Here is a 136594-nt window from a genome sequence, read left to right on the forward strand (position 1 = left end):
GGAGAGCTCAAAAGCCCTTCAGGAAGCAGATGCAGAAGGCATCCACGCGCAGGCTGGATGAGGCTGCCAAGGGGCAGCGAAGTCATTAGAAGATGCCCAGCTGTGTCCCCTCCAGATCTTCATGCCACAGTTCCTGGCAGCCACTGAGCCTCAGGCCTGAGCTCAGGCCAGGGTTCACCATGCTGAGTGGGAAGACCGGGCCTGGGTCCTGGTCCCTGTGGCCTGGAAGCAGCTCTGCCTCGGGGCCCCAGCACCCCCACTGGAGCTGAGGCTGGGGTCTCTGGCAGGAAGGGAGGGCTAGGAGGGGTGGGCTTCCCAGTGACAGACAGGACTCTGGAGACACGGAGACGTTCTGCAAAAGAGATGGGGCAGCTTGTCAGTGGCTGGGCAGGGAGCCTGGAGCCCCTGGTGGAGTCTGATCCCCTGTGAGGAGGCTGATCCCACTGGCAGACTCCCCCTTCAAATCCCAGCGCACTGAGTGTGAGGACTGTCTTTCCTGGAGGAGATACCCACTTCGGAGGCTGTTGGAAAGTCTAGGTAAATAAAGACACCTTGAGGTGCTGACAGCCAGGGGCGGGCACTGAGTGTGTAACACGATCTGGTTTCCGGACACCAAGTCCTCAATGCATGAATGAATGAAACAAAAAAAGACAAAAAAAACCCACGGAAAATAATAATGCAGGCCACCAGCTCCAGGACCCCTGTTTAAGGAGGGCTGGGCCCCCACCCCCACAACTAAAGGAGGACTTAGAATTTCAGCATCTTCCCTCCCAGGAGGGGGAGAAAGCTTCCTTCTATCCTCCGCTGCATAGATTACTGGGATCGGAATGGACCTACCCGCTCCATTTCTACCCCAAGCCCCACCCCCTCCACCCTGCCGCCCCGGCGAAAGCCCCCCGGAGACGCCCAGCGCCTACCCGGTACATCTCAGCCAGCTCTGGGGGCGCGGGGGGCGGCGTCCAGGGGGCGACGACGGCGGCGGCGGCGGCCCCGGGCTCCGGGGAGGCCTGCGATGCCAGACAGGCTTGGGGAGGGGTCCAAAGCGACACGTCGGGGGCCGCCCCGGGAGACGGGTGCGGGGGTGAAGGCTGGAAGCCGGGGCAGTACGGGGGCGTCGCCCAGGGCTCCGGGCTCCCCAGGCTCTCCGGCGGCGCGGCGGGCGGGGAGCCCCAGGCAGCCCCGTCGGGTCCGGGACCGGGGTCCGGGCAGAGCGGGCAGCCGTGAGGCCCCGCCGCGTCCAGGAGCCGGCGCCGGCGCTGCGGGCCGGGCCCGCCGAGGCCCAGCACGGCCGACAGGTGTCCGATGTAGCGGGCAGCCAGGCGCAGCGTTTCCACCTTGGTGAGGCTCTGACCGGCGGGCGCCACCGACGGCGGTAGGAAGCGGCGCAGGCGCAGGAGCGCGCGGGCGAGGGTGCGCATGCGCAGCTTCTCGCGCTCGCTGGCGCTGCGCCGCTGTCCGCCGCCCGTGACTCGGGTGCGAGGCCGGCGAGGCGCCGTCGGCCCCGCTGTGGCGGCCTCTGCAGCCGGAGGTCCGGGCTGCGAGGAACGGCGGGCGCCGTCGCACGGGCAGGAACCCGAAGAATCCGAGGAGGAAGCCGGGGACGTGGAGTCCGAGTGTCCGGCCCAGCCCCAGCCCCGAGCGAAGACCCAGGGGTCCGGGCCCTGGAGGTTCCGCGGCGGCGGCGGCGGCGGCGGCGGAGACTGAGCCATGGCCGGGTGTGGGGCTCGGGGCTCTGGGCTCTGGGAGGCCGGCGCCACCCCGGCCCAGCTTTTATCAGACGGAGGTGCGAGGTCCCCCGCCGGCCCGAGGTGTCAGCCCGCAGCCGGGCCTGGGAAAACGCCCGTTTGCGGAGGTGCGATTCTCACTCCCGGGGGGCCGCCGGGGGACCCAGCCTCCCCCTGCCTCTGGTGGACCCCCCCCCCCAGCCCGCGGTCCCCGGACCGATTCTGTCTCCGGGACCCCGGCCCCCGGCCCCCGTCCCCCCGCCTCATACACCCCAGTCCCGTGCCTTCTGTGTCCCCCAGCCTCATGGACCCCCACCCTGAGGAGGGGGCTGTGCCCTGTCCCCACTCCCCTCATGGACCCCCCACCCTGAGGAGGGGAATATGCCCAGTCCCCAGCCCCCTGGGCTGCCTGATGTGCAGAGTAAGAGATGAAGGTTTAGAGGAATGGCCCCAGGGCCTGGGGAGTAAGGGGTGCACAGGCATGCAGGGGCGTGCCGGGGACCCAGTACCAGGGCTCGAGTGACCCTGGGAAAATTGTCTCACACCCAGTCTTCTAACTATTTCCTTCCTTTCTTCCTGCCCGCCTGCCCTCCCTCCTTCCTTCTTGCCTTCCTGCCTCCCTGCCTCCTTTCTTTCCTTCCTTCCTCCTTTTCTCCTTCCCTTCTTCCTTTCCTCCCTTCTACTCTCTTCCCCTCCCTTCCTTCTCCTCCTCCTCTCCCTTCCTCCCTTCCCTCCCTCTTTCTTTCCCACCTTTCAGTGCCTGGGGCTTGAACTTAAAGCCCCAAGCGCTCACTTAGCTCTTCCTGCAAAAGGCCAGTGCTCTCCCACTTAAGCCACAGCTCAGCTTCTGGCTCTTTGCTGGTTAACTGGAGATAAGTCTCTCAGGCTAGGTGCTCTGGCTCACACTTGTTTTTTTTTTTTTTTTTTTTTGCCAGTCCTGGGCCTTGGACTCAGGGCCTGAGCACTGTCCCTGGCTTCCTTTTTGCTCAAGGCTAGCACTCTGCCACTTGAGCCACAGCGCCACTTCTGGCTGTTTTCTGTATATGTGGTGCTGGGGAATCGAACCCAGGGCCTCATGTATACAAGGCAAGCTCTCTCGCCACTAGGCCATATCCCCAGCCCTCTGGCTCACACTTGTAATCCTAGCTACTCAGGAGGCTGAGATTTGAGGATCGCTGAAGTGAGCCGGGCAGGAAAGCCTGTGGAGGTCTGTGAGAATCTTATTTCCTATTAGACATGGCATGGTAGGCACTCCTGTAATCTCAGCCACTCTGGAGGTATTGGAAGGTGACTTGTGGTTTAAGGCTGACCCAGGCAAAAACACCAGACCTATCTGAAATGGAAGCTTGCTTGAAACTGTGTTCAAAACCCCAAGGCCAACCAATAAGCAAATAAAACAAAAAATACTAACATGTCAAGGCCCTTACAAGCATTATTTGTTTAATTCACATTTGTTTACAGTTGGTAAATGTCAGACACACCAGGGTAAAATAAGAGTTTCCATCTCTGCTGGCATGAGTCTTATGGGGCAGACAGTGGATGGGATAAATGGTGGACAGCATAGACAGTGGACAGGACAGATGTAGATGGACAGAAATGGACTGCCTTTGGCCTGGGCCTTTGACCTGTCTGAGTTTGACCTTTTTTGTGTGTCAGTCATGAGGCTTGAACTCAAGGTCTGGGCACATTGCCCCTGAGCTCAAGGCTAGTGCTCTACCACTTTGAGCCGAAGCACCACTTTCTGTTTCCTTGTGGTTACTCAGAGATGAGAATCCCAAAGACTTTCCTGCCTCAGCTGGCTTTTGAAGTGTGATCCTCATATCTTAGCCTCCTGAGTGTTACAGGTGTATGCCACCAGCACCTGGCTGAGTTTGACCATCTCAATGAAGCAGGACTAATAGTTACAGATCTGCTCACAGGAACTTTGCCTTAGCAACGATTACAGTTTGCAGAGGTGTCTGTGACCCCTTAATCTCCAGGGAAGTAGCTGAACCCCAGGCTAAGAGCAAGTGAGGGCGGGACAGGTGGACTCTAGAAGCCACAGCTGGCCAGTGAACCATGGGCAGGATGTGCTAGGAAGAGTGGAACTTGGAGAACATTCCAGAAGGGAACTCTGCTTGTTAGTGAACCCCTACAGGGAAAGGAGGTGCGGGAGCCTGGGCATATTGTCTGGAGCCACATCAAGGAGCTGAATTTTATTGAGGAGCCATAGGGACTTTTGTGCAGGAACGTTATATAATTCAAGATATCAGCAATTGATTACTAAAGGTCCACAGAAGTACACTATTCAAGGATAGATCAACCAGCCTCGGCCTGAAATAGCAAATGGCCTTGGAAATTTTTGTGTGGCTTAAAAAAAATTAACTTTTCATTATCCATGTTCATGTAAGTGTTGAGAAGAGGAAACCTGGCAGGAAAGCCTGGATTTTCCCCTTGCAGCTGCAAAGATGACAGCAGTAGTCATGGGGGTGGGGGGGAGCTCACCATGGGGAGTCCTTTACACATGCCAGTGCTCTTGATCCTCCATGCCCCTAGAACCTTACTGGGTATAGTGCCAGCAGGTATGCTAGTGCTAGGCAGGTACTCTACCCTCGAGCTATCACCCCAGCCTTGTTGGCTTGAGTTATTTTTCAGATAGGATCCTGTTTTGATGCCTCCAGCCAGCCTTGGGCCTTGATCTTGGGTTCTCACCTCTTGTGTTTGGGACCCCAGGTACACACCACGAAGCCTGGCGTATTGATTGAGATGCAGTCTTGCTAACTTGTTGCCCAGATTGATTGTCCTTGAACCAAAATCCTCCCAGTCTGTGCCTCCTGCATAGCTGGGATTACAATGGGTGTTGTCTACCCTACCTGTGGACATCAAGGGTTTTTTTTTTCTTTTTCTTTTCTGTTGTTGTTCATGGGGTTTGAACTCTGGGCCTGGGCACTGTTCCTGAGCTCTTCAGCTCAAGGCTAGTGCTCTACCACTTGAACCACAGCACCACTTCTGGTTTTCTGGTGGTTGGAGCTAAAAGTCTCATGGATTTTCCTGCCTGGGCTGGCTTTGAATCATCATCTTCAGATCTCAGCCTCTTGAGTAGCTAGGATTATAGGCGTGAACCACTGGTGCCTGGCTTGTGTGTGTGTGTGTGAGTGTGCACACGCGTGTGTGCGCATGCGCTCGTGCACAGGCTAGTCCTGGAGCTGCAACTTGGGGCCTGGCCACTATTCTTGAGCTTTTTTACTCAAGGCTATCACTTTATCACTTGAGCTCCACTTATGGCTTGGCTTCCCCAGGCTGGCTTCGAACCATGATCCTCAGATCTCAGTCTGTTGAGTTGCTAGGCTTACAGATATGAGCCACTGGTGCCTGGCCAGTGACTTCTAAAACAGGAAGCTTGTCTGCTCCCCCAGGTCACTATGGGATCTCTTCTACTTGGGCTCTTGCCATCATGGAGCCACCTATGAGGAAGCCTCAGAGGAGTCAAGAAGGAGCTGGCACGACAAATGGGACTACTACAAATTAAAAAGTTTCTGCAAAGCTAAGGTCATAGCCACCAAAATAGAAAGACAGCCAACGATATGGGAAAGGATATTTGCCAGCACAGCAACAGACAAAGGCCTGGTACCTGTCATCTACAGAGAACTCAAAAAACTAAGCCCCTCCAAGCCCAATAAACCTATTAGGAAATGGGCAAAAGAGCTAAAGAGAGACTTCACAAGAGAAGATATAAAAATGGCAAAGAAACACATGAGGAAATGCTCAACATCCCTGCTAGTAAAGGAAATGCAAATAAAAACAACCCTGAGATACCACCTCACCCCAGTTAGAATGGACTATACTCTGAACTCAGGAAACAACAAATGCTGGAGGAGGTGTGGAGAAAGAAGAGCCCTTCTCCATTGTTGGTGGGAGTGCAAATTAGTACAACCACTTTGGAGAACAGCATGGAGGTTTCTCAAAAAGCTCAGTATAGACCTACCCTATGACCCAGCCATACCACTTCTAGGCATCTATCCTAAACAGCAAACCCCAAGATATCAAAAAGACATTTGTACTTCCATGTTTATCGCTACACAATTCACAATAGCCAAAATATGGAAACAACCCATATGCCCCTCCACAGACGAATGGATCCAAAAAATATGGTACTTATACACAATGGAATACTACATAGCGATTAGGAATGGTGAAATATTGTTATTCGCAGGGAAATGGTCAGAACTTGAACAAATAATGTTGAGCGAGACAAGCCTAGAACACAGAAAACAAAGGGGCATGATCTCCCTAATATATGACTGTTAACAAAGGGAGATGGAGAGACAGTAGAGACCAAGTCTGTGAATACTGTATATGTTCTTGATATATTGTATATTGTATATATGTCTACCTGACCTAGAGAAGGGATAGAAAAACAGGACGTAAGATATCACAAGAAATGTACACACTGCCCTAGTATGTAACTGTACCCTTTTTGCACAACACCTTGTAAAAAAATTTGTGTTCAATTAATAAACATTTAAAAAAAAAAAAAAGAAGGAGCTGGCACCATCCTCTAGCACTGTGAGCTTACCAAACTTTTTATCTTTTTTTTTTTTTTTGCCAGTCCTGGGGCTTGAAATCAGGGCCTGAGCATTGTCCCTGGCTTCTTTTTGCTCAAGACTAGCGCTCTACCACTTGAGCCACAGTGCCACTTCTGGCTTTTTCTATATATGTGGTGCTGAGGAATCGAACCCAGGGCTTCATGTATACGAGGCGAGTACTTTACCACTAGGCCATATTCCCAGCCCCAAACTTCTTATCTTGATATATTACCTGGCTTCAGGTACTTAGCTACCATAATGGAAAACAGACTTACACAATGACTTAGACCATCCTAAGAGAAGCAGAGGCTCAGCAAACACTCGGTCCTAGACTTTTTCAGTTGCGATCATGGCAGCTATAGTGGAGGCTGCCAGTTACCTGGTAGAGACTACATCACCTTGTATACTCTGGTCACATTGTCTGTGAAGGGTGTCTGTGTTTGACGGCTGTAAGCAAACTCCATTCGGTTTTCAGTGATGTGATACTTTTATGTGTTTATGGGACACAGTGTGGTATTTCAACATGTTGTACCATGGCTGATGATCAGATCAAGGTAAGTGGCAAGCCCATAACCTCAAACTCAACAATTCTTTGTGCTAGGAATGTTCAAACCCTATTAGCAATTTGAACAAAATATGTAATTAGCTGTCATCAACCGTAGTTAACAGCCTAATGTGCTGTATAGACTATTGGAACCATTCTTCCTATCCTTTCTTCCTATTCATGACAGTCCTGGGGCTTGAATTCAGAGTCTGGGCACTGTATCTGGGCTCTTGTGCTCAAAGTTAGAGCTATAGCCGGGCACTGGTGACTCTTTCCTGTAATCCTAGCTACTCAGGAGGCTAAGATAAAAGGATCACAGTTCAAAGCCAGCCTTGGCAAGAAAGTCCGTGAGACTCTTACCTCCAATTAACCTCCAGAAAACCACAAGTGATACTGTGGCTCAGAGTAGTAGAGTGCTAGCCTTGAGCTGAAGCACTCAGGGACAGGGCCCAGGCCCAGAGGTCAAGCCCTACAACTGACCAAAAAAAAAAAAAAAAAAAGAGAGAGAGAGAGAGAGAGAGCTCTACCACCAAAACCACAGGGCCACTTCCTACCTTTTCTAGTAGTTGATTGAAGGTAAAAGTCTCATGAGCTTTCCTGCACAGCTAAATACTGTTGTATGATATTCCACTGTAGGTGGATGCATACTGCCCATTCTTTGTTAGTGTTTCTTTAGTCTGTTTTTAGTTTTTGTCACACAGTTCTGCCTTCAGCGGTGGCAGGGTAGCCTCATGACCTTGGAGAAAGTTTTGGATATCAGGGATTGTTTCTCCCACCCCTCACTCATAGAGGCAGCCATCAGTCACCTCCTGGGAAGGGCTTGGTGGATAAGAGAGGCCTGCACTGGTACATACCACCCTCTTCTCCCTGGACCGGCCTGACCACCTTAGTTTGGGCTAGCCTCAGAGCCCAGACCCAGGAGTGGAAGATTGGCCTCACTGGGCCCCCATGCTGGGCTCCTGAAGTAAGGACACACGGGCTGCTAACCCTGCTCACTAGAATGGGTGGGGGACCCTGACAGGGCCTCTCTTGGGGCTGACAGCAGCATGGGGGCACTGACAAGAGCTGGCTGTGCCCGGCTCACCATCCAATGTGAGAACTCGGAAGACGTCTGTGACCATAGCCTTCCCCCACTACAAATTGGGGACCCTAGTCTCCACGTAGTTGGGGAGAAGTGCACTTAGCTCACCTAGTGATGCCAATGCAAGTTTAGGAGATACAGAGAGGGGTGAAGGACTAAGGCAACTGCTGCCCCCCCCCCCCCCAGCCTTCAGCGCCGGCCCTGGCAGAAGCAAAGCACTGTGCATCTCTGGGCTCTTAGCACTGAGACTCAGCTGCAGGCGGACTGCGCCTCCCCTCACGGGACCCCTGCTCAGGGCAGCGACTGTGGCCGAGCGTGCCAGCCACGACACTGAGTTTGGGGCGTTGGTGGTTATTTCGGAGATGGCATTTCACTGACTTTTCTTTCTGAATGGTCCTGAACCCTGATCCTCCAGGTCTCAGGCTCTTGAGTAGGTAGGATTACAGGCATGAGCCACAGGCACTGGGCTATGATGACCTTGAAGTGACATAGCTTGGGGCACGAGCTGAGCTGGGGAGCGATGACATCTGGACCACTCCTCTGCTGGAATCCATTCTTGCACATTGCCTTCTAGTTCAGCGCAGGAGGCATCAGGAACATACTCTAGGATGACCTGAAGAACTTTCTAGGCCCTTGGCTGTCTTGTGGAAGGGGCAGTGGCCAGGCCCATGGGTGAGGCAGAAGTACCAGAACTGCAGGCTGGACAAGTGTAAAGCAGAAGTGGACAGTGGTTCTGGCCCCAGGCCATCTGAGCCTGGGAGCCACCAGGGAGAGAGGCTAGCATGAGGGCATGGGCCACGCCACCCGCTCACACCAAGCTGGGTTCACCACCCAGCTGGGCCAGAACCAGTGTCCATGTGGCAGAACCACCATGCATGCCCCTGGGGCTCTGTGAGGCTAGAAGCCCGAGGCTCCCTAGACTTTGTCCCATGTTGCCCGGCTCCCACCCTCCATCCTGGCCATGTGTTCATTCAGCCCTGGCCCTACTGGGTTGCAGGAGGCCTGGCCCTGGTCCAGCCCACACTCCGGGATGCCCACAGTCCTGCTGTTATGTTGAGTCCTGGCTTCTGGTCTTGGCCCTCCCTCTCTTCTTCCCCCTCGCCTCCCTGCAGCATCCCGTCCAGCTGTGGGAACGTGGCTGGGCGGGCAGGGGCTGTGGCCGGGTGGTATTCTCATTACCAGCCAGCAGCCAGGACCTGTGCCGGGCAGTGGCTGGCTTCACACCTCTGGGCTGCCTGTTGACACGAAGCCGCCTCCCTCAGGGAGAAGGTGTTGACGTGGGAAGCAGAGTGTGCAGGGCCCTCCAAAACAGCCGTGCCAGCCCCCCCAGAGATGACTGTGGGGTGCAGGGGGGAGGGGGGAAGCAGGTCTCCACCACTAGGCCAGAGTGTGCATGTGTGTTTGGGGGGGGGGGGTGTGCGTGCGTGCGTGCGTGTGTGTGTGTGTGTGTGTTTGGTTCTGGAATAGATCCTCTATTCATTGGCCCCAAGTCCACTCTCCTGGCCCTGGGTGTGGCCATGTGACACTGGATGGCTTGATGACAAAGCCTGACAGGACACCACCCGCATCATCTGGAGGCCACCAGGCCAAAGCCACAGAGCAGCGCACAGCTCAGAGGAGCCAGGGGCCAGCGAGGTCCCAGCCATGCTCCGACTGCGATCCGAGTACTCCCAGGCTGGGCCATCTGCTGGGGATACAGCTGAGCCTTCGGGGCGCCAGGCAGCCTGCTCAGGAGCAGGGCAAGTTGGGGTGACTTGGTGTGCTGGGCACCCCAGGGCAATCAGGACTCTCTCCCTTGGGGAAGGCAGGACCTGAAACTGGATTACCCTATGCAGCGGCGGGGTGAGGGGAAGTTGTGGGCCCGTCTGGATGGCCAGTGCTGTGTATGTAAGGGGTGTGTGTGTGTGTGTGTGTGTGTGTGTGTGTGTGCGTGTGTGCGTGTGTGCGTGTGTGCGTGTGTGTGCATATGCATGTGTGTGTATATGCGTGTGCTGGTCCTGGCAGGAGGCCCTGCCTTCTTGAACCCGTCTTATTCTTCTGGGCTCTGTCTTGCTCTGCCTTTTGCGTGTACACACGTGTTTTTCCTGGTAGGCAGCAGACACAGTCTTTCACATGGGCACTGAGCCAGGCTTTTCCCCTTCTCAGCTGGGGCGTCCCTGTGACCCGCACTGGGATGCCAGCACCCCAGCTTACCCCCCAGGCCAAGCCTGCCCAGGCAGATCCTCACTAGTGACTTGATCTGGTCAGGGTCGCAGCTCCAGATCAGCTGGGCTGCGCCCTCTGCTGGCAGCAACTCATGCCTGGCTCAGCCTTCAGCCCGAGTGAGGAAAGGACTTCTTCCTTCAAGGCTGGCAGGCAGGGTCTCCAGGGTGTCTTCCTTCACATTCAGAAAAACAGAGACATATGTGACATATGTTTCACCATATTCTCTTTTTTCTTTTCGCCAGTCCTGGGCCTTGAACTCTGGGCCTGGGTACTGTCCCTGAGCTGCTTATGCTCAAGGCAAGCCCTCTATCACTTGAGACACAGCACCACTTCCAGTTTTCTGGTGGCTAATTGGAAATAAGAGTCTCACAGCCTTTCCTTCCTCGGGTTGGCTTTGAACTGTAATCCTCAGATCTCAGCCTCCTGAGTTGCTAGGATGACACAGATGAGCCATTGTCACGCAGTGCCTCGGCACCTTTGCTTTGGACTAGTCCAGTCCTTCATCCCTTTGTGCCTCAGTTTCTCCACTTTTCACTCAAAGGCTCAGACCCATCCCCACCCACCTAGGCAAAGGAAGAGGCCTAAGTTGGCACCCTAAGGACAGCTGGCATTAACAGCCATCTCCAGGTCCGGTGGCACTTCCTCTGCAGCCTTTCCTGGAGCCTACAAATCTCACTCCTCCTTTCCCACCCCCTCCCTCCTCATCACCCCTCTGCTCTGCCTCTGGCTGAGCCCCCAACTGCCCCCTGCCAGATAATCAGATTATCAGGGGTCTCGAATAATCTATTCCATATGGCTTGCCAGCTCGGTGGCTCCTAGGGCTGAAGGTGTGAGGATAGAGGTGGAGGCAGGAGGCAGGGCATGGGGAAGGGGTGGGGGGGGGCTTGGCTGCTGGGTCGTGGGTATGCTGAGTGCTGCCTCTTTATCCATGGTCTGGCTGGGGGGGGGGTGCAGGGCCCGAAGGGGAGGGGGTACGGCTTCTAACCCTGTGTGGCCAGATCCTCAAGCTCACTGCCCCAGGATTCTGACCCATCAGGCCAGGGTGGGGCCCAGGACCCCATCTCTCATGTGAAGCAAGGCCTGTGTTGGATCCTCACACTCAGGGGCGCTGACTCTGGTGGAAGGAGGCATTGCTAAGTGGGGCGAGGGCATCCTGTGGTAGGGGTGCCCACCAGGCCTAGCCCAGCATGTGACCCCAGGGATAACAGTGCACATATGCCCCCCAACCACTGGATCCTCACCCCAGCACCAAGACAGACACTGGGTGGGCTCACTGAGTGGCCAGGGCAGGGCAGGGCAGGGGCTGATGCACTGACAAACCCAAGGGCTGCGGTGGAGGCAGAAGATCTCTGGTGTTCCGAACACCCAAATTAGGGGAGTCCTGATGGTAAGCTGGCGGGCAGTGAGCCCCTTCTCAGGGTTCTGGCTCCAAGCCAGTAGGGGATTCAGGGTTGCAAGGGGAGCGTTTACCTAGCACCTCTGATTAGCACCCCTATGTCAGAGGGGAAATGAAATGGGGGCACTGAGGCAGGGGGCTGGGTGCAGTGCCCAGGACCCAGCTTGGCCAGAGGAAGTGGCCTGGGCCTAGAACAAGGGCTGAGGCTGGGGTCTGAGTCTGAGAGGGGGCCACCCTTCGTGCCAGTTCCCCCCAGGCCAAGGCCTGAACTCTCACCCCTGCCCTGGTGGGGCTGCCCAGAGGCCTCATTTCCCAGCCTTACACGTTGACATGTTGCCCGAGAGGGAAGGCCCAGCCAGGGAGCAGGAACCCTGGGCTCTGGCACTTGTCAAAACACAGGCCCCAAAGTGTGAAGGCCTCGGCCCAGCAGGTGGGTGTGGGCCTGGCCTGCAGAAGTCATTAACTCTGGCAGCTCCCAAATGAGCCACCGGAGGGGCGGGCCAGATAAGATCAAAGGGGAGAGGGGAGAGCAGGCATCGGAGGGCTCCAGCAGCCTTGCACCAACTGGGTCCAACTGGGCCCAGAGACCCGGGGGTCCCAGCAGAGGAGTCCTATGGCTTTGTCAGCCTTGAAGGCTCCAGACCCTAGGAATGGGGTTGGGAGGACAGCCTTTCCTTCTACCCACCCGCCTCCCTCTCTCATGCTGGCTTTGTGAGGGCTCTGCCTCCTCTCCTCCCCTCTCCTCTCTCTGACAGCTCCAGGCCAGGCCAGGTGGTCCTCAGGACCCTCACCTTCTCCCCACCCCAGGGAAGGGGTCACTGCTTCTGACATGGCTGTGCAGAGGAGGGGTATAGGTGACAGAACAGGCAATAGGATGATGGTGGGCAGAGATGCCCAAGGAATCAGGTACCAAAACACTTAACCTTCACTGCTACAAAGTGGCTTGTCTGCCAGTCCCACAGGACTGGAGCCACAGGGGGCAGAAAACAACAGAGCCCTGGCTCTGAGAGGCCCTGATTCCCTTCCTATCATCCATCCATCCATCCATCCATCCATCCATCCATCCATCTATGCACGCATGCATGCCAGTACTGGTCCTTGAATTCAGGGCCTTGTACTCTTGCTCAAGGCTACCACTTAACCATTTGAGCCATAGCTCCACTTCCAGCTATTGGGTGGTTAATTAGAGATAAGAGTCTCACACAGACTTTCCTGCCCATGCTGGCTTTGAACTGAGATCCTCAAATCAGCTTCCTGAGTAGCTAGGATGACAGATGTGAGCCACCAGCCCATGCAGCTCTTGGTTTGTTTTTAAAACCACCTTGGGGACTGCCCCCAACTCAGGCCAGAAGGTACATTCACGTGGAGTGAACTCTAGGCCTGGGCAGGGCCCATGCTGGATGGTGTTGGGGTGCAGAGAGGGGTCCAGTGCTGAGCTTGGGGAGGGGGGAGCACTCACCTTCCACTGTCACTGCGTGCCATGGCATCTCGCCCCCTCCATGACCCCCCTCCCAGACCCATAACTGCAGTCAAGTGGGAAGTCTTTCTCCGGTTGGAGCCCACCCAGTTTAGAAAATCTGTTTGCATAGCAAAGGCCTTGAGGCTTAGGCTGGGGAATTAAAGTTATTAGCAAGTCTTTTCATAGATAGCTGGGCTCAGAGGCCAGCCTCTTCCTTGCCAGGGCCTATTCTTGCTCAGAGCTGAGTGTAGCCACTGTGGATTAATATCTGGGTGTGAATTTTCATTAACATGTCCCTGCTAATAGCCGGGAGACGCAGGATTGGGGATGGAAGGGGTCACCTCCTGCTGGAGGCCCCTCCTGACCCAGCCCAGGGAGCCTGCTGTCTGCGGAGGGAAGCTACCAACTCCCAGCTCCACACCCTGACCTAGAGCTGGAACCCAGTGACAGGCCCACTGGAAGGACAGGGAAGTTTAGGGAAGATGCCACAGGCAGTGTTGGTGCTGGTGTATTGATGTGACTAGGTGCTATCCCCTGGGTGTGCTAGCTCAGCTCAAGATCATGGGGTCCAGGACTCCTGGGAGCCCCAAGCAGCTGTCTTGGGCTGGAGCCAAGGCCTACTGGGAAGGGGACAAGCCAGTGGTGGCATAGCTCCGAGGTGCCAGGCCAGGTGGGGACTGCGGGGGGCCAGGCCAGCCTCTCTGCTCACTGCTGGCTGGCAGTGGCCTTTCTAAAGAGGACATCTACGTGACATAGGTCACCAGGGGCTTCTGTGTCCCCCACACTGCCTCCTCTCACACAGTGGAGGAGACCTGAGGGGGACTGGTGGGGGGGGGAGGAGAGGGGGTGGTGAAGAGAGGGAAGGGAAGAGGAGGGAGACGGGTTGTCCAGGGCTGCCGGCAGTCAGCGTGTGGCACTAGGGGAGGTGGGGGCAGCAGTGGAGAGCCTGGTCCGCAGCTAGCTTTAGAGCTTTACCAGCGCCCTTCCTGCAGTTCTCAGCACGACCACATAGCGTCCTCAGGGAGCGCTAGGGGCCGCTCTCCCACGGGTTCTGGAAGGATCACTTTCTAGAGAAGCCGGGACCTTTGGGTTCCTTCCAGCCTCCCCTGGTAGTCCAGCTCTTGCCCTTCCCCATCCCGGGCCTCCCTACCCTGCCCTGCCTCCTCTTCCTCCTTCTCCTCCTCCTCCCCTTCCCTTGGGTGCTGAGGATGAACCCAGGGCTGAGAACCCCTCCACTGCTGAGCTTCACCCCAGGCCTCTGGCTTCTGGGGAATGCAGATGTGGTGTGTGGGGGTCTCGTGGCTCGCAGAAGCACTGTCTTGGGCCTCATGCTGTGAAGGGGGAATGCCTTGGCATGGCAGTCAGGCACTGTGGGGTCTGGACCAGCACTGCTGTTTATTTGGGAGACATCGTCTGCCATGCAGGGGCACCCACGGCTGTGTGTGGAGGTAGCTGGTCCTGGAGGCCACAGGCTGCAAGTCCAGGGCCTTGAGTACTCTGCTGCAGCATGCTGTCTCTGTGGTGTCCCCGTCTCCGTCCGTGGTGGTGTCCTGTCCCCTCCCGGGCTGCTGAGGCCCCAACGTGGTGTCACCTCTTCAGGTTCTCTCTCTGGAGAATCAGGGAGAGCCTTCGCAGCCGGCCCCACTGGCCCTGGGCCTTCTGCTTCTGGAAGCTGCAACAGATCACATGGGCAGGGTGAGAGGTGAGAAGTGTTCCCCACCTCCCAGATCCCAGGACAAAGCTGCACCCCTGTGCATGGCGGGGCGGGGAAGGGGGGGAGCTACACGGTGATACTCCAGCTGCCACTCACAGCAGTGCTCACGCAGGCTGCCCAGCACGGTGTGTGCAGCAGTGAGCAGGTGGAGGGGCTGGCAGTGAGCTATGGGGTGCAGGCTGTCCCCTCAAGGTTTCTGCCCTAGGTGCCTAGGTGGTGTCTGGACAACAAGAGGGACATTTTGTTGTTTAAATTCAGAGCAGAGGCTCCTACCTGCTAGGCAGGTGCTTTAATGCTGAGCCATATTTCTGGCCCTTTCTTGTGCTGGTAATAGGATCTCACTTTTTGTCTAGAACCATGCCTGGGCCACAGTCCTCCTACATCACACTTCCTGCTATAGTGGGACGCCAAGCCTTAGAATCTTTCACAAAACAGCCGGGCATAACAGTGCGTGACTGTTGGAGGTGAAGACAGGCAAGTTGCAGGTTCAAGGTCAGCTTGGGCTGCCTTATTAGAGTGACTGGAAACACAAAAACAAACCAAAAGAAACTGATCCCTGGGAATGTGGCTTAGTGGTAAAGTGCTCGCCTCGTATACATGAAGCCCTGGGTTCGGTTCCTCAGCATCACATATATAGAAAATGGCCAGAAGTGGCGCTGTGGCTCAAGTGGTAGAGTGCTAGCCTTGAGCAAAAAGAAGCCAGGGACAGTGCTCAGGCCCTGAGTTCAAGGCCCAGGACTGGCAAAAAGAAAGAAAGAAAGAGAGAAAGAAAGAAATCCATCCCAGAGGTCACTGTGGAGAGCGTGCGTAGGTCGGCCTCGCTCCTTCATTCCATTTGTGCTGGGCGCAGGGCAGCAGGATTTTGGCTTGGTCTGTGGGGCTGCAGTGCACATTTGGGCATGGGAGCTGAGCCGGAAACTCAGGATCTGTTTGCTGGGGTCCTCGGGATTCGTCAGAGGCTGTCAGAGATGCAGACACAGCAGAGGCAGGGGCTCCAGGCTGGTGGCAGTGCCCCGGGTGCCCGCTGGGCTGCTTCGGAAGCCCTGGGCGGGCGGCGTCCTGCGGTGGTGCTGTTTTGTGAAAGCAGCTTGGCAGACTGTGGCGGGCTGGGAAGAGCACATTGCCACACAGAGCTTCACCGTTCACCTAGTTTTAGAGCCAGCGGAGGCTATTTCAGGCGCGAGAGCGGACAGAAAGTGACGGGGGGGGGGTGATGTACGTGGAGAGGTGAAGCCTGTGGGATGTGTGTGCTGACCCAAGTCCTGTGCACAACACATCTTCCCAAAGCTGCTGTGTATTTGGGAAACGACAGGCTGAAATGGGGGAGGGGGGCACTGGGAGAACCGGAGACATTAAGCCTCAGAGTAGGAAGAACAAAAATCAAGTGTTTTCCAAACCAGAAACGGCTCAGCGTTGCTGACTTGGCCTCTTCCCCCCACAGCCCTGTGGGAGGCACCGTCAGTTGCTAGGCAGTGGGAGGGGGACAAGGCCCCCCCCACCCCCATCCCCACTGGGAGTCAAGATGGGCCTCGGTGTTAACAGAGGTGGGGGGGTGTCAAGGCAGAAATGATGCTTTTCTTATCAGAGCAGTCCTCACAAAGTGATGAAGTAAGTTCTGGAAGGCTTTCCCATGGATTATTCCATAGCCGGGGAGGGGTGGGGGTGGGAGGGGGAACTATTCACAAGGGCTATGGGCTGGATGGTGAGTCTCTTGCAGGTACCCCCCCCATCAAAGGTGTGGCCCCCAGCGTGGCCACACCGCTGGGGGTGGTGGAACCTTTCTGCCCTGGGCCTGGTGGGAGCTTATGGCACGGGGGACCATGGACCATCACTGCCCTTTTGCTTCCAGGTCCCAGAGGTGGCCTTGCTCTGCCATAGGATGCCGCACTATGTGCTGCTACACCACAGGCCTGTCAGTCACTGACTGAGACCCTGAGCCAGGGCTTCCCAGAGCCCCAGGCCCTGGCCCCCTCCCAAGGGGAGGACAGACCCTCCCTACAGCCCCGACCTGAACATTTCCCACCGCCATTTTCATCTATGTTGTAGAAAACTTGCAGAGAATGAGGAAGCGAGCCACACCGAAGCCGAGCTCGGCGTGCCACGTGCCCACCTTCCTCTGGGACTGGGCCACGGGCAGCACTCGGTAACCACGCCCTAGCCACTGCTTTGAAAAGACTTCAAACCTATAAAAAAGGTACACACGGTCTCGTGAACCTTCACGTAGACTCAAGTTGTTAATGTTCTATCTCTCTCCTCCTGTCTCTTTCTACAGACATTTTTCCTGAGCCAGTTCACAGCAGTTTGTAGATGTTGTGACCCTTGCCCGCATCTGGAGAGCAGGGTAAGAAGGGAATGGCAGGGCGGTGGCGGTGTGCCTTTAGTCAAGGCCATGTCAGCTATCCCTCCCTCCTGAAGACTGGGGAGCCCCTAGATGGGAAGCAGAGGGGCTGCTGTCCAGGACTCATGCTGGTGGCTCGCCAGCACTTAGGCTTAGCAAGGACACAAATGGTCACCTCTGCTACTTACTGAGGAGTCACGCTCTGCTTGGCACTTCCTGTGTTGTCTCATTTAATACCTACAAGCCCTAGAAATTAGGCATGATCAGGATGTCCAGGTCAGGCACTAGTGGCTCACATCTGTGATCCTAGCAACTCAGGAGCTGAGATCTGAGGCTCAAGGTTCAAAGCTAGTCCATGCAGACAAATCAGAGAAACTTTTTTTTTTTGCCAGTCCTGGGCCTTGGACTCAGGGACTGAGCACTGTCCCTAGCTTCTTTTTGCTCAAGGCTAGCACTCTGCCACTTGAGCCGCAGCGCCACTTCTGGCCATTTTCTGTATATGTGGTGCTGGGGAATCGAACAGAGGGCTTCATGTATACGAGGCAAGCGCTCTTGCCACTAGGCCATATCCCCAGCCCCAAGAGAAACTCCTATCTCCCACTAAATAGCAAAAAGCCGGAGGTAGGGAGAAGATCCTCACTAGCCATACAACAGATAAGGGCCTCATATAGAAAATTATCTTAGAACTCAAAAAGTTAAATCCCCCAAAACAAATACTCAAAGAAGAAACCACCCATTAAAAAGTGGGCTAAAGAATTAAAGAGAGACTTCTCTGAAAAGGAAATGAGAATGGCCAATAAACACGTGAAGAAATGCTCAACATCGGGCTGGGGATATGGCCTAGTGGCAAGAGCACTTGCCTCCTATACTTGAAGCCCTGGGTTCAATTCCCCAGCACCACATATACAGAAAATGGCCAGAAGTGGTGCTGTGACTCAAGTGGCAGAGTGCTAGCCTTGAGCAAAAAGAAGCCAGGGACAGTGCTTAGGCCCTGAGACCAAGGCCCAGGACTGGCAAAAAAAAAAAAAAAGAAATGCTCAACATCTCTGGCCATAAAGGAAATGCAAATCAAAACAACACTGAGATTCCACCTCACCCCAGTTAGAAAGAACGTTATCAAGAAATCTAATAACGGGCTGGGGATATAGCCTAGTGGCAAGAGTGCCTGCCTCGGATACACGAGGCCCTAGGTTCGATTCCCCAGCACCACATATACAGAAAACGGCCAGAAGCGGCGCTGTGGCTCAAGTGGCAGAGTGCTAGCCTTGAGCGGGAAGAAGCCTGGGACAGTGCTCAGGCCCTGAGTCCAAGGCCCAGGACTGGCCAAAAAAAAAAAAAAAAAAAGAAATCTAATAATAACAGATGCTGGCAGGGATGTGTCCAAAAGGGAACACTTCTACACTGTTGGTGGGAGTGTAAACTTGTTCAACCATTCTGGAAAGCAGTATGGAGGTTCCTCAAAAGACTATAAACATAGAGCTCCCCTATGACCCAGCAACTCCACTTTTGGGCATTTACCTGAATGATCACAAACAAGGCCATACTAGAGCTACCAGCACAACCACGTTCATGGCAGCATTATTTACCATAGCCAAGATATGGAACCAACCCAGATGCCCCTCAGTAGATGAATGAATCAAGAAAATGTGGTCTATATACACAGTTCGATTCCTCAGAAAAAGCCAGAAGTGGCGCTGTGGCTCAAGAGGTAGAGTGCTAGCCTTGAGCAAAAGGAAGCGGGGGACAACAGTTCAAGCCCCAGGACTAGCCAAAAAAAAAAAAAAAAAAGCTGGAAGTGGGGGAGAATACCAGCCTTGAGTGAAAAAGCCAAGCAAGAGTGAGGCCCTGAGTTCAAGCCCTAGTACTGGTATGTGCATACATATGTGTGCACGTGCATACACACACACACACACACACACACACACACACACACACCGAGGCACACACATCCAGAACACAGCCTGGTGAGGGAGAAGTCAGGCTCTATGAGGTCAGGCAGCTCACACCAGGTCTTAGAGTCAGGATTTGAACCAGGACTACGAGGTTCCACGTGTGCTCGCACATCTCGGATCAGGTGCAAGAGCCAAATAACCTGCCAGCCAGTGGGCACAGCTGGGCCTGTGGGCCCGGGACGACGGGCAGCCCTTACCTGCTCTGGAGCAGGTGCTCACAGATTCTCTCCAGAGGCTGCACCTGGGGGAAGTCCTTGCTGTCGGCCAGGTCCTTTTGGGAGATGGTGTGGTTTTTGCAGATGTCTTCCAGGGGTGGATAGGCCTCAAAATGAAAGCAGAAGATGGAATTGGCGACGTCCTTGCTGTCATCTGTGGATTTGGTGTGTCCACTCGGGTAGCCTCCTGAAAGAGATGAGGTGCTGGGGTCCGGGGCGAGGTGGTACCCCTGGCTGAGCTGGGGGAACCCTGAAGGCTGGGAACAGGCAGCTGGTGTGTGCTCCCCCATACCGTGGAGCAGGAAATACGGGTGGTGCGAGGACACAACAAACATGGGCTCCCAGGGGGAGGCCAGCTCGTGGTGCGCGGGGAGCGCGAAGGCGCAGAGGATCTGGGCCTTGCCCACATCCATGAGGTTCACAGTGCCGCTCTTGGTGAACAGCAGCACCTAGGAAGCAGACAAAGGCGCGGTGGGCGGGGCCTCGGGACTGGGTGCCCTCATGGGAAGGCCAAGGGTGGAGGCCGCTGGGAACAGCGTGAGGAAAGCTGTGGGGTCGCCACCCGCTGCCCATGTGCCCAGCTCCCCAGCTCGAGGGCCCAGCCTCCGCGCCCCATAGCAGAGAAGGTGATGCCGCACTGCCACCCCCAGACTTCCTTATCTGCACCCAAAAGTGAGTCCATCCTCACACACAGTAGGAGCCCCATCCTAGCACATAGTAGGCTGTCAATACATATTTGGGGAAGGAAAGGTAAACGGTACTCACAGGAGAGAAAGGAAAGGTGGGAACCTACCATGCCAGGCAGGGCTGGGACGGGGGCCACTGCACAGGGTGCTTCTTCTGGGTGCTTCTCAGGCCTGCAGGACACAAAACACACGGGCACCTCCTACTTTAAAGGGTCCACACTTTCAACCTCCTCTCCCAGGCCTCTGTCCAGGGAAACCTCTAGCATGTGCACCAGGAGATAAAAACTAGGACCACCGCCGTTCCATGAGCAGGAGGCTGCTTCGTGAAAGTCCCACCAAAGCGGCCCGCGCCGCCCCCGCAGCACTGTGTGAACACTTGCAAAGCAAGTCAGGACTCGGCCATCGGAAAAACAAATGGGAGAACATGAAGAATCTGGTCCTGTTCATTAACAGAAATGCGTGTGGGGAGAGTCCTGCTTACACGGTGACTTCCGAATGAGGAATTTAGAAAAGCAATGTGGTGGACTGAACAAGCCCCTGGCCCTATCGGGCAGTAACTCTCATCAAAAGGAGAGGCTTAAGCTGAGCACCATGGCGCATGCCTGCTATCCCAGCACTTAGACAGTCGAGGCAGGCTTGTGAGTTTGGAGACCCCTAACTGACAAGTCTTGGGTGAGTGACAGCTTGAGTGCAGGCTGGCACGGGTACACTGTCACCATGGAGCACGTCTGAGAGCCCTGGACTGCGGGTGCCCTGGCTCACTGGGGCCGTCCTAAGGGGCACGTCCGACACAGACCTGCTCAGGAGCTCGCTGATGCTGGGGCCCTGCGCCCCTCCGGCCGTCACCAGGTGTAGGGAGCTGTCGGTGCAGAGCACCACGCACTTCATGCACGACTTCACCACGTCCTCGGGGAACAGGTTCTGCCCTTTGTGGACCACGAAGTACCTCAGGAAGTGAATGCTTTCACACAGACTTTCCTCCGGAAGTGCCACAACCCCCAGGGGGAATCCTGGAGAAAGATGGAGACAGGATGTGTGTGGGTGTGTGAACTGTGTGAGTGCGCGTGTCTGTGGGGTGGGAGGGCGGCTCACCTTCAGACAGGTCCCAGAGTGTGAGCACGCCGTCCTCGCAGGCCAGCACCAGGTGGGAGCAAGAAGGGCTGAGCTGGGACATGGTGATGGGCGCAGCACTGGGCCACACACCCTCAGGGTCTAGAGAGAGGAGAGGAGGGGAATGTCACGTGCTGGCCTCCTGCAGACACTACCCCCACCCCCAACTGCACTCTCCACCTCTCCTCTGCCAGTGCTCGCTCTGCTGCTAGGTGCTGGACAGGGCCTAAGAGCTTTTCCAACATGGTGTCACTTCAGTGTCTGTAGGTACGTGGGCTTGAATTCAGGGCCTGGGCACTGTCACTTAGCTATTTCACTCAAAGCCGGTGCTCTACCACTTGAGCCACAGCTCTGCTGCTGGCCTTTTGGTAGTTTAGAGATCAGAGTCCTGCCCAGAGTGGCTTCAAACCTCCATCCTCAGGTCTGAGCCTCCTGAGTAGCTAGGAATACAGGCGTGAGCCTCCTGGCGCCCAGCTTCCTAGCTGGGTTTTTGTTTCTGGATTTTGCTAATCATTAGAAACTCAGGCAGAGCTCAGCGATGGCACAGCTAACCAGCTCTGCTGCAGGCCAGAAGGCAGGAGGTGGCAGGAGCTGGCCATCCGGACTACAGCTGGCCATCAGGGCAGGCCCAGCACTGGCCTCTGAATCTAGGCCACTCTCCCTTCAGCTTCCCTGCCGAGGGTCCCCGCCCCCCCCCCACCATGGCTTAGGTCTGCTGCTCATCCGTACTGTTCACCTTGAGGTGGCACCCCAAACAGGGAGCACCCCATTTCTGCCTACACAACTGTGTTTTCCTAGTGTGACCTGGAGGTGGGGGCCACACGGCTGGGCTCGGAGCCTGGGCCGGGCAGCTCCAGGGAAGACCTTACCCTTCATCACTCTGTTCAGGGAGTAGAGGAAGAGGTTGTGGCTGCCAGTCCAGTGCACGCAGAGGACGGAGGCCGCTCCTGGGATGGAGGGGAGGCCAGGCGCCGTGTAAGCACCAGGGAAGTCTCCCAGGTCTGTTCTTCACTATGGCTGCTCCTCCACTTGTTTCCGCAGGGAGAATGGGCACACGTGCGCTGGGCTGCTTTCATATCGTCTAAGCATTTCCTGTCTCCTTGGTCCCTGGTGTGTGCGTGTGTGTGCATGCGTGTGCATGTGTGTATTTGTGTATGCTGGGGCTTGAACTCAGGGACTCATGCTGTTGCTTGGCCTTGCTGCTCGAGGCTGGTGCTCTACCACTTGAGCCATGCCTCAACTCTGGCCCATGGGGTTTTAGCTGTGTGTGGTTTGCTGTCAGATGATGGGAGCAGTCTTGTGGGGTCCTCGGCGGCAGCACCACCCAGGGGGCCCAAGCCTCCCCGCTCAGGACCCCGGATCCCTCAGGCCCCTCAGGCCTGATGTCCCCCTCCCCACCCTGCCAGCTTGCGTGTGCTGCATCGGTGGGAGAGCTCAGAGCAGCCTGTGGGATGCCCAGGCTGCGCGCACTCACCCAGGGGGCCCTTGGCTTCTCCGGGCATCAGTGTGATGCAGCTGGGGAGCAGGAAGTGGAACGTGGCCATGCTGGTGAGGGGGGACCCGCGTCAGAGCCAGGCTCACTGCTTGGTAAGGAGCAATGCTGGCAGTGCCCGGCTCTGGGAGCAGGAGGGAGGGCGGGTGTCCAGCGGCCTGGCTCACCTGAGCAGCTCCTCCTCCGGGTCCCAGTCCAGGTACTTCTTGTAGGAAGAGTAGAAGATGTCTGCGTGCTGCTCCCACTGGCTCTCCCGGATGAAATGGTTCTGTCCCGAGCCCAGCCCGCACCAGTCTTCCATTTTGCTAAACACTTCTAGGGGGCTTTTAAATGTGGTGCCTTGGTTGAAAAGATTCCAGAATGTAGTCAGGACATTGAGCCTCCCTGCCTTTATTTCCCCTGGCATTCAGTTGCCAACCCCATGCAGGCAGACACCCCCCATCACCATGTCCCAGCTCAGCCCTTCTTGCTCCCACCTGGTGGGCTGGGAATGTGGCTTAGTGGTAGAGTACTTGCCTAGCATGCATGAAGTCCTGAGTTCAATTCCTCAGTACCACATATACAGAAAAAGCCAGAAGTGGCGCTGTGGCTCAAGTGGTAGAGTGTGAGCTTAGAGCAAAAAGAAACTCAGGGACAGTGCTCAGGCCCTGAGCTCATCAAGCCCCGGGGTGGGGGGGGAAGCTTGCTGGGAATCTATAATCTAATCTACTCAGGAGACTGGGGATCTGAGGATTGTGATTCAAAGCCAGCCTGGGCAGAAAAGTCTTTAGACACTCTTATCTCCAATTAACCACTCAAAAACAGGAAGTGGTGCTGTGGCTCAAGTGGTAAAGCACTAGCCTTGAACACAGAGGCTTAGGGACAGTGCTCTGAGTTCAAGCCCCACGACAGACAAAAAGAAATAACTTCCTCTTCAGCTAGTGGTGGCTCATGCCTGTGATCCTAGCTACTCAGGAGGCTGAGATATAGAGGATCACAGTTCAAAGCCAGCCCAAGTAGAAAAGTCTGTGTGATTCTATCTCCATCTCCAGCAAAAAAGCTGGAAGTAGAGGTGTGGCTCAAGTGGCAGAGTGCCAGCTTTGAGCAAAAAAAGTCAAACAAGGATATGAAGCCCTGGGTTCAAGCTGAAGTACTGGCACAAAGAAACTGCATCTCCCTTTCCTGAGCTTGTAATCCTGTTAGCATCCGGCCCACATGTACATTTCCTTTTATTTTGAGGTCCCAGAAGCTTACAATTTTTTTTTTTTTTGGCCAGTCCTAGGCCGTGAACTCAGGGCCTGAGCACTGTCCCTGGCTTCTTTTTTGCTCAAGGCTAGCACTCTACCACTTGAGCCACAGTGCCACTTCTGGCCATTTTCTGTATATGTGGTGCTGAGGAATCGAACCCAGGGCCTCATGTATACGAGGCAGGCACTCTCCCACTAGGCCATATTCCCAGCCCTACAATTTTTTTTTTTGGTACAGGGGATGGAACCCAGGATGCTGCACTTGCTAGGCAAGCGCTTTGCCACTGAGCTACATCCCAGCCCCAGAAGCTTACAAATTTAAAATAACTTCCTCTTTGGAAATATGCATTGAATTGGATATTGCTGCTCATAAGTAGAAAAGATAGGAAAATGTGGAGAAAGGCCAAGAAGGGGAACATGGAGAAGCGGGTGGTAAGCTGAGCGCTCATGGAGCCCGCTGACCTGACACGGGCTTGGGCGGCTTGATCTTCATCAGGAAGGATGGCTGGCTCAGCTTCACGTCACCTCGGAAGCAGATACTCACATCCTGGAAAGGAGAAGAGCAATCTGGGGGACACCGAAGCCATCGGCCAGAGCAAATACTGCAAGACACGGACACGAGGAGGGAGGACAGGACAGCTGGCCAGGGCAGCGCCCTTAGGTCAGCCCCCCACCTCTGTGTGAGTGCCCCGTTCTCCTCGGGGTAGGACATGGATGAAGACAGAGGCCGGGTTCCGGCCTTGTGGGGTGTCTCCACATGGGGTACCCGAGGTGCAAATTCAAATCAAAACCAGAACATTTACAGTACAACTCAAGCCACTCTGGAGATTTTCTTTAAAGTTTCTTACCACTGTTTCTAAAATTTCTGAAGGAACACTGTCGAGAGCGTTCTGAGGAGAGAAGGGAGAGGTTACTTCATGGCAGGTTTGCTGAAGGGCTCTCCCCTCCCCACCCAACATTGCCCCTGCGGGGAGTGCAGGCATGGGCTGGGCATGGGGGCCCGGGGGTGGGTAGGGGCCGGGGATGCGGGCTGGGAGGCCCTCTCCCACACTGGACCATGGCTCCTGGGACCTTAAGGTCAATTGGTGGTTCTCAGATCCTCAAATCTCAACCTTCAGAGTAGCTAGGATTGATCTGTCACAGTAGGGAAGGAGATGGAGAGCTGGGCCTCTCATCTCATCCCCTCTCACAGTGCCCAGGCCTGTGCTGCTCTGGGGACCCCGTGGGGACTTGGGGGGGGGGCTTGGGGGTAGGGTGGGGAAGCGGTGTCCTGGTTGGAATGGCAGTGTTTCCTACCAAGGGTTTGACTTTTCTCCTTGAGTTCAGGCTGAGCTGCGGGTGCTCCACCTCCTTTATCCACGTGTCCTTGGGCAGTCTGTGCACGTCCAGCCAAACTTCTCCAGACCCTGCCAGGGGAACAAAGGGCCATTGAGCAAGTGCAGCAGGCTCTGGGTGGGGAAGGGCCCTTTTCTCAGACCTGAGGCCTGGCCAGGAGATGGGGGAGACTGGCCCTGCCGCAGGGCCCGGGGGACAGCCACTGGAATGTGCGGAAGGGGAGGCCGTTTTGCAATGGTTTTTGCAAGTCCCACTCTCTAAATAACTTTCCCAGGAAGAGCTGGCGGTCCTCTCCAGCGGCCGCCATCCAAGGGAGTCAGGGGCCTCGCACATGCGTGTCTGCTCTGCCTGTGCTCCATGCTGTGGAGCAGACGAGGGCCAGGCAGGGAAGGTTAGAACAGGACTGGCTGTGGATGGCATCTTGTTATCAACACAGGCTCGCCTTCTATAAGGAAACCTGACACACTGGGGAGGTGGCCCACTGGCTTGTGCCTGTAATCCCAGCTACTTGGGAGGCTAAGACTGAGGAAGATCATGGTTTGAGGTCAGCCAAGGGAGAAACAAAGTTTGTGAGCCGGAAGTTCCTAAGACCCGCCTCCCCCCATCTTAACCAATAAAACGCTGGGCATGGTGGGGTAATGCCTATCAGCCCAAATAAGAGAGTCATGATCCGACACAGCCGCAGGCAAAAATAAAGAAGCAAGAATCCTATTCACAAAGTGACTAAAGCAAGATGAGCCAGGAGTGTGGCTCAAGGGGTACAGGGACTGCCTAGCAAGAATAAGTCCCTGACAACAACAAATGCTGGAGGGGGTGCGGGGAAAGAGGAACCCTTCTCCATTGTTGGTGGGAGTGCAAATTAGTACAACCACTTTGGAGATCAGTATGGAGGTTTCTCAAAAAGCTCAATATAGACCTACCCTATGACCCAGCCATACCACTCCTAGGCATGTATCCTGAACAACAGGTCCCAAGATATCAAAAAGACATTTGCACTTCCATGTTTATCGCTGCACAATTCACAATAGCCAAAAATATGGAAACAACCCAGATGCCCCTCCACAGATGAATGGATCCAAAAAATATGGTACCTATACACAATACTACATAGCAATTAGGAATGGTGAAATATCGTTATTCGCAGGGAAATGGTCAGAACTTGAACAAATAATGTTGAGCGAGACAAGCCTAGAACACAGAAAACAAAGGGGCATGATCTCCCTGATATATGACTGTTAAGATGGGGTGACGGAGAGACAGTAGAGACCAGGTCTGTGAAACCAAAAACTGCTTGTCAAATGGTATTTCCCACAGGATTGGGTCAGCGACCCAACATTATGTAACTAAAACCAAACAACTACTCAACATATAAAGGTCAAAAATTGACCTCTCAGTGGAACACAATAGCTCAAAAGCTATGTATGTACGTTCATATAAGACTACTGTCGACATATTGTCTAATGTCGACATTACATTTAAAGCCCTAGGCGAATTTTCTTGGGTGTAGGCCATGTGGCTACTGTATATGTTCTTGGTACATTGTATATTGTATATATGTCTACCTGATCTAGGGAAGAAAAACAGGGTGTAAGATATCACAAGAAATGTACACACTGCCCTACTATGTAACTGTACCCTTTTTGCACAACACCTTGTCAAAAAATTTTTGTTTAATTAATAAATAAATTAAAAAAAAAGAATAAGTCCCTGAGTTCAAATCCTAGGATCACCACCACCAAAAAAAAAAAAAAATCTGAACACCTTAGCTTGGACTCAGGGCCTAAGCAGTGTCCTGGCTTCTTTTTTTTTTCCCAGTCCTGGGCCTTGGACTCAGGGCCTGAGCACTGTCCCTGGCTTCTTTATGCTCAAGGCTAGCAGCACTCGGCCACTTGAGCCACAGCGCCACTTCTGGACTTTTTCTATATATGTGGTGCTGGGGAATCAAACCCTGGGCTTCATGTATATGAGGCAAGCACTCTTGCCACTAGGCCAGATTCCCAGCCCTGCTGGCTTCTTTTTGCTCAAAGCTAACACCCTACCACTTGAGCCACAAGGCCATTTCCAGCTTTTTCTGTTTATGGAACCCATGGCTTCATGCCTGCTATGCAAGCATTCCACTGCTAGGCCATATTCCCAGCCCCGTGGCACTTTCTTGAGGCAGCCCTAGGAACAAATGCAGATGGATCAAAGCTGCCGTTGAGACATTAAGCATTGTAAAACATGCATTTTCCTCAAGCATCTAACATTGGAGGGCCTTTTGAGGAAAGTATGGAGGCCCATATACCGTGTGTGTGTGTGTGTGTGTGTGTGTGTTGGTACTGAGGCTTGGACCCAGGGCCTGGGCACTATCCCTGGGGCTTTTTCACCCAAGGCTGGCACTCACTTGAGCCACAGCTCCACTCCCTCATGCATATATTTAATAGCTGAAAATCAAGATAAGCATTTGAATGAAATACATTAACAGTGGAAACTACAGTGAAATAGGGTGCTGAGTGGGTGCATGTAACTGTAAGAAGACATAGGGTTTTTAATCACCCCAAAGTATCTCCTCCTAAAATGTTTTTTTTCAATTACTGTGCTAGCTTTATCATGTGTCCAAACATTGTTCATTTCCCTGCTTCCAAGAAGTCTTTAAATCGTCTTCCCCAGTGTGTGAGCTGGCCTCAGTGACCTGTTCTCTATAGATTACAAAATCTGCCAAAAAAGAAAAAAAAAAGCTGGGTGGAATAGGGCACACTTGTAATCCCAGCTACTCCCGAGGCTGAGAGGATTGGAGTGACAGCACGGTCATTAATAGGGGAGGAAGACACGGGAGTCTTGCCTCCATGCTGACTGTCTCAACGGAATCCTGAGAAAACCCCCATTTGAACTCTACATCTGGGTACTGTTCCTGAGCTCTTCAGCTCAAGGTTCGGGCTCTGCCACTTCTGGTTTTCTGGTGGTTCATTGGAGATAAGAGTCTCATGGATTTGCCTTCCCAGGCTGACTTTGAACTATGATCCTCAGATCTCAGCCTCCTGAGCAGCTAGGATTACAGATGTGAGCCACTGGCACCCAGCTAAACCTCTGACTCTTGAAGTCTCATGGCCCTAAGAAGCAGCCATGCAGGAAGCCACACGGACGGGAGAAGATGAGGTGACGTGTGACTCTATGTGACATGGCAACCTCGACTGTACCTTAAGGCACACGCAGAACACTCAGTGGGGGACTGAGGAAGTCTGCCTGGTGGTCATTCAGCAGCAGCAGCACTAGTGAGTGGCACTGTGTCAATGTCATTTGCACCTCCGTCCTGCTCCTCAGTGTAGGCCATGGGGAAGCCAGGGAAGGATGCAGGGGAGTTCTGGTCTCTCCTTGCATCTCTTCCCTAGGTGTAAAGTGGCTTCTAGAGAAGAGGCTCTAGGAATGGATGCAAATGGGGAGCTTGCCTTGCAGGAGGAAAGCGGCAAAGTCCCCGCCTTTGGAGATCTCCACTTGGACACAGGTGCTCTGCTTGCTGCTGTCCTCCTGTGGGGAAAGGCACAGCCTGGTCAAAGGGAGGTGATATCAGGGCCTTTCGTGGTCCCCTCGGAGGTCCCTGCAAAGCTTGGGACAGGGACGGATGCTTCCCACTCTTTGCACATGCACAGCGGGACAGGAAGAGTGCAACGTGTTTCCCAGCTAGAAGGGCTTTAGGCCTAGTTCCTGATGATTTGGGCCCAGGTGTGGAAATCTCCCAGTCAGGTTGGCAACCCCTGATGTCTGTGCTGACATTTGGTTATTCAGATGTTTGAAGTATATGTCACTAAATATTCAGCTGACCGCTGCACTAATGGCCAGTGCAAGCTGGGCCTGAACCCTTTGTTTCTGGGCAAGCTGAGAAAGGCTCAGTATGATTACACGCTACTAGTGAATAAGGAGCCTGGACTAGTTAGGTTGATAAACTCCTAAATTAAGAATTCATTTGTGGGAGCTGGGAATATGGCCTAGTGGTAAGAGTGCTCGCCTCGCATACATGAAGCCCTGGGTTCGATTCCCCAGCACCACATATACAGAAAACGGCCAGAAGGGGCGCTGTGGCTCAAGTGGCAGAGTGCTAGCCTTGAGCAAAAGGAAGCCAGGGACAGTGCTCAGGCCCTGAGTCCAAGGCCCAGGACTGGCCAAAAAAAAAAAAAAAAAAAAAAAAAGACTCTAATAAATAAATAAATAAATAAATAAATAAAAAGAATTCATTTGTGATCTTTTTCTTGATTTTTGCTGTACTAGTGAGTGGTTGAACCCAGTGCTAAAAGTTTGCTAAGCAAGCACTCTTCTACCCAGGCTCTTCATCTTCTGTGTGTGTGTGTGTGTGTGTGTGTGTGTGTGTGTGTGTGTGTGTGTGTGTGTACATGCCAATACTAAGTCATGAACTCAGGGCCTCAAGCTCTTGCTTGGCCTTTTTTAAAACTCAAGACTGGTACTATACCCGTGGAGCCACACCTCCACTTCCAGCTTTGTCCTCATTAATTGAAGATAAGAGTCTCACAGAATTTTGTGCTCAGGCTGGCTTGGAATGTTCCAGAGATATCTGTTACATCTACTTGGGCTGTAGTGTCATTTAGTACTGAGGTTCCTTTTAGTTTTACTTTCATCGTTTGTGTGATTGTTAGGGAGAGTGGGTATTGAATTCTTCCATTATTTCTGTGCTGGGGTCTAGCAGTGCTTGTAAGTCCAGGAATGTTTGTCTAGTGAACTTGGATGTGCTAATATTTGGTGTGGATATTTTAACAGCGATTATTTCCTCTTCATTAACTTCTGCCTTTATTAATTTGAAGTCACTTTCTTCTAAAAGCAAAAAAGAACAGGAACTTACTGCTTCATTGATGGCTTTGATGAGGAAAAGGGTGTCCTTATAAAAGTAAAACAGTCTGACCACACCTGAAACAGAAAAACAGGTGGGAATGTAAGCACAAGGGAGCCCCGTCCTGAGCCTGCCTCCCTCTCCCCTTCCTCCGTCCTGCAGGCTGTGCTCCATCCCAGGTCCCCTCCGCTTACCTCAGATCTCAGCCTCTTGAGCAGTTACGATTACAGAGCTAGGTTTTTATTAAGCTTTTTATTTTGAATTTACACTTACAGAAAACTCACAAAAAATAGGTACACCAAAAATTCCTTTGTGCTGAGCACCAGTGACTTAAACCTACAAATGTAACTACTCAGGACACCAAGAGTTAAGAATCAGGTTCAAACCAATCCTGGCAAACAAATACAAGCTATTTCTTTTTAAAAATCTCCAGTTAATCAACAAAAATCCAGACGAGGAAGTGTGGCTCAAGTGGCAGAGCACCAACCTTGAGCTAAAAAGCCAAGCAAGAGTGCAAGGCCTTGAGTTCAAACCCCAGTACTGGCATAAATAAATAAGCAACTAAAGGAACAAATGGGTTAACATGTGCCTGGCATGCCACACTGTGCTGTCTAATTCTTGACCCTGCTCTTTTCCCAGGGGTAGATGACACTGAACACCGGCCTACAGATCCCTGTAGATCAGGCTAAAAAGGAAAATTAAGGGGCTGGGAATATGGCCTGGTGGCAAGAGTGCTTGCCTCATGTACATGAAGCCCTGGGTTCAATTCCCCAGCACCACATAATATAGAAAATGGCCAGAAGTGGCACTGTGGCTCAAGTGGTAGAGTGCTAGCCTTGAGCAAAAAGAAGCCAGGGACAGGTGCTCAGGCCCTGAGTCCAAGGCCCAGGACTGGCCAAAAAAAAAAAAAGGAAAATTAAAAAGACAAATACCCATTTCATCCACTGGAGTAATAAGTATTTCATTCCCTAGATCTGCAGCCCAGATGGCAGTGACATCAACCTTAAGTTTCTCCCAGATGTATATTCGTTTAGTGCTGGACAGGTGGTAGATGGAGAAGCCCCTTGTTCCGCCGATGAACAGATAGTCTTGGGAAATAGCCATACAAGTGGACATTCTATTGAGCTAGGAAAACCAAATCAAAGGAAAAGAAAAGAAAAAGGAATGATTCTAGGCTGTCACTGTCTTCAAGTACCAGGAGCTCACATTCCATAGGGGACCCTAGAGAGAGCACCTCTAAACTGACAGTATCTCACTTTGGGCAGTAAGAGGCCAGAGAAAGTGATGTACATTTCCAAGGCTAAACAGGACCACAGTCCTGGGCCCGGCTCACCTAGGGCCTCATGGGAAGAACAGCGGCTAAGGTTCTGACAGATTCTCAACCACTAAGCAAGACAATTGTATGGACACATTAAGGAAGATTTGCAATCTCAAGCTGAGTAGGAAAACCCTTCTATATAATAATTAGCCAGAACACCTTATTTCCCCAGGAAATTACCAGATCGATTTTTACCAACCATGGCATGCCTACAATCGCTAAGAAATGCACCAGTCTTATTGAATGACGGTTTCTGGCTGGAATTCCTTTATACTCAGCAGAGAGAAGGTTGAGCCACGCCCTCCCACCCCCTGCCCCCTGAGCCCAGTCAGCTGCCTGCTCCGTACCTGGATTTCCTCTGTCGAGGAGTACACGGTGGGCCTGACCCGGTTGAGTTCCGCTTCCCTCACGGCCTCTCTCTCTTCAATAACTTCCCATGTCTGCTCAAACAGGGAGTTCACTACCTTGTTGATCATCCGGTAAGGCTGCGGCAGGGAATCCAGGCCCCTTTCTGGGTCAAGGAAGGTATAGTCCTTCTCATCATCCTTAGGCCAGTCCTTCTCCGTTGGGGATGGAAACTCCAGCGGTCCCTTTCTTATAAAACCAGGGAGTCTTGTCTTTTGAGCCTTGGAGGACATCGCAGAGGTGGCACTGGGAACTTCCGGCCTGCAACTGAGAAGCTGAGTACAAAGTAAGCAATGGAATTTAGAGAGAGGACAAGCAAGCAGGCACAGAGCGCTGAGTCTTACGAGGACTATTTATTCCAGAGACTGGTACTTTCCTGATTGATCACAGTCCTAGAACAAGGCCTTCACATCTAGTAAGCATATTGAGATGACACAGACACCTTTCAGGTCAATGCAAGGTGAGGTGTGCTGTGAAGAAGGAGAATTTGGAATCCTGTTACTTTCTTTCTTCAGTGCCAATACTGTGGCCTGAACAAAGGGCCTGGAGCTCTTTCTTAATGCTCCAGGCTGGCATTCTACTACTTGAACCACATTTCTCCTTCCAGCTTTTTGGTGGTTAATTGGAGAGAAGCGTCTCAGGAAAACCCAAGTGCAGGTGTGACAAAAGTAGTTTGGCCAGCCATGAGCAGGAAAAAGCCAGGTAAAAGTGCAAGACCCTGGGTTCAAGTTCCTGTACCAGCACAAAAGAAATAAAAGAAAAAGAAAAAACAAAAAAGAATTCCAAAAGCCAGCCAAGCCTTCCAGGTCTTTATCGAAGGTGGGAGAACAGAACCTATTTTATTGAGCAACTGGCTCCCCGATTTATAACTTTAAAATAGTTAAACGTCGGACACAGAGGTAGACCTGACCTTTCTTTGTGGTTAGGGGCACTCCTCATGGCACTGTGACACGAGTGGGTCAATGCTCACTGTACTCTTTCTCCATCCTTTTAGGATTTCTTTTTCAGGTACCTTTGTTGAGTGTTCAATAATCCTAAAACTCTCGCACCGTACCTCTCTCTCAAGCTAGAAATAACTCCTGGATTTGCCCGCTCTCCGCTCACACCACTTTCCTTCCCCACAGTTAGGGTTGGCGGAGCCCCTGGAGAGAGACGCGCCCCCCTTCTCCTCAGCAAAGGCTTAGGGGTTCTCGGGCTGGTGAGCCCGTCCGAAGTTCCCCTTGGGGTTCCTTGGTACGGAATAAGGAGGTGGCCCCTCAAAGCCCCTGGAGACCGGGCTACAATTGGGAGTCTGGCAGCTGTGAGAGCGCTGGGAACACGCGTTCAGCTCACCTGGTCCGGCGGCGTGGCGTCGCCTTGGTAACTACAACCTCCTCTTCCGGTCGGAAAGCCCACGGGTTGCTCGGCGATGGGCGTGTCCTCTCCCGTAGGCGGAGTCTAGTCCCAGAGCTCTCGACGGAGGTGGGCGTGTTCTCTCCAGTGGGCGGAGCCCAGGCCCTGCCCTCGTGGCGGAGGCGGGCGCGTCCTGTCATGTGAGCGGAGTCTCTTCCCCGCCCACTCGCGCCGAGGGACCCCGCCCTCCGGGCTGAGCGGGCGTGTCCTCTTCCGTGGGCGGAGTCTCGGGCCCGCAGACCCCGCCCTCCAGGGAAACCACAGCTCCCCAGAGGACCCGCGGGGCGGCTGAGCGACGCGAGGCCCTGGCTCGGACGCCATGGACGCCTTCACGCGCTTCACTAACCAGACCCAGGGTCGGGACCGACTTTTCAGGTGAGTCCGGTGCCGGGGGCCTCCGCCCGCTTCCTGCCCCGACCCTGGACTCGGGTCTCCAGCACGCAGGGAGGAGGTCGCCTCGTGGAAAGCCAGCCCCGAGCAGCCCGAGCCGGAGCTCTGGGCGGACGGGACCGCCCCCTCCTAACTCTCCGGCTCGAGGAAAGCGGGTCGTGCCCCGCCACCTTCCCGAGGATTTGCCTTAGAGGGAGACTTTAGAGGTGGCGTTCATGGCTTGGTTGTGGCCTCAGATTCCCCCCCCCCCCCCATGTCTCCAGCCCCTCCTGCCTGTCATCCCAGCTACTCAGGAGGAGGTTCAAAGCCCGCCCAGCAGGAAAGTTCCAGAGACAGAGACGCTTATCTCCAACAAAACTGCAAAATGCCTTAAGTGGAGCATAAGTGGCTCAAGTGGTAGAGCCCTGTGCAAAAAAAAAAAAAAAAAAAAAGAAAAAAGAAAGAAAAAAGTCATAAACAGCACCCAGGCCCTGAGTTCAAATCCTAGGCCTGGTGGAGGGGGAGAAGCATTTCAGTCTCCATTATTACCCAACAAGTGTCACTGAGTGTGTAATAAATAGTGTGTATGAAATCAATAGTGTGCATGAAATCATGTTTGGAAAGTGTAAAGCTACAGTGGAGGAAGCCTTAGATCTAGCAACATCTCCAAGGTACAGACTCTGCCAAGGAAAATATCAGCGCATCTTGCAATCCTGATTCTTTGTGATGCTTCTTTCAAAACTTTGGTTCTTGCCCAATAATCATTTACACACAGTTACACGGTTGCAGTTTTCTTGAATAACTCTCTCTTTTTTCTGGATGTCAAGTGCTAACCCAAACCCACCAGTAAGAATTGTCCCAGTAAAGAGACTTTGTGGAGCCAACATTGCAGTGTTTTGCAACTCTTATTTTTATTTATTTATTTATTTTTTTTTTTGCCAGTCCTGGGGCTTGGACTCAGGGCCTGAGCACTGTCCCTGGCTTCTTTTTGCTCAAGGCTAGCACTCTGCCACTTGAGCCACAGCACCCCTTCTGGCCGTTTTCTGTATATGTGGTGCTAGGGAATCAAACCCAGGGCCTCATGTATACGAGGCAAGCACTCTTGCCACTAGGCCATATCCCTAGCCCCGTTTTGCAACTCTTAAGTAACCCTCAGGAGTCCAGATTTAAACCTTCTTTTGTGGCGGGGGAGATGGGTGGAGGAGCTGGTTTAGTGGATACTAAGTGGCCAAGTGAGAGATACAAATGGACAAGTTGATTCCAGTGCCCAACTCTCAATAACTAAGCCATACTGCCGTTTTCACTGATGCCCTGGGCTCTCCGAAATAGTTGCAGTCTGTTTGGGCTTTATTAAAATCAAAACCTGCCATTTCATTGTGCCCAGAATGCAACCTGCAAGACAAGGTTATCAAGAAAGTTGGTGATTAGAATAATCATTTCAGATGTACTTTGCAAATTCTGAGATCTCTAGCCACAGTTTCCTGCTCCTCTGAATGCTCTGCTGGACCCTCATGGGCAGCCTGGTAGCCCTCCAGTAAGGTCTTGTTTTCAGGCCTGCTCCTGAGACCAATTTGAGAAAGGAAGCTGTGTTGTCATGAGCCCTCTAGTCAGAAAACCTACTAAAAAAAAGAGACCTGTTCTCTTTTCTTCACTCCCAAAAGCTAGTTCACCATTTGGGGGAATAGTCCTTGTTTTTTTTCATTGAGGATAGTATTTATATTATATTCAGATTCAAAGGCACTTACAGGACACTAGGAACTGGCATTTCCTTTTATGATGCAGATGCGTTTGGATGTTTGGCTGAGATAACAACTTTCTCAGTTATTGTATTTATCAGTAAATCATTATCATTTGCAGGCCTGACAATAATTGGCTTGATTGAAGTTTGTTGTTTTTTTATTTTTATTTTTTTGTCAGTTGTGGGGCTTGAACTCTGGACCTAGGCACTATCCCTGAGCTCTTCAGCTCAAGGCTAGTGTTCTAGCCCTTTGAGCCACAACGCCACTTCCAGTTTTCTGGCAGGTTAGTTGGAGATGAGCCTCAGGGACTTTCCTGCCCAGGCTGGCTTTGAATTGTGATCCTCAGATCTCAGCCTTCTGAGTAACTAGGATTACAGGCATGAGCCACTGGGCCTGGCTTGATTGAAGGTTTTATTGAACAGGATTCCGCCTGTGTTTTATATAAAATACAAATTCATTTTATTTATTTTTTATTTTTTGCCAGTCCTGGGCCTTGAACTCAGGGCCTGTGCACTGTCCCTGGCTTCCTTTTGCTCAATGCTAGCACTCTACCACTTGAGCCATAGCGCCACTTATGGTTTTTACTGTTCATGTGGTGCTGAGGTTGCAAGCACTGTACCACTAAGCCACATACCCCACCCCTATTAATTAGTTTTAAAAGACAGATACAAGATACATCTTTACTCATCTGTGTTCTGGTATATATTTGGCGCTTTTGATTTGTTGATTTTGTTTTGAGACAGTTGTCTAGGTTTGTTCAGAACTCACTATGTAGCCCAGGCTAACCTCAAACTCAAGTGTCCTGGCTCAGTTTTCTGAGTGGTGGGATTACAGGTGTACAGCCAGCTTATTTGGCCCTTTAGTTTTAGACAGTGAAGCGATATTTGAACTGTGGACTTTTCATTTGTTTCTGGTCATGGGTTAGCTATGTGATGGACAAGTTCACATGGAAACCTGAAACGCCTTCTGTGTTGGAAATGTGCACTTCTGGCTCTCTGCGTCCTTCTATGGAGCTGTCTGGTGCCTTATTGCAGGATTCTTTCACAACCCTAGGCTGCCTTGCTCTGCAAGCGCTCCCCTTTGCCCCTCGGGAGGAATGACTTTTGCTCCTGGAAGAAGAGCTGCCTCACAACTTGTCTGGGACACACTGGCCACCATGGCGCCCTCTCCCTTCCTTCCTCCATGGATCTCGTTTGTTGTTGTTTTGTTGTTGGTCTAGGGCCTTGAATTCAGGGATGGGTGTTATCCCTGAGATTTTTTTTTTCTTACTCTAGGCTAGTGCTCTCCCACTTTGAGCCAGGGTTCCACTTCCAGTTTTCTGGTGAATAATTGGGAATAAGGGTCTCATGGACTTTTCTGACCAGGCTGGCTTTGAACCTCAATCCTCAGATATCTGCCTCCTGAGTAGCTAGAATTACAGGCATAAGCCACTGGCCCTGGCTGTAGATCTCTCTCTCTCTCTCTCTCTCTCTCTCTCTCTCTGTCAGTCCTGGGGCTTGGACTCCAGGCTGAGCACTGTCTCTGGTTCCTTTTTGCTCAAGGCTTGCACTCTACCTCTTGAGCCGGCTTTTTCTGTTAATGTGGTGCAGAGAAATCGAACCCAGAGCTCCATGCATGCAAGGTGAGCACTCTACCACTAAACCATATTCCCAGACCCTGCAGGTCTCTTTTTAAAAATATGTTTTCTGGTTAGAGGGCTCATGACAATATAGCTTCCTTTCTCAGATTGGACTCAGAACAGGAGTAGGCTTGAAAAGAAGCTCAGCTTGAGATTCATGTTCCTCATTTGTTTTTCCGTTTCAGAGCTACTCAGTATGCATGCATGTTGCTTAGATATTTGTTAGAGCCTAAAGCTGGCAGAGAGAAGGTGGTAATGAAGCTCAAGGAACTGGAGTCCAGTGTGAGCACTGGCCGGAAGTGTAAGTACCATGACTCCGGAGGGACAGCGACTCCTGAGTTAGAACCCTCTGTCTCAGCCCCCAGTGCTCAAAACCCATTCTCCAAGGTCATCATTTCCAGTCCACCAAGATCACTGATGAAATTAACCTGTCAGGTCAGGCTCCCTCAAGGAACTACAGAAAGCTGAAGACCAACACCCTGGCAAGTTCATACACAGGGAGCTACACCCAGCTCTGCTTAGCCACAGTGGGTGTGGACTAGGGAAGAGTTTGCCCACAGCAGACTAGCCCTGTCCTAGGCCACCTGTGTTCACAGCTCCACTTCTGGCTTTTTGCTAAGTGAAAGTGACAGTCTCAGACTTTATTTCTGAGGCTGGCTTCTAAGTGAGATTGTCCGATCGAAGCCTCCTGAATAGCTAGGATTACTGGTGTGATCCTTGGGGCCTGGCCTCCATTCTTCCCTTGCTAGAGGAGCTGGATGCACTGCTTTAGCATGTTCCCCCCAGAGGCTGCCGGTGAAGCTGCGCTTTGTACTCGTGGATGTTTTCCACCATTTGTCCCGGGGAATAGCACAATTCTAGCCACACTTGTGCCCGACTCCTTGCTGAGCAGACATTGCCACAGTTGGCCAGCAGGGACATCGGAACAAGACTTAAGACCTCCCCTGTTGAGCAGCCGGTTTTGAGTACTTCCTTCCCAAAGGAAGTACTTAGCTTTCTGAGAGACATAAAATCACCTACCATTGGGCTGGGGATATGGCCTAGTGGCAAGAGTGCTTGCCTTGTATACATGAGGCCCTGGGTTCGATTCCCCAGCACCACATATACAGAAAATGGCCAGAAGTGGTGCTGTGGGTCAAGTGGCAGAGTGCTAGCCTTGAGCAAAAAGAAGCCAGGGACAGTGCTCAGGCCCTGAGTTCAAGGCCCAGGACTGGCCAAAAACAATAAAATAAAATAAAATCACCTACCATAAGTAAGGGTATGAGATTTAGTGCTGGCTATGGTGGGTAAGGTAAAGAAAAGAAAGATATTTTGAAGGAGAAATTTGAGGTGTGGCTGGAGAAATAGAGCATTCTAGAAGGGAGGTTTTCCTGAGAGAAGTCAGGACTGTTATAAGCCAGTGATTGTGTGGGAGGACTGGTGTCAGGCTATGCAACTCGTCTGACAATGGTGAGGCTGTGGCTGGCAGGCCCAGGCTCGAGGGATGCAGTGCCCTTGGATCCCTCCCAGGCCGAGATTAGAAATAGCTTAGACTCTTTAGCATGCCACTGCTTAAAAGTGCTTTAGACTCTTGAAAATCCAGCATGGGCAGATCTGAGATGATCTAAACAGTGAGTGCCAGGACCAGAACGGGAACTGGAATTCTCACACTGAAGCCATCATTACGTACGCTGTCCTGTGTTAGTGTTGACAAAATGGCACTAATAGTATCCTTCCAAGATTACAGGTGCTTGGAGAGTTGACACAGGTGCACTCACTGAGTTTGAAGTGCCGCCCTGTAGGGAAAGTTCTGCTGTGTCCTCTCAGTGCTCAACAAATATATGTTGGCTGATGGTCCCAACCCAACTACATTGCAGGCTTGTGTGAGGACTGCTGGTTAAGCGGTTGATCAATTCACCTGAGTGCCCCAAATGACAATAACTATACACTCCACGCCACTAGCAGTGGGTTATTTTTTAAAGTCAATCTTTCTTTAGAACGTCAGCTGTATAAGGATGTCACACGAAAGCTGGGTGCTAGTGGTTCATGCCTGTCATCCTAGCTACTCACAAGGCTGAGATTTGTTTTGTACTTTTTAAATTTTTATTTTTATTTTTTTTGCCAGTTCTGGGGCTTGGGACTCAGGGCCTGAGCACTGTCCCCGGCTTCTTTTTGCTCATGGCTAGCACTCTACCTCTTGAGCCACAAGCGTACTTCTGGCCTTTTCTGTTTATGTGGGGCTGAGGAATCAAACCCAGGGCTTCATGCATGCTAGGCAAGCACTCTACCATTAAGCCACATTCCCAGCTCAGGGAGGCTGAGATTTGAAGATGGAGGTTCAAAGCCAGCTCAGGCAGCCAGTAAAGCCCATGAGACTTGTATGTCCAGTGAACCACCAGAAAACCGGAAGTGACGCTAAGTGGTAGAGCACTAGTCTTGATCAAAAGAGCACAGGGACAGTGCCCAGACCCTGAGTTCAAGCCCCATGAGTGTCACAAGTCCCCATGAAACCCGAGTAGCAGTTGTCAGTGTCCCCACCCTAGTGTGGAGGTGAAGGGTGGAGAAAGTCACCTTTCAGGGTCACTTTAGATGTCCTTGACTGCCCTGTGCAGTCCTTTCCTGCCCTAGCTCCAGCCTCCCATGCCCACAGGTGTTAAGACACAGGGCTGCCCTGCCTGCGAATGACGTCATTTCCGGTGTTCTTCTTGCAGGGTTTAGACTGGGCAACGTGGTCCATGCCATGCAGGCAACCGAACAGAGCATCCGAGCCACTGACCCGGTGCCTCGCCTGTGCCTCACCTTAGCCAACCTGAACCGCGTGGTTTACTTCATCTGTGACACGGTCCTCTGGGCGAAGAGCGTGGGCCTCACCTCCCGCATCAACAGAGAGCGGTGGCAGCTTTGGGGCGCCCGCCACTACTACTGCTTCCTCCTGCTGAGCCTGCTTCGGGATGTGTACGAGATCGCACTGCAGATGGCGCGCGCTGCGGACCACAGGGCCAGAAGAGAGAGGTCCTCCCAGGATGCACTTGGGTGGCAGGTGGGGGATGAGGTAAGCGAGGACTGGCTCCAGTCCTCCCTCCTCCTCCTCTTCCAGTCTCTGAAGCGGCACCCTCCCCTGCTCCTGGACACGGTGAAGAACTTCTGCGACATCCTCATCCCCCTCAACCAGCTGGGCATCTACAAGTCCAACCCTGGCGTCATTGGGCTGGGAGGCCTGGTGTCCTCGGTAGCGGGCATTATCACCATTGCGTACCCTCAGATGAAGCTGAAGACGCGCTAGGCGGGTCCAGCCCCTGGCTGTGCAGATGACCTACATCTGGCAGCATGGGCATTTGTGTTAGCCACCAACCATGTTGTACTCTGCTTAGGCTTTTTTTTTTTCTCTTTGATCAGTCATGGGGCTTGAACTCAGGGCCTGGGCACTGTCCCTGAGCTTTTTCACTCAAGGCTAGTGCTCTACCACTTCGAGCTACAGCACCACTTCCGGTTTTCTGCTGGTTAATTGGAGATCAGAGCCTCATAGACTGGCTCCTGCACAGGCCAGCTTTGAACCGCAGTCTTCAGATCTCAGCCTCCTGAGGCGCTATGATTACAGGTGTGAGTCACTGGTGCTTGGCTTTAAGTTTGTGTTTGAGTGAGTGCTTAGTGACCAGCAATGTGAGAAAGGCCAAGAATAGGGCATGAGGACTGATGTAGAGTTTTTTGTTTGTTTGTTTGGGGGGATTTTTTTTTTGGTCAGTCCTAGGGCTTGAACTCAGGGCCTGAGTGCTGTCCCTGAGCTCTTTTGCTCAAGGCTAGCTCTCTACCACGTTGTGCCACTTCCAGGTTTCTGGTGGTTAGAGATAAGAGTCTCACAGACTTTCCTGCCCAGGCTGGCTTTGAACCATGATCCTCTGATCCCAGCCTCCTAAGTAGCTAGGATGACAGGCGTGAGCCACTAGCGCCCAGCTTGATGCGTGATTTTTAAAGTGTTGGATGATATGTGCCTTTCTGAATCTTTTCCATTCCTCTTACCCTTGCTGAGCTTCTCCCAGTGTGCATAGTGAGAACCTGGGCATTGTCTGAATAAAAATCAAGAGGGAAAGGAAAGCATCCAGCTAATAATGTGCGAGCTAGGACTCAGTGGGGGCTAGGCTGTGTGGACCCTGGGTTTTGCACAACCACAACAAGTGTGATACGCAGTACTTGGCTCCGACTCCGGCCCTCCCTCCTGCCTCCTCCGTTATCTCCCCATTTCTGCTTGTGGGCAGCAGGATGAGGGGGCTGAGCCTGGAGCCTCTCAGCCCTCAGGCCCTGAGCGGCTCTGCACGGTGCCCATGCCGGGTGCAGGACGCTCAGCTACCCGGCATCTGTGTCCGTTGCGCCTTTGAGAAGCCTCTGGGTCACCTGTGGGTGAGCGGAAATCCTGACCCGAGGTGGAAGTGGGTGGAAGTTCACGGCTGTGTCTATTACCTGGTCCAGAGGGCAGGAATGTGACTCAGCATCCCCTCAACCTCTACTGCCTGTCTCAGGTGTCACGGTGACAGGTGCCATGAGGGAGGAGGCCCATGTCACTACTGTCGCCATGTCATTTATCTGAACAGAAAATGAGAAGAGAAATAATGCACTGAAGGAATTGTGTCCCGTACATGTGACTGGAATTCTGTAAAAGTCATCTCAGGTCTTTTGGCTCCTGTTTAGTCCAGGTAGATTTAAGAAAATATTTGGGGAATTTTGTAAGCTGCTAGGACCAAGCAACTAATATGTTCAAAAAACTGATTTTTTTAAAAACCTTGAGCAGTCCTCAACTGTTAAAGATGAATTATGAGCAATAAATGTCTAGATACAACTGGGTGGCATCTGTGCCTGTGTTCTGGGACTGGAGAGGAGCTCACGGGGAGGGGGCCTGTGGCTGGGAGGTGGAGCTGGTGGCGGGGAGGCGGCTGCCCTGGGGTGGGGGGGGGGAGTTCCGTGTGAACAGCCCCGTTGTGGGTGTGGAGACTTGGGGCTCCTGTGAGTTACGGTGGGCGGCGGGCAAGCTGGGAATTGCCACCTGTTTCCTCCAGAGCTTCTGTAGGCCCAAGTGACGCCCTCTGCCCCCACCAGCTGCCTCCGTGGGTGCGGGGAGTCTGAGAACTAAAGACGCACGTTCCCCACCCAGCGCTGTTACTCGAGCCATGCCTGGTGTGGGAAATCCACCAGGGAACGTCACCAGGTCCCTGCTGTCATGTGCAGGTGGGGAGAAGGGAACAGGGAGACAAGAAAGATGGGGAATGGCCCGAACTCTGTGTCCTGTGCCCCGAGAGCCCTGCCCTTGCCCCTTGCTTCCCTGGGGACTTCCCTCCCCTCCCTTTCACCACCCTCACCTCTCACCCACATTCAGAACCCCAGCAGAAGAGGCCGAGGACCGGCTGTGTCAGCACAGCTCCCGGCACCGAGCCCAGAACACATGCTGCCCTTTGGCCGGGCGGCCGTCCACTGCGGAAGCCTGGGAGAGGCCAGAGCCGCCCTGCCTTCCCTCCCCGAGACGGGCTTGCCTTCAAGGCCAGCGGGCTCCGAGGCCTGCACATTTTCTGATGGCTCCACTCCTCTCCCTTTCCTCCCTTTGGCTCCTGTGCTTCATTATTTCACACACAGGCTGCATGTGGGGGTCCCTGCCAACCCGGTTCCCAGCTCAGGATCTCAGCCCACACGGCACAGTCAACCCCACGGTGGCTCGCCAGCCACAAGGAGCCCAACCAAGTGCCCTGTTACTCATCTGTTTTCTTTTTCCCCTGTGCCAAGTCCGGTGGCTTGAACTCAGGGCCTGGATGTTGTCCCTGAGCTTTTGTGCTCAAGGCTAGTGCTCTACCACTTGAGCCACATAGCTCTATTTCCAGCTTTTTGGGGGTTTGTTAGAGACAAGAGTCCCACAGACTTCCCTGTCTGGGCCAGCTTTGAACTGTGATGTTCAAATCTCAGCCTCCTGAGTAGTTAGGATGACAGATGTGGGATACCAGTACCTGACCTTCTTCCCCATCTTAATTAAGAGGGCCTCCTGAGACAGTCCAAACACCCAGAACCACACCTTCTGCCACCATGTTTTTGTTGTTATTTGTGTGATACAGGCTAGGCAAGCACTCTACCACTAAGCCACATTCCCAGCCAACTGCCATTGTGTTTGAAGTCAGGAAGTAGAGCTTGAACATGGGCTTGAGTCTTGGCAGAGGGCGGCAGGACGGGTTGATAGTTCTTAGGCATCTGGTGCAGTTGGTTGGGAACAATCTCATCAACACGGCCATTTCTCCAGACTCAGAGACAAAAGCCCCGTTGGCGCTCCTGCCTTTCCTAGTGGCTTCTGAAGCCACTGGAATACATTTTCTTAAGTGCTAGACTCCATAGAGGCTGGCATGGCTGCCTTGAAGTCCACATTGTCAAGGACTCTCTGTCAGCTCTACTGTATCATCTCTGGGACCAATTTATCTCTAAAGATAAAAGCTAATACATTCAGGCAACCCTGTGCTCTTGTGGGCTGAGATCATTCTGTCCAGTGTTCATCCTAGCAGCACTGAAGAAACAATGATTGAAAGTTCCCATGGGACCATCGGGGGAAGGGACCAAAGATTACAGAATTAATGTTTTATTTTTCACTACTAAGGATTGAACGCAGAGCCTTGAGCATGCTAGACAAACACTCTACCACCTGAGCCATATCGCCAACCCGTAATTACAGAGGAATATGGAACTTTAGTATTTGTGACTTTTTTTCTGTTTTTGCCAGTCCTGGGGCTTGAACTCAGAGCTTGAGCACTGTCCCTGGCTCTTTGTTGTTCAAGACTAGCACTCTACCACTTGAGCCACAGTGCCACTTCTGGCTTTTTCTATATATGTGGTGCCAAGGAATTGAACCCAGGGCTTCAAGTATGTGAAGCAAGTGCTCTACCACTAGGCCACATTCCCAGCCCCTAGTATTTGTAACCTTAATGACATATCTACTGAGTACATATATTTGACAACCAAGGGCCAAAAATGCAGAATAGATTCTTGTAGCTCTGAAATAATAACTTGGCTGAGTTTGTAGCTCCTGCTCTGTGATCTAGATCTCCCTGGGCCAAATGTCCTTCTAGAGGCTTGAATAAACCCAGGGGACCCTGGGTCAGATAACCATGGTAACTGGCTGCCCCAGCTCCCTCTTCCTCTCTGCCCTCCTCTAGCTGGGAGCCCGACAAGCATTGCCCAAGCGTCCCTGGTGACAGGAGGAGTCTCTGCTGGAGACACGCTGTGGCTGGGCTCTCTGCGGCTGGGGCGGCTGTCAGCTGCGGTGGGTATGGGGTCCCAGCATGCTTCTGAGTGCCAGGGGGTGGGGTGGGGTACCAGGAGGAGGACACCTAGGGGATCCAGGACCAGGGCTGGAAAGGAGCTATGCTTAGGCCACTGGTTTTCCCAGAACCCAGGCAAATGGTTAGTTTCATGAGCAACTGCTTACCTGCCTGAGCATAGAGGGAGAGAGAAGGGGACAAGATGCTGGGGACAAGATGCTTGCTTAGGAGAGAGAGAGAGAGAGAGAGAGAGAGAGAGAGAGAGAGAGAGAGAGAGAGAGAGAGAGAGAGAGAGAGGGGAGACTAAGCCTCAACCCATTAGTCTCTATTAGACCCTCATTTAAGGGCTCAGAGACTTTATCCGCAACTTTTTTTTTTCCTTTTTGGTGCCCATACTGGGACTTGAACTCAGGGCCTGAGCACTGTCCCTTAGCGTTTTCACTCAAGACTGGCATCCTACTATTTAAGCTACAGTCCCACTTCTGGCTTGTTTGCCAGTTCATTGGAGATAAGAGTCTTTGGACCATCCTGCCCAGGCTGGCTTCAAACCTCGGTCCTTGGATCTCAGCCTCCTGAGGCGCTAGGATGACAGGCGTGAGCCACCAGTGCCGGGCAACCTTTTATCTCTCATGGCCACCTACATCCTTTATTGTCTTGAGCCCTTACAAGCAATGTCAGTCCTGGCTCTCGGCTGTGGAGCGGCTCATTGCCGAGGACTCTGAGGAACGGCCTCCCACATGTGGCCTTCACCCTCCGTCAGAGCACTGAGTGTCCAGAGAGCCAGGAGGCCAGGAGAGGGAGGAGTGGATCCTGGGGCTCACAGGCCCGTGGGCTTCTCATGCACCCTGGGTCTGCTTTGCAGTGTGCACAGCTAGGATGGCGGCAAACAAAGGCCCAACTTTGGTGGATGGAGAAACCCCGGTAAGTCACCTTAGGGTGCTTATGGTGATGGGTGGGGTGGACACAGGAGGGAGGGAGGACAGGGTGGGAAGCTTCAGGAGACAGGCAAGGTGTCTGGACTACAATTCTAGTTCCTGGGCCATGCATCAGTCGTTCCTGCTTTCATTACCTTGGGGGCATAATCTGGGATAAAGAAAAGACTCCTATTAAAAACCAAGCAAAAAAGTTCCACGTGCTTGTGGCTCACGCCTGTAATCCTAGCTTACTCAGGAGGCTGAGACCTAAGGATCATGGTTAGAAGGAAAGTCTGTGAGACTCTTATCTCCAATTAAGCACCAAAAAGTTGGAAGGAGAGCTCTGGTTCAAGTAGTAGAGCACCAGCCTTGAGCAAAAATGCTAAAAGACGGCACCCAGGTTCTGAGTTCTAAGGGAGCTGGCATGGAAGGGGACAATTGTGTCCCAAAACAAAGAGCCCAGGCTCTGTACCCCCACCCTGGAACGAGTGCTCTGTGTAGAGCCACTGTGTCAGTCACCCCGTGGGTGTCTCCTCCTGTGCGTGGGCTGCGCTTTGCGTGTGGGCGTCCAGGGTTTCTTTGTTTATCTCTGGCCTATTTCTCACTGAGACATGGGGTGACTTTAATACTTCTCTTGGATGCCTCTTGCCAAGGCCGCTCTACATAGTTCAGATAGTTGCTAAAACTTACGGATTGCTGAACCGTACGCCCCCATCTCGCCCCACGTTAACCTTGGCGGTGGGAATGGCTGAGCTCCGTTTTGTATTAAGTCAAAGGCACAGAGAGAGACAAAGTTCCAGCACTGTGAGCCCTTCCCCCAGTCCCCTTTAGCTTTGTCTCCAACAGCCCTGAGTATTCTGCCTATCATGACATTGTCGCCTGCTCTGTCCAGTGTCCCTGTGGGTGGGCTCTGTGGCCCTCCCAGCTCAGCCTGCTACCAACAGAGCCTTGCTTCGCCTCTTTCCTGCACCATGCTTCCAAGCAGGCCCTGGCCATAGAGACCATGGGGTCTGCTTGGAGGAAGACACGCACAGCATTGTGGGATGGATGTGGAGTTGGCCTGGGGAAGGACACAGTGGGCACAATGGGGAAAGGGTCAGGCCACACTCCCCTGGGCGCCATGGGAGAAGTGGTCTCCCACACATCAGAGGGGCTCGTGGGAGGCAAGGTGAGGGAATTTCCCAGGAGAGCAACATCTGGAGACAGGGAGGCAGGACTTGGGAGAGATCAGAGCAATGTGTTGATGGGGGCACCGGAGGAAAGGTGGACTAGCTGTGCAGACGGGCGCAGTGACACTTGCTCTCTTCTGGGAGGAATGGGAGGGGAGGTTTGCCAGGCCCCTGGAGAACAGACATGGCCTTCTGGGCTAGTGGCAGAAGAGCATGACAGGCTGACTCTCGTCTCCCTGCAGAGTGCCCCATTCCCCTGTGAGTGGGGTATCAGGAGTCCACTTGGGTCCAGCCTCACCAGTGGGTGCTAGGACCCCCGGCCCATGCCTCCCGGGTGGGGTAACCAAAGGGTGTTCCTCGGCTGGCAGGAGCAGGAGAACGTTCTACACCGCGTCCTGCAGCTGCCGGTGGTGAGTGGCACATGTGAGTGCGTTCAGAAGACCTACACCAGCACCAAGGAAGCCCATCCGCTGGTGGCCTCCGTGTGCAATGCCTACGAGAAGGGTGTGCAAGGTGCCAGCAGCCTGGCCGCCTGGAGCATGGAGCCCGTGGTCCGCAGGCTGTCCACCCAGTGTAAGTTCTTGCAGGACACTCAGTAACCGCCTGCCTGTCCACTGATGCTAACTGCCCTGCCCGCCTGCCATTCTGTCTGTCTGTGACTGATGACTGATAACAGGCTCGCCCATCTGCCTGACAGCCCATCCCATCCATATCAAGATTTAGATATAGCCAGGCACCGGTGGCTCAAGCCTGTCATCCTAGCTTCTCAGGAGGCTGAGATCTGAGGATCGTGGTTCAAAGCCCACCCAGGCAGAAAAGTCCTCATGAGACTCTTTTTTTTTTTTTTTTTTCTTTTTGCCAGTCCTGGGCCTTGGACTCAGGGCCTGAGCACTGTCCCTGGCTTCTTTTTGCTCAAGGCTAGCACTCTGCCACTTGAGCCACAGTGCCACTTCTGGCCGTTTTCTGTATATGTGGTGCTGGGGAATTGAACCCAGGGCTTCATGTATACAAGGCAAGCACTCTTGCCACTAGGCCATATCCCCAGCCTCTCATGAGACTCTTATCTCCGATTAACCACTCAAAAACCGGAAGTGGCACTGTGGCTCAAATGATAGAGTGCTAGCCTTGAGCATAGAAAGGCTCAGGGACAGCGCCCAGGCCCCGCGTTCAAAGCCCCACAACAACAACAACAACAACAAAAGATTTAGATACAGGTCCCTGTAGCTGTTGTCCAGCTGGCCTGTGCCAACAATGGCAATGATGGGCAAAAGAATGCCCAGGCGTAGGGATGGCACTGGTGAGAGAGAGGCAGGGGAGAGACCAGATCCTCACCCTAGCTCCAAATCCAGCCGTAGCAGCAGCAAGAACCAACACAGTCTGGCACACAGGCCACGAGAAAGGACGTGGAGAGATGCAGGAGGGCACCTGGCTCCGCTGCTGGGCTGGCTTTTGACACGTGGGGGCAGTCGAGAGCTTCCCGCCTGGCCAGTCTCCACCCCCCACCCCCCCACCTCCATGCTCCTCTCCAAGGCACCCACTGCTTTTGACCAAGCTGAGAGAAACCCCAGCTGCAGGAGAAAAGTCTAGCACCTTCTGCCAGCAACCTGGAAAGATGTGAAGCCTGCCCCCTGCAGGCTCCGTACACACTTGGCTGGGCCTCTTTACTCTGCACGGTCAGGAGACAGCCGTGTCACCTGCACTCTGCAGCCTCATGAATGAGGATCTACAAACACCCCTTTCCAATGTCACCTCCACGATTGTGACCCCAGCCTGTGCCCTTGGCAGACCCCCAGAAGTTCCTCCCGGAACCTCGGCATCCCCAGGCACTGCCTAGCTCTGTGGAATAGCTCATTCCTCCTCCAAGTCCCCATCCCCACCATGGGGACTGTCACCTAAGCTCCCAAGGGCTCTGCTGTCACCACCACCCCATCGGTACCCGAGAGCATCCTCCCTCTTCCTCATGAGTACGATGAGCCCAGAGCAGGCGAGAAAGGAAGAGGGGATGGAAGGAACTGCGTTTCTTGCCGATTCTTTCCATTCCTTCCTCTCCACGATGGCCCCCGATCCGCCTTTCACAAAGAAGGAACCTGAGGGCTGACAGCCTGAAGCCCCCGGACGGGCGGATGTGGGAGCTGGCTTCGGGCTGGGCGGATGTTCTCATGTCTGGGCTTTGGGTGCTCATCTGACACACCCAAAAATGGCCCTTATCTCGAGGAGTCCCACAGCACTGGGAAGCAGCAGGGCTGGGGAGCCGAGGCCAGCGGGATTCCCTTAGTACAGAGGTGACAGAGCCTCGAGTGGGGGCCGGGGCTCACCCCAACACGGCTGTCCCCTTCCAGTCATAGCTGCCAATGAGCTGGCCTGCCGAGGCCTGGACCACCTGGAGGAGAAGATCCCGGCCCTCCAGTACCCACCCGAGAAGGTGAGCCCTTCCTTCTCCCTGGCCCGCACGCTTCCGCCATCACCTCAGGAAGGACAGCGTGGGGAGGGTGGGCGCCATGAGACAATGGCTTTCTGGGTTCACGTGGGGGCTGCCTGTCCCTAAGAGAGCTGCCGGGGCCCTGCCTCTCCCCAGGAACCAGGTAGTGAGGGTCACTAGAGCTTGGGGACAATCAGACAGCCTCGAGGGGTGGGGCCGCAGCCCCTGAGGCCCGGGCCTGGGACGGGGGCTCTGTGTCCACATTGGAACTCTCGGTGTTGATAGGCAGCTACGTCAGGGCCCCGTGCATTGAGATCTGGGAGATCTAATCCTCTCTGGTCAAGTCCCTTCCACGGGCCATGTGTCCATGGATGCTACCCAAGGGGAGTTTTGGGCACTCTCTTGGAGGAGAGGCAGGATCTTGAGGGGTGCATGGGAAGAAGCTGAACACCCAACCTTACCCAGCTCCCAGCGTGGATGCTTTTAATGAGGCTCTCCAAGGAGCTGGGTGTGGGGTTTGAGACAAAGAGGAGCTCTTCTCAGGGCCTGAGAGGAGACGGATGCACTGCTGTCCCCTTTCCCAACGTCCCCCCCAGATCGCCTCCGAGCTGAAGGGCACCATCTCCACGCGCCTGCGCAGTGCCCGGAACAGCATCAGTGTGCCCATCGCCAGCACTTCCGACAAGGTCCTGGGGGCCACCATGGCCAGCTGTGAGCTCGCCTGGGGGGTGGCCAAAGATACCATGGAGTACGCAGCTAAGACCCGAGCTGGCCGGCTGGCCTCCGGAGGGGCTGAGATGGCATTAGATGGCATTGAGAAGGTGGTGGAGTTTCTTCTCCCTCCGGCCAGCGAAGAGTCAGGTACCTGCCACGAAAGCCCACTGCTGCCTGGGAATCCACAGGAGGTGGTAAGGCCCATGAGGGCCACCCTGGAATAGCAAAGGCCCGGGGGATCTTCAGAGGGACCCAGAATCTTTTAGTCCCCTCACACCATCCAAAGAGAAGGGACGTAAGATGCACCCAGCACCAATGGGTTTGTGGTGGCACCAGGATGGCTTTCCAGCCCGCGATCCCTCCCAACTCTCTCTGACCCCTCCTGCAGCCTCTCTCCCTTCTTTCTCTCCTAATCCTCACCCAGCCCCTGCTCCTGGACGTGCCCGGAACCAGAAGGCCCCCAAGGCCAAGCCCGGCCTGGCCAGCAGAGTTGGGGCATTGGCCAACACCCTGTCTCGACACACCATCCAGACCACGGCCTGGGCCCTGAAGCAAGGCCACTCCCTGGCCATGTGGATACCTGGCGTGGCGCCCCTGGTGAGTGTCTCTGCCCAGGGCCTGGCATCCTAGGGTTCCCCGCTTGCTCCATTCTTGGAAACATCCTCTCTTCTGACCAGACTGGGGCCCGTGGGTCAGGACAAGAGCTGATGGGCTGGTTGTCTAGGTCCTATGGGCAGAGAAAGGACAGGAATCGAGAACAGACACTTCTCCAGGAGGCCTCTTCCTGTGGGCCCCCCAGCAGTGAGGGAGCAGAGACCCACTCAGCTCTTACACACCGGGAAGTGCTACCCTAAGTAAAGCCCACACTCTCCCGTGGCGGGGAGAGCCGGGCAGCCCCAGCCAGGTTCCCTTGTGGGATTCCATGCCCCTACCCTGTGCCCAAGGGAGAATGTTGTTGTATGGCTTAATCACAGACAGTCTGGAATTTCTTCATAAGGAACTTCAGTAAAAAACGAAGGCCCCTAAGGAAGTTAAAACATTAAGCAGGGAGGTTGGGCTGGGATGTAGCTTAGTAGAAGAATGCTTACCTAGGCTATGTGAGGCCCTGGGTTTGATCCCCAGCAATGAGAAAACAAAATAAAAGCATGAAGATTAGCAAGCAGGGCTGGGGATATAGCCTAGTGGCAAGAGTGCCTGCCTCGGATACACGAGGCCCTAGGTTCGATTCCCCAGCACCACATATACAGAAAACGGCCAGAAGCGGCGCTGTGGCTCAAGTGGCAGAGTGCTAGCCTTGAGCGTGAAGAAGCCAGGGACAGTGCTCAGGCCCTGAGTCCATGGCCCAGGACTGGCCAAAAAAAAAAAAAAAAAAAAGATTAGCAAGCAGCATGGTGACTTTTCAGCAATTAGATGACTGTACTGGGGCTTGAACTCTCCTTTGGCTTTTTGCTCAAGGCTGGCGCTCTACCACTTGAGCTGTACTGCCCATTCTGGCAACTTCGTAAGACCCTGCCTCAACACTTAAAAATGCTAGGGGAAGCAGAGTGCTGGTGGTTCACGTTGGCAATCTCAGCTACTCAGGAGGATGAGATCTGTGGATCATGGTTTGAAGCCAGCCCAGGCAGGAAAGTCTGTGAAACTCATATCTCTAATTAATCACCAGAAAACTGGAAGTGGAGCAGTGGCTCAAGTTGTAGAGTGCTAGTCTTGAGCACAAAGAGGCTCAGTTATAATGCTCAGGACATGACTTCAAGCCCCAGGATTGATTAAAATAAATAAACAAATAAATACATTTAAGAAAGGGCTAGGGGATAGCTCAGTGGCAGAAGCTTTCCCTAGCATTGAATCGCTGGTGCCTCAAAAAAGTGATAAAAGACATTAAGAATGTTCCTGCCCAGTAGGTATAGTAGTGCATGCCTGTAATCCCAGCACTCAGGAGGCTGAGGCAGGAGGATCTCAAGTTCCAGGCCACTCTACGCTACATAGAGAGACTTGTCTTTAAAAAAAAAAAAAAAAGGAAGAAAAGTCTTTGGGGACCAGGTCTCGCTAACCATGCCTCCCCCTGCTCTGGGAGTGAGGGGCTCTGGATGCTGGGATCCCGGCTGAGCCCGAGGTTTGCTGCTGTCCCTCCCCAGAGCAGCCTGGCCCAGTGGGGCGCATCAGCCGCCATGCAGGTGGTGTCCCGGCCGAGGCAGAACGAGGTACGAGGGGGCTGGCTGCACAACCTCACCCAGGAGGAGAGCCATGATGACCAGACGGACACGGAAGGAGAGGAGACAGAGGAAGAAGAGTCAGAGACAGAGGAGAAGTTCAGCGAGGTGAGGGAGAGAGCAGCCCCCTTGGCTATGGGGGTGGAGGGAGTGGGTAAAACAAGCAGCTGTGATGCCAGCCAGGGACCTGGCACATGCTCTCTCTCCTCTCTCTCCTCCACCCCCAAACCCACAGCTGATAGTATTTCCGTGTCACTCTCACAGCTGACCCCCATACATCCCTTCACGTGAGCAGGTCAGAGTCCAGCTGTGTGGTGGTACATGCCTATCACCCCAGCAACAGGGGAGATGGAAGTTCCAGGCCAGCCCATACAAAAAGCTATCAACGCTCCAACTCGAAGAACAAGCTGTGTGCAGTGGTTCACTGCTGTAATCCCAGTTATGTGAATGGCACGTGTAGGAGGATCTTGATCTGAGGCTAGTCAGAGGGAAAAAGCAAGGGACCTTATCTGGAAAATGACTCAAATGTGGTTCAAGTGGTACACTATCTGTCTAGTAAGTGCAAGGCTCTGGGTTCAAACCCCAGCACTGCCCAGAAGAGGCAGGACAGAGATAACTGCCCTTTTTTGCAGATGCAGAAATGAGTTCAGGAAGTGACTTGCCCCAAGCCACACATGGAGTAGCAGAGCCAGGCCTACAAGCTGGCCTCTCTAGTGTGGAAATTGAGTGGGCATTCAGAAATGAACCCTCGCTGTATGACCCACTTACAGGAAGTTCAAAAATAGGCATGGAGCTATAATCCAACCTACATTACATAATTACTATTATAACTATAGTACATAATTACTATTATTGTTTGCAGATCTCAAACCCTACATGCCAGGCTCTTTTTTTTTCCTTTCTGTGCTGGTCCTAGGGTTTGAACTCAAGGTCTGATGCTTTCCCTGAGCTTTTCTGCCTCAAGGCTATCTCTGTTACTTGAACCACAGCTCCACTTTTCAGCATTTTTGGCGTTTCATTGGAGATAAGAGTCTCACAGACTTTCCTGCCAGAGCTGGCTTTGAACTGTGATCCTCAGATCTCAGGATCCTGGATTGCAAGGATTACAGGATTACTAAATTGCCACAGACACCAGGCAATCGAGGCTCCAGTTGCTCACAATTATAATCCTATTCAGGAGGCTGATGGTCCAAAGCCATCCTAGGCAGGAAAGTCTATGGGACTCTTATCTCCAATTAACCACCAAAAGGATGTAAGTGGAGCTGTGGTTCAAGGGGTAGAGTGCCAGCCTTGAGTTAAAAAGTTAAGGGACAGTGTCTAGGCATGAGTTCATGCCCCAGTACACACACACACACACACACACACACACACACACACACATACAGATAAGGGGACTCACACCCAGCTGTGTGCTTAGCATGATCTAGGTTTGATCTCCACGCTGAATTAAAAAAATTTTTAAAGCCAAAATAGACCTTGGCTGCAGGAGGTACTGATCTGGCTCTGACCCGCAGGTATCAGCGCTGCCCAGCCCGCAGGGCCTCCTTGGTGGGGTGGCACATTCCCTGCAGCAGGGCCTCCGAAGCACCATCTCAGCTGTGACCTGGGCTCCTGCAGCCGTGCTGGGCACGGCAGGGCGGATATTGCACCTCACACCGGCCCCTGTGGTCTCTTCCACGAAGAAGAGGGCCATGTCCCTGTCAGATGCCTTGAAAGGCGTGACTGACAACGTGGTGGACACAGTGGTTCATTATGTACCGGTGAGTCCCCCCCACCTCAACTTTCTTTTTCCCAAAGGGGCCCTGACAGGACAGGTATGGGAGAGCTAACCAGAAGGGCTATGGTCCCCTCCAACCTCCAGTCCCTGGACAGCCTCCTGCCACATTTGGTGCCTCAGGAAATGTGCACATATGGGCCTCTCCAGCCCCAAGTACAGCGGCACCCCCTGCTAGTGGAGGACACTATCATCAGTCTGAGGAAGTGGGAGGCCTGGCCTTGGTGCTCATCTCCCAGTCCCCACTGGAGGGTCTGGCATGCTGGCATGTGGGGGCTGGGCAGGTGAGAGGGAGGCTTTCAGGACCCCTGGGGGATGGGACCTAAGTTCTAGGGGCAGCCGCTGGTCCCACCCTAATTGTCACCAACTGGAAAAGCCAAAGAGCCCAATGCCATCCCTTCCCCCAGCTAGTTACAGGGTGAGCCCGAGGGCCTGTCTGGGCAGGAGGGGCCCTGAGAGCCGAGAGGGGGAATTCAGCCTCTCCCATCAAGAGGCAGCCAGCTCGTACACCTGGGGCCCGGGACATGCCCGGGCAGGGGCAGCCTGGCACTGGCCGGGTCAGTGTGTAGGCCTCCCCCAACCTCCAGTACAGCCCAGCAGGGACTGGAGGGCCTCTGGCCTTCCTCCGGGTGTGGAAACTTTGGGAAGGTTCCCATCGGAGCCGTCAGGAACTCAGGGGGTCCCGGGTGCCCCCATCCTGCTGCCTCAGCCCTCCTGCCCTCGGATGGCCGCTCGTGGGGGAATGAGGACGTGGGCCTCATAGGGCAGCGACCCTCAGAGGGGCAGGACCCTGGGCCAAGTGGGTTCCTAAGGCGGCGGCGCGTCTCAAAGCTCCCCAGGCTGTCGCTGATGGAGCCGGAGAGCGAATTTCGGGACATCGATAACCCACCCTCCGAGTCCGAGCGCAGGGGATCAGGGGCGCGGCCCGCTAGCCCGGAGCCCGCGCCGCGCCCCGCGGCGGCCCGCGGTGGCCTGCGCAGCACGCGGGGCCTCAGCGTCCCCTCCTGCTCCGGGCTGGACGACAAAGCGGAGACGCCCTCAGGCCCACGTCCCAGCCTCCTGGCCATGCCCCGCGAGAAGCCGGCGCGCAGGGTCAGCGACAGCTTCTTCCGGCCCAGCGTCATGGAGCCCATCCTGGGCCGCGCGCAGTACAACCAGCTGCGCAAGAAGAGCTGAGTCCCGAGCGGCCGCCGCCACCACGCCGCCACCCTGGCCCCGCCCCCGCCACGCCCACAACAGACCACGCCCCCGCGGAGTCCCGCCCCGACAGAGCTCCTCCCCGCCCCAGTTAGCGTACGCCCCGCCCATTTCCAGAGTCCTGCCCCTGCCCACCCGAAGAAACCGCCCACGCCCCGCTCCATGGTCCACAGCACATTTCCTTAACTCCAGATCCCAAATTTGCAAGTGAGCCACTCCCTAGAGTGGTGCCTTAGGCGGCCCGAGCCCCACCTCCACGCTACCGAGGCGCCCCGTCTTCATGAGGCTTGGCCTGTCCATCAGAGCCAGTTTTTTTGGTCAGTCCCAGGGCTTGAACTCCCGGCTTGGGCTCAAGGCTAGCGCTCCAACCACTTGAGCCACAGTGCCAGTTCCGGCTTTATTGAGTAGTTTATTGGCGATAAGTCTCACGAGCTGTCCAGCTCCTGCTGGCCTCTCACCCCTATCCTCATATCTCCGCCTCCCAAGTAGCTAGGATTACAGGCGTAAGCCTCTAGCGCCCGGCTCCTAATGGTAACTTCTCACTCAATATAGTCCACAGCATATAGAGCACATATACAGACCATGTATGCAGCCACTGTCCATCCCCAAACTATCTTTGGAAAGTTACTACTTAGGCTAGGGTGTGCATAAATATAATTTTAAAACCCATACATTGCAAAAGAGTGTTTTCTTCGCAGAGTTCCTCAGCTCTAAAAAACGACCCCACAAGTTTCTCGGATTTCCTTCCCGGCTGTAGCCTTTTTCTTGCAGGCATATGTGTATATATATGCCTGACGGACTGGGTAGTCGGCCACTAGTCAGCATGCTCGGCTCTGTCATACAGGTAATGAGTGGTCAGAAGCAAATCAACTTCAGAAATATGCAGAACCGTGAGGAAAATCAGCGTGGTGAAGGAGACGGAGATTTCTGCTGTTGTTTTTGTGCAGTGGTGCTTGTGGTTGGGGAGGCTGGCTTGGCACTGGGAGAGGAGTAAAGACGGGACGGAGATGAGTCAGATAGACACGTGGAGTCTCTTCATGGGAGACTCGACCTGCAGGAGGCAGGAGATGCCCGGTGCTGTTGCTTCTGCTCCAGCCCCGCCCAATCGTGTAGCCACGCCCACCGAGAGAGCGCTCCCCCTTCCGGCCGCTCCGGCCCCGCCCCCTGCCTGCGGGCGGACTCCGCGGCGCCGCCCCAACCCAAAGGCGGGCGGACTTGCGGGTGAGGGGCGGGATGTTTGGGGGGGGGGGGGGGAGCAAGGGTCCCGGTGGTGACGGCATCGGAGCGCGCCGCGCGGAGGCGTCGGGCCCGGTGGCACGGAGGAGGACTGCGCTAGCTCTCCAGCAGGTGGGTGCTGCGCTGGGCTCGAGTGGAGCGCGAGGATGGGGGGGGGGGCGGTGAGAATGGAGGGGGGGCGCGCTCGCTGCCCCTGCGCCGAGCTCGGCGGGGTGGTCCCGTTACCCTGCTCGCCCGGGACCCCTGGGATGGGCCCGGGGGGGGGCTCCCCCATCCGCCCTCTCCAGCCCCCTGAGAGCCCCTCCTTGGGCGGGCCAGCCCTCCCCCTTCCCTAAATATGGGCACAGAGGCCGGCATGCCGGGCCTGGCCTGGAGGAGGACCCCCCTCCCCCATTTCGTAGTCACGGCTTCAAACTTTTGGGAGAGTCTGCCCCGTGCAGCTTCTTCGCGCCTGGCATGGACAGCGGTGCAGGGGAAGCCGGGTCCACGCAGGGCTCGCAAGCCTGCAAGGGTGGGGTGCACGGAGGACCCCCTTGTATGATGGGGCAGTTACCGCCGTGTACTCAGCGCCGGGCACCGGTGGAGAGGCTCAACAGGGCATGGTAAAGTAAATCCAAGTGCAGTTCGCAGAAGCTGAGGAATGCGGTAAGCCGAGGCAGGTAGGACTAATTCCTTGGGTTGTGTTGGACCTGGTTGTGGGTGCTGTGATGGCAGCTCAAAGGGGACAGAATGGGTCCCTGCCCTCCAGCCCCCAATCTGGGAAGTAGAAGAGACTCAGCAATTTCATCAGTGTGATCAGTGGTCCATGGGAGCAGCACACTGGGGTGTGTGTGTGTGTGTGTGTGTGTGTGTGTGTGTGTGTGTGTGTGTTTTGTGGGGCAGCACAGAGCAGAGGCACCTCCTTGGCCCTCTGAAGGGCCTGGGCTAGGCAGGGAAGGATAGATGCTTTGGTAAGTTCAGTTGCTGGGTAGAGAGATGAGGATGGCTTGGTGCCAGGGAGGAGTGTGGCTAAAGTAGGAAGCACACTTGCCTTTCTTTGAGTCCCAAAGGCAGTGACAATGTTTGGGGGGTTAATCTGAGAAGGGATGACATGATTACATTTTTGAAAGATGCCCCTGGCTGCTGAAGTGGAAAGGGTGGGGAGTCTGAGATCTAGAAGGACCACTGGCAGAAATCGCTCCATCAAAATGTCAGTGCAGGGCTGGGAATGTGGCTCGTTGCTAGAGAGCTTGCCTAGCATGCATGAAGCCCGGGGTTCTATTCCTCAGTAGCACATAAACAGAAAAAGCCGGAAGTGGTGCTGTGGCTCAAGAGGTAGAGTACTAGCCTTGAGCAAAAAGATGCCAGGGACAGTGCTCAAGCCCTGAGTCCCAAGCCCCAGGACTGGCAAGAAAAAAACAAAATGTCAGTGCGTAGACCAGGGCCTTGACCAGAGGATGAGGAGCTCAGGTGATCCTGGGATATTTAGGAGGTGGAATTGGGCAGGATTTGGAGGTCACAGCTCCATTTTGAAGGATTTGTGGGCTCTGTGTGTGTGTGTGTGTGTGCGCGCGCGTGCGCGCATCAGTTCTGGGGCTCGAACTCAGGGCCTGTTTCCGAGCTTTTTTGCTCAAGGTTAGCACTCTTCCACTTGAGCCACAACTCCACTTCCAGCTTTTTGGTGATTAATTAGAGATCAGAGTATCATGGACTTTCCTGCCCAGGCTGGCTTTGAACTGCGATCCTCCGATCTCAGCTTCATCAGTAGCTAGGATTATCGACATGAGCCACTGGCTGGGCTAGAATCTGTTGGCTTTTTTTTTTTTTTTGGCCAGTCCTGGGCCTTGGACTCAGGGCCTGAGCACTGTCCCTGGCTTCTTCCCGCTCAAGGCTAGCACTCTGCCACTTGAGCCACAGCGCCGCTTCTGGCCGTTTTCTGTGTATGTGGTGCTGGGGAATCGAACCTAGGGCCTCGTGTATCTGAGGCAGGCACTCTTGCCACTAGGCTATATCCCCAGCCCCTGGCCATCTTCTTCTTTTTTTTTTTTTTTTGTCTGTTGGCTTTTTAGGAGAAGGTGGGGATGGACTTCTGTGATATAAGAGACTATGGGAAAGCCGTGTGACTCTGCCCCATCTCTCCAGAGTCCATCCAGGCTGTGGGACCTGGCTCTAGGTCACCTGCAGGGGGTGACTAGGCCCCTGGAATACAGGTGCTGGTGACAATGGTCTTTCCTTTTCTCTGCAGGTCCTTCCTTTAGTATGGGGCTGGAGGCCCAGAGGTTGCTGGGGGATGAAGAGGCTCCAGTGAGGGTGGCCCTTCGAGTCCGCCCACTGCTGCCCAAGGAGCTGCTTCATGGACACCAGAGCTGCCTGCAGGTGGAGCCAGAGGATGGGCGGGTCACCCTGGGGCGTGACCGCCACTTTGGCTTCCATGTGGTGCTGGCAGAGGATGCCGGGCAGGAGGCTGTGTACCAGGCCTGCGTGCAGCCCCTGTTGGAGGCTTTCTTTGAGGGCTTCAATGCGACTGTCTTTGCCTATGGCCAGACAGGCTCCGGGAAGACATACACCATGGGGGAGGCCAGTGTGGGTGAGTGACATTGCACAATGTCCCGGGCACTTCTGGCCAATGGAAGGACCTACCTGCTTTTAAGTTATATGAACCGTTCTCTCTTTTTTATTTTTATTTATTTACTTTTTATTATTTATTTGTTTATTTGCCAGTCCTGGGGCTTGGGACTCAGGGCCTGAGCACTGTCCCTGGCTTCTTTTTGATCAAGGCTAGCACTCTGCCACACTTGAGCCACAGCGTCACTTCCGGCTTTTTTTTATATATGTGGTGCTGAGGAATGGAACCCAGGGCTTCATGTATACGAGGCAAGCACTTTACCACTAGGCCATATTCCCAGCCCCTCTTTCTTTTTTAAATTTAATTTTATTGTCAAGGTGATGTACAGAGGGGTTACAGTTACATACGTAAAGTGTGAGAACATTTCTTGCCAAACTTGTTACCCCCTCCCTCATTTTTTTCCTCTTTCCCTTCCCTAACCACCCCCCCATGAACTGTTCTTTCTGAGGTTACTATTTCTCTTTTTTTCTCTCTTTCTTTTTATTAATTTAATTTATTTATTAATTGAACACAAATTTTTTGACAAGGTGTTGTGCAAAAAGGGTACAGTTACATAGTAGGGCAGTGTGTACATTTCTTGTGATATCTTACGCCCTGTTTTTCTCTCAGGTATACATATATACAATTACAATGTATCAAGAACATATACAGTAGCCACGTCTCTCTTTCTTTTCCTTTATTCCTTTTCCTTTCTTCCTTTGGTTGGTTTGTTCCTTCTTTTTGTGTTGTTGGTTGTGGGGCTTGAATTCAGGGCCTAGGCCCTGTCCCTGAGCTCTTTTTTTTTTTTTTTTGGCCAGTCCTGGGCCTTGGACTCGGCCTGAGCCCTGTCCCTGGCTTCCTTTTGCTCAAGGCTAGCACTCTGCCACTTGAGCCACAGCGCCACTTCTGGCCGTTTTCTGTATATGTGGTGCTGGGGAATCGAACCCAGGGCCTCATGTATACGAGGCAAGCTCTCTTGCCACTAGGCCATATCCCCAGCCCCGTCCCTGAGCTCTTTTGCTCAAAGCTCTACCACTTTGAACCACAGTGCCACTTTTGGTTTTCTGGTGATTCATTAGAGTTAAGACTCTCATGCACTTTTCTGCCTTGAACCTCAATCCTCAGATCTCAGCCTCCTGAGTAGCTAGGATTTCAGGCATGAGCCATTTGTGACCAGCCCCTTTCTTTTTCTTTTTGTTTTCCGTGCTAGGTATGGACAAATCCTCCTGTATGCTAGGCAAGCGCTGTATCACCAAGCCACATCCCCAGTCCTGCCTGAAATTACTTCCTGTCTTTTTTTTTTTTTTTTGGCCAGTCCTGGGCCTTGGACTCAGGGCCTGAGCACTGTCCCTGGCTTCCTTTTGCTCAAGGCTAGCACTCTGCCACTTGAGCCATACTTCCTGTCTTAGTGTATTCCAGCTGTTGTGATAGACTATCATAGATCTGGTGGCCCCTTATCAGAAGTTTATTTCTCCTCATTCTGGAGTCTGGGCAGTCCAAGTGCCAATAGAACAGAGGCAGGATTCTCCAGATACCTCCTCCAAATAATAAGGCCACAAATTCCTCTCCAGGGCTCCCCTCCCCCATGAGCTCATCACCCCCTCCCTCATACTGTCTCATTCAGGGTAAGGATTCCAACTCCTGAATTGCAGGGAGCATAGCAGTTAGGAACACATGCTTGTTTATTGTAGGAAAACAGACAAGTAACTACATGCACAAAACAACTTGATAACCACCTTTTAAAAATTGCCCTGTGAGCATGCTGGTTTCTCTCTGAAAACTATTCTTTAAAAATGAAAAGTTATGCAAGACCCATTCTTTCCAATACGGTTTTATTTTCTTAATAATATATCATGGGGCTGGGGGTATTGTTGTCAGCATGCTAAGTCCATGGATTTGATCCCCAGCACCGCAAAACAGAGATAGATAAACAGAGGAGAGATGGGGGGAAAAAACCTGTGCGGTGAGGAGTTTTCTAATCAGTAAATATTCATTTTAGAAAATCCAGCGGTGGGTGGTGGAGGGCTGAGGGGCCTGGGGCGCAGGCTGCTGCTGGCCGGGTGGCAGATGCTGGCGGGGTGGCAGGATGCCTCGCGGTGTCTCCCCAGCCTCCCTGCACGAGGATGAGCAGGGCATCATCCCGAGGGCCATGGCCGAGGCCTTCAAGCTGATCGACGAGAACGACCTGCTGGACTGCCTGGTGCACGTGTCCTACCTGGAAGTGTACAAGGAGGAGCTCCGGGATCTACTGGAGGTGGCTACTGCCAGCCGCGATATCCAGCTCCGGGAGGACGATCGCGGGAGTGTGGGTGGGTGAGCAGCCCTGGGGCCGCCCCCCCCCCCCTCAACGCCTTGGGAAAGAGTAGCACCTGAGGGAATAACCCAGCTGTAGGTGGCTTTGCCTTATTGTCCCCGTGCCTGGTGACTTTGGCGTGTTCTGTGCCCAAAGTGACCGACGTCAAGACGGCCCCTCCACCCCCATTGCCAAAGCAGGGGCTTGGGGAAGGCGGGTCAGGACGAGCAGGGGGCGGGGCGGGGGGCGCGCGGGGGCTGCTAATCGCTCCCCACCGCGGCCGCTCCGTGCCTGCAGTGCTGTGTGGGGTGAAGGAGGTGGACGTGGAGGGCCTGGACGAGGTGCTGAGCCTCCTGGAGATGGGCAACGCGGCGCGGCACACGGGATCCACGCCCTTCAACCGGCGGTCCAGCCGCTCGCACACGGTCTTCACGGTGACGCTGGAGCAGCGTGGGCGCACCCCGGGCCGCGCGCCCCGGCCCGCCGGCCAGCTGCTCCTCTCCAAGTTCCACTTCGTGGACCTGGCCGGCTCGGAGAGGGTCCTGAAGACGGGCAGCACGGGCGCGCGGCTCAAGGAGAGCATCCAGATCAACAGCAGCCTGCTGGCGCTGGGGAACGTCATCAGCGCCCTGGGCGACCCGCAGCGCCGCGGCAGCCACATCCCCTACCGCGACTCCAAGATCACCCGGTGAGCCCTGGCTGTCCCGGGCGGGGGCCGGGACGTCCCCCCTGGGAGACCCCCGCCCCCGACTCTGACCTGGGGCGCCCCCCGACGCGCTGCATCCCTAGGATCCTCAAGGACTCGCTGGGCGGGAACGCCAAGACGGTGATGATCGCCTGCGTCAGTCCCTCGTCCTCCGACTTCGATGAGACCCTCCACACCCTCAACTACGCCAGCCGCGCCCAGAACATCCGCAACCGCGCCTCGGTCAACTGGAAGCCCGAGGCAGAGCGCGGGGCCGAGGAGGCGGCGGCGACACGGGGGCCACCGCGGCACCGCTCCGAGACGCGCATCATCCACCGAGGCCGGCGCGCCCCGGGCCCCACCACCGCCTCCGCCGCCGCGCGCCTGGGCGCCGAGTGCGCGCACTACCGGGCCCGCACCCTCGCGGCCTACAGCTTCCTGCGCCAGCTGCAGGCTGAGCCCGGGCTGCCCGGCGCCGCTGCCCGCAAGGTGCGGGACTGGCTGTGCGCCGTGGACAGCGAGCGCAGCGCGCTGAGCTCCGCCTCGGGTCCCGACAGCGGCATCGAGAGCGCCTCCGCAGAGGACCCTGCGGCTCGGGGTACCGGGGTGCCCAAGGGGGCCAAGGCTCAGGTGTGCACCCGGCCGAGGGAACGGGAGGGAGGGTAAGGGCCCTAGCTATTCAGGATGCTAAGATCTGAGGATCCGGGGCCCCTCATCCCCAATTAACCAGCAAAAAATCGGAAGTGGATCTGTGGCTCAAATGGTAGAGTGAAAAAAACGAAGAGTACCCAGGCCCTGAGTTCAAGCCCCAGGACTGAGACACACACAGAGTCACTTCTGAGGACTAGGGTCCTTTTCTTTATTGAGCCCCTGAGTCTCTGAGTGTAAAAATAGTTACGAAATCAGACACTATATCCCAGGGCTAAAGATGTAGGTAGTGCCTAGCAGGCAGGCAAAGACTAGATTGTTCCCAGTCATAGTACTGTGGATTGGTGGATAATGATGGGAGAAAGCCCAAGGGGCCTGCTGAGTGACCCCCACCTCTAGGGGCCTGGGCTCCAGACAGCTTGGAACAGAGGGTCAGGTGGCTGAGAAGAGGCTGGAGTGTCCAGGCTGCCCACTCCTAAAGCCCTTCTGCCCACTCTCCAGGAAGACGAGGGGCAGCTGCTGGCCTTGCAGACCCAGGTGGCCCGGCTGGAAGAGGAAAACAGAGATTTTCTGGCTGCGCTGGAGGACGCCATGGAGCAATACAAACTGCAGGTGGCGCCACCTTCCACCCTGCAGGGTGGGGGTGGGGGTGGGGGTGTTGGAGGAGGTTGGGCAAGTCTGCGCTCTGATGCCCGGGATGAGTGTGATGAGGTGGAGGAGAGATGGGCCTGGTCTCTCCTGCGATGGAGAATCGAGTCCACTGGACCCACTTTTGAGCCAGGCCTGAGCAAACAGCGTTGTGCCTCACATCCTTTAGTGTCAGGGGCTGGAGGTGGAGGACCTGTGGGGAAGCTTGATGGGGAAAGGGCTGAGACAGAGGGGCTTGAGGCTGAACTAGTGCTGTGTATTGGGGAACTGAGGAGACTGGGAGGTCAAGCACCAGGGGTGCTTGATCGTCAATTCTGTCCCACAGGGTGGGGTGCTAGCACTATGACCATCTGTGTGCAGCCCTGCTCATCAGCCAAACCCCTTCGGCCCCGCCCAGCCAGCTACTGTCGCTTTGGCCACGCCCCCTCAAAGCCACGCCCCCGGCATCCTCTGAACCATGTCTTGCAGAGTGACCGGTTGCGGGAGCAGCAGGAGGAGATGGTGGAACTTCGGCTGCAGCTAGAGTTGGTGCGGCCTGGTTGGGGGGATCCTGGGCTCCTGCAGGGCCTGCCTCCTGGATCCTTTGTGCCCAGGCCTCACACAGCCCCTCTTGGGGGTGCCCACAGCCAACGCCTGGGCATGGTGCCCTCTGGTTGTCTTCCTGGAGATGAAGTTGGCTCTGAGCGGTGGAGTGAGGTAAGCAGGGGCTGTGCTAGGTGTCTGGGGTGGGGTGGGTTTTGAGCTGGTTCAGCTCAGCATGGGGAGGGGGGGTGGTGCTTGAGCACTCCTTCCTGGTTTCCATGGAGCCAGCTGTGAGTTACAGCCCGCCAGTTTCAGGTATTGGTGGAGGAAAGGAAGGGTGCTGGGAGGTTAGAGACAAGGTTCTGGTTCTCACTCCTGAAGGTTAGCTTGCCTGGCTGGCCCTGGAGACAGCTTGCCACTCTGCCTGTCTTGCTTGGCAAGTTCATTCTCCCATGAGCCCTGATCTGTCTGGTCTTGGTCGCCTGTGTTTCATTTCACATCGGAGCCTTTAACCAGCCTACTTCCCCCCTGCCTCCAAGCCCAGGTCATCTCAGCTCATGCTCATAATTCTAGCTGCTCAGGAGACTGAGATCTGAGGATCATGGTTGGAAGCTAGCCGTGGCCAAAAAAAAGTCTGTGAAACTTATCTCTAACTTAACTAGTAAAAACCTGGTATGGCTCAAGTGGTAGAGCAAAAAGGCACTGAGCAAGCGTGACAGGTTCTGAGTTCAAGCCCCAGTACTCGCACCAAATATAATAAAATAATGTCTTGGAGGACGATTTGGCACCTGCCTGTGCATACCCACAGCTCTGGCAAGGTTGGGTGGTTAGCTGTGACATGGGGGTGAACGACCTGTACCTGAGAGCCAGGCGCCATGGAACTGGGGGTGGGTGGGGAGTGGGGTGTGTGTGGAGGGTGTATGTGTGTGCCCAGCTGAGCCTGATCACCAGGGGGAGGCTGGGCTGGTACCCAGGAGGGGCAGTGCCCTGCAAGGGCAGAGCTGGGGTGGGAAAGGCTGTGGGAAGATGTCTGCTGGCTTCCCGAGCGCCTGCTACTCTGCTAGCAGGTGACAAATGGCAGGGAGGCTGGAGCTGAGCTGCTGGCTGAGGCAGACAGGCTGGGGAGCAGCTCTTCTTCAGAGGACGAGGAGGAGCTGCCCAGGAGGGCCTTACACCTGCGCAGGTGAGTGAGCCTATTGCCGGCCTGCCGGCCAGGCTTGGCCAACCCGGGCTGACAGAGAGGTAGCAGAGTCCTGGGGGCTCAGGCTGTCCTGAACTGAGGTTCTGAACTGAGTGTGGCTATAATATGGGGTGACCCAGGCCTCTGATTTCTCCCAGGTGGGCCCTGATGCCCCCCAGCTGAATGGAACCCCTCAAACTCTGTCTCTGGCCTCTGAAGTCTACCAGGCTTATATCCTAGAGGCTGGAGGGCCCCGAGGCCTTCAGACCCAGGCGCTGGGCTAGGGTTGGGACCAGGGTTCAGGGGCCAGGGCTGGACTGTGGAGGACAGACTCTAGTTTCTGCTCACCAGGAATGGAATCAACAGCTGGAGCCAGAGGCTGAGCCCAGGGAGCCCGCCGGACAGGAGGGGCCCAGAGCCCCACCCTCAGGAGCCAGGAGCTGCCACCCCCGGGCCCAAAGGTAAGCTGGGTGGCATCGGGGGGGGGGGGGGGGCTCTCTACTGGGCATGCACACTCTGGGAGGCCCCTGCTCCCGCAGCCTGGGTGACCCTGCTGCCTGTTACAGCAGCCGGTGGCCGTCAGGCTGTGGTTCGGGCCCAACAGGCCCCTGCTGCCTCAGCCTCTGAGTGGCGGCTGGCCCAGGCGCAGCAGAAGATCCGGGAGCTGGCCATCAACATCCGCATGAAGGAGGAGCTCATTGGCGAGCTGGTTCGTACAGGTGAGGGTGGCATGGGGTGGGCCTTGCCCCCCGACCTGCGGGCTCTTTCCCACCCATGGCTTCTGGGCTGGGGTGGGGAGGGCTCCGCAGGCTCCCAGGCGGGAGATGGCCTGGGTGGCCTTGGGCGGGGTCCCCTGGCATTATTCTAGTGCTTGTGTGTATGACACACTCCTGTGCAGTTTCCAATAAATAGTTAAGAAGCAAGGGAGATACACACAGTCAGAAACTGCCTTTTGTTGTTTTTTCCTGTACTAGGGCTTGAACTCAGGGCCTAGGCCCTGGACCTTAGCCGTTTTGCTCAAGGCTAGTGCTCTACCACCTTGGCCACAGCTCCACTTCTGGCTTTTTTGGTGCTTTAATTGGAGATAAGGGTCTCATGGGCTTTTCTGCCCAGGCTGGCTTTGAATCACAATCCTCAGATCTCAGCCTCTGGCTCACCCTTCCAGAGACTTCCTGTCCAAGCTTTGCAGACCCTGAGATTTTCCCCTATTGGTTCCCACCTCCCCGTGTTCAGGGCTGGTAGATTTTGATGCAAACTGCAGACACCATGTCTTCCTGTCCTCTGCCATCCAGTTACCTCTCAACAATTTTTGGACATTTAAAAAAATCTAACCACAGGGGCTGGGGATATAGCCTAGTGGCAAGAGTGCCTGCCTCGGATACACGAGGCCCTAGGTTCGATTCCCCAGCACCACATATACAGAAAACGGCCAGAAGCGGCGCTGTGGCTCAAGTGGCAGAGTGCTAGCCTTGAGCTGGAAGAAGCCAGGGACAGTGCTCAGGCCCTGAGTCCAAGGCCCAGGACTGGCAAAAAAAAAAAAAAATCTAACCACAAATCACATCTAACAAAATGCACGTCATTTTGGGGTTGGAGCCCAGGGCCTTATGTGGCTCAGGCAAGCACTCTACCACTGACCATGCCTGTCCTTGTGTCCAGGGCATAGCACAGGCCTCCCTGCGCTCCGCAGTATCTCCTCAGCCAGTCCCCTCGGGAGGACTGCAGTTCAAGGCCAACCCGGCCTTCGGCTCCTCCCTATGAGTCGCGGCACCCTCATGTCAAAGAACAAGCCAGGCATGGCGCTGTACACTTCCCGCTTCCTGGGGCCAGCCCCAGGAGTACAGGGCGCTCTCGGAAACACAGAAAGGGAGGCCGTGCAGGCGGGAGAGGAGGGAAGACTTCCTGCTTCACCTCAGTGCAGAGCGCCGGCAGAACCCGGGCAGGCGTTCAGGTTGTGGGGAACGCAGCTCCATTCTCGGGGAGCAGCCCCCCTGTGCCCACCGGGCTCCCTTGCTTGCAGGGAAGGCCGCCCAGGCCCTGAACCGCCAGCACAGCCAGCGCATCGGGCAGCTGGAGCAGGAGGCGGAGCGGGTGCGGGCGGAGCTGCGGGAAGGCCAGCGGCAGCTGCGGGAGCTGGAGGGCAGGGAGCCCCAGGATGCGGGCGAGCGCTCCCGCCTGCAGGAGTTCCGCAAGAGGGTCGCCGCAGCCCAGAGCCAAGTGCAGGTCAGTGCTGGGCTGGGCTGGAGGCGAGGGCAGCCCTGGCCTCCCTCCTTGGGGGTCCCTTGGCACTGGGACGTGAGGCTGGGGGCGGGGAGGGGGCTGAGGCCCTGCGTGTGCTCGGGCCCTGTGCCTGCCCAGGCCAGAGCTGCCAGCTCCGTCCTGGCCACTGGTGTGGGGGGCGCAGGGGCTGGGCCTGCAGGGCAGCAGAGCTCGGTGTAAAGACCGAGCGAGGTAAGGGTCTGCCCTCTCAGCTCACCCCGTTCCCCTCTACCCTGCCCTCCCTCGCTGTCCACCTCTGTCTGTCCATGGATGTCATCAGTGTCACCAGTCACTGACCAGCCATCAGCCATGTGTGCGCCTGCCCTTGTATCTGTGTTTGTTTGCTAATGGTGTTGTGAGGAAAGCTCCACAGACCAGAGCAGGTGTTCCGTTCGTATGGTCCTGGAGCGTGTGTTGGGTTGGGGACACTGTGTTCTCGGCCTTTCCTCCGGCACCCTCTGCATTGGCCCATTCTGGCCTCATTTAGCCCCCATGGCTGCTCTAGAGGCCTGGTCCACCTCCAGTCATGTTTCCAGTTTGGGGTTGAGGCTTCCACAAAAGGATTTGGTGGGAGGGGCTCTCACTTGGGCCCATAGTACTGTCCATCCTTGTTGTTTTCTCTTGTGAGGTTGGGGATAAACCCAGGGCCTGCATACCTCACCCTGGAGCTGCATCTCCCAGCCCTCGATTCCTTTTTCCTAATTTTTACCTGCTGTGATTCCACTCACTTCTCCATGCTCTCTCCCTCCCCCCTCCCTGTCCTCCCTGCCCTCCCTGGTCCTCTCTGGTCCTCCCTCCCCCTTCCTTCAGTGCAGAGATCCATCCAAAGGCAATAAGTAGACGGGTCAGGAGTCTGGGCCCTGGGTCCAACTGCTGGGTTGGATCTCAGCTGTGCTGTGTGTCTTGGGTTAAGTTCCCCACCCTCTCTGTGCCTAATCTGTACCTATTCCTAATCTCTCTGCTCCTAATCTGTACTGTGGGGATAGCAGGAGTCACGGCTGTTGTACTGGTGAGGCTCATTTAATGAACCCAGAGCCGAGCTGTGTGCTGGACGCATGGGGAATGCCAGAGTTGCTGCTGTTACTTTGTTATTCTCATCCACCTGCCGGCCCCTCTGCTTTGCGCCCCTCATCTGTCCGTTGCTCCTTGGCGAGGGGAAGGCACTAAGCCAGGCTTGCAGGTGCCCCATGTATGGCTGTGTGGATCCCAGGTGCTGAAGGAGAAGAAACAGGTGACTGAGCGGCTGGTGTCGCTGTCGGCGCAGCGCGAGAAGCGGCTGCAGGAGCTGGAGAGGAATGTGCAACTCATGAGGCGGCAGCAGGGGCAGCTGCAGCAGCGGCTGCGGGATGAGACGGAGCAGAAGCGGCGCCTGGAGACTGAGATGAACAAGCGGCAGCACCGTGTCAAGGTCAGGCCGGAGCCCAGGGCGCAGGGGGTCCAGGCCAGGAGCCCCAGCGGGGGCCCAGCCTCGTCATTGCCTTGTGATCTTACAACGCCAGTGGCCGTAGCCCCTCTGAGCAGGTTTTCCTCTGAAAATTGGGGCACAGGTGGGACTCTGGAGAGAGCTGAGTGGGCTGGAGCTGTGGGTGTCCGGCATCCTGGGCGCTGGGGGAGAATCTGCATCTGCTTGCCAGTCCCAGCAAGGCTGCAGGTGCACACAGGGGTCAGATCCTCTTGTAGCTTTGGGGTGTCGCTCTGGGCAGGCTCGGGGGTGTTGTGATACCCCAACCGGCCATGTCCACACCAGGAGCTGGAGCTGAAGCATGAGCAGCAGCAGAAGATCCTGAAGATCAAGACAGAAGAGATCGCAGCCTTCCAGAGGAAGAGGCGCAGCGGCAGCAATGGCTCTGTGGTCAGCCTGGAGCAGCAGCAGGTGGGCGGGGCGCGTGCTCTGCAGCGGGATTGGCTACTGCTGGCCGTGGGTGGGGCCTTGAGCCTGGGCTTGGAGCTGAGGCCCATCCTGCCTCCTCACAACCCTCAGAAGATCGAGGAGCAGAAGAGGTGGCTGGACCAGGAGATGGAGAAGGTGCTGCAGCAGCGGCGGGCGCTGGAGGAGCTGGGGGAGGAACTCCGCAAGCGGGAGGACATCCTGGCCAAAAAGGAGGCCCTGGTGCAGGAGAAGACGGGGCTGGAGAGCAAGCGCTTGCGGTCCAGCCAGGTGAGGCCTTGCAAGGGGAGGACAGCCCCTGAGATCAGCCGAGGTGAGGCCACACCAGGAGATGAACATGAGTCTCTGCCGGGGACGGTCTCCCAGGTGATGTCCTGCTAGGAAGTCCAGACAGGTGACCTATGTGACTCTGAGTGAAGCCACGAGAACTGGAGGGCCCGTGGGTGTTTGTGACCCAGGACTGGCTCCGTGTGAGATCCGGGTGTCCATCCACCCCGTCTGTTTCAGAGTTCTGCCTGTGCAGGGAGAATGGGTGCTGGGTGGGTGGAGGAAGCGGAACCCAGCTGTCGCTGAGGCAGGCAGTCTGGCTCCACCTCACGTTGTTGCCTTGAGTTGGAAGCTGCACATCTGAGCCGGTTTTTCTCCTGTCAGATGGGATGGAGTGAGGCTGGGAGGAGTAGGGGGGCGATGACAAGCACAAACTAAGAGCCCGTGGGGTGCAGGGGCCCATCTCCCCCCTGCCCTCCTGGAGCATGCAGAGATCTGGGAGTTGGGGGGCTGATAGGTGACCCACAGCTTCCCCACCACGGTACGGCTGCTGGAGCCTGTGGAATTTGGCCAGGAAATCCCCCATGTCCCACCCCTCGCTCTCCTGACAGCTTCACCTCCCAGCTCTGCCCTCGTCCTCTGCTGTCCCGTGCCGCCTCTGTGCTCTGGGAGCTGAGGACTCGGGACTGTGGGTCTCCTACAGGAAGGACCCACATGCCTTGTCCTTTCTGGAGTCCACGGTCCGGTCCGTCACCCACAGGCACAGTGCTTGCTCTCTCCCTGATTCCTGGCGGTGCTGTCTGTCCCCAGGCCCTGAATGAGGACATCGTCCGGGTGTCCAGCCGCCTGGAGCACCTGGAGAAGGAGCTGTCTGAGAAGAGCGGGCAGCTGCGGCAGGGCAGTGCCCAGAACCAGCAGCAGATCCGCGGCGAGATCGATGCTCTGCGCCAGGAGAAGGATGCGCTGCTCAAGCAGCGCCTGGAGATCGATGGCAAGCTGAGGCAGGGCAGCCTGCTGTCCCCTGAGGTGCGCCCTCGAGCTGGCCACGGGCTCTGCTGTGCCACTCGACCAGGAGAGAGCTCCGTCCTCGACCCGTGCTTCTGCCCCCGCAGGAGGAGCGGACGCTGTTCCAGCTGGACGAGGCCATCGAGGCTCTGGATGCGGCCATCGAGTACAAGAATGAGGCCATCACGTGCCGCCAGCGGGTGCTGCGGGCTTCCGCCTCCTTGTTGTCCCAGTGCGAGATGAACCTCATGGCCAAGCTCAGCTACCTCTCCTCCTCGGAGACCAGAGCTCTGCTCTGCAAGTACTTTGACAAGGTGGGTCGTGGGCTGCAGGCGGCCCGGCTCCAGCAGGGGCAGGGTGGGGGGCAGGCGGTGACCCTGGCTGATGGCGGCAGGTGGTGACGCTGCGGGAGGAGCAGCACCGGCAGCAGATCGCCTTCTCGGAGCTGGAGATGCAGCTGGAGGAGCAGCAGCGGCTGGGGTACTGGCTGGAGGTGGCTCTGGAGCGGCAGCGCCTGGAGATGGACCGGCAGCTGACGCTGCAGCAGAAGGAGCACGAGCAGAGCGTGCAGCTGCTGCTCCAGCAGGGACGAGGTCAGCGGCTGTGGCCCCTGGCGTGCCCCCCAAAGGCCCGCGGCCCCTCTCAGCAGTCCCTCACGCCCCTCTCTGCCTTCCCTCACCAGACCACCTGGGCGAGGGGCTGGCGGACAGCAAGAGGCACTATGAAGCCCGGATTCAAGCTTTGGAGAAGGAACTGGGGCGCCACCTGTGGATAAACCAGGAGCTGCGGCAGAAGCTCGGGTGGCCCGGGGGGAGCTGCGCAGGCCCAGGCAGGTGTAACTGTGCCGGCCCAGCCGTGGGGCTCGGGCTGTGGGGACGTCACACGCTCCTCTGGGGGAATGTGCTGAACCCTCGCCAGCACTGTTTCATTTTTCCGGTACTTTAAGTTTGAGCTCAGAGCAGCACGCTTGCTAGGCGGGTACTCTGCCACTTGAGCCGCTCCTCCGGTCTGTTTTCCAGGCCGGGTCTTGCTTTCTTCCTGGGTCAGCGTAGACTCTGAGTCTGTTTGTGCTTTCCTTGGTCACTGAGCTGCCAGGCGCCCAGCTTGAGCGCGGCCAGGCTGCATGATGGGCGTGCTCCCCCACATTTAGCCATGGATGAGTTTCCTGAACTTTCTGATGCCTGGGTGGGCCCTCACCTGTGATTCCCTGATCTGTCTCCCAAGTAGCTAGGATAGACTCAAGCCCTGGTGCCTGGATCACGCTGGTTTTTGTTGGCTTGTTCCATATGCTCACAGCCATGGGACATGGGAAAAGCCAGTCCTCTGACAAGGACCCACTGTTCTCTTGCAGGGGGCGAAAGGAGGAGCCTCAGCTTGGAGCACAGACAGGGCCCTGGAGAAGATGGGCTCCATCCAGTGGGCCCTGAGCTTTCCTGGCCGCCCTCCCTCCCCGAAGCGGGGCCCAGAGCCAGGGAGGAGCCCAGGGACTCGGTGCGTGGGCCGCTGCCCCTGACGTGGAAGCGCTCCAGCCTGGGCGGCGAGGAGCAGGGCTGCCTCGAGGACCCAAGGCCGCGGGAGGTGGCTGAGCCCCTAGGGGCCCGGGTGTTACCTGTGGGGGATGGGGGCCTGTCCTGGAACTTTGGACCTTTGTCCAAGTCCCGGTGGGAGCCCCGAAGGGCCAGTCCAGGGATGATCGATGTCCGCAGAAACCCCCTGTAGGCCCCCAGGGCACAGCCAGCCGCCATCCCGCTGACCCGAGCTGCCACCTGGTCTCCTGACCGCACACCTGCTGATGGCAACAAGCTGGGGCTTCAACCCCCAAATGGACTCTTCTGAGGATTGAAATAGTTGTTTTTGTGGGTTTTTTAAACCACGGAGCCACACTTCTAGCCTTTTTTTTTTTTTGCCAGTCCTGGGTCTTGAATTCAGGGCCTGAGCACTGTCCCTGAGCTTCTCTGGGCTCAAGGCTAGCACTCTACCACTTGAGCCACAGCACCACTTCTGGCTCTTTCTATATATGTGGTGCTGAGGAATCGAATCCAGGGCTACATATATGCAAGGCAAGCACTCTACAAGGCCACATTCCCAACCCTAGCCTTTACTTTCTAAATATGCCTAAGTCGTTACCACCACTTGCTTTGAGCTGCAGCTTGTAGCTTAGGGTTCAGGACACCGGCTCTAAGCTCAGGCTGTGGGTGCTGGGCTGGCCCAAGCCTGCCCAAGGTCAGCTTCAACGAGGGTGTGACCAAGAATATATGTAGCCATGAGGAAATGGTGACTTGTCTAGAATTTTAAAAAACCGTTTCATAATAAACAGTAATCTCTTGCTGTGGTTTGAATCTTAAATGTCCGCTAACTGGTGGTGCAGTAGGAGGTTCTGGAACCTAGAAAGGTATGGCATAATGGAAGATAACTAGAACCTACCTGGAAGAGGTATGGCCTAGTGGAAGGTTCTGGAATTAAGTGCGGTGGTTAGAGGGGTGCCCTTCCCTTTGAGGTGTGCAGCTTTGCTTTACCACAACCAGTCTCTCACAAGAGAAATCAGATGGGGACCAGTGCGAGCCCTTTGTGGAGACCAGGGGTGGGGAACCGGCCCTCACAGCCGGCGATTCTGCTTCCCAGGCTCAGCAGGTGCCGGGCAGAGCAACAGCTGAGCAGTGAGCTGGCGGGCCGGCCTGGGGATGGGTGTGCTGGACATGGTCTCAGCTGACCCGAGTTGGGGCCATTAGACAGGAGCACTGAATGCTGAGTAGCCCAAGATGATTTTATTGTTATACAGGGAATGTAAAAACTTCATTCTGCCGCCCAGTATAGGCATTAGGGTTCTGAGGGGGGCTCACAGGGTAAACAGCACTGCTGGTGTGGGTAGCTCCTTACGGAACTGTGGGCAGGCTCCTTTCTCCACCTTCTCCAGACACATGGTAGAGCAGGAAGCCATTGTACAGCGGCTTGCTTTCCTCGTTCCCAGGCTGTCTGAGCTGCATCAGTAGCCACAGTGTTACTCCCTGCCCAGCAGGGCAATCTACAAAATGGGTATGGGCCTGTGTGGGGGTACAAACCTGTAATCCCAGCACTCCAGAGGCTGTCATAGAAGGATCCGGGTCTACACAGCAAGACCTCGTCTCAAGAGCAGCTTGGCAGTGATGACCTGTGCCTGTAATCTTAGCTACTCAGGAGGCTGAGATCTGAGGATCCCAGTTCAAAGCCAGCCTGGGCAGGAAAGTCTGTGAGACTCTTCTCTCCAATTAACCACCAGGAAAATGGAAGTGGTGCTGTGTGTGGCTCAAGTGGTAGAGTGCTAGCCTTGAGCTGAAGAGCTCAGAGACAGCCTAGTTCAAGCCCCACAACAATAAGAAAAAAGAGACTTGGGCTCAGGTTCCCCTTTTCTTCAAGCCCAAAGGTCCCTGGCTGGTAGCACCTTTTGAACTTTCTCTGTCCAATCATTAAGGCCCAGTTGCTGCTGTTCTCAGCGCATGAATGGAGTTCCTTGATGGCACGAGTCTGGCCTTACCAGCACAGCCGTCATGTGGAGAATGTGGTGGGCCGGGTCCAGCCCGGCTGGCCAGACTAGCTGATGAGCTTCTTTCGCGTGTAGGTTCTGCTGAAGGGGCGTCTCTGGGAGAGTGAGCCACTAAAAGGAGACTCATCCGGGGTGGAGGGGTGCGCATCCACAACGCCTGAGAGGAGGCAGAGGCTGGTGAGCTAGGGCTCCCTAATGCTACCTGTACCCCACTGGTGCGGTTAGACATACAGCTGACAGCAGTAAACACAGACCCAGAGGGCGTGGTACAGGGTCCGGAGTTTGCACTCTATTTTTATGTCTCAGATCTGTGGAGTTTATGCTGTCTGCTATGATTTGTACCCTGGGCCTTAGTAAGAACTATCAGGGATGTTTGTGTGTGCCAGTCCTGGGGCTTGAATTCTGGGCATGGCCACTATCCTTGAACTCTCAAGGCTAGTGCTCTATCTACCACTTGAACCACAGCTCCACTTCTGGCTTTTTTGCTGGTCAAGTCTGACTTTCCTGCCCAGTCTGGCTTTGAGCCATGAGCCTCAGATCTCGGCCTCCTGAGCAGTTAGGATCACAGGCCTGCACCACTTTTGTGGGGTTTTGAGACAGGGTTTTGCTATGGAGCCAGAGCTGGCTGAACTCCCAGCGCATGCCTCGCCCACACCATTTGTAGCGGGCCGGACTCCCTGGATTCCCCCCAGCAGGGACTGGCCGCAGTTACCTCTGGGGTCCCTGCCCTGCGAGCCGGGCGTCCGGGCCTGGAACAGCAGCGGGGAGCGGGTGAGGGCTTGCAGGCCACTGGCCGAGAGGCCGCTCCAGCCGGGAGGGGTGGCGCCTAGGAGAGGCCACGCGTGAGCAGGGGCGGGGGACCGCGCGCCCCGGGCCCCCCGCACCCCGGGAGGCTCCGCACCCACTCACCCGACACCGAGACCTCATCACCGTCCGCGGGCACTGCCCAGCCAGGCGATGGTGCGTCCTCGACAGCGGGCAGGGGCCACTTCCCCGAGCCCCAGGCGTCCTCCGCGCCGGCCCGCGGCGGCGTCAGGTCGGGCAGCCGGCTCACCCCGTCCAGCTCGCCGTCCTCGGGGCGTTCGGGCCCGGGCCCCGCGCCGCAGTCCACCGCGCGCTTCCTGCGCGGCCAGGCCCGGATGGCGTCGGGCGTCGTCTTCCCGCTCTGCTTGGGCGACGGCGTCCAGGGGACCCCCGCGTCGGCCGTGGGCGGGGTGCGCACGCCAGGCGCCCCGCGGGACGGGGTGCAGGCCCGGCAGATGAATGTCTGCGCCCCGGCCTTGCCCGGCGTGCTGTGCGCGGGAAGCGGGCAGCGGCCATCCCGGGGTGGGCCCTCGCCTTGGGGGGAGCCCTCCTCCCGCGGGGGATCCTCCTCGGCCCCGGGCTGCCTCTTTCTGATCCGGAGCTTGGGGGGGCCACCCGCCTGCACCTCCAGCTCCACATCATAGGTCCGGGCGGCAGCGAGCTGGCGCTGCCTGAGGTCCTCACTGTGGCCCAGGGCGGAAGGCATCAGCTCCGGGGTGCTGGGACCCCAGGAGGGCACGGAAACCCCAGGGTCGCACATGGGGGCCCGCAGCTCTTCCCCTGGTGACCAGCCACAGCCCTCCCCTTCCTCCAGCAGAGTGAGGTACTCAGTGTCCCTTGGGGGAAGCACAGGCGGGCACATGGGGCTGCCGCTCCCCACACAGGAGTCTGGGTGATTTGGGCTTTCAGGACACGGGGGAGAAGGGCTCCCGCCCTCTACCGAGCCTGTCCTGGCTGCTGGGCTGAGCCCAGGGGCAGTGGAGCCCTGGGCATGGCCTGACTGGGGATCTGAGGTCCTCCTGCCCCATCTCCCAGCATTAGATGGCAGAGGGGAGCCCCGAGGGGGCGTCGAGGGGCACTGCAGCAGGTCGGCCCACGCTGGCTCTGCAGGAGGGGTCTGGCTGGGCGCTCTCCTCACAGCACTCTTGGGTGAGGGAAGTTGAGGCTTTGGACTGACTGTGAGGTTTCGTGCTGGGTCCTGCGGCCGGAGCTCAGGCCTGGGAGGGGTCCTGAGGGTAAGCCCAACAGAGATCGGCCCCCCACTGCTGGGCTGGGTTGGGGAGGGGGCTAGGTCTTTGGGGCTGGGAGTCTCCAAATGTAGCCCCTCGTGGTCCAGCACAGATGGGGGCGGCGGGGCCACTGGCCTGCAGGGAGTTCTTGGGGTCTTCGTCCCCAGAGGAGAGATCCCTGCTGCCCGGGAGGGTCCTTCCTGGGGGGCTTCAGACATCCCCGGAGAGTCACTGCCCTGGGTAGTGGACAGCTTGGTGGGTGTGCGTCGAGCCCGACAGTTCTGCAGCCTGGCGGAAGGGCGGGAGGGCGTCTGTGGCGATCGAGGGCACTTTTTCAGGGGTGTTTTGGAAAAGGTGGGAGATTGCTGGCAGTTCTTCTTAGGCGTCTGGAATGAGAAAAGCTTGTTTCAGTGCTGGAGCTCGGCACCCAACCCAGGACTCTGCCTTCGGAATCCCTCAGATTAGAACGGCAAGCCCAGGCAGCCAGTCATCCATTTCCCCTCACCTATCAGAACCATTAGCTGCCCGCCTCTCTCTCTTCCCTCCCCCCAACAATCCTAACCTTCGCCAAAGTGGCTCAGCTCTTGGCTCCATTCAGCTAGTGCTTGCCAGCCACCTGCAACGTGTCAGGGGTGCTGTGCGTGCGTGTGTGCGTGCGTGCGTGTGTGTGTGTGTTCTCATGGAGCTGGCAACATGGTTCTGAAGTGGAGCTGAAATAGTGAAGGAGTGTGCATGTGTGTGTACCCCAAAGCCCATCTCAGAGGGGCTGTGCCCGGAGCGGGCGAGGCAAGGACTTAACGCCCAGGTTGCAGCAGCGAGGCAGGCGTGGGCCCAGGAGCGGGCAGCAGACGCAGAAGGAGCCAGTGCGCATGCGAGGCAGCGCAGGGAACACGGTAACCAAGTGAAGTGGTCCACACCCCCAGGCCCCCCTGCAGTCTCATTAGCTACATGCTGCCTGCTTTCTCTTTCCTACTGGACTCCAGGTTCAAGACCATCCCCCCCCCCCTTTTTTCTTTGCCAGTCCTGGGCCTGGAACTGAGGGCCTGGGCACTGTCCCTGTGCTTCTTTTGCTCAAGGCTAGTACTCTACCACCATTTGAGCCACAGCGCCACTTCCAGCTTTTTCTGTTTATGCGGTGCTGAGGAATGGAACCCAGGGCTTCATGCATGCTAGGCAAGCACTCTACCACGACGCCACACTCCCAGCCCAGGACCATCCCACTTCAAGCACTAGAACTTTCATACCTGGTAAGCTGCAGGCACCTCCGAGTCCAGCGTGCTTCTGGAATGCTTCTGAACTTGGGCTGCACCCTTCTCCGTGGGGCTCATCACCTCACGCAGAGCCCCGAAAAGGAACCTCTTGGGGGACTGAATGCATTGGACTAGAGAAGTCTCTCTTTTGTCTGCAAGGCAAAAACAAAAGCGTCTAATGCTTCAGACCGGCCCTCCCATGCTGTGGCAGTCGTCGTGCTCCTAGACTGGCAATGATGGCAGGGCAGACTCAGAGGGAACCTGCTGGGTGGCACCCACGACTCGATGGCTGCTCACGGCTTCCAGGACTTTAATGAGGTCACACATCAAACCTAGCTCAGACGCACTAATCATGGCCTGGGATGAGGAACACACATGTGGCGGCCTAGCTGTCTGGTAGACATTTTGGGTTATTTCTACAATTGTAGTGGGCATGCTGACTGTTCATTCAGGCATCGCCTTGACTAAGGGCATGACTGACTGACACACACACACACACACACACACACACACCCCCTCAGTGCCGAGTATTGCATGCTGCTCTTAACACTGCCACCAAGCTGCGCGGGTCTGTGAAGGCCGATAGGCCCGGGTTACCTGACACATCCTGCTGGAACGAGTGGACTCTTTGCACACTTCGGGATTTGGGCTGGGATACAGAATAGAAGGAACTAGAATGTGCTCTACTAAATGACAATGACTTGATCCGAGGACTTCGTCTCAGAATTGTTTCTGTAAAAGAGAACTACAGTCAGTGATGGGGAAGAACGACAGGCATATATGCGGTGCTCAATGAGATGGAAATTCACAGCGGCTGGAGAGACTCTACGTCTAAAGCTTCAAGGCACTGACCTACTAGATGGTCACCTTCAGAAGTTACATGACATAGGCTGATAAAGAAGGCATGTATAGTGAGACTTCTAGAAAAACAATACCCTCAAACCCCTCAGGCTCCACATATGTACATGGTAATACATACACATACATATGCGTGACATATTTGTATAGATTATGAAGTAATTTTAAACTGCCAACTTTTCTATACATTCTAACTTTGAAGTGTAAATTATTTGAGCCGTCACAGGAAGTTAGGTCTAAAGTTCCAGCACTTGTGTATCACACAGGGGTTTAACCCTGAATGAATTCCATTTCTGCTGGGTGAAAGTACTTCCCTAGAAATCTAGTAAGTTTTGTGGGTGATGGTCTATAGCGCCCTCTATGGGCCTGGAGCCCATTTCAACTATGTGAGTATGTGCTGAATGGCAATCCAAGGACAGAAAGGTTTTCAGAAAAGCCTGGGGAATGCAAAAAAAGGGGCCACACTCACCCCCTTCTCCTTTCTCAGGGGACTCTTCAACAACATCCACATCAGGGCCAGGATCAGAGGACCTTGAAAACCACCAACACAAAGACTTCAACACTACTCGTTAATATACATTCGTTTCCCATCTAACAAGGTAGCAAAGACCACAGGGGTGGACAACGTGAGGGGTTGGTAAGTGTATGTGATTATCATTATTCCCTTTGCTGTTGGGAATTGAACCCAAGATCTTGCTTATGCTAAGTGCACACACAACTGTGAGCATCAGCCCCAGGTATGACCGCTCTTGAGGGGGAGGGGGTTAAAGTGCTATTTTGTAGAAAACAATTTCACAACATCAAATTTAATGTTCAGTGCCTCAGTCTGAAGAGAACCTCTTCTGTTTGTTTTATAGACTGTCTGGGGAGTTGCATCTTCACTGGCTGAAATTCTGTCTGACCATTATTTAAATAGAGATTTTACACACTTGCGAGAGGGGAAATGGATCAGTCAGAAATCCTTGGCAAACCAACAGAAATTATAGCTCCCACATCGACATTTTCATGCTGCTACGCATTTCTGAGGCAGTATAATAAATACTCAGCTATAACTTTGAAAATACATGATTGGAATTAAAAGTATGAATCTGGGGCTGGGGATATAGCCTAGTGGCAAGAGTGCCTGCCTCGGATACACGAGGCCCTAGGTTCGATTCCCCAGCATCACATATACAGAAAACGGCCAGAAGCGGCGCTGTGGCTCAAGTGGCAGAGTGCTAGCCTTGAGCGGGAAGAAGCCAGGGACAGTGCTCAGGCCCTGAGTCCAAGGCCCAGGACTGGCCAAAAAAAAAAAAAAAAAGTATGAATCTGGGCTGGAGGTACGACTCAGAGGTACAGCTTCTAGAATGCTCTTGGTTGGAACAGGCAACACCATTGAGATTTAGAAGGTGAAGAGAAGGGAAGCCGTGCACTCACCGGCCCTTGAGCTGCCGGTGCAGCAGCCTCCGCGACGTCTGCTTGTGCACTGGGGTCTCAGCCACACGCTTGGTCAGCAGTCTGTGATAGCCTACAAGGTAAGAGCGTCCATTAGGAGCCTCCACAGACCTTCTCAGGCGGCAGCAGAGGAGTAGCCATGGGAATTCACGCGTGGCCTCTGCCTACAGGGGAGGGGACGGTGGTCTTCAAGCTATACGATATGCGCACAGGACTCAACAGTGTGTCAGCACTGTTGGAAATCCAACGACGACATAAGCAGATGCAAGCCATCACAAAATCGTTTCTCTACTAAGCAATCCTGAGGGAAGAATATGTGCTCCTTCAACAGTCTAACCCATCTGTCCATGTTGTTAGTATGATTACATAAAATTAAGCATATGGAAATAATAACTCTAACTGCCTAAAATTTCTCAGTAGAGTAGGTAGCCCTACTGTGCAGAGAAGGATTTTAGAGTGAATTTAAATGACAGAGAGCTGGGCACCAGTGGCTCATGCCTGTAAACCTAGGTACTCAGGAGGCTGAGATCTGAGGGTCTCAATAGAGATCCCGAAACAGGAGGGTTTCTGAGAAACTCAAACACATGGAATTTAACACATTTCTAAATAACCAATGGGTAGGAAATATTTTTTGATGATGACAAAGACACCAGACTGAAACATAGAGGAGATGCAATTTGAACAGTGAATAGTGGGCAATTTATACGCGTACAAATGTTCCTATGTGAAGAAAATCTCAAATCAGTAACCTTAACCTTCATCTTCAAAAACTGAGATATGAGTTTAAAGACAGGGTGGTCTAGAAAGCACAAATAAGTAAATGATGAAATCAAGATTAGGAAATCACGAGAAAGCCAGGTGCTGGTGGCTCACATCCAGAATCCTAGCTATTCAGATAACCGAGATCTAAGAATTGTAGTTCAAAGCCAGCCTGGAGAGGAAAGGCCATGAGACTCTTATCTGCAATTCACCACCAGAAAACCAGAAGTGGCGCTGTGGTTCAAGTGGTAGAGCGCTAGCCTTGAGCTGAAGAGCTCAGGGACAGCACCTAGGCCGAGTTCATGCCTCATAACTGACAAAAAAAAAAAAATCTATCACGAGAAAAGCTCAAGTTCTTTGACGAGATCAGATAAAATGAATCAACCTGAAGCTAAACTAGCCAAGAAGAGAGGGAAGACCAAGGAGACACTGCCACCAGACAAGTGCCATTTGTGCCTGTGGTCTGGGAAGCATGCCATGGGTGAGCCGTGCCTGCTGAGCCTGCGCAGTGAGCTATGTGAGAGCCCAGTGGGCTGTGCCCCACGAGCCTGCACAGCGAGCTATGTGAGCCCAGTGGGCTGTGCCCGAGCCTGCCTGGTGAGCCTTCCTGGCCCTGGGTCGAGCAATGCCCTCGTCCTCCACTACCTTGTGACGCTGCGCTCCGGGTCTTCTTGACGCCGTGCAGCTGGTGCGCCAGGCCTTCCACGGCCGACACGGAGTGGCTGCGAGGCAGTCCCCGCTTCAGGGATCTCTTTGAAGGAGAAAGCATTTCCTGGTTGAAGAGATTTCTACGAACTTTGGTGACTTCTGAAAGCACAGGGTAGGCAGAAGAAAATAAACAGCTGACTCGACCATCAGTGAAGCAGAGAAGCTGGTGTCCATGTTTACTGCCACACATTTCCTTAGATCGTTTACCACCAGTACTTTCAAACCGTTTGCTCTAGATTCCAAAAAAGTGTATGTATGATTTAGCACAAGGCATGAGTGCAGTGGTGTCCAATAGTCTCAACGCTATTCATTCTCCAATTGTCTTGGCACCATGGCCAGATAATCACTTGGCCTTAATAAATGCATTCTCTTTTAATTGTTAGTGAGGCCATCTAGCCCTGGGCATTTTTTCCTGAGTCCCTGCCACCTGTTGGCATTCGATGTGAACCGGACTTCTGACCCAAATGCCAGTTTGATTTATTACTGTATGATACTCAAAGGTTCACACAAACTTCACAAGAGAATCCAATAAACATCACTACATTCACCAGCTGTCAACACCTGCTCCTCCACCCTCCTTCAGCATCTAGTGAACCCTGGAGAGCATTCTCCACCTTCTGTATCTGTTTGCTAAGACAATATCCACAGGCCGTTATTATACTCCCAATACAGCAGCGAGCCACAAACAATTCTTCCACTCCCTCCAACAGCCTGAAAACAGAACATACAGCGTTTGCATTTCCTCACGTAGCACCCATGCAGTGGTTACAGGGTATAAAGCTTCAGCTAGTATGCTTAAACTACTGGCATGCAAAACAACTCCACGGCCATTCCTCTCTCTCCCTTTTTTTCTTTCATGATTTGTATAAAGATTTCAGGTCAGTTCTTTTGCTGAATTTTGAGACCACATAACTATCATATTACTCTATCTCTAAGACACAGAATTTGGACATTTGTAACTAACAGTGATTACAAGCCACAATCTATAATTCATTGCAGCCACTTAAATTCAGGTAGGGAAAAGCCACGTGTCCTTCCAGTGGCTGAGTGCCTTACCTTGCCCAGCGGTGTCTTTTACTGGGGGAGGAGGAGCAGGCTGAGAGCCGGCCTGGAAGACAAGAAAACCTGCATCAGCCTAACAGACACACTCATCTAAAACCCAAGGCCAGAAGTTCCACAGGGAGCCCTGCAGACCTGCGCTCATCAGACCCACAGCTGGGAGAGATACAAACACAAGGGGACACTTCCTGATGGATGTGTGGGAGTCACAAAACACCAGAAATGCCCAGAGCCAACACTTATGTTACACACCATCCAGTGCAGACAGAGTAAGGGAGGCTTAGAAGCAGCATCCATAGGATTTTGTGAAGAGGGATGGAGGTGTTTTAGAGGGGAAAGTCACAAGTGCAACAGATTAAATCTTCTCTTTTTGGTCGGTTTTGGGGCTTGAACTCTGGGCCTGGGCGCTGTCCCTGAGCTCTTCAGCTCAAGGCTAGTGTTCTATCGATAACTTTGAGCCACAACACGCCACTTCTGGTTTTCTGGTGGTTAATTGGAGGTAAGGGTCTCACAGACTTTCATGCCTGGGCTGGCTTTGAACCACGATTATAGGATCTCAGCCTCCTGAGTAGGCAGGATTACAGGCAGGAGCCACCAGCACCTTTTTTTCTTTGTTGGTTGTGGGGTTTGAACTCAGGGCCTGGGTGCTATCCCTGAGCTTTTCTACTCAAGCCTAGTGCTCTACCACTTTGAGCCACAGAACCACTACCAGTCTTTTCCTGTCCAGACTGGCTTTAAACCATGATCCTCAGATCTCAGCCTCCTGAGTCTCTAGGATTACAGACATGAGCCACCAGTTCTCAGGTTGTTTATTCTTAAATTTTTCTTGCTGTCTTTTCTTTGTATTACCTCTATTATATTCTTGGATGAAATGGTTAATCTCCTAGCAAGCTTATACCTTTTTTTTTCGCTAGTCCTGGGCCTTGGACCCAGGGCCTGAGCACTGTCCCTGGCTTCTTTTTGCTCAAGGCTAGCACTCTGCCATTGAGTCACAGTGCCACTTCTGGCCATTTTCTGGATATGTGGTGCTGGGGAATCGAACTCAGGGCTTCAAGTATACAAGGCAAAGTGCTCTTGCCACTAGGCCATATCCCCAGCCCAGGCTTATACCTTTTTATTTTGGGGGTTATGGTTTTACACAGTCATAAAAATATCCATGTGCCACGCTGAGCACATGGGCTTGGGAAGGACATGCTGAGCCCCGTGCAAGCCCCCTCCCCATGCCACCTCCCACAAGCGTGGCAGCACCGTCTCGCCCCTCCACTGCCAGGAGCAGCTCCTCCGCCCAATAGCACTTACAGTTTTTTGTTGCCAGTCCTGGGGTGTGGACTCAGGGCCTGAGCACTATCCCTGGCTTCTTTTTGCTCAAGGCTAGCACTCTGCCACTTGAGCCACAGCGCCACTTCTGGCCTTTTCTATATATGTGGTGCTGAGGAATCAAACCCAGGGCTTCATGTACACGAGACAAGCGTTCTTGCCACTGGGCCATATTCCCAGCCCAGCACTTACGGTTTTTGGAGCTTGCTTGGACACTTTGGGAACTTCAATTTGTCGAAGATTCTGTGAGACGTCTGCAAGGCTTTTGTGTCGTATTAATGTATTCTTCCTGTCAAAAACAGAAATAGTCAAGACTCAGCAAACAGAAGTTACATGTGAGTCTGAGATGAAAACAGTATGTGAGAGCCTCTTGCATTTGCACGGATAAGGAATCAACTCAGGCTTTCATAATGACTATAAATTCCAGCCAGTGAACCACTGGGACAACGGGGAAGCCAGCAGAACCCAAGCTCACATCCTCGCAGGTTCTGAGCTCCGGGTGACAGTGCAGATGGAGAGCACTGCTCAGCAGGAACGGGGGTAACTGGCTCCTGCAACTCAGATAAGGGGCGACGGCAACCACGGAGTGAGCCCCCCACCCCTACCTCCTCTTCTTGGCTGATCTGGTGCGGAGCTCCTCCAGCTGGTCAGACTCCGCGCCACCTGATTCAGGCCCAGGAGGCTCGGAGACAGGTGGGGATTTGCTTTCTTGTGTCATGGAGTCGTCACTGAAGAAATGGGAAGGAAGGACGGCGGCCAGCTTCTGAGGGATCTGAAATGCCAGGCTGTCGTAAAGCTTTCCAAGTGTCTCTGGGATGGAGTCGATGTACCTGTGGGGAAGACTGGGTAAGCCGGGAGCACAGCAACCACCCCTCCTCCTCTTGTCACGCACCCAGCACGAGGAAGGGCTCAGAACGCCAGAACCCCCCATGTAAAGCAACTCAAAAGTTGAGGTAGTAGCCACCAAACTCACAGTTGCAAGATCTCCTCCAGGAACTTGGACAGGTACGCTGAGTCCTCAACTCGACACACCAGGCGCAGCAGATCCGTCACCTAATGGAGATTTCAGGAAATGACTATGTGCCTTCCTCGGGGCAGTGGGAAGCCGGAGGACACGTCCCGAGGGCACAAGGCCGGGTACTTGCCTCCTCTTCCACTGCTTGCTCCATCCCCTCTGAACATTCTAGAATCGAAGTGCACTGCAGACACATCTCCAGACGAAGGAACACCTGAAGCTGGCACCTTGAGAGGGAAGGGGGGTTAAAAAGATACTTGGTCATCTCTACTTAGAGGGCCATGTAACCAAAGTGCCTTCCATAAGCCCAGGTGTATTTACATAAGAAACAACAACCAGTAAGAATCACTGCTTTGATAACACATACAGGACTCGATGCATTCACACACACACACACTCTCTCTCTCTCTTTTTTTTTTTGCCAGTCCTGGGGCCTTGGACTCAGGGCTTGAGCACTGTCCCTGGCTTCTTTTTGCTCAAGGCTAGCACTCTGCCACTTGAGTCACAGCGCCACTTCTGGCCATTTTCTGTATATGTGGTGCTGGGGAATTGAACCCAGGGCTTCATGTATACGAGGCAAGCACTCTTGCCACTAGGGGAGGAATCCAGAGGTAAAATTCCTCCAACAACTAAGGTACTATTTATCAAAACGAATACCAGGAAGTAAGGTTTGGGAGAGTAGACAAGGGGGTGGGACAGGAATGAAGGGTGAGCAAATATAGTCATTCTATACAATATATATTATGTAAAAAATGAACTACGTCATTTGAGGGTAGGGATTGGAGGAGGAAGATGGGGGAGAATGAAGGGGTGACACTGACCAAGAAGCATTGTACTCATAAGCTGACTTTCAGAATTGTAACCCCTTTGTACCGCTACCTAGTAATAACAAAAGGATCAGCATTTTCTCTAACAATGTGATTAGACAGGTCATTCAAATTGCCCACAAAAACCAAGGATCAGGCACGCGTTCAAGCAAGTAGTCATTTTAAACCAAGTCCAGCAAATCTCAGTTTTGGAGTAAAATTATCAGTCAATAAATACTTACTCTCTGACTTTGTCTTCCTTGTTCAGTTTTTTTTCTAGATTCTGAAGAAGACCTTTGCTAGTTGCTAAGAGGTTACTTTTTACATGATTCAGACAGCTCTCCTGAAAATATAAAGCCATTCGTTACACAGGAGAATACTAAGTAAATAATGTGTCATGGTTTCTAATTTCTTTAGGAGCTGAGTAATGCGCTAAGGGAAGCATGTCAGTTTACAAATTTCCCTCTCCTATCATTTGAATAAAATGTAGTGAAATGAGTATTCATCCTCTATATCTCTAAAGAGAACATAGTGACAAGTATTTGTGAGCATTTGTGAGTGGGCATGGGGAGTTCCAGCTGTTTCTAAGAATACATTTTTGCCAGGCACTGATGGCTCATGTCAATGAATCTTAGCTACAAAGGAAGTGCAGATCTGAGAATCACCATCTGAAGCCAGCCCAGCCATAATCACCTGCAATTCCAACTCCAATTAACCAGCAAAAACAGGAGCTAGAGGCATGCCTCCAGTGGTACAGTACCAGCTGTGAGCAAGCAAGGTAAAAACATGAGGCTCTGAGTTCAAGTCCTGGTACCAGCCAAAAAATTACTCTCACCCACCCAGCTCACAAAATCTGAAAGTGGACTCAACTCCCTTATACATATTGTTGCTTTTCTAATCATTTACAGAATTAATGGAATTTTCCCAAGATACCTGAGCCAAATGAACAACCAATCAATGGACAGACACTACATCTATGATGACATTATCTGAACTTCTTACTTCTAATTCCTTAGTGCCTTTTGATTTAAGGAACACCTTAATGGTTGAGACCATGTTCTGAGCACACGAATACAAGCTGGTTTCTCTTGTGGCCACAGCTTTTTGGTAATTTTCATGTAGGTAAGATAGCAGCTCTTCCTCGGTTTTAAAATCTGTGGACAAAGTAAAATGATCACACTCAGGCAAAGTTTGTATCTCACTGAAGCGGCTGTCCCTCTCGGGTGTGGGACTAGATGTGGACTGTCAGCTGTGGGGGCGAGGATCACGGGGTCTAGCGTATAAAGACAAGGAACGCCACAAACAGCCTCCAGCACCCAGGACAGCACCCCAATAAAGACTGCAGTCCCATGGTACCCAGACTGAGAAACCATGGAACTAAGTGATTAAAGACTTAACAGATGAAGGGTACAATATAAATACTAAAGTTAAAAAACACACACAAAACAAAAACATTGCCTTTTTGTGGAGGATATGATTTTGTAGGAAGTCTGAAAGAAAACCCAGGAAACCTCTAGGCAGGAAACAATGGCTCATATCTGTAATCCTAGCAACTCCAGAAGTGGAGACTGGGAAGACTGAGATTCAAGGCCAATTAGGGTACAAAAATCCAAAAACGGGGCTGGGAATATGGCTTAGCAGTAGAGTGCCTGCCTAGCAATGTACAAAGCCCTGGCTTCAATTCCTCAGCACCACATAAACAGAAAGAGCCAGAAGTGGCGCTGTGGCTCAAGAGGTAGAGTGCTAGCTGAGGAAAGCCAAGGACAGTGCTCACGCCCTGAGTTCAAGCCTCAGGACTTCCAAAAAAAAAAAAGAACAAAACACTCCTCCCCCTGCCCCCCTGAAAACAACAAGAAGTGAGACCCCCATCTCAGGAAATGAGGCAGGCATGGTGCTTCACACCTGTAATTCCAACCATGCTGGAGGTCATAGGTAGGAGGATCTCATTCTGAGGCCAATACTAGGCAAAAACCAAGACACTAACTGAAAAAAATACAGCAAAACCAAAGGCTGGGTGTGGCTCAGGTGGTACAGCGCCTGGCTAGCATAATATGAGAACCAGCAGTTAGTTCACCACTCTGCTATACTATATATCAGCAATGTACAAGTAGAATTTGAAATTAAAAACACATTGCCGGGCTGGGGATATGACCTAGTGGCAAGAGTGCCTGCCTCATATACATGAGGCCCTGGGTTCGATTCCCCAGCACCACATATACAGAAAATGGCCAGAAGTGGCGCTGTGGCTCAAGTGGCAGAGTGCTAGCCTTGAGCAAAAAAGAAGCCAGGGACAGTGCTCAGGCCCTGAGTTCACGGCCTAGGACTGCAAAAAAAAAAAAAACAAAAAAAAACACACATTGCCATTTATACTACCACCAAAATATATGTAATATATATGCTCTGAGGGAAACTATAAAACCATGAAAGGGTGCGTGCTTCGGCAGCACATATGCTAAAACCGTGAGAGAAGCCAGGCGCCAATGGCTCACGCTTGCAATCCAAGCTACTCTGGAGGCTGAGATCTGAGGATTGCGGTTCAAAGCCAACCTGGGCAAGAAAGTGTGTGACATTCTTATTTCCAATTAGCCACCAGAAAATCAGAAGTGGTACTGTGGTGCAAAGTGGTAGTGTGCTAGCCTTGAGCAAAAAGAAGCCAGGAACAGTGCTCAGGCCCTGAGTCCAAGCCCCAGGACTGGCAAAAAACAAACAAACAAAAAAACTATGAAAGAAAATGGAGGCAGGCATTCTATGTTCATGAATAGAAGACTCTATATTGTCAAGATTTAGTAATTCCCCTTCTGACCTTAGATTCGAGGAAACCCAATCAAGATCTCACTAGACTGTCCCATGAATACTGACAAACTCATGCTCTCCATGGCATAAAAGCAGGACAGAAACTAGCAGTTTCCAGAATGGAGGGAGACCTTTGAGTTTGAAACTTCTCAGTGTCCTTCCTCTGTCTTCAAGTCGATCAGCCATTCGTCCTCCGGCTGTCTTGGCTGTCTTTTGGGTCCCCTTCTCTCCAGCCACATCTGGACTGCCATCTGGGTTTAACTTCTGAGCCTTTACATTCAGCCTGGCGACGTTCAGCATCTTCAAGGAGCGGCACATTGTGTTCATCTTCTGCCTCACTGGCGTTCGAGGAACGCCACCTGTGGAGAAAGAATAATGACTTCAGCTCAGATGGCCATGGAAGGACACTGAAACCAAGTGCATCCCTCAGGAGGATTTCAATGAGGACATTGCTACACTTCTCCTTGCCATAAACAGGGTGAAAAGAGAGCCTTTCCTTCAACCAAAGTAGGAACCAAACAGCTCCGCCATTTGCACACACTCCCTTTGTTGTTCATGGCCCCGGGGGATGAGGTTGGGACTGAAGAACTGAGTTGGAGGCAGCCTGGACACAGGGTGAGACCTTGTCACCCTTCTTGATTTAGTTAGCATTTCAGTCTCATTGCAGGGAATGTCAGTTTTATAAAATATACAGTCTCAAAAACAATTTTTTTGTAAGAAGTAGTCTTTCTGTGCACTTACGTTTCTTTTTCCTGTCCTCCAGATTTGCTATGGCAGAGTCTTCACTGGACTTGCTGTGGTAGAGCTCGGAGAGGCCATGTGTTAATTCACTCTCTGTTCCAGAAGACTCTTCCTTACCAGCGGAGGCGTCCTGTAGTAACCTGTAAAGTCAGGATATCTAGTGTACAGCCAAGACTGCAATTCTCCAAAATATTTCTAAAATAACACAAAAACAAAGACCCGCCATCCCTCCTCATAAAAGCTAATCTACAGATATTCCCACAAGATGCCCTCAAAATATATTTTCTCAGATGGGAAAATATCCCCCCAAGTTATCTTCTTCATGGAACTTTTGTGTGTAACATGGGCTTTTTTCCACCCCATTGATCCTGGGGCTTGAACTCAGGGCCTGGGTGCTGTCCCTGAGCTCTTTTGCCCAAGGGTAACACATTACCACTTTGAGCCACAGGTCCACTTCCAGCTTTTCGGGTGGTTAACTGGAGATGAGTCTCACAGACCTGCCTGCCTGGGCTGGCTTTGAACTGTGAATCCTTAGAGCTCAGCCTCCTGAATAGCTAGGATTACAGGTGTGAGCCACCAGTGTCCAGAAAATTTGCTGTTTTCTTTCTTTAACTGTATTTTTTTTTTGTCTTTTCTTTTTTGGTACTGGGGATGGAACCCAGGATGTTGCACTTGCTAGGCAAGCACTTTGCCACTGAGCTACATCCCAGCCCAAGTTTGCTGTTTTCTTTGTACTTAGTCCTAAATTTTTTCTGACAGCCAAATAGATGAGTGTTTTCCTTAACTTGACAGTTTTCTTTCATAAGAACTTTTTAGCAAAGGAATGAGTTTTATTTCAGTAGTCAATACTCAGAGAAGTTAAAAAAAAATACCAAAATGACTCCATCAAATTTGAACTGGCACCACTGATGTTAGAGAAAGGAAACCACTTTTCCACCATGGCGGGGCTCCAGGGAAGGCTGCGGCCAAGCTCCTGCCGGGCCCACTCTGGAACAGGAGCTGCAGGAACCCGGGGACAGAGGCGGGAGAGGAGAGGAGGCGTCAGAACCGGAGCAGAGACTCCAGAGCATCAGCAACAACACGAGCTCATCTGCGCTGGCCTTGCCCACACGCCATGCGGCCTGAGACATCCCCAGCACAGCGAATGTCTTTGCTGCACACAGGAACATTAGCATTCGCTCCCTGGCTACAGGCAGCCGAGGCAGGCCTCGTGGGGTATGCCCTGGTACACAAGACCCCACTCCCTACAGTGAGGTGCCGAGACCACGCAATGTCAGAAAAGCAGGTTTATACCTTCAGACAAGCTGGCGGCCACACTTGAACACGGGGCACTGGTGGGTGTTTTAGTTAACAATAGGATAATTCCACATGTGCTAATATTCTGTACCCTCTGGTAGCAGGGCTGAATTTGAAGAGGATTAATGTATCTAGATACAAGGCAGAACAGAGTACCAAGCACTACACCCTTCCCACCACTCTTGTCTATTTGTCCACAAGCTCCTGTGTATGTATGTATGTATGTGTGTGTGTGTGTGTGCGTGAGTGTACATACACACACATATACCAAAACTAAGGCTTGAACTCAGGGCCTCATGCTCTTACTTGGCTTTTTCGCTCAAGGCTTGGTGCTCTACCTCTTGAGCTACAGCTCCACTTGCAGCTTTTTGGTGGTTAATTGGAGATAAGTCTCATGGACTTCCCTGCTGTGGCTGGCTTTATTTATTTACTTATTTATTTTTAATTTTTATGCCAGTCCTGGGCCTTGGACTCAGGGCCTGAGCACCGTCCCTGGCTTCTCTTTGCTCAAGGCGAGCATTCTACCACTTGAGCCACAGCGCCACTTCTGGCTGTTTTCTATATATGTGGTGCTGGGGAATTGAACCCAGGGCTTCATGTGTATGAGTCAAGCACTCTTGCCACTAGGCTATGATCCCAGCCCCTGTGGCTGGCTTTAAACCTTGATTCTCAGATCTCAGTCTCCTGAGTAGGCTGGATTACAAACACGGGCCACCAGCAACTAGCTCCTCTACTCTTCTAGAGGAAAGCTACTCCAAGGCACAGGCTGTATGCTGTTTCTGTTCCCCCATTTCACTCTCTCCTGATTCCACCCTTTTCATTCCACCTGCACTGGTACCACACTTGTCAGTAACCCCCACAGCAGATGTCAGCTCCCAGGTGCCAGCTTCCTCTTGCAAATCCCCCTCGTGCTGCTAGTTACTGGCTGAGAAACTTACCACAGGAGGCAGGGTCTTCACATGAAACAGGAAGCTGACTCAATATACCATCCACAACATCAGAGAAAAGGGGATCTGTGTCCTGAGAGCCTTCGGCCACTGTTGTTTGTAAAAAATGTCCTTGAAACTCAGCCTCCATGGTACGGAACACAGTGAGAACCATAGTGCAGGCAGAGAGCGGGGAAATGACACCGGTGATGGGGGACCAGCCCCCTCCAGGGTCCACAGTGACAACCTGGAAAGAAAGGCTCATTAGGTGAACATAATGTCAATACACTTTTAAAAAATGCACCCTATAAGAGCCAGAGTAACCGTTGAAAAATTATGTGTTAATTACACAATCCCAAAGTTTCCATTTATAATAAACAAGGAAGACCTTACGTCACAAGGAATATTCACTATGCATTCTTTACTCACTGGAGCCTCATAACAGCAATGGGTTAAACATGATATTGTCCCTGTTTCACACAGCGAATGAGGCCCAGGAAAAGTAACCAGGTCAAGGCCACCCTGCTAGGAGGGGGAGAAGGTAGGTGTACAAATTCACCCACCAGACAATGAGTTAATGAGTACCTAAGGGATTTATCTAGAATCTCCAGTGAGCAGGAAAGCCAGGATCGAATCGAAACTGCCTCCCTCCTCACCAAAGCACTGTTCATCAGAGCACACAGCTCTCAGAGCAGTGTCTCTCACGGATTGCCTATTTTCTCCAGAATCTCTTTCTCCTCCTTTTTCTCTCCCATACTCCTCTCAAATTTCTCACGGCTAGGGACTGAGCCCAAGGCTTTACACAGCTTAGACATGCACTCTGCCACTTGAGTTGCACTCCCAGCCTTTTTTATTTTTATTTTTTTGTCAGTTACGGGGCTTGAACTCTGGGCCTGGGCGCTGTCCCTGAACTCTTCAGCTTAAAGCTAGTGCTCTACCACTTTGGACCACAGAGCCCCTTCCTAGCCTTTTTTTCAGTTTCTTTTTTCTTGTGCCAGTCTTGAACACTGTCCATGAACTTCTTATGCTCAAGCCTAGCACTCTACTGCTTAAGTCACAGCTCCACTTTCAGGCTTTCTTGGGTACTTAATTGGAGACCAGAGTCTCACACGCTTTCCTGCCTGGGCTAGCTTTAAACCATGATCCTCAGATCTCAGCCTCCTGAGTAGCTCGGTGCGAGCCACTGGTGCCCAGCTCTTTTTTGTTTTTGAGACAGGGTCTCACTAACTTTGCCTGGTTTTAAACTCTCAACCCCTCTGCCTCTGCTTCCCAAGTAGCTGGGATTACAGGTGTGTGCCACCATATCCAGATCTCTGGTCTTTCACCTTAGGATCTAGTACCCAGATGCCTCTTGAAATTATGACGGCAAAGAGGAAGTAAGGTAAGGAATTTGGTGGTATTTTAAAAGTAGCCATCACCTTCAAGTTAAATCCTGTTTATATATATTCCTTTTCAGAAGACATTTCAAAGTCTGAATAACTATCATAACACTGGTAACACTGTTTTTCTGTGGTCAGTTGTGGAGCTTGAACTCAGAGCCTGGGTGCTGTCCCTGAGCTCTTTTGCTCAACACTAGCACTCTTCCACTTGGAGCTTTGAACCGTAATCCTCAGACCTCAGCCACCTGAGTAGCTAGGATGACAGGTGTGAGCCACCAGCATCTGGCTTGTGATATTATTTCTATTTTTATGGTGCAGCAGCTTTTTCCTAAATGCTCATGGTAAAGGACAGACAGAACATTTAGCGATTAGCAAGAAACCACTCCTCACTTCCTGTTCTAATATTGCTCTATTTTTTATGTGACTTTAAGGTACTTAACTTACTGCTCAAATAGTTTGTGCAGTAACAAGTATTGTTGTGATGCCTCTGTGCTGACCATGGTGCCTACGAGGACACGAGTTCTAAAGATGATGATGTACAGCGTGTACACAATGAGAACCACTGTGGGCGGGAAGGGCACCTACCAGATGTAAGCCTCTGGCCATCAGTGTGTCAGCCAGCTGCTGGAATGCCAGCCTCTGGGCCGATCTGCCCTCCTCCGGACACTGCAGCACCCAGCAGTCCGTGCCCAGGGAGCCGCCCACAGGGAGCGACCAGTGGGCCACTGAATCTTCTAGGAAAATGCTGACTGGACTCTGAAAATGTCTTTGATGCATTGCCAAGGGCTCCAGGATAACTGTCCACGCTTCTCCCGTCTCTCTGCCTGGGAGAGAAGCAGAAAGAATGTTAAAACTCTACTATAGCAGTAGTCATCAGGACAGGCGCGGTGCACGTCTGCTTCCCTGTGTGATCCGCTGCAGAATAAGCCTCATACCCCAACAACTAACACCCACCTGGAAATAAGGCTGCTCACTTGGGAGACTGAGGCAGGAAGAGCAGGAGTTTGAGGCTAGCTTGGGCTATGGAGGGGAGACATTGTCTCAAAAAGCATCAACAGGGACTGGGAATGTAATGTGGCTTAGTGGTAGAGTGCTTGCCTAGCATGCATGAAGCCCTGGGTTCAACTCTTCAGTATCATATAAACAGAAAAAGCCAAAAGTGGCGCTGTGGCTCAAGTGGTAGAGCGCTAGCCTTGAGCAAAAGAAGTTCAGGGACAGTGCCCAGGCCCTGAGTTCAAGCCCCAGGACTGGCAAAAACAACAAACAAATAAGAAACCACAATCTCAGCTTCCTGAGTAGCTAGAATTGATTACAGGTGTGGGTCACCAACGCCCAGCTTTTTTGTATTTATTTACTTATTGCCAGTTTTGGGTTTGAACTCAGGCCTGGGCACTGTCCCTGAGCTTCTTTTGCTCAAGGCTTGCACTCTACCACTTGCGCCACAGCGCCACTTCCAGCTTTCTCTGTTCATGTGGTACTGAGGAATCAAACCCAGGGCTTCATGCATGCTAGGCAAGCACTCCACCACTAAGCCACAATCCTAGCCCCTTGTTTTGTTTTTATATATGAGCTGACAGTTGTGCTGTACTAATGTCCAATCCTTTCCTGTGCTATCTCTGCTTTCACTTCATTTAATTACAAGCATTAAGAGCTTAGGTTATTAAAAAAAAAAAGAAGAAGTCAAAAGCATGGGCCCGCCTTGAAGAAATAAATGTACCTAAGATTGAAGAAGAAAAACTACCCAAAGTATTTTTTGCTTACCTTTGACTGGGAGGAATAATGTGCCTTCAATCTGTGGAAATGAGGCTTCATACTCAGGAGAATTATAGAGCAATTGGTTTAAAGTGGCATCAGTTGGCAGAGCTGAAATCCACGGAGAAAGGTGAGGCGTGCTGGACAGTGTTCCTTCATGCACCAACTCTGTTTCCCCAGTTCTACTAAAACCCTGGCTGAAAATTTCAGATGGCAAAACAGCACCCCCTCCATGGCGGAGCAGCTCACAAACTGTCCAGTAACCAACGTGGTCTGGGGAATCCCACAACTAAAATGAAAGCGACCAAAAAGCTCAGGTCAGTATCCATCTGGCACTTGTGAATAAAGCTGAAGAGGAGGAGAAAGCTGGTAGTGTATGATCAACATGAACCAGACCCAAGTAACAGCCAGCACCATTATTATAGAACCCCAGAACGTAAGATGCCTTCAAGAAAGTATTTCTTGAGCTGGGCTCCAGGCTACTGAGAAGACTTGAGACATGAGCATAGTGGTTCAAAGCCAGCCCAGGCAGGAAAATCCATGCAACTCTTATCTCCATGGGGCTGGGAATATGGCCTAGTGGCAAGAGTGCTTGCCTCATATACATGAAGCCCTGGGTTCAATTCCCCAACACCACATATATAGAAAATGGCCAGAAGTGGCACTGTGGCTCAAGTGGCAGAGTGCTAGCCTTGAGCAAAAAGAAGCCAGGGACAGTGCTCAGGCCCTGAGTCCAAGGCCCAGGACTGGCAAAACAACAACAACAACAACAACAACTCTTATCTCCACTAAAATACTGGAAATAGAGCTATGACTCAAGTGGTAGAACGCCAGCCTTGAGTGGAAAAGTTCAAGGACAGCACCTAGGTACTGAGTTCAAGCCCTAAGACTTGCACATACTTGCAAAACCACACGTGCGCGCGTGCACACACACACACACACACACACACAATGATAGCCAAGTGCTAGTGGCTCACACCTGTAATCTTGGTTACTCAGGAGGCTGAGATTCTGAGGATCACAGTTCAAAGGCAGGCCAGGCAGGAAAGTCTGAGACTCTTTTATCTCCAGTTAACCACCAGAAAACCAGAAGTAGCTCTGTGACTCAAAGTGGAAGAGTGCTAGCCTTGAGCAAAAGAGCTCAGGGGCAGTGCCGAGGCCCAGAGCTCAAACCCTTTGACTGACAAAAAAGAAAAGGGGGGTACCCTTTGACTGACAAAAAAGAAAAGGGGGGTGGGGGGACAGCAGCTGAGAATGTGGCTTAGTGCTGGAATGATAGCCTAGCATGCATAAGGCCCTTGGCTCAATTCCTTTAAAAAATAAAACCAAAAAAAATAGGATTTCAACTAGTTATAAATGCATGAGCCTCTTGGAATTTTAAGAAGCTTAAACTGTCTTCCAAGCCAGCAAAGTGGATTTAACTGACCTATTCTGTGAGTCTTACTAAACACTTTAAGTGTTTTCTTACCTAGTAGCTGGCCTCTCTTTGGGCTAAGACCAAGCACTTTAGTGTTGTATGCTGTCTAGTTCTTGATTTGCTGCCTTAACAAATTTCAATTTCTAGAATTACATTTTCCCACTAAACATTTTTTGCCCTCTCCTTTTTTTACTCAAACCACAGCTGCCTGATTTTTGCATTTGCCAAGTCATTTGGATGGCTTCTTATGTGAAAATACATTGGTGATCTTAACACAATTAAAAACTTACTCATTTTGTATCTGCAAAAGTATCTGCAAATCTCACAATTTAATCTACTTCTAATTTCATGACGTGCATTTCTACTAAGTAGAATCATACCTCTCATCTGGGCCCAGCCCCTTCCAAAGCCTTCTTATGGATCAGAACTCAGTCTACACCTTGGTCCATGGCTCCAGTCTCTTCTGACTCCATTGTTTACTAGGGCTTGGCACTCCTAGCCTGGTTTGTAAACACAAACTAAGCTCATTATTTCTAGCTCAAATCCTTATACCTGGTCTCCTCTATGCTGGAATATTCTTTCCTAGCCTTCATGTTCCTCCTTTACTGGTCAAAAAGGGACTTCCCCGAGGATTACCTGACAGCCTCTACCTCCTCTGCCTGCCCATCCCAGCACCCAGCTTTCTTCTGAGCCTGATTTGAAAGTATGTTTCATCCGCTAGCTGTATCTGTTTATGATCATTTATTTGTTTATCAGTTACCCTCTGCAGTGGAAGGTAAACACCCCCAGCAGCTAAAGCAGGGTCCCAGTACTCAGGTGCACATCATCATAGCAGCTTGGTCGACTACATGATAGGAGAAAAAGGAGAGAGAGCATCACAGGTGTGAGGGGCTCATTGCCTCCACAGGAACCCAAACTAGTTTTTTAGACTTTGCATCTGTAATGGTTTATCTATTGAGTTAGTAAACAATTACAGGACGTCCACAAAGTCTTCCGCCCCTTCCCCCGGGAGATCCCGACATGTGAAGCTGGTGGCTGAGATGCTGTTAGACTGAAGGAAGGTGACAGCTGCAAGGAAGGGGACAAGAAGGAGGGGAGTGGAAGAGGGCAGAGAGGAGAGAGGGAGGCGCAATCCAAAGGCTGATGGCCTGAATGGATGAAAACTGACTCTGCACAAACCTGAAAGGTCGGACGTGGCTTAGAAAGAATGAAGCAAGCGGTCAAAACCAGAGGAGCCAGGCTAGCCTTCTTTCCCTCGCTGAGTTCTGGGGCGCCCGAGGGGAAAGAAAAACACTCGCAACTTGCCTCCCGCGAGGGACTCAGGTTCACGGCCGTTGCATTCTGCGATTCAGACCGGAGGTCCCGCTCCGCTCTTACCTACCTTAGCCGGTTCGGTGGTGTCCACCCAGTACAAGGTGATGCTGCGGGCGACCATGGCCTCGCGGATCCTTCGGGGCAGCAGCTTCTCCAGCACCTGCCCGTGGGAGGGCGGCACGCGGGGCGCCTGCGCCTCGCAGCCCGCCACGAACTGCAGCAGCTCTCGCTGCGAGTGAGGGCAGGGGGCCACGAGGAAGACGGCGTTGGCGAAGCCGCCCAGGGCCGCGCCCGTCTCCTCCGCCTCGCTCTCGGCGTCCATCAGTCTCCGCCCGCGGCTCCGCAGGACGGGCTTCGCGGGAGACGTGATCTCGGGCCGGTCCCACTGGTAGTCGAGCAGCGTCTCCATGAGAGCGCCGTGCGTGTGGCTGGCCCGGGGCGCCGGGCCCGGCAGGTGGGCGCCGTGGACCCCGTCGCCCAGCCGCGTATCCAGCTCCTCCTCGAAGTCCTCCCAGGAGCGGGTCCCCAGCTCGCGGAAGTCGGACGCGCGGGACGGGCGGCCGCGCGCGCCCTGGGAGTCGAAGAACTTGAAGGCCCAGTGGACCCCGGCCAGGCCGAACCGGCCGCCCAGGTAGGCGAGCAAGCGCAGGGCAGCGCGCCGGACCCAGACGGGGCGAGCCGCGCCGCCCGCGGTGTCCAGCACCAGCATGACTTTGTGACCGCGGGCCATGCTGGCCACGCCGCCGCTCGGGGACGCCGCCCCGGCCCGCGCCGCCCTCCCTTAGGCCCTGACTTGGGGAGATCCCGGCGCCATTCACCTCTTCCCCGGGAGGCCCAGGTCCAAAGGCTCCCGCGCTCTGCGAGGGCGGCTGCTATTGGCGGAGCGTCTTCCCGAGGTGAACTCTTATTGGCTGCCTGCTGCACGTCAGTCACGTGATCACTGCCATTTTTGACGAGAAAAGGAAGCGCGATGGAAAAGCCCCAGCTTGATTGGTGGAGAGCGAGATTGTGGGCGGGGCCCCGGGGGTTCCGAGACACTCCATTCATTGGCTTGTGCATCCGGTTTAAAATTTAAAGAGGCGGCGCTTCGGGGGCGAGGCCGAGGGCTTCTTTGGAACTCTAGGCCGGCGTCTGGGCAACAGTGCGCAGGCGCAATGTGAGTTGACAACCCCTCCCTCAGTGGGTTTGGGGGGGGGGGGAGGGAGGGGAGGTGGCGTGCGCAGGCGCGGTGTGGGCTGCCGTCGGTGAGTTCAGGATAGTTTGTACTAAACAGGTTTTTGTTTTTGTACCAAACAGGTTTTAAACCACCCAGGGCATTTTGTGAAGGAGAATCAGGTGACGATGACTTTGGTTTTCTGTAAATTGAAATGAATTGTTAAAAAAAAAAACACAAAAAAACCCACCTGTGAGCAAAAAAAGCTGAGCAAGAGCTTGAAGTCCTGGGTTCAAGCCTCAGTACTGGCACCCCCCCCCACACACACATACACATATGCACACTATACACCACCGGTGGGTGGTGTCAGCAGAGGCCACAGCAGGCCAGGTGGACATGGCCCAGAATTAAGTTCTGTGAGAAGAAGAAATGTCAACCTAGAACTTCATCTCCGGTGAAAACACACACTATTAGTCTGTATTCCAACAACCCCCCCTCCCCCCCCCCCCCCCAGAGCTGACCTCACTGTCTGAGCCTAGGTAGAAGTCACTTGGTTTTCTTCTTTGTCTTTATATCCTTCCTGCTTGGCAGAACATACTCAATAATTATGATGATGTTATTAGTCATGGGGCTTGAACTCTGGACCTAGGCACTGTGCCTGATGAGCTCTTCAGCTCAAGGCTAGCACTCTACCACTTTGAGCCACAGTGCCACTTCCAATTTTCTGGTGGTTAATTGGAGATCAGAGTCTCAGGGACTTTCCTGCCCCAGCTGGCTTTGTACCTCGATCCTCAGATCTCAACCTCCTGAGTAGCTAGGACTACAGGCGTGAGCTACTGGCACCTGGCAATAAATTACTTTTTTTAAAAAATTGAATTTCATGTGTGATCAAACATTTTTTTCCCCAAGAAGGAAGTTAGAAAAATCACATAGACACACTAAAGGCCCGCCAGAGGGCAGCAGAAGCAGCCCTCCTCTAAAGATTCTGAAGCTGGGACCCAACCCTTCCACAGAATGGCTAGACCTTGGTTTGCATTAAGAAAAGCGGAAGCTTGGGGACCCATTAAAATAGAATCTCCTCTGCTGGAAAGAAAAAGGAGAGGTCCTCTTTCCAGGCTGCATCTGTGATCCTGTCTGTCCCCATCTCCAGGAAGTTCTTCAAGGATGGAGAAACTGAGGCTCAGAGAACCTCTCACAATTAAGAAAGTGCTGAAGCTGCTGATTGTGATCTCTTCTGCTGTAGTCCTGTTTTCCCCCAAGACACAATCCTTCTCCAGATGGGGAGCATTCCATGCTGTGGGCACCAGAGGGCCAGGGAAGCCACATCCCCTGGCTCCATGCCCTTCGTTAACCTTTCTTTAGTGGGGTGATAACCCACTTTGCTTCTAATGGCTGTATGATTGGCTATGGAAGAGTGTCCCCCCCCCCCCAAACACAGTAATGATGCTGGGCCCTGCTTTAGGAATCAAGAATTTCAAAATGACAGCAGCAAAGCATTGATCCAAGCACAAGGCCCTTCTACACACATGGTGTGCACATGGCTTTTATCTCCACAGTGAGGAGGTTAGATTAGACCAGGAGTTTCTAACTAGTTACACATTAGAAACTTCTGGAGACCTAGAAAACAACAACAAAAGAATAAAGCCAGCCAAAGCTTTCAGTTCTTTATTTTTTTAATGTGTGAAATTGGACTTGATACTTTTCCATATCTACTTGATCTACTCTCTCTCTCCATCTCGGTGCAACTGGGATTTGAACTCATAGCCCTGCACTTGCTAGGCAGCACTCCACTCCCTGAGGCATTCTCCATGCCCTTTTATTTTTTAGTTAGTATTTTTTTTTATCCAGGTCAGCTTCTCTATGGATCCTCGCCTTCCCATGCTGGGATGACAGTCCTGAGCCACCACGTCCAGCAATTTGGTCTCCCCTTCATCATAGGCTGGTAACTCAGTGATAAGAGTGGTATGGAGTTGGGAAGCTTGAAGTCAGCCATGCTGGGAACTTACAGTGTGGAGGCCAGCAAATGTTTGGTTTACTGTGTTGATCCTCTAGAGTAATGGGAAAATGCAGATGATTCAAACTAAATTAAAAATTATGTCTGTAGCCACGTAGCCAGAAAAAAAATATATATACACATATCCAGAAAACATTCTGACAGTGTTTGGAAATTATTATGTGGTTCAGCAAAGAAGTGGCCTGAATTATTGACCAATGAATGACTAATGAGGTCTCAACATGTCTGTATTATTTCTTCCTCCCTGTCTTCAAAACGTCCCAATGGTGATGAATTACAGCCTTGGCAGTACAGGAGTTTGGCAAAAAACCAACAGAAGTGTTTTGTAAGAATTAATTGCCTTGATGGGACTTCTTAGAGAGGATTGAGTAGCTGATTGTTATTTGGGAATGGTGTTGCTCTACTTCCCTCCTGTCAGTGAATGTATGTGTGAATATGGCTGTGTGTTTCTGCCACATCCCTGGAGGGCTGGAACAGTCATCTCCTATCTCCCCACTTGGGGCAGCTGTTGAATACTAGCTCCAATTCTCCAGTGTCCCCCAGCCCTAGAACCCTAGCTTTGGGGCTCCTTTACTCCTACTTCTGAGGTCTGTAGATAACTCACTTTTAAAAAATGTATCTTTTTATTGTCATTATAAAGGTGATGTACAGACCAGTTACAGTTACATAAGTGCGGTAATGAGTACATTTCTTTTTGGGACAATGTCACTGTTTCCCTCGCTCTCCCAGTTTTTCCCTCCTATCCCTACCAGCAGGTTGTACAGTTCATGTACAACATAGTAACTTCTAGTGGGCAACACTGCAGATAATTCACTTTTTTCTCAGTCCAGTTGATACACTATGCGAGACTTTTTTTTTTTTTCAGCTGTGGGGCTTGAACTCTGGGCGTGGGTGCTGTCCCTAAGCTTCTTTACTCAGGCAACAGTTCTACCACTTGAGCCACAGTGCCACTTCCAGTTTTCTGCTGGTTAATTGGAGATAGGAGTCTCACAGACTTTCCTGCCCAGGCTGGCTTTGAACCGTGACTCTCAGATCTCAGCCTTCTGAGTATCTAGGATTTATATCAGCATTTAGGAGATTTTTTTTTTGGTTTGGTTTGGTTAGAAGGGTCAATTAAATCCATGTTTTCTTTTCTATTTATTTAGAGACAGGGTCTCACTATATAGTCTTAGGCTGGCTTAGAACTTGGTTTGTGGGGCTGGGAATATGGCCTAGTGGCAAAAGCTTTTGCCTTGTATACATGAAGCCCTGGGCTCGATTCCTCAGCACCACATATATAGAAAAGGCCAGAAGAGGTGCTGTGGCCCAAGTAGTAGAGTGCTAGCCTTGAGCAAAAAGAAGCCAGGGACAGTACTCAGGCCCTGAGCCCAAGCGCCAGGACTTGGAAAAAAAACAAACAAACTTGATTTGTAGCCCTGGTATCTCAAACTTAAGATCTTCCTGCCTCCTCTCCAAGTGCTGGGATTACAGGTGTGGGCCACCATGTTAAACTCAAGTGCTCCTTGGACTGACTGACTTGTATGGGGTTTAACTACATTGTAGAGGCCAGGGAATGGCTTAATTGTATCGCATCCTATTAATTGTAACAGTTTCACTTTATTGTTTCACTGTGCATTGGCCAGGGCAGCAAGGGGAGCAAGTGAGTGGGTGGTATGTGATAATTACTATGTCACTGGCTTCTCCTCAAGACCCATGTTTGGATTTAGGGGCTACTCCTTCATTCTTTTGTTTCTTTTGTTATATTTTCATTTGGTGTAGCTTTTGACTTGGTTGTGAGTAGCAGTAATAATAACTACTGTTGTAATTATTGTTATTCTCCTGGCTGTTTCCCTATGTCTGGTTGGTGGGGGCAGAGAATCGTTCCACAGAGAGACACTCATTTTAATCTGTGTCCTTGATGACCATGGAGCAGCCTTGTCCTGGTCTTAGCCAAAGTCAAAGAGACATTGTTTCCCAGCATTCTCTGGCCCAGGTCCCTGTGGCAAGCATCTCACACTTGCTCCCTCCTACCAGTCCCCACAGCGGGAAGGGGGAAGGGGGAGGGGGAAGGGGAAAGCGCAGGGCCGGGGGGCCTGAACACAGCCAGTGAACCTTCCACACTGCATCCCCTTTTCCGAGCCCCACACATACAGGCAGTTCTAGACTCCATCCTCATTTTCTTACTGCTCATAGAGCTAACTTCATTATTGTACCTTTTTTTCTTTGATGGTGGTACTGCACCTGGAACTTACGACCTTGTACTTGCCAGGTAGAGGTAGGAGCTCGGCCACTGAGCCACACCGCCAGTCCGCAGAATTATCTGTTTTAGGAAAGTGGAAAATGGTCGACAGGGGCTCAGTAGCCTGCTTCGGGTCCCACGGTTGAAAATGGCGGAATCTGTGTGAGTCTCAACACAGCCCATGCTGAGGGGGACCCCATGCCTGCTGGCTGCACTCCCTCGCCCTCGTCCCCTGGTCTCCTCTGCTCCTGCCCAGGGCGGAGCGAGGCACCCGCAGATGAGATAGTCTCAGCTGGCTGCCTGCCTCCCAGATGCAGAACGCACCTTATCAGCAGCCATCAGTGTCTCCCCCGGAGGGCCCCAGCTCAAGGTCACCTCCCTGGGCTGAGGCCGGCCCACTGCCCTGGCCCCTCACAGGACTGGATAGCTCCCCCTCCAGGTTTTCCAAACCCTGCCTACCAGCCCCACCTGGCAGTTGGTAGGGGCTTTGCTGTGTGCCAGGCTCACCTGGCATCCATGTGTGCCATGTCAGGACTTGAACTCAGAGTTGTGGCTCCCATTCACCTTTCCTGCTTCAGGGAGTGTGATGGAGTCCCCTGGTCCCCTTGGCCTGTAGGAGGCTATCCTGGTGGGCAGTCGGCAGCCATCTGTCACGCGAGGGTGACTACCACTTGCTTACCCCTGCTGTCCCAGTGTAATGATTACTAATGCCCCTTCTCCTGGCTGGGCTGCTGCAGGTGCAGGCACGGTAGATAAAGCCCATGTTAACCTAGAGTGCAGGGCTGACTGACAGGGAGCCTGGCCTAGGCGTCAGGGTGGCGGCTCGGGTCTTGTCCTCTGCGGATCAGTGGGGAACGTGGGTTTGTGCCTTTTGCTCTCTGGTGGCAGTGGCTTCGTGTGTGCAAGAAGCCAGATCAGAGACAGCCCGAGTGGCGGGGGGGGGGGGGGGGGGGGGCGGGGAAGATGGACAACTGAGTGGGAGATGTCCTCCTGGGGTTCCCTTCCCCCCAGCCTCAGAAGGGCATTGTTCTTTCCTTCCTGAGTGCCGGTGTGGTGTGGGTGGATGTGGTGGGTGTGTGTGGGTGTGAGTTCAGGGTCTGGGTGTTTTCTCTTAGCTTTTTCACTCATGGCTGGTGGGTGCCCTTACTGCCACTTGAACTTCCAGCTTTTGGCTGATTAATTGGAGGTAAGAGTCTCAGGGACTTTCCCTGCCCTGGCTGGCTTTGATCCTCAGATCTCAGCTTCAGAGTGCTGGGATTATAGGCATGTACTACCACACCCAGCTCTCACACTTTTGTTCAACCTGCAGTTCCTAGTTGTGTGACACTGGGGATGAAAGACTTCATCTCTGAGACAGTCCAGTCCAGAGGGAGAAGGATGTTAATCTAGAGGATTAGAGATAATGTACCGGAAGTGCCTGGCACATCAAGAGATCCATCCAGGCGTGTCTACACTTCCTTATCTTCACATTATCCATTCCAGGGCCCAACCCAGGTCATCGAGGGGCTATGGGAGAACTAGAGTCTCCAGAAGTTCTCTCTGTTTAACACTCTGTTTCTGGGTGTTTCTACGGAGGCTTTCAGTCCTCAATTCCACTTCCTGGACCTCATGTGCTCCCTACTGTTTAGCTAATGTAGAGTGTGAAGCAACGTGGGTACTTCAGTGTCCTTAAGTGATCACCTCGCTCTCGCCATCATCATCCGCCAGGGAGATCTCGTGCCGTTCAGCTCTTTTCCCTCCCTCTCTGTTCTTCAGTCTTGCTGTTGGGGTCAGGCTGGGTGGTTCACACCTTTCATTCCAACTACTCAGGAGGCTAAGATCTGAGGAATGCAGTTCAAAGCCAGCCCAGGCAGGAAAGCCCATGAGTCTCTTATCTCTGTTGAGCTACTCTGAAAAACCTGAAGTGGCTCTGTGGCTCAAGTGGTAGAGCACTAACCCCGAGCACAAAGAGGCTGAGGGACAGTGCCCAGGCCCAGAATTCAAGCCCCAGGACCAACCAAAACAAAACAAAACAAAAGCAGGGCTGGAACATGGCTCAAGGAGTAGAGCACCAACTGAGCAAATTTGAACATGAGTTAGAACTCTAGTACCACAAGCAAACAAACAAACAAAAAACCCTTCAAATTCCACCATCTAATATACTGTTCTTATTTTCCTAATTGTTCCAATAGCATTTATAACTTTCCATTTTGACTCAAGAATTCATCAGAGATCAATCAAAACATTTCATGGGCCTAGTGGTAGAGTGCTCGTCTCCTGTATGTGGAGCCCTGAGTTTGATTCCTCAGCACCACATATATAGAAAAAGCCAGAGGTAGCACTGTGGCTCACGTGGTAGAGTGCTAGCCTTGAGGAAAAAGAAGCCAGGGACAGTGCTCAGGCCCTGAGTTCAAGCCCCAGGACTGGCAAAAAAAAAAAATCATGTCTCTTTAACACAAAATAGCTACCCTTTCTTCTTTGTCATCCGTGATACCTCCATTTGTTAAAGAATCCAGACCATGATCCCAGCACAGTAGCTCATGCCTATAATCCCAGCTAGTTGGGAAGCAAAGATTGAGAGCATCTTATCTGAGACCAACCTGAGGGGCTGGGAATATGGCCTAGTGGCAAGAGTGCTTGTCTTGAATACATGAAGCCCTAGGTTTCGATTCCTCAGCACCACATATACAGAAAATGGCCAGAAGTGGCGCTGTGGCTCAAGTGGCAGAGTGCTAGCCTTGAGCAAAAAGGAAGCCAGGGACAGTGTTCAGGCCCTGAGTTCAAGGCCCAGGACTGGCAGAAAAAAAATAAAAAAAAAAATGCTTGCCTTGAGACCAACCTGTGCAAAAAGTTGAGACACCCCCCCGCCCCCATCTAAACTAACAAACTGGCCCTGGTGTTAAATGAATATAATCTCAGCTACAAGGGAGACATTAAGTAGGAAGGTTGTGGTCCAGGCAAAAATTACAGATCCTATCTGAAAAAATAACCAAAAAGCACAAGAGGGGCAGGGGTTGTGGCTCAAGAGGTAGAGCACTTGCTAGTAAGTGTGAGCATTTGCGTTCAAACCCTTGTCCTGCCAAGAAAAAACAAAAAAGCAAAACACAAAAAACTCCAGAGCAGCTGTTGTGTGGAATTTGAGTTTATCTGCTGTCTCTGTTCAGGGCCAGCGTTTTGGCAGGAGGATGGGGGAGGGGGTGGAGGGGGAGGCTGCATGTTGGATGAGCGCCCGGGGCCAGTTCCCACGCACCCACTGTGTCCTCGATGTGTTCTCTTTGATCTCACCAGTTGTCTGGGAGGAGTGGGTGTCCCCAGCCCTCTAGCCTCTGCTGCCCGTCCTCCACCCACACTGGAGGGGGCTGCAGAGCCCTGGCTGTGGCTTTGGGGCCTGTGGGTTGGGTCCTGGCCAGGGCTGCGCCCGGCCCTGCCCCGAACGCGGGCAGACCTGGCAGATTTTCAGAAAGCACCAGGGGGAAAACGCCGCCACCACTGCCGATCGCCGAGACCGAGCCTCTCCCCACCGCGTCTGAGTCACGTCTGGGTTTGCAAGGGATTTCCCATTGTCCCTCGCCCCACGGAACAGCCACTGCCTCTGAGCCCCGCAGGGAGGCAGGGGGGTGCAGGAGGCACACATGAGGGGCGGGGCGAGGAAATGAGGCTCACACTGACTGCGTAACAGTCTGGTCATTTGGTGCCCCTGTGAGCAGGAACTTCTGACTCCTGGCTCAGTGCTCTTACACAGGCTGAGGTTTCCGTAGAATGACAAGGGTGCTGAGGGTGACCTGACGAGAGGGCAGGGCTGTGGGAGGGTGATGGCAGAGTGCCACCCTGCACCCCAACACAGACACACCTCTGTGCCCCTCCCTCCAGCCTGCTCTGGCTGTCCCGCCCTGCCTGGCCCTGGCTGTGGAACATTTAGCCATCTGTGTCTCAGAACCACAGTGCTGGGCCTTGTGGGAGCCCCTGCCCCGCCTGATAGATGGATGGAGAGCACTGGGGGTCCCAGGGCCTGGTATCAAAGGACAGACTGGGGATTCCAGCCCATGGTGGTTAGTGGTCATCTTAGCCAGGAGTAGAGATGGGGCCCAGGCCCAGAATCCTCGGCCTGGGGTGCCAGAGACAAGAGGAACCATGAGGCAGAGGAGCAAAGCTCCATCTGTCACCCCAATTCCTACCAAACTCACCCCAATTATCAGGGAAAGCCTTGTTCTGCATTAACTCCTGGGCCAGTGGACTTGGGGGGGGGGGTTGAGAGTGGGGCACCCCAAGGCCGCCCTCTCAGCTCCCCTCCCTTCTCCGGGCTCTGTCCTCCGGCCCCCAGGGCCCTCCCTGGCCTCTCTATTGCTGTTGGACTGTCCTCTCCTCCTCTTTCCCTCTTCCCCTCCCCACCATGCTTCCACGCCTCTTTGCTTTTTTCTTCACACACCCTTTATATGGGAAGAGTTTCAGATTTACAGAAAAGTTGCCCACAGATCCAGGGACTTCTCCTCTGTCCTCACCACTGATAACAAGGTGAATAACCACAGCCCACCTGCCCAACTAAAATCCAGGGAGACCACCTCCCTGTGAACCAAGCCTCCAGCTTTGAGTCTCAGGTCTCCAAACACCCTCCGGTGGATCCAGGAGCCAATCCAGGGTACCACGTCACAGGGGGACCCCTCCTTACCCAGCTTCTCCCATCACAGTGTCTCAGCCTTTCCCCCAGTGAACTTTGTAAAGTGAGAAGGACAGTGATGATGGTGATGATGATGATGGTGGTGGTGATGAGGATGGTGGAGATGGTAGTGAGGGAGAAGGTAATAGTGAAGATGATGGTGATGATAATCAGATGTGGTGATGGTGGTTGACTGTAAGGTTCGCCAGAAAGGAAACCCACCACATGGTTCAGGCAGAAAGGAGTTTATTAGGGAGGGAAGCAAACTGCCAGCCACACAAGATGGAGGCGTGGGGGAAACAGAGGGGAAGGAAGAAGGGAAAAAGAGAGAAAAGAGCAAGAGAGAGTAAACGAGAAAAAGAGCGGGGACTGTGTTGAGCTGGATTGGATAGGACATGGTGGGAGACATGGCCAGGTGGATTGGATGTGACCTCAGAGGTGTGCCAGTTACCTAGGTAACTCAGGTATTGGGCACAGAATTAAACAGGTGGGGGGCATCTGCATGGAGCCCTCCAAGGGGTAGGGTGGACCTTACAGTGATGAGGGCAATGATAGAGATGATGGTGATGATGGTGGTGGTGGTGGTGATGATTATGGTGATGATGATAGAGATGGGGAGGGGGAGGAGGTGAAGGGTAGAGCGTAGGAAGACAGGGAAAGAGACCATTTACGTCTAGACCATTTACATCTGGGAATTCCTTCATTTGGTCTCAGTGGGGGGACGAGCCCCAGTTTTCTCACTGCCCAGAACAAGAGAAGAAAAGCAGAGACCAGGGAGGCGCACATTAGTTGGGGATGGGGGGAGCACCCTAGTCCTTGCCGCTCTCCTCACCCAGCGTGAGGAACTCGGGGCACCCTGGGCCCGGGGATGGCGAGTCCTCACTGGCCCTGAGGCTGGGCGGGCGGAGCTTCGATGGCGGCCCCGCCCCGCCCTGTCCTATAAGGCGGGGAGGTGAGAGCGGAGCCCCGCGCTCTCACCCTGCGTCCGGTCCCGTCCCTGTCCCGAAGTCCTTCCCGCCGCCCCGGGCGCCCCCGTCCATCCTCGTCCACGCCCCACGCCCTCAGCATGGCATGGAACACCAACCTCCGCTGGCGACTGCCGGTCACCTGCCTGGTGCTGCAGGTGGCCATGCTGGTGCTCTTCGGGGTGTTCGTGCGCTATGACGAGGACGCTGACGCGCACTGGTGGGAGCCCCGGGGGCCCGGGAATGGCTCCAGAGAAGGCGCCAGAGACCTGGACAACGAGTTCTACTACCGCTACCCGAGTAAGTGGCCCAGGGCACTCGGGGACCCCAGGCTGCCCCCCGCCACCCACCTGCTGGCCGCAATCCCCTTCCCTGGGAAGACCGGGCCCGCTAGGGCCGGCCCTACACTCCTGCTTGGCTTTTGTGCTCAAGGCCAGCACTCCACCACTTGAGCCACCCCTCCACTTCCAGCTTTTTTGTTTTTAACTATTACTTACTTCTAGCTTTTGGTTGGGTAAGTGGAGATAAGAGTCTCACAGGCTTTCCTGCCCCTGCTGGCTTCAAAATGCCATCCTCAGATCTCAGCTTCCTGAGTAGCTGGGATGACAGGCGTAAGCCACGGGCGCCCGCGCCCCGCCATCCGGTGCCTCCAGGCCAGTCTCCCTCACCCACCAGCGGGTGAGTGGACTCTATGTCCAGCTGGGCCCATTCACTTGAGAGTGGGGGTTCTGTCAGAGGCCACGGAGATGCCTCACAGCTTTGCGGGTGCCACCGGCCACTGGTGCTGGGTGAGGAGGCTTGGAGAGGGGCCCCCGGAGCCTCCCCTGCATTGCCTGGTACCCAAGTGTGAGAGCGTGGCCTTCAAACCATGGGCTCTGCTGCTGCCCTGCCGGGCTGTGTCTCCTGTGTGGACCCCCTATGCCAATGGGTGCTGATAGGGTACAGAGAACTCTGGCAGGGTGCTGAGCGGGAGTCCCTCACTTCCTAACCGAGCAACCACTCCAAGAACACGAAGTACGGTTGCCCTTCCATGTGGGCCATCTGGGAACTAAAAGGTCCGGCCCAAGGTCACGCCGGGCAGCCCAGCCTCAGATGGACTGGCCCAGGACTCTTTCCATGCCCTGGGCTTTTTGAGTGTCTGCCCCACCTACCAGCTGCCAATAAGCTCCCTGAACTGCTGGTGCCCAGTGGTCACGCACTGTTAGTTTTTAGAAGGGACCCGAAGCGCAGCTCCAACAGCCACCATGTCACCCGGTGTCTCCTCTCTGGCCTGTTCTCTTCCTCCAGAAATAAAGTTTCACTCAGGTCCCCAACCACCCACCCATATTCAGAGCATGGCAGCCTGCATGGAGGAAGGCAGGTTTGTGGCCTGCCTCCTATATATTAAGTCAGGGCTGTAACTGTATGGTTCCTGGTGAGACCACTGCCTCAACTGGGCGTCACTTGGCTCTGCTTGTAAGAAGGGCCCTCTACATCCAGGACCGCCACCCCTCCCCCCACCATCTCAGCCTACAGCGTGATGGGGGGATGGGGGTGAAAGGCCCTAGAGGCAATACTGTCCTCCCATTGGTGAGACTCAGCCAGCATCCTGGCACCTCATCTATGGAAGGAAGGGGAAGTTACCTGGGCAGTAATGGGTGGGTGCCAGTCAGGGAAGGGCATCAGAATTGCTGGGCACTGGCGCCCCCTGGTGGACGCCCTCCTGACAGGATGCCAAGGCGCCTGCCCATTGTGAAGCTCTGGGCCAGGGCAGCCTGGGTAGCAGCCCCAGGCAGGGGAGTGGGTAAGGGTCAACTTCCACAGACCCTCAGGAAATCATCAGCTCAATGTGAAGCACCTCATCAGTCCTGAATGGGAAGAAAAGAAAAATAACCACTCGCCATTGAGCAATCACTGAAGAGCCTGGGCAGGGGCTTTGACTGGGGCCGCTCATGCACTCCAGAACCTCTGGTCAGATACTATTTGAGGACAGTCTGCACCAGAGAGCCAGATCACATCCTTTGCTGAAGGCATACTGCGTGGACCATTTTAGGTAGCACCCAAACTTACACAATGAAAATTAACAAACCAGTACCTTTCATGCTAGAATTAGGACCAGCCGAGAAGAGGAACAGAAAGGATGGTGCCCAAGCAGTAAGAACCTGGTGTCTGTGCCTGGGGAGGGGAGAGAGAGAGGGAAAAAAAAAGAAAGAGATCTGCAGAGAGACAAAGATGGAGGGCAACAAGGGAGCCTGGAGAGGGGTGGACAGCTGGGCAGAAAGGACAGCAGGGAGGAGGGTGAAGCACAGGATGGGTGAGGACTGCCTGCCCCTGCTCTGGGGCCACAGGGAGACCGAAGGCAAGTTCCCCCTCCACCAGCACCCCTTAGCTCTGCCCCTCCTGTAATGCCCTGTGTCGCCAGACAGTGGCGCTCCTTCCCTCAAAGCCTTTGCCTCCTGTGAAGTCCTCTTTCCCGGGGAGGGATTCCCTCCCCACCACTTCTTGGTCACAGCCATTAGCTTCGACACACACAGTCGTGTCTCATCATCTCTCCAGTCCTACATTCCACCCCACAGGTCTGGCTGCAGCCTGTCCAACCTCTGAGCGCAGCGTCTGCCCCCACAGCCAGGCAGGGGTCCACCGGCTCCCAGCTCCCAGCAATCACATCCCCTAGGGGCATCTCAAGGTCACCAGGGGCAAGACGGGACCCAGCACCAACCCTCCCACCTGCATTTGTCCCAGGCCCTGCAGTTCTGTCATTCAGCCCCTCACCCCCACCCCACTGCTTTGAGAACCCTCATCTGGAGGCGTCACCTCCCCCTCCACAGTCTGCCACCCATCCCTTCTTCCCAGAATAACCCTGTAATACCTTTTATGGTGCTTTACATACACAACTCCCTTTCCAACCATCGCTGGAGACGCTGGAGACGTGAAGCCGTGAAACAGGATGCCACATGAAATCAGCCCGGTGCTCCCGGACAGGCCTGAGCCCTGTGCTGCTCCTTCACCTCAGCTCAGCTCCTACCAGGGACATGGGGGCCATCCTGCAAGGAGCCATCAGTTTGTGCCCCCACCCCCCACCCAGCCCTCAGCATGCCGGGCTACGGCCAGGCTGCAGTGGGCACCAGGGTCTGCCAGCCTGTGGTGGGGGCACTGGACGGGGAGGGGCGCAGGCCTTGCTGACCACAGTCTCCCCGTGGCGTCTGTCCAGCCCCTCAGGCTACTCATGGAGGCCACCTGGGGGCTGTGGTGGGCAAAGGGCTTCTCCAGGCCCAGACCTCCAGCCCGCTGTCCCCACAGGCTTCCAGGACGTGCACGTGATGGTCTTCCTGGGCTTCGGCTTCCTCATGACCTTCCTGCAGCGCTACGGGTTCAGCGCCCTGGGCTTCAACTTCCTGCTGGCGGCCTTGGGCATCCAGTGGGCGCTGCTCATGCAGGGCTGGTTCCACTCCTTCAAAGATGGCCACATCCTGGTGGGCGTGGAGAAGTGAGTGCCAGGGCGGGAGTGGGCGGGGCCGTCGGTGGGGGCGGGGCGTCTCCCCCAGGCCTGCTTTGTGGGCGTGGCCTAGAGTGGGATCATGGTGCAGGGGCGGAGCCTGAAGGACAAGTGCAAGGTGTGGGTGGAGCCTGGGCGTGGCCTTTTGGGGGCGTGGCAGAACATGAAGATGGACCTGGGGCGGGGCTTTGTTTGTGGGAGGGGCTTTTGGTAGGGTGAGGCAGGGGGCAGAACACTGGGATGAGACTTGGAAGGTGTCTGTCTGATGGTTGGGGCTGGGCCTGGTTGGGGTGGGGGGAGGGACACAGGGGCTGGCTCTGAGAAAAGTCTGGACCTTTCTGCCCCAGGATCGGCTTTGAAGTTCCACTCTCAGATCCCAGCCTCCTGAGTAGCTAGAATTACCTGTAAGAAGCCAGGCACTAGTGGCTCAGGCCTGTCATCCTAGCTACTCAGGAGGTTGGAATCGCAGGATCAGGTTCAAAGCTAGCCCTGGGCAGGAAGGTCCGTGAGCTTCTTATCTCCAATTAACCACCAGAGACACGGAAGTGGCGCTGTGGCTCAAGTGGTAGAGCGCTAGCCTTGAGCTGATGAGCTCAGGGACAGCGCCCAGGCCAAGAGTTCAAGCCCCAAGACAGCAAAAAATAAAAATAAAAAATCCTCCCAGGGCTGGGAATATGGCCTAGTGGCAAGAGTGCTTGCCTCATATACTTGAAGCCCTGGGTTCGATTCCCCAGCACCACATATATAGAAAACGGCCAGCAGTGGTGGCGCTGTGGCTCAAGTGGCAGAGTGCTAGCCTTGAGCAAAAAAAAGAAGCCAGGGACAGTGCTCAGGCCCCAAGTCCAAGGCCCAGGACTGGCAAAACAAAACAAAACAAAAACAAAAACAAAAACAAAAAACAAAAAAAAAAAACACACAAAAATCCTCCCAAAACCTGAATTACAGGTATGAGCTGCTGGCTCCCTCCCTGCTTCTCAAAACAATCTCAGCAGGTCTCATTGTATTTTTCCTCCATGCTTATAAACGACTTTGATACACTCATCCTCATTCACCGTCTTTGTTAGTCCCACCCCTCCCCCTGGTGCTCCCAACAGAGCTTGACGTCTGTCATTCCCTTTTCTGGTGTGCACCCATGGAACCACAGTGTTTCAGATGTACACATTTCTCTGTGAATGATCCTTTTGTGTATAGAATTCTTGCCTGCCCCGTGGCTGAGCCCTGTGTACCTGCCTGTCTCCCCGTAGCCTCATCAACGCAGACTTCTGCGTGGCCTCAGTTTGCGTGGCCTTCGGGGCAGTCTTGGGCAAAGTGAGCCCCATCCAGTTGCTCCTGATGACGTTTGTTCAAGTGACACTGTTCTCGGTGAATGAGTTCATCCTCCTCAACCTGTTGTTGGTGAGACTCCCACTGGTGATGGGGAAGGGACACCAGTGAGGACATGGAGGAGATGGTAGAGGACTGGGGACAGAGGATGAACAGGCAGGAGTATGGCCAGGGTTTGGGTGACAGCAGTCTGATGGGGTGCTGTTGAAGTAGTTGCATGAAATGGAATGCAGACAGAGACTTCCTTAGGAATTATGATGAGAAGGCCCGTGACAAACTGCTGGGAGTGGCCCTGCGTCCCAACTCTTCCAGCCCTGGGACTGAGCAAGTCCTTCTCCAAGCCTGGGTTTCCCATCTGGGAGCAAGGCCCTTTGTTGAGTGAGGGAGCCCTGCCCTTGAGCTTTGCCACTTGGGTTCAGAGATCCCACTTCTTCCTGGGGGGCGCTAAGGACTTGAAGCCAGCCGAGTGTGTATGTGCATGTGTGTGTGTGTGCATGCACACACGTGTGAGGGATGAGAAGCCAGGGGGACGGCTGCAGGCCCTGACAGGTGTCTTGTATTCCAGGTGAAGGATGCTGGCGGCTCCATGACCATCCATACATTCGGCGCCTACTTTGGGCTCACGGTGACCTGGATCCTCTATCGACACAACCTGGAGCAGAGCAAGCAGAGGCAGACTTCCGTGTACCACTCTGACCTCTTCGCCATGATTGGTGAGAGCTGAGGGCAGCCACGAAGAGGGGACCACGGTGGCGGGGATGGGCCTCTGCCACCCCTCCCCCCACCTGGTCAGTGGGTATCTACCGGGTGCTCTTGAGGGGGTGACAAAGGGGGAATTGCCCGTCACGGGTCCCTGTCCTGAGCCACGAGGTGTCCCTTCCTGCAGGAGAACATCTGGACCACACCCACAGTGGTGGATTGGCACTCAACTCTGCCCTCCGGTTAGCGTGAGGGGAGAGGGATGGTAGTGCTACCAAGCCTCTTTAAATGGGGGGGGGGGGTGGTAAGAGCACTCCACATGGTGCTGTGGGAGAGAGCAAGGTGGGGCCTTTAGCCCATTGTGGGGGCCAGGAGAGGATTCCCCGAGTTGCCAGCTGGGAGTTGGAGGTGGCTTTTAGGAGTCCTGGTATGAGTGACATTGGCACGGTGGCAGGCGTGTGTGTGTGCGCGCGTGCGTGCACATGGTGGAGAGGGAGGTCATTGGTCCTCTGGGAGCTGAGGGGCAGGGTCTCTGTCTGTGGCCTACGGGCCCCACGAGCGCTTCGTCTGGGGCCCCAGCCCTGTGGCCTCTGTCCCAGGCACCCTGTTCCTGTGGATGTATTGGCCCAGCTTCAACTCGGCCGTGTCCTACCATGGGGATGCCCAGCACCGGGCCGCCATCAACACCTACTGCTCCTTGGCGGCCAGTGTGCTCACCTCGGTGGCCGTGTCCAGTGCCGTGCACCGGAGGGGCAAGCTGGACATGGTGAGCAGAAGGTCCCGGGGGGCACAGGGCCACTTTTGGTCTTCTGGGGGTTCGTTGGAGATAAGAGTCTCATGGACAGGGCTGGGAGTGTGGCTCAGTGGTAGAGCGCTTGCTAGCCTTGAGCAAAAAGAAGCTCAGGGACAGTGCCCGGGCCTTGAGTTCAAGCCTCCAGACTGGGAGTCTCACGGCCTTTCCTGCCAAGGCTGGCTTTGAACCACAATCCTCAGATCTCAGCCTCCTGAGTAGCTAGGATGACAGATGTGAGTCACCTGCGCTCACTTTTTGCACTAGGGCACAAAAGGGAACATGCCCAGGCTTTTTTGCAAATGCTGTGAGGTGACCGAGTGCAGGTTGAGTGCAGGCGACCCAGAGCCTTGGTGCTGGCTGGCAGGAGCGCCTCGGCAGCGCCTGGGTCCGTGCGGAGTCCACAGGCGCCCCACCCAGACCTGCAGAGGTGTGGTCAGCACCCCATGGGAAACTGAGAGACAGGGCAGAAGCGCGGTGGCCCCGGGGACGGGGGAGATGCCCAGCCCCGCTGGGTGGGGTTGGCAGTCAGTCGCGTCAGGCCTGGCCCAAGGCCTCTGCAGGCTCCTGGGGTCCTCGGCAGGCCCCTCCCCCCCCATGCCACCTGCACGAGGTGCAAGCCCAAAGCAAGCTCTGGGGGGAGAGAGAGCTGAGCGCCACGGCTCCCCCTCCCCCGCCCTGCCCAGGTCCACATCCAGAACGCCACGCTGGCCGGAGGCGTGGGAGTGGGCACGGCCGCCGAGATGATGCTCATGCCCTACGGAGCCCTGGTCGTGGGCTTCCTCTGTGGCACCTTCTCCACCCTGGGCTTCGCATTCCTGACGGTGAGGGGGCGGGGGCTGGCTCTCTGTGTTCCTGAATTGGGAGGTGGGGAGTGGTGGCTGGGGTCTGGGAACCTGGGGCGCCCCCGTGTCTGGGGCATCATCCTCCCCTCATCCCCACGGCAACTGCTATGCTGGGCCCTCCCCAGCCCTTCCTGGAGTCACGGCTGCGCATCCAGGACACGTGTGGCATACACAACCTGCACGGCATCCCGGGCATCATCGGCGGCATCGTGGGGGCTGTGACTGCAGCCTGCGCCACCCCCGATGTATATGGGAAAGCAGGGTAAGGGTGGGCGGGGTGTGGGGGCCTCCCCCCCCACTCCCCTCTTCCCTGCCCCTCCCTCTCTTCCCTTTTCCTCCCTCTTCCCTTTTCCTCCTCCCTGGTTGGTCCTCTGCAGTCCAGATCACAGCCCACCCTCACCCCCTCTAGCCCACTGCCTCACGCATCTCAGTGTCACCCTCCCTCCCTCCATAGTGGTGGAGCCGCCGCCCTGGTCAGGGCCTCCCTGGACCCAGGCCAGGGTTTCACCTGTGGGGAGGCAGGATGGGGCAGGTGGCCGGATCTGTGGGGGCCCTGACCTGCCCCTGTCTCCACCCCAGGCTTGCCCATTCCTTTGACTTTGAAGGTTTAAAGCAAAACTGGACTGCAAAAACGCAGGGAAGGTACCAGATATTTGGGCTCCTCGTGACTTTGGCTATGGCCCTGGTGGGCGGCACCATCATGGGTGAGCAGCAGAGAAGGGGAAGCTTCTGAGGGGTTCCCCCAGGGTGTATTGCAGGAGTGAGCCTGGGGCTCCCGGCATCCCTTATCTCTGTGCTTTGTGCTGTGGAACAAGAGAACTGTGGGCCAGCTGCTGTCCAAGCTGGGGTGGGCGGACAGGAAGTGTGTCCTGGTATCTCTGGTAACCACCAACTGCCTGTAGGGCTCATTCTGAGGTTACCCTTCTGGGGACAAGCTGCAGATGAGAACTGCTTTGAGGACAGCGTCTACTGGGAGGTGAGTTCTAGAAACTTCTGCATGAAGGTAACTGTGCCCACCTCCCCACCGTTATCCACGGAGGTGGGGAGATGCACCTCACTCCTCTGTCTCCCCTCTGGACCCCAGGACCTTATCTTTTTTTTAATTATAAAAGACTAAAAGTTTATTAAAGGAAAGTTAGAGAAAAATATAAAGAAATCCCATTGCTAGGGGTTGGGGTGTCACTCAGGGGTAGAGCATGTGTCAAAGGCCCTGAGTTCAAAATCCAGCACCACATCAAAAATAGGAAGGAAAGAAGGCAGGCAGGCAAGAAGGAAGGAAGGAAGGAAGGCAGGAAGGAAATACCTACCACCCAGATTCAAGCACTGTTAATATTTTGGTACATTTTCTCTTGTTCTTTCTTTTTCTCTGCCTACATAGGTTGAGGTAGATTATCCACCCTGCTCTTTCTCTTTACCTCCGTAGCCTAAATTGGCCCAGGGCTATGATATCTTTAATTCTCTTCTTTCTGAGCACAATTCTTTGTCATCTACCAAGTGGGCATGTGAACTACTGAGACACCCAGTTAGCACCCACATGGGTTTGCTTACCGCCAACAATCAGAACTGTTACCGGTTCCCATTCCACTTCCCATTCCTGCTTCTGTTTCCAGCTTTGTAATTCCCTCCAAGTTCACACTGTCTCTCCCACCTGTGGTTTCAAGCAGCAAAGTTCTGCGTGGATAGAAGCCGGAGCCATGGGCAGTTCCTGAGGCCCCAGGGTGGTTTTCCTAGGAGAGGAAGCTGTTTTCCTGAGGATGGGGCTCAGAAGAGATGACCCCTCTGTTCCCTCATCCTGTGTTTGGGCCTGTCCACAGCTGCCTCTCAAGCCTCAGCTTTTAAAACTGGGTTCAGCCCCCTCCCTCCACCCCAGCCCATCCCTAGCCTGTGTGTTGACTCTCATGCACCAGGGACAGTGATCTGCACACTGACCACCAGAGGGCGCTGACCACCCGCCATTTGTAGCCCCAGGCCCTTGTAGCTTCACTGGGGTGGTGGTCCTGCCTGGGACTGACCGAGTGGCCTCTTCTCTCCACAGATGGAAGAAGAAAAGAGCTCAGGCTACCCCGAGGACCCCACCCTCAAGCCCCCGGCACCTTCAGGACCCTTGGGACCTCTGGCATCCCCAGGGCCCTCAGCATCCTTGGTTCCCTAAGCAACCAGGGGCTGAGGAGCAGGTGAGCCTTGTCTGTGGGGCGATGGGCTGGTTGTCCCTGTGGGGACCCGGGTCTCTGAATTGGATGCCGCAGCTTCCTTCTCCGAAAAGGCGCTATGGGCAGGCCTGGCCGCTCAATGGATGAGTTCAGAGCCAGATTCTCTCCCTTGTCCTTCTTTCCCTCAGTGGGTGGTCACTCAGGGGTCTCATAGTCAACCTTGTGAAATCTCCTTTTATTGAGTGATTTAGAGTCAGGGTCTCTGGTCTTGATATCGTCCTACCTCAGCCACGCGAGTGCTGGAATTACAAGCCTGCACCACTGTGCTCAGCCCATCTCTCTTGTTCATAGACAAGGAAATCAAGGCTCAGAGAGGGGGTTGGGAATCCCCAAGGCCGCACAGAGGGCACGTGGAGGGGCTGGAGTCTTTGTTCTTATCGCTATTTGACCGTCTGGGAGGCCAGTGCTCGGAGAGCCATGGCAGGAGAACCGGGGTTACAGGCAGGAGAAATTCCAGGCTGTGCGACCATTTCTATTCATAGGATCTGCTTCATCCTGAGCAGAAAATGAGGCCCAGGAGGCAGCGGAGCTGGCAGCAAGCACAGACCCCGCCTGCCTTTCTCCCTACAGGCTCGGCAGTGCCCCCAGCCTCCTCGGAAGGAGCCTGTTCCGTTCCCCCAGGGCCCGGTGCAAGGCTGCAGCGAGGCCCACTGGCCTGCCCTCACCCACCCACCCAGGAGGCCTGAGAATGAAGGAAGAGCTAGGGTCCCAAGAAGGGAAGGCCTGTCAGCCTGGGGTGCGGGGTGGCCTGGTCCTAAGGATGGACATGAGGGGGCCACCAGCCCCCATCCCCCCTGCCCACCCCTAGCCAACACCCCTACGCTCCCTGAGACCCTAGGCCTCTTGGATGCCGTGTAGGAGTCATCATCCCGTGAATAAATGATCTCGCTGTTCTTTCTAGAATGGTGTGAATGTGTCTGTGGGCCTGGCAGGAGATGGCCCAGCCCGGGGTGAGGGGCCAGCAGGACTCATGGTGGGCTGGACTCTTTCCTTGAGAAGGGTGCCCGGTGGTGTGGCCTGCACACCAGCAGGATGAGGAGGGAGGGAGGGAGGGAGGGAGGGAGGGAGGAAGAGAAAGCGCCATCTCCCCTCCTCTGCTTGGCCCTTCCTCCCCGCCAGTACAGTGGCCTTGTGTGCCAAGCCAGCCCTGGGGTCACAGGCAGGAACAGCTCGGGCACTCAGGACCCACTCTGAACTCGGGCAGGTGTGTGGCCAGAGAGCCGGTGCTGACCAGGCGGCTTCCCGAAGTAGGGCTTTTGGAGCAGGGCTGTGGAGACTGAATAGGAGTTTAGCAGATAGAGGGCAGAGGTTTAGCACTAGGAAGAGCAGGGGGCAGGAAGGAACTGGCCAGATTGGAGACCACCAGCCGCCAACCAGGCAGAAGGAGGTGTTTAATGGAACAAAGGCTCCTGGGAAGGAGGGGAGGGCGAAGGAGAGGAGCAAGGATGTCCCTCTCCCGCCTTCAATGCCGCCCTACGTACACACATGTGCACGCATACACACATGCACACACACGCCCACGGCCTCACTGCTCTTAGCAGAGCAGGGGAGGGGGAGGAGGGGAGGAGGGAGCTGAAATGGAACCTATTCATGTTCTGCCATGTAACACCCCTCATTTTCCATGCTGGGTAAAGACAAAAACCCTTTACAACCTGTTTCTGGAACTTGTCAGCAGCTGCCGAGAAGAGCATGTTAATTAAACGTGAGCAAAGATGGAAGCAGGAGGCCGAGGCTCTAATTGGACAGTTTGCTTCTTGGGATTGAAAAACATTGTGACAAAGGAGGAGGTGCGCAGCGCTCGGCAGGGGTGCGGGGTGGCGGGGAGGGGAGCAGGGGTGCCTTGTGGAGAGGAGCAGGCAGGGGTGTGGGGTGGCAGGGATGGGGCAGGTGGGGTTACAGCATGGCTGGGAGGGGGGCAGGGGTGATGAGGAGAAGGGTAGGGGTGCGGTGTGGTAGAGGGAGGAGCAGTGGCTTTGATTGCAGCTGATGGGATCAACACACACACACACACACACACACACACACACACGGTCCTGACACACACCCCTCAGGACCCAGGAGGGGTGGCAGAGACAAAGCCCCCCCCCACAATATAAGGGGCTGGAGGGGGGCGGGGGCTGCAGTTCCTCTGGGGTCTCGCTCCCCTCCACCCTTCCCCAGGCCCTGTGTCGTTGAACCTCTCAGCCACCCGGAGAGGAAGGTGGTGTAGCTTTCCTGGTGCGGCTGGTCCTCTGCTTCTGGAGTGACTCCCTGCTTGCCTCCCCTTCTTGTGCTCCTGAAGGTCTCAAAGGCGGCCGCGTCAGGAAAGGATGGGCTCCTCTGCAGATAATATTCTTCCCAGGAGTCAGGAGCTGACACCTGGAACCCCAGCCACTCAGGCAGCCAAGAGCTGAGCCAGGACAGGCAGAAAAAGCGCGTGAACCGCTTACCCCAGTTAGCCAGCGAAAAGCCCAAGTGGGGCTGTGGCTCCAGTGGTAGAGCACCCGCCTTGAGTGAAAAAAATCACACACACACACACACACACACACACTAGGTGTAACAGGCGGGGGGGGGTCACTTGGGAGGGCCCCCATGTCAGCTGTAAGGGCAGAGCCCTCTTTTCTCCACCCCCACCTCAGCCCTTCCCCTTCCCCTTCTCTCTCCCCCTTCTCCCCTCATCCTTCCATCTGAGCTACCGCCCAAGGGGAGCTCCATGTGGGGAGGGAGGCCAGGCCAGGGTAGGTGAGAGCCAGAAGCAGGGAGGGAGAAAGGAGCCATTGTGGCTGGGCTGGGCCACCGACTAGATGGTGGAGAGCAGGCCCAGTTCCCAGGGTGGGAGGGGCGCAGGCAGCCTGGGCCTGGGCCTAATCCCCTGGGAGCCCCAGCCTTCCACCCTCAAAAGCACATGAGGAGGGGTTGTGAGCAGGGCTGTGGGGGTGCACTGTCACCCCACAGGAGATGTTAGGGTCCTGGGAGCCTCTGTGAGTGTGTGTGTGTATGCGTGTGTAGGCATGTGCACATGTATAGGGGTGTGCTTGGAGGTGTATGCATGCACGTGTGTATGTGCATGTGTGTGCATGCATGTATGTGTGTGTGCGCATGGGTGTGCATGAATGTGTGTGTGCATGCATGTGTGTATTGTGTGTGTGTGTGTGTGTGTGTGTGTGTGATTGAGCCTGGTGCTTGAGAGCAGCCCTTCAGAGTGGCTGGAGGGGCTCCACAAATTGTAATCAGATTAAAGGGACCAATCACTTAGGGCTCTTGAAAAGGCCCCAAGGTTTCTAATGAGCTGTGAGGGGGGCGGGTGGGGTAGTTTTTCTTCCCTCTCTGTCTTTGGTCATTATGTCAATTTGCTAGCCAAATTGTTTGCTTGAGTGGAGGGGTGGGGGGCTTGTGCCCCATTCATGTGGTAATGTGGGAAGCAGCGGGACTCCAGGCTGGGAAAATAGAAGGGAGAGGCAAGTGGGCACAGGGGGCCTGGAGTGGGTGCGGGGGGTTGGGGGGCTTAGGGTGGCGCAGGGGGCCTGCAGTGTTCCAGTCATAGGGGGCTTTATCTGCCGGCTGGGGAAGGAAGCCAGGACCTTGTGCGTGCTAGGCAAGCACTTTATCTCTCTTTGGCTTTTATTTCTTGCACTCCAGAAATTTCCAGCCTAGGTTGTTCTCTGGAAGGTTCCGTGAGATGAAAGATGTGGAGGGAGGCAAAGGCTCCAGAGAGAGAGGGCTGGAGAGAAGAGCCATCCCCAGGGAAATGAAGTCCCAGGGGGAGCGACAAGCCTAGACATGGACAAAGTCCTCACCCTTGCCTGAGGCCTTATGTGGGTGGGTACCTGTCGCCCCAGGGAGGCCAACATGGAGCACCCCAGTTTGTACCTAAGAACTGAGGCTCAGAAAAGCCACACCGCTTGTAGTGAAGCCACAGGGATTTGAACCCTGCCCTGTCTCATCCTTCAGCTCTTCGGCTTCTCCCTCACCACGCATGTTCCTTCCTTCTTTCATCTCAACCAACCAACAGGAAGTACCGCCCCTCAGGCCAAGGTCTCCTCCTCCTGCAGATCCCCCACCCCTGGCTGAACTGAGCTGCGGTCATGGGCTCTGGACCCACCGGGGGTCCAAGTTTACCCCTAGATTGGGGGATGGCAGGAGGTTCTGCTAGCGGTTACCCTAAGACTTCAGCTGGGCTGTGGGGTCCAACTTTTTTTTTTCCATATGTAGTCAAAAGGAGACAAGAAGTGGCTATTTGTGAAAAGCTGCTTTGTGTGTCCTGAAGAGATGTCACCTCCATTCCAGCAGACAAAGCTGGCACAAGTATCAACCATCCAACTCATCCTCAAGGCAAAAGAGGGGCGTTGGGACCCCCTGACAATTTAAAACTCCAGCCTCCCTCCTCCCAGAGGGTTATTCTGAGCAAAACAGAACATGTGCGCACATCTGAAATACCATAGTGAAACGCCCAGGTGTAATCTATGCACACTATAACAAAAATTGTCAGGAAAGTCAAAGAAAATAGAACAATGAAACCTGTTGAAATTGTTCTAAGAAGCAGGGGGAGATGGAAGGGAGTGGCAGAGGGGGTGAGGTTGGTCTGGATACATAGTTTCCATGAGTGCAACTATCACAATGAAATGCTTTCTTTACAAGTAATGCATACTACTAAAAATCATGAAAACCATGCATTGGGTGGCTCACGTCTGTAATCCTAGCTACTCAGAAGGCTGAGATCTAAGGGTTGCAGTTCAAAGCCAGCTGCGGCAGGAAATTCTGGGACTCTTATCTCCAATTAACAGCCAGAAAAGAAAAAAGAAAGAAAGAAAAGGAAGTGACACTGTGGCTCAGAGTGGTAGAGCACTAACTAGCCTTGAGCAAAAGAGCTCAAGGGCAGTACCTGGGCCCTGAGTTCAAGCCCCATGACTGGCAAATAAACAATTCTGCTCTGGAATGTGGCTGAGGTGGACCCAAGGGAGACTGAATTTTCCTTCTTGCTTGGCCCCTTCCTGTCCTCATGGCAAACATAGCTTGGATTTCTCATCTTGAAAGCTAGTAACATTTTTTTTTATTATTTTTTTTTTAGCCCATCCTGGGGCTTGGACTCAGGGCCTGAGCACTGTCCCTGGCTTCTGGCTTCTTCTTGCTCAAGGCTAGCACTCTGCAACTTGAGCCACAGCGCCACTTCTGGCCATTTTCTGTATATGTGGTGCTGGGGAATCGAACCCAGGGCCTCATGTATACGAGGCAAGCACTCTTGCCACTAGGCCATATCCCCAGCCCCTGCTAGTAACATTTTTTTTTTTTTTTTTTTGGCCAGTCCTGGGCCTTGGACTCAGGGCCTGAGTACTGTTCCTGGCTTCTTCCCGCTCAAGGCTAGCACTCTGCCACTTGAGCCACAGCGCCGCTTCTGGCCGTTTTCTGTGTATGTGGTGCTGGGGAATCGAACCTAGGGCCTCGTGTATCCGAGGCAGGCACTCTTGCCACTAGGCTATATCCCCAGCCCCGCTAGTAACATTTTTTAAGCCATTGAGAATTTGAAAAATTTTGTCTCACTTGTTTCCAAATAAATATCAACTCCAGTATCAACTCTGGCCTAGCCTAGCTGCCTCCTTCCTTAGCTCAACCCCCCCAGCTGAGAAACAAACAGGTAACTGAATGGCACAAACTCTTTTGATGGACGGGTGAGGCACTCAGTCTGGATCCCAGAAACAGGTTAGTCATGGAAGTTCCCGCTCATCTTCATTCACCCTCCCCTTTTTCTTTTCTTTTCTTTTCCTTCCTTCCTTTCTTTCTTATTTTTGGTTGGTCTTGAACTCTGGGCCTGGGTGCTGTCCCTGAGCTCTTCAGCTCAAGACTAGTGCTTTACCACTTTGAGCCACAGCACCACTTCTGGTTTCCTGGTGGTTTGTTGGAGATAAGAGTCTCAGGGACTTCCCTGCCCCGGCTGCTTTGAACCAAGATCCTCACATCTCAGCCTTCTGAGTAGCTAGGATTACAGGCATGAGCCAGAAAAGTTGGGGAGGGGGGGGCAGTAAACTGTGGCCTGCATAAGATGGAGGCGAGAGGAGACAGAGGGCAAGGAAGAAGAGAAAGTCTCCCCTCTTTTTTAGAGGGTGAGGATAGAGCTAGGGAGGGGAGGAAGTCAGGGCTTTGGGGGTGCTAAGCAAGTCGGCTAAGCCTGCCCCAGGCCTTTCTCCCTCCCTCCTCTGCTTCAGGTCTCCTCACTTTCTTTCTTTCTTTCTTTCTTTTGCCAGTCCTGGGCCTTGGACTCAGGGCCTGAGGACTGTCCCTGGCTTCTCTTTGCTCAAGGCTAGCACTCTACCACTTGAGCCACAGTGCCACTTCTGGCCATTTTCTATATATGTGGTGCTGGGGAATCGAACCCAGGGCTTCATGTATATGAGGCAAGCACTCTTGCCACTAGGCCATATTCCCAGCCCCCCCAAACAGCATTTTTAACTCAGCAGCTTTCACATTTCAGAAACATCTGCTTGCCTGCTGGGTTGCCGAGACGCACACCTGTCATCCTAGCTGCTTTGGAGGCTGAGATTGGAGAAACATGGTTCCAAACCAGCCCAGGGCCTTGAGTTCAAGCCCCCACAACCGACAAGAAAAAGAAAAAAAAAAAAGTCTGCTTTCTCTCAAGGTTGGCACCCCGGAAGTGTTGTGACGCAGCTGCACAGTCAGCTCCTGGCAGATGTTACTGCATCCCCTGTCCTTCTATCCTTCCCTTTTAGTAAGCTGCCTGGCTTCTGTCAGCTCCTAGAGGGGCCAGAGCAGTCTTGGAGCTGGGGGCAGAGTCCCAAATGCTGGTGACTTACCCAGAATCTGGACTGACCATGCATTAGCATAACACCCCAGGGGAGGTAAAGGCCCAGGACCTGGCCTCTGTGCAGCTCCTTCTTTGTCGCAGCTGGGGGACCAGGCAGGAGGGCCCAGGCGGCTCCTATATTTCTGACTGCCACATGAAAGGGGGCGCCACATAAAGGGGCTGCCTGGGCCAAGCATGGGGGCTTTGTGTCCCTCTAGACGGAGTTACAGACATTTGGGAGACGTCAATTACAGCTGAATAAAGACGTCTGCTTGGCCCAGACGCCTCGGCTGCCATCGGGAGGAGGCGTTTCCAGGCCTGGGATGCCTTTGGCAATCTAATTTGTGACTCTCGGTGCAGCCTTCACACCCTAGGGGGTGGGGGATGGAGATGGGCTGCCTGGCTGGGCAGGCCACACCGCAGCCCTGGAGGTGTCCTGGAATGCAGGGCGAGGGCTGCGAGAGGAAGGAGGCCTTGACTTCCTGCTCTCAGACCAGGCCTTGTGTGAGTGATGGTAGCACAATCCGGGCAATCACAGACTCCCCAGCAACTGCCCAGCTCGCTCACGGTATTCAGTGGTGCCTCAGTAGCCCCATGGCCTGATGGGATAAGGGATAAGCATTGAGAGGGCTTAGGGTGCCTGTCCCCAAGGCCCCCAGGAGCTAGATGGGGGAGCCCTGACATCACAGAGCGGCAGGCAATTCCCCCGTGGTGGCTGCCCCGTGCTAGGTGAAATGGACAGGGCTGTGGCTGGACAGTTGTAGCTCATCATCGGTTTCCTGCAACTGGAAACACCCCCCCCCCCCACCTGACAGGCTGGACAGCGGAGCTTGGGAGCTTCAATGACAGAATGGCAGAAGACTTGGGGCGAATAGGAGGAGGCCTTGATAGGTGTGAGGTCCCAGGACAGGATACTCGACACTGGCTTTGTTGTACCATTTTTTGTTGGTTGGTGGCGGTGGTGGTTGTGGGGCTTGAACTCAGGGCCTGGGTGCTCTCCCTGGGCTTCTTTTTGCTCAAGGCCAGCACTCTAACACTACAGCCCCCTTCCAGCTTTTTTTTTTTTTTGAGTAGTTTATTGGAGATAAGAGTCTCATGGATTTTGCTGCTCAGGCTGGCTTTGAAGCACGATCCTCAGGTCTCAGCCTCCTGAGATCTCGGATCTCTTGTAATCTAGGATTGTAGGCAGGAGCCACCAGTGCCCAGACTAGTTTTAGACTAGGGTTATTTTTAGACTAGGGCTCTCCCCTGAGCTCTGATGCGCCTGTTTCAGGCTTCCGTTCATGGCTGTGACGACCGCTGAGAGCTATGGCATGCAGCTTTTCCCTGGGGTGGGGCTGAAGTCTCTGGACATTGCTGCCCTGTGACCTTCGTGATCCCCTTGGGATGACTGGCCAGTGCCACGCCCTACTTGGTAGTAAAAATGTCTCTCCAACTTCTCTGTCCGGATGGCTTTGAACTGTCATCCTCCTGTTGGTAGCATCCCAAGTAAGCAATTATCCAACACCAAGCTTTTCATAGCCATTTTTCTTTTATTTTTTTTCTTTAAAATCAACCTCTATATCTAACCTAATACCCTTGGGACTACTCGGTACAAGTTTTGTAGGGTAGATGCATTGATTTATGACTTCCACTTTTTTTTCTGGTGACCACAAGAGCTCGTGTAATCTCTTCTACCACAGCACATGTTATTCGGAATGACATTGACTGTGCTCCTGGGCCCAGGTAAACTGTCCTCTACCTCTGGGAATGAGGACTATGCTGAGCACCCATGCCTCCCAGGCTTACTCAACACACCCAGGAGCCCCTTGGGTGTGTCTGCCCCCTTCTGAGTGATAGAAACCAGTGTGTGATCTTGGCTAAGTCCCTGAATGGCGGGGGGGGGGGGGGGGGGGGGGGGGGGGGGGGCCGCGCCTCTCTGGAGTAAAATGAGGTACATGCTGGGCACCAGCGGCTCACTCCTATAATCCTATCTATTTAGGAGGCTGAGATTTGAGGATGGTGGTTCAAAGCCATGTGGGGCAGGGAAGTCCATGGGATTCTTGTCTCCTATTAACCAGCAAAAAGCCAGAAGTGGAACTGTGATTCAAAGATAGTATACCAGTCTTGAGTGAAAAAGTTAAGGGGGAGGGGCAGGGATTGTGGCTTAGTGGTAGAGTGCTTGCCTAGCATACAGGAGGCCCTGGGTTCGATTTCTTGGTACCACATACACATAAAATTAATAACATGAAAAAAAAACATTAATTTTTTTTAAGTTAAGGGAAAACAGCCATGCTCTGAGTTCAAGCCCTAGTACTGGCACAAAATAAAATGAACTAATAAACTGAAGAACAAGTAAATAAAATGAGGGGTGTAGCCTCAGGGGAGTGCAAGTTTCCTTCTTAGCTCTGCTGACTGATGTCAAGGATGCCACTGGTTTGTAAAGATGGCGCCCTTGGATCACACCTGGAGTTCAGGAGGTTGAGATTGAGAGGATGGAGGTCAGCCTGGGCAAAGACTGCATGAGACTCCCTTCCCAGCCAAGAGCTGGTGTGGCCACACACACCCGCCACCCCAGACGCAGCAAGGCATAAATAGAAGACTGCAGTCCAGACGGACCCAGAACTCTAGCAAGCCCCGAATTCAACCCTCCAGCACAGCAAAGGAAAGGAGGAGAAGTAGGAGGAAAAGGAGGAAGGGGAGAGGAGGAAGACAAGGAGAAAGAGGAGAAGGAGAAGAAAAAGAAGGAAGAGGAAGGGAAGGAAGAGAGGAAGAAGAAAAAGAGCAAAGAAATAGTAGAAGAAAGAAGAAGAGGAGGAAGAAGAAGAGAAGGAGGGGGATGAAGAAGAAAAAGAAGAAGAGGCTGGGCACTGGTGGTTCATGCCTGTAATCCTAGCTACGCAGGAGGCTGAGACCTGAGAATTGAGGTTCAAAGCCAGCCTGGGAAGGAAAGTCTGAGACTCCTTCCTCCAATGAACCACCAGAAATTTGGAAGTAGAATGAAAGAGCTCAGGGACAGTGCCCAGGCCCTGAGTTCAAGCACTAGGACCAACAAAAAAATGGGAGAAGGAAGAAGAAAGAAGGAGGAGGAAGAGGCGGAGGAGAGGGAGGAGGAAGAGGGGGAAGAGGAAGAGGAAAGAAGGAAGAAAAAGAAGAGAAAGAGGAGAGCCAGGAGAACTCTATGAGCAGGTGAAGAACCGATCGTGTCTCGCGTCCAACATGTCCACACACAAGGAGCTGTGTCAGTACCGGTGAACAGGGTTTTGTGGGGATCAGCCTGTCCTTGTGCCTTGCCAGTTTTGTGAGCCGGCTCCTCCCTCCTCTGCGCGCCTCGGTACCACAGAACCATTGAGATTCCTTCTCAGTCAGTTGCTTGGGGGTGGCTGTGGACACCTGGGGTGGGGCATGAAGGGGGCCCTCAGGGGGCCAGCGGGGCAGGGCCGTCTGCTTTCCCAGGAGTTTCCAGGCTCAGCTTCTGGGCTGCCATGCACAGGCCAGGGGCAGGTGGGGAGCAGACCCGCCGGTGCCCCCGGCCAGGCCGCTGTTGAGGCTGGCGCCAGCTCCATGGAGCTGGGCCCCGCGCGGCCGGCACTTGGGGTCTGGACAGGCCGGGGAGGCGGCGAGGCGCGGTGACAGCTGGGAAGGTTTAATTGCTCCTCTGTGGCTCCCCAGCCCCTCCCTCCCCTGCCAGCGATCTGCATTTCAATGTGAGAAGAGCCGGGAGTCGGCTACTGCTCAAAGGGGTTACAATGATTAATCATTTAAAAAGCAAGATCTTAATTACAGGCCGCAATTTTTGCTATTTAAGGAGTCCATTAGTTGCCAGAAAGAAGAAGAAAAAAATGATCACCAGTTATTCTGCTCCAAAGTAGAGTGGAGTGGGGTGGAGGAGAGAGGGGAGGGGGGAGGGTATCAGCTGCTGCTTGGGATGGGGGACACCCCCCACCCAAGAGGCCAGGCCTGGACCCAGCCCTATGCTGGGGGCAGGAAGTAGAGATCTGGGGACTGGGGAAGGCTGTTCTGGAAGTCCACCTGTGGGGCGCCCCAGGAGGCCACTACCAGTGGGCGTGGCAGCTGGGGGCCAGCCTCATCCCCACCCCGTGACCCCTGACTCCGCCCCGCACTGGATGTGGGGTTAATTGCCAGGCCCTCCCCTCTGACCCCTCTGTGGGTTTTAGTGTTGTCTGATCTCTCAGCCCCTGGGGTACACAAAGGGGATGGATGGAGGGGGGGTGACAGTGTCCCCAGTCAGATAAAAACAACCCGGCTCCTTTAGTGGATTCATTTAGAGGCTCAGGAGGCCACCAAGGGAGAAGATCAAGGCCTCCTGTGACCTCAGAGGGATTCTGTCACATTGGCCACCTAAGGGCCTAGACACACCTCTGTCTCTGATATGCACTGCAGTATGCCCTGCCCAGGAACCCTGTACCCTGTGCGGCTCTGCAGCACCTTAGCCTCAGAAGACAGCCCCAACAAGAAATGGGACCCCCAATACCAACCCAGCTGCCAGACAACCAGGGTCCCCAATCCAGATTTTCATGTGCCTGAGGCTACAAGCACCTTCAAAACTAGCAGTAGACTGGGCACAGTGGCTCATTTCTGTAATCTCAGTTACATGGAAGGGAGTGGTAAGAGGGTCCTAGTTTGAGGCCAACTTTGGGCAAACCCCACAAATCCCTACTGGAAAAAAAAAATCACTGGGAATGTGGCTTAGCCATAGAGTGCATGCTTTGCATGCATGAAGCCCTGGATTCAATTCTTCAGCACCACATAAACAGAAAAAGCTAGAAGTGGCACTGTGGCTCAAGTGGCAGAGTGCTAGCCTTGAGCAAAAAGAAGCCAGGGACAGTGCTCAGGCCCTGAGTCCCAAGCCCCAAGACTGGCAAACAACAACAACAAAAATCACTAAAGCAAGAGCAGACTGGGGGAGGAAGGAAAGGGCTCAACTTGGAACAAGCTAAAAAGCCTTGAGTTCAAATCCTAGTATTATCCTTTTAAAAAATGATGACTCAAGAATTGTGAGAACGAGCTAGAAACAGGCTTGAAAGTATTCATATGGTTAGGTTATCCTCATACACGTATGACACCATGGGTTTAAAACAAGCTCACAAATAATTCCAACATTTACCAGCCTCCCTGGAGGCCAGGTTTATGCCTGCTGGGTGTGGAGAAGAAAGTAAATGGGATTGCTCTGTAAACAGCCCCTCCTGCCAGCCTGGTCAAACACCTCCCCAGGTGTGTGAGCCAGTGTCAGCCGAAGCTTCTCAGTCCTGACATCCTGACTTCTGACCCCACCAGGACCCTGCTGCTAATCCTGGCGGCTCTGAGGAATGGGAGAAGAGAAGACCCAGGCTGTAGATCCACCAGATGGGTTTGAATCAAAATAACAAAACTGATCTCCTGGTGGCTCTGCCCAGGTTCCTGTCTCTGCTATCACTCTGACCTGGGCTGGGGGTGGGGGTGGGGGTAGGGGTGGTGTCTGTCTCTTTTAAAGCCAGGTTCCCACTGCCTGGGGCAGAGTCCATGTAGGCTGTCCCTCTTTCCTTTCCCTCCAATGGTGTTTAATTATGGGTAAGAAACCCACAACAGGCTGACCAAGGATTGCCGGGCTATCTGTGCTTTGAAGAGCTCCCGCCGCGGCAATCACCAGGTTCTAGCGTTTCATTCTCTTAACACAGGCAGCTGTGAGGGAAGTAAGAACTCAATTACCTGTCACGGTTCCTAAATGAGCAGGAGAGGGGTCTCAGGTACTGAGATTGAAGTGGGACGCTGGGGCTCATGGCCTGTCATCCTAGCCACTCAGGAGGCTGAGATCAGAGGATCCCAGTTCAAAGCCAGCCCAGGCAGGAAAGTCCGTAAGACTCTTATCTCCAATGAACCACCAGGAAACCGGAGGTGGTGCTATGATTCGAGTGGTAGAGAGCTAGCCTTGAACAGGAAAGTTAAGTGACAGTGGCCAGGCCCAGAGTTCAAGTCTCAGGACACACACACACACACACACACACACACACACACACACACACACACACACTGGGATTGCAGAATGGGGGGAGGCCAGCCTCTTCTGGTGGTGAGTGCCACCTCTGCGGGTTACTGGTCCCTGCCCTACCCACCCCAGGTCACCTGCCATGTCTTGGAAAGAGCTCTAACCCTGGGGAGGCCTGGAAGATTTCCAGGTGTGTCTGGTGGAGCCTGGGCCCCCACATTCTTTCCACCAAGCAGCAAGGTGTTGGGAGCATGCGGGAAGGGTGCCCCCTAGGCGCAGACACCACCCCCGTGGGCCGAGCCCTTTGGGTGGTACTCCAGGGGGTGCCAGGCATTTTTTCCACCAGTCCTCACCACGATGCCATTTACGTGGAACACTGATGCGGCCTGCTCCATGGTGCCCAGTTGCAAGGGGCCTCCAAGGGCTTGGAACCCAGCAAACCATGGCTCCTAGGGAGACAGCAGACAGACACCACAGGAACCTGGTGGTGGTGGTGAGTGGGGGGCGGGGGGGATCATGGCCCAGCCACAAGAGCATGCAACACCCAGGCACTGTCGGCCCAGGCCCACTGCGGGAGGCAGGCAGGACCCAGAGCCCCCTGCCCTCCCCATCCCCTAACACCAGGCACATTTGGGGCACAGCATGCTGACTTTGTGAGCATTTCAGAGGGAGGCTCCTGGGAGTGGGGGTGCAGACAGATGGGAGAAGTGCCAGACCCTCACCCCCCACTCTGCAGCACCCCATCTGTCCCCATCTGCAGAGCCTCAGCAAGCATGGCAGGCTGTCTGCCTCAGCCGATGGGCTATCAGCTCAGACAGGGACAGAGTGAATGATGAGGCTGGCAGGGGACCGGCTGGCATGGCATCGAGGCCCCTGTGGGGGCAGCCTCCCAGGGAGTCCTCAGCCTCCCAGGGGGCTGGAGTGGGTGACCCTAACAGGTCTCCCGAGAGCTGGAGTCAAGCAAACATGTGCCGAGCCCCTGCCCTCCAGCTCCCTAGCCTGTCTGGACTTCCCTATGGCAAAATGACAGGAAATGGCAACCTCTATTCTAAAGGGCCAAGACCTTGGCATGGACAAAAGGCGCCTGGCACACAGCGTCGTAGATGGCGAGTGGTTGTTTGTGTGCTCTGTGAATGGTCTGCCATCTCCGAGCCTGCATAGGAAGGAAGGGGCTCGAGGAGGAGAAATTGAAAGCCTCCTCCTGCTTTGTAGTTTGTGGGCTTTGGGTTGGAGAGAAGAAGGCTCACTGGTGGCTGTCATCCTAGCTGAGATCTAAGAATCATGGTTTGAAACCAGCCCAGAAAGGAAAAGTCCATGAGACTCTTATTTCCAATTTATCACCCAAAGGCTGGAAGTGCAAGGAAAGAGGAGGAGGGCAGGGGAGGAAGGAGGGGGTAAGCGAAAGGAAGGAGGGATAGAAGTAGGAGAAGTGGGGAAGGGAAGAAAAAGAGAGAGGAGAGAAGGGAAGGAAAGAAAAGGAGGAAGTAGAGAAGGGAATGGTGGAAGGGGAGAAGGAAGGCGAGGGGAGGAAGGAAGCATTAGCTCTCCATGGGCTCACTCAGTTTCCATAAACAGCACCTGGAGGACTCCGGGGCTCAGGCTGGGGTGCTGGATGGGTCTGACTCTCCTTAGGAGCTAATGTCCTTGGCCCTTGGGCCCCCCTGGATTCTAGGATGCGACCCAGGCCTAGACTCCCAGACTCTCAGGTCTGGAGGGAAAGCTGCTGAGATTCTCTGGCCGCAGGGAGCCATAATACTCTGAGCATTCCTGGTATGTGGATGAAGCCTGGTGACTTCCCCATGCTGTCCTCCCCTCCAGCTGCTGTTCCCTGCCTACCTCCCTCCCTGCAGACTGGTGAGAACATAGGCTTCCAGGTCAAAGGCCTGAATGTCATAATCCTTCCTTCCTTCCTTCCTTCCTTCCTTCCTTCCTTCCTTCTTCCCTCCCTCCCTCCCTCCCTCCCTCCCTCCCTCCCTGCCTCCCTCCCTCCCTCCTTCCCTTTCCTTTCATGCTGGTACTAGGGACTTGAACACAAGGCCTTGTGCTCTATGTTTAGCTTTTTCCACTCAAGACTGGGCCTCCACCCCTTGAGCCACACCTCCACTTCTGGCTCTTCGGAGGTCAATTGGAAATAAGAGTCTCCAGTGGCTCACACCTAGAATCCCAGCTACTCAGGAGGCCTCAGCTTCCTGTGATCTAAGGTTTGCAGTTTGAAGACAGCCTGGACAGAGAAGTCCATGAGACTCTTAGACTCCAACTGCTTGGGGGTGGCCCGCATGCCGCCCACTACCCACAACCCCCCACAACCCCCTACAACCCTCTCTGAGGGGCTCCTGAGCACTGAGCCCAGGAACTTCCTGCTGTGAGTCCTGGGAGGACTGAATGGCTGAGCCCTGGGTGGGGTGGGGGGATGGGGTGGCTAGATGACTTGCTCTTGGGCTCAGAAGTAGGGGGGTCTGGGTCTTCAGCTGCTGAAGCGGGGGTGGGGGGGTTGGAGGCACCATCCAGGAGCCTGGGAAACCCTCTCCCTGACAGGCCACAGGCACGGGTGGGAAGTCAGGGCCGGAGGGGGCTTTGTGCCCTGTACAATTGCAGCCACTCTTCTGGATAAAGGGGCGAACAAAGGGGGCCTTCGGAAGTGGCCACACGGCTCAGCACCCGGGCGGCCCCAGGAAGCCAGCGCTCCCTGGCCGCCCACCCAGCGCCAGGGGCCAGCTGGGCCCCAGCCACCACAGCCTGGCAGCTGGGCCGGGTGGGAATCAGTGAAAGCTGAGGGTCCACCCTCCTCTGGAGGGGGGGACAGAAGAGCCCTCACCAGGGACAGAGGGTGTGTGTGTGTGTGTGTGTGTGTGTGTGTGTGTGTGTGTGAAGGCAGCCTGTCTCACTCCCCAGGACAAAGATGGCCTGATGAGTGACAGGCAGGTTTAGAAAAGCCCTCAAGCCTGATGGACGGTGACCCTACTTCCTCCCCCCCCCACACACACCAAGGAACCCCTCTTTGTAAACCAGCTGGGACCTCTGGACCCATCACCATCCAAGAATTCCCCAGTTCTTCTTGGAAGAGGTGCTGTGGCTCAAGTGGTAGAATGCTAGCCTTGAGCTGAAGAGCTCAGGGACAGCACCTAGGCCCAGAGTTCAAGCCCCATGACCGCCAACAAAATAAATATATATATATATATATATATATATATATATATATATATATATATATAATATCCAGCTCCTTTGGGTAGCTGACAGGTCACATGGGATCCTCACCCAGGGAGGGTGTGTCAAAATGTGCCCCAAAGCATTCCAGCTCCAGCCAGTCCCTGTGACAGAGTCGTGCCCCGAGGCTGGCACGATCCCTGTCCCTCCAGGAGCCGCGCTGTTCTGGGGTCAGATCCGGGAGCCACGTGGCAATTGGGTGGATGAAGGATGGACATGGCCTTCCCTGCCAGCTGCCCTCATTCCAGAATGCACAGCTCTGGGCGAAGCTTGCTCCACAGTGGGGTCAGGACCAGCCCAGCCTTCCCGTCTGTCCCTCAGTCTCTAGCCAGGAGTCGGGGCTCCGTCCCCAGGCTCTGGGTGGATGAAGAATTTTGAGGCCTCTTGGAAGACTGCAGGGCCAAACTGATGGGATGTGAGGTTCCCAAAGCATCTGCAAGGCACAGTATCACCAACACGTGGCACACACATGAACATGCACGCACCTGCATGCGTGTGCATGCACTCTGAGCTCCAAGCCAGACAGTCCTACAGCTCAGAGTGGCTCTGAATCCTCTCCTTCCCTCACCCCAAACACTCAGGACGTGCCACCCATGCTCCAAGACCACGCCTACTACTCCTTTCCCCAAAGCTGGGGCCTGATGTGGGGCTGTGGGCCCTGCTAGGTCCTGAGAGTGAGAGTGAGGAGTCAGCTAGGTCCCCAGGAACCATGGAGGGAGACCCAACTGACCCCGGTGAAACAGGGCAATGTCCTCTTCTCTAGACAGCTGGCAGGGCTGCCAGCCTGGGACATCGGATTGCCCCTGAAGCCGCACACTGGAGTCTGTGTCCAGGCTGCCGGTGCCAGCTGCCACCCCCACCCAAGAAAAGGAGCCTTTCTTTCCTGTTGGCCAAAGCCCCTCAAAAGAGCAGCAGTGGTAACAAGGGCTGAACCTTGGTCAGGAAGTGGGGGCTTCCTGGTTCCCACCCCCCCTATCCTGGCCCTACCTCCTTTCGGAAACCTCAGATGTGAAAGGGAAGCTTGGCCAGGGCCATGGGTGCTTTTGTGAGGTAGGCCTGCTCCCCCCAGCTCCCAACTCAGCCTGCAAGAGAGGCTCAGGGGGCCTGGCTGCTGCTCTCCCCTTCCAAGGACTTGGAATGTACAAGGCCCACCCTGTTCACCAGGGCAGGGGCTCCCAAGGAAGGCTTCGGGGGAGGGGGAAGGGAGGGATGGAAAGATTCCAGCTGACATCCTGTGCCCACTTTGAGGGAGCAGGATGGAGAGGCCGGAGTGAGCCCAGGAGCCCAGCTAGTGGGAAGCATGTGGGCTGTGGCTCCCTAGCTTACGGTTTGTGGCCTGTGGCTTGTGGGCCACTTGCTGCAAAGACTTACATCCCAGCTGTGTGGAAGGGCATGGACCAAGGTGCTGCCTCACCTATTTATTTCTATACTTATTTGTTTATTTACGTATCAATTTATTTTTGTGTCCTTACTGGGGCTTGAACTCAGGGCCTGGATGCTGTCCTTTAGCTTTTCTGCTCAACACTAGCATACTACACTTGAGCCACAAATCCACTTGCAGCTTTTTTTGGTGGTTCATTAGAGATGAGAGTCTCCCAGAATTTCCTGCCCAGGCTGGCTTTGAACCTTGATTCTCAAATCTCAGCCTCTCGAGTAGCTAGGATGGCAGGTGTGAGCCACTGATACCCAGAAACCTCCTCCCTCTCAAAACTGAATTTCAGAAGCCAGGTGCCAGTGGCTCACGTCTGTCATCCTAGCTGCTCAGGAGGCTGAGATCTGAGAATCAAGGTTCAAAGCCAGCCAAGGCAGACAACTCCCTCTGAGATTCTTATCTCCAATTAACCACTCAAAAACTGGAAGTGGTATGGTGGCTTAAGTAGTAGAACTCTAGCCTTGGGCACAAAGAAGCCACGGTCAGTGCTCAGGCCCTGAGTTCAAGCCCCAGGACTGGCAAAAAAAGTTTTTTTCTCAGTATAATTAATTTTTTTGGTGCCAGTCCTGGAGCTTGAACTCTGGCCTGGGCACTATCCCTGAGTTTCTTTTGCTCAAGTCTAGTACTCTACCACTTGAGCCATAGCTCCACTCTTTTTGGTAGTTTAATGGAGATGTGCATCTCACAGTCCTTTCTGCCTGGGCTGGCTTTGAACCATGGTCCTCAAATCTCAGCTTCCTGAGTCACTAGGATTACAGGAATGAACCACCAGCACCCAGCTCTCAGTATAATAAAATTTGAAATGCATGGATTTTTATTAAAAAAAAACTCAATAAAAAAGAGTATGTTGTCTGCCTGCCGCTGATTAACTGATACTCATTCCATGGTCTTGCTGTAGGTAACTCCGTCTTATCCAGGGCACAGGCCAGCTGCCACCTTGGGGATCTGGTTGGGTCTCTGCTGGGGACTTGAGGTGGTTGGGAGGTAAGAGTGCCAAGTCAGCGGAGGCTGGGCACTGACAGGCGGAGCTCAGTCCGGAGTGGGTGGTCATGAGGAAGCACATGGGTGCTGGCCAGTCCCACCTCATGGCCTGTGCCATCCTCTACCCCTGGTGCACTTCCGGGGGCCACCACCAGGTGTCGCTGTGTCAAAGCACTGCCTAGCGGCCCTGGGGGCACCACATCCGTGCTCCAGCACCAGGCAGCTGGCCAGGGAGAAATGTGGGGTGGGGTACAGGTGTACCCAAGCCTGGAGGAGAATGAGATTCTGGAGGGGGGAAAGTCATAAGGGGGTGGAGACGCAAGGCCTTCAGAGCCAGCCAAAAGAACCTGGGCATTCCCTATGAGCCCCTGGTAGCCCCAGAGAAGTCTGGTTGCATGTGCAGTTAGGCTGGGTGTGGTGGTGCATGGCGGTGATCGCACGGCAGTGATCCCAGCACTAGGGAGGCCAAGGCATGAGGTTGTCAAGGTCAAAGTCAGTCTGGGCTTAGGGTCCATTCCAGACCCACAGGAGAGGAGAGGAGGGGCAGGGAAGGGAGGGACAGCGGGCGAAGAGGTCTTGGTTGAGTCCTCTGAGCATTTGCTAAGGCTCCAGAAATCTACTCACATGGCAGGCCTGTGGGCTGGCTGTCCTAGGTCACAATTCCTTTCCTTACCTCAGCACCTGAGACCTACCAGCTCACCCAGCCCCAGGATCCCGCCAAGAGTCAGGAAGACAGGAAGACAAGGCGGTGGAGGCCAGCCCCGGGGCCATTCCCTCTGCATGCCATCACTCCTCCCTGAGCCTCTGCCTCTCAGAGGCAGGGAGAGAGGCACACAGAGACACACCTGTTGCCTTGAGATTCAGAGATTCTAAACCCAGGGGTTCTCCTGTGTCCCCTCCTTTCTCCCCTCCCCATCCACAGGAACTGTCTAGAAGCAGAGTGGCAAAGGGAGGAAGAGAAGCCAATTGGAACACTCCCTCCTTCCATGGATCTTAGGTTAAAAAACGACCCACCAGCCTTGTTAAAAACCCGACCTTAATGAGGCTCCTTTCCAACCTAATTGTCGCCATGGCGATGACCCCTAGTGGCCATCTTTAATTAACTTGGAATCAGTCGCCAAATGAGCTCTTCTAATAAATTGCTCACCGGCCCAGACAGTCACGCAGCCCCTCTCCTGTCCTCCATTCTCCCTCCTCCAGCCCGGGTGACGGGGCAGGAAATTCTCAGCCCCGGCTGCCTCTCTCTCTACCTGCAGGCGCTGCCTGGCACTGCCAGGGGAGGGTTCAGACCTGTGGCGGTAATACTATTTATGATGTTAAATGCATGTGTGTGTGTGTGTGTGTGTATGTGTGTTAAATGCTTGCGTTTGTGCACCAGTCCTGGGGCTTGAGCTCAGGGCTACTGTCCCTTAGCTTTACACTCAAGGCTGACAGCACTACCACTTGAGCCATAGCTCCACACCCAGCTTTTTACTGATTAACTGGAGGTAAGTTTCATCGATTTTCCTGTCTGGGCCAGCTTCAAATCTCCACCCTCAGATCTCGGCCTCCTGAGTAGCTAGGGCTTCAGGTATGAATCACTGGCACACAGCAATGCTAAGAACTTTAGGTGCATGGGGTCATTGTCTTCATACAGCCCTGGGAGGGGTTGCACGATTGTCCTTCTCTTCTCCAAATAGGGAAACTGAGGCAGCACAGGCAGGCCAAGCCAGCCATTGGCAGAGCTGGCTTTCAGTCCTGGGCATCTGGTTCCAGAATCAGCATCACATGACCCTGCCAGTGACGGAGAAGAAATTCATGGGGGGTCACCTGTGCCCTAATGAAGGCATAATGAAGAGCTGGAGTTGGCGCTCACATGTCTCCTCCCCAGCTGTGTGACCTTGGGCCACTTACTTTGCATCTCTGTGCCTGTTCCCTCAGCTGGGACTAGAGGATCCTGAAGGCCAGGTGGAGGATGAGGGATCT

At 54.0% G+C, this 136594-nt stretch overlaps 7 protein-coding genes across 12 annotated transcripts in view; 4 read left to right on the top strand and 3 right to left on the bottom strand.

Moving 5' to 3' along the window:
• LOC125368382 (mesoderm posterior protein 2-like) overlaps nt 1-1709 on the bottom strand; it is a 1990-nt gene extending 281 nt beyond the window's left edge. The window contains exons 1-2 of the mRNA XM_048369331.1: nt 918-1709; nt 1-352 (exon numbers count right to left, since the gene is read on the bottom strand). The exon at nt 1-352 is cut by the window's left edge and continues 281 nt beyond it. Of these exons, the coding sequence (XP_048225288.1) occupies nt 86-352; nt 918-1709 (1059 nt within the window). The 3' untranslated portion in view covers nt 1-85. The remainder of the gene's footprint in view (nt 353-917) is intronic.
• A 12702-nt stretch (nt 1710-14411) lies between these two features.
• Wdr93 (WD repeat domain 93) lies at nt 14412-33014 on the bottom strand. Its single transcript, XM_048329648.1, has 17 exons — nt 32914-33014; nt 31524-31848; nt 30791-30983; nt 29871-29935; nt 28468-28546; nt 25004-25113; nt 24556-24597; nt 24170-24254; nt 22649-22820; nt 22464-22534; nt 21859-21936; nt 20972-21091; nt 20676-20889; nt 19987-20050; nt 19486-19642; nt 19176-19380; nt 14412-14646 (listed from the first exon to the last, which is right to left on the bottom strand). Exons 2-17 carry the CDS (start codon nt 31812-31814, stop codon nt 14562-14564), a joined length of 2031 nt encoding a protein of 676 aa, XP_048185605.1. The 5' UTR covers nt 31815-31848; nt 32914-33014; the 3' UTR covers nt 14412-14561.
• A 196-nt stretch (nt 33015-33210) lies between these two features.
• Pex11a (peroxisomal biogenesis factor 11 alpha) lies at nt 33211-40157 on the top strand. Its single transcript, XM_048329649.1, has 3 exons — nt 33211-33348; nt 36885-37000; nt 39390-40157. The coding sequence occupies exons 1-3, from the start codon at nt 33293-33295 to the stop codon at nt 39959-39961; spliced, it is 744 nt and encodes a 247-aa protein (XP_048185606.1). The 5' UTR covers nt 33211-33292; the 3' UTR covers nt 39962-40157.
• A 3660-nt stretch (nt 40158-43817) lies between these two features.
• Plin1 (perilipin 1) lies at nt 43818-55026 on the top strand. Of its 2 annotated transcripts, none has more exons than XM_048369346.1 (9): nt 43818-43960; nt 44821-44879; nt 46410-46614; nt 48381-48463; nt 49057-49321; nt 49599-49771; nt 51310-51492; nt 52899-53144; nt 53990-55026. In XM_048369346.1, the coding sequence occupies exons 2-9, from the start codon at nt 44835-44837 to the stop codon at nt 54332-54334; spliced, it is 1545 nt and encodes a 514-aa protein (XP_048225303.1). In that variant the 5' UTR covers nt 43818-43960; nt 44821-44834; the 3' UTR covers nt 54335-55026. The 2 variants fall into 2 exon arrangements, with proteins under 2 accessions (XP_048225303.1, XP_048225304.1); XM_048369347.1 differs by lacking the exon at nt 43818-43960 and adding an exon at nt 44023-44100.
• A 570-nt stretch (nt 55027-55596) lies between these two features.
• Kif7 (kinesin family member 7) lies at nt 55597-71451 on the top strand. 3 transcript variants are annotated; one of them, XM_048369343.1, is made up of 19 exons: nt 55597-55702; nt 57816-58157; nt 60284-60484; nt 60766-61156; nt 61258-61783; nt 62303-62413; nt 62918-63145; nt 64036-64154; nt 64503-64612; nt 64718-64870; nt 66169-66371; nt 67618-67815; nt 68155-68280; nt 68389-68565; nt 69373-69588; nt 69675-69881; nt 69962-70160; nt 70250-70396; nt 70919-71451. In XM_048369343.1, exons 2-19 carry the CDS (start codon nt 57830-57832, stop codon nt 71284-71286), a joined length of 4008 nt encoding a protein of 1335 aa, XP_048225300.1. In that variant the 5' UTR covers nt 55597-55702; nt 57816-57829; the 3' UTR covers nt 71287-71451. The 3 variants fall into 3 exon arrangements, with proteins under 3 accessions (XP_048225300.1, XP_048225302.1, XP_048225301.1); XM_048369345.1 differs by having other exon boundaries at nt 64721-64870; XM_048369344.1 differs by having other exon boundaries at nt 64039-64154.
• A 1405-nt stretch (nt 71452-72856) lies between these two features.
• Nucleotides 72857-96732, bottom strand: Ticrr (TOPBP1 interacting checkpoint and replication regulator). The gene is made up of 22 exons (XM_048369041.1): nt 96012-96732; nt 93223-93502; nt 92047-92285; nt 90095-90329; nt 88733-88859; nt 87861-88000; nt 87251-87478; nt 85329-85480; nt 84569-84669; nt 83651-83747; nt 83479-83558; nt 83111-83335; nt 82698-82794; nt 81186-81237; nt 80067-80228; nt 78645-78735; nt 77698-77759; nt 76968-77102; nt 76365-76522; nt 73997-75506; nt 73800-73913; nt 72857-73244 (listed from the first exon to the last, which is right to left on the bottom strand). Exons 1-22 carry the CDS (start codon nt 96672-96674, stop codon nt 73135-73137), a joined length of 5058 nt encoding a protein of 1685 aa, XP_048224998.1. The 5' UTR covers nt 96675-96732; the 3' UTR covers nt 72857-73134.
• A 10182-nt stretch (nt 96733-106914) lies between these two features.
• Nucleotides 106915-117019, top strand: Rhcg (Rh family C glycoprotein). 3 transcript variants are annotated; one of them, XM_048329632.1, is made up of 11 exons: nt 106915-107227; nt 110207-110393; nt 111647-111797; nt 112291-112438; nt 113024-113190; nt 113901-114038; nt 114185-114321; nt 114639-114763; nt 114962-115035; nt 116095-116233; nt 116840-117019. In XM_048329632.1, the coding sequence occupies exons 1-10, from the start codon at nt 107029-107031 to the stop codon at nt 116209-116211; spliced, it is 1443 nt and encodes a 480-aa protein (XP_048185589.1). In that variant the 5' UTR covers nt 106915-107028; the 3' UTR covers nt 116212-116233; nt 116840-117019. The 3 variants fall into 3 exon arrangements, with proteins under 3 accessions (XP_048185589.1, XP_048185590.1, XP_048185591.1); XM_048329633.1 differs by having other exon boundaries at nt 116891-116910; XM_048329634.1 differs by lacking the exon at nt 116840-117019 and having other exon boundaries at nt 114665-114763; nt 116095-116230.
• The last annotated feature ends 19575 nt before the right edge of the window (nt 117020-136594 follow it).

This window comes from Perognathus longimembris, chromosome 20 (genome assembly GCF_023159225.1).
Source record: "Perognathus longimembris pacificus isolate PPM17 chromosome 20, ASM2315922v1, whole genome shotgun sequence".
Lineage (NCBI taxonomy): Eukaryota > Metazoa > Chordata > Mammalia > Rodentia > Heteromyidae > Perognathus > Perognathus longimembris.

What these genes read in the sequence shown, in the direction of transcription:
- Rhcg (XM_048329632.1), top strand. Translation starts at nt 107,029, where the DNA reads ATGGCATGGAACACCAACCTCCGCTGGCGACTGCCGGTCACCTGCCTG. An exon ending in TGACCTCTTCGCCATGATTG is followed by an intron (nt 112,439 to 113,023) that starts GTGAGAGCTGAG and finishes CCTCTGTCCCAG; the next exon opens with GCACCCTGTTCCTGTGGATG. An exon ending in GATGTATATGGGAAAGCAGG is followed by an intron (nt 114,322 to 114,638) that starts GTAAGGGTGGGC and finishes TCTCCACCCCAG; the next exon opens with GCTTGCCCATTCCTTTGACT.
- Ticrr (XM_048369041.1), bottom strand. Translation starts at nt 96,674, where the DNA reads ATGGCCCGCGGTCACAAAGTCATGCTGGTGCTGGACACCGCGGGCGGC. An exon ending in CTGGAGGAGATCTTGCAACT is followed by an intron (nt 83,336 to 83,478) that starts GTGAGTTTGGTG and finishes TCTTCCCCACAG; the next exon opens with GTACATCGACTCCATCCCAG. An exon ending in CCCTGAGAAAGGAGAAGGGG is followed by an intron (nt 77,103 to 77,697) that starts GTGAGTGTGGCC and finishes TCTCTTTTACAG; the next exon opens with AAACAATTCTGAGACGAAGT.
- Kif7 (XM_048369343.1), top strand. Translation starts at nt 57,830, where the DNA reads ATGGGGCTGGAGGCCCAGAGGTTGCTGGGGGATGAAGAGGCTCCAGTG. An exon ending in GGACGATCGCGGGAGTGTGG is followed by an intron (nt 60,485 to 60,765) that starts GTGGGTGAGCAG and finishes CCGTGCCTGCAG; the next exon opens with TGCTGTGTGGGGTGAAGGAG. An exon ending in TCAGCCTGGAGCAGCAGCAG is followed by an intron (nt 68,281 to 68,388) that starts GTGGGCGGGGCG and finishes CACAACCCTCAG; the next exon opens with AAGATCGAGGAGCAGAAGAG.
- Pex11a (XM_048329649.1), top strand. Translation starts at nt 33,293, where the DNA reads ATGGACGCCTTCACGCGCTTCACTAACCAGACCCAGGGTCGGGACCGA. An exon ending in GGTCGGGACCGACTTTTCAG is followed by an intron (nt 33,349 to 36,884) that starts GTGAGTCCGGTG and finishes TTTCCGTTTCAG; the next exon opens with AGCTACTCAGTATGCATGCA. An exon ending in TGTGAGCACTGGCCGGAAGT is followed by an intron (nt 37,001 to 39,389) that starts GTAAGTACCATG and finishes TTCTTCTTGCAG; the next exon opens with GGTTTAGACTGGGCAACGTG.
- Plin1 (XM_048369346.1), top strand. Translation starts at nt 44,835, where the DNA reads ATGGCGGCAAACAAAGGCCCAACTTTGGTGGATGGAGAAACCCCG. An exon ending in CCGCAGGCTGTCCACCCAGT is followed by an intron (nt 46,615 to 48,380) that starts GTAAGTTCTTGC and finishes GTCCCCTTCCAG; the next exon opens with TCATAGCTGCCAATGAGCTG. An exon ending in TCCGGCCAGCGAAGAGTCAG is followed by an intron (nt 49,322 to 49,598) that starts GTACCTGCCACG and finishes ATCCTCACCCAG; the next exon opens with CCCCTGCTCCTGGACGTGCC.
- Wdr93 (XM_048329648.1), bottom strand. Translation starts at nt 31,814, where the DNA reads ATGTCCTCCAAGGCTCAAAAGACAAGACTCCCTGGTTTTATAAGAAAG. An exon ending in TCAAAGCCATCAATGAAGCA is followed by an intron (nt 28,547 to 29,870) that starts GTAAGTTCCTGT and finishes CTTTCCCCACAG; the next exon opens with GAGGACAGCAGCAAGCAGAG. An exon ending in TGCCGCTTTCCTCCTGCAAG is followed by an intron (nt 25,114 to 28,467) that starts GCAAGCTCCCCA and finishes TTCCCCTGGCAG; the next exon opens with GGTCTGGAGAAGTTTGGCTG.